This window comes from Canis aureus, chromosome 3 (genome assembly GCF_053574225.1).
Source record: "Canis aureus isolate CA01 chromosome 3, VMU_Caureus_v.1.0, whole genome shotgun sequence".
Taxonomy (NCBI): Eukaryota; Metazoa; Chordata; class Mammalia; order Carnivora; family Canidae; genus Canis; species Canis aureus.
In genome coordinates this window covers 46,342,951-46,453,063 of record NC_135613.1, presented here as the reverse complement: position 1 = coordinate 46,453,063, position 110,113 = coordinate 46,342,951, and the positions used below count along the sequence as shown (strand labels likewise).

Genomic DNA, 110,113 nt, shown 5'->3' with positions numbered 1-110,113 from the left:
TTAGAGCCAGGGAAGAGCTGGACCTGGGACAGCAGTAGCGGCCCCTCTAAAGCCTACTCTGAGATTGAATGATTGCCAAGTGCATAGCAGGTCCTCAGGAAAAGGCAGCAACAGGGGAAGCTGTTCCTCTAAATGGGAACGACAGAACATGTCTCCGTGGACATTTACTGATTGGCACTTTCAGCAGGGCCCGTATGCAGGGGCTGTCCTCGCCCCGTTAAACAAAATGGGCAGCAGCTGGAGACCCATGTGACCTGCGGCCCTCTAAACATACGTTTAGCAGCCACACAGTCGGTCCTCAAGAGACGGCACCAACTTCACTGTTGCAGTTCTTGCTCTGGGGGCCATTGTAGCAGCTGGGAGCCACCAAGCCATGACTGTGGTGTGGGTTGACATGCAGAGCTTGGAGCAGACACAAAGGGTCTCAACCTAGACACGACACCTGAGCCAGCTCCAAAGCCACGGGATGTTCATTTACCTCATGTTTTCAAAGACTCAAGCTCACTTTCTTAAACTCACTCTTGAAACTATATTCTACCATATAAATAGCAAATAATTTCACACAACCATTAAAATCTAGCTACCTCCAGCTGGCTGGCTGGCAGAGGCCAAGGCCCAGCTGCTCTTGAGGAGTTGGCAACGCCAGAGAGGTATTAAAGCTGCCCTTGAACCACACATATGCTCTTTTTGGCCTCAGAAGTGAAGTTGAGGACTAAAAAGGGTCAGCAACTTGAGTGTTCTTTCAAGTCCATGCGGCCCCCAAAGCATCTGGGGTGCCTCTGGAGTTGGGCACATCTCCCTGGAGAGAGTGCTGCTTGGGTCAAGATGGGGCTTGCGGAGCCTTCCAGGTCCCTCCCTGAGGGCAAGGCCCCCACCCACATGGTGTCATGGCCAGGACCCTACTGTTGCTTTCACACAAGTGTTTGAATATGAATATCTGCCTCCAGGGCTAGTGGTGGTGCTCTGGTTCCAGTTTCTCTTTTCTGTCCTCACGGGTTTGTTTTCCCCTCTTTCATCCTTGGATGGGGGTAGGGTTGAAACGCTGGGTTGTCCTGCCTGCAGATAAACGTTCAAAGGCACTTTCCTCTTTGCTCTTTAGGCCTCCTGGTGTTTCACTGGCCCCAGGGCAGAAGCAGGCGCTTTTGTGCTTCGCTTTTGTGCTTCGTGCCCAAACCAGAGTCAGGAAAGCACAACCAGACGAGTTTCCAGACAGCAGTGCTGCACATCTGTGCACTGCTGAGTGGCCACAGCTCGAGTGATTAGACGGAGCAATGAGCACACAGCGGCTTGGGCACACTGCCCAGCACCCAGCAGGCTCCAAGGAAGCAGTGTCCCTTCCCTTTTTCATTGGGGACGACAGCTACTGAACCAGATGTGAACACTTTGGAGGGAACTGATAGGCTAACAAGAGAGAGTAAGTGTTTATAGTGGTCTGCTCCTCTGCATTTCCTGATGAGCTTTTAGAGAGGCTCTTTGCTCTTCTCTGAAATTGGGGTGAGACACTGGGCAGCTCAAAGACTCGTGTAATTGGATTAATGGCATGATGCATTCATAGATATGGGCACACGCAGGAGTCATGTGTACATACACTTTGCAGAGAAGGGACCAGCTGACCTGACCTTTGTTTCCCACTTGGCAGTTAAGGCTGTTTCTTTAAGAGCATTGTGGCACATCACCAGGGAGCTATCCCACTCATCAGTGACGTGTGAGTCGGAAGGTGGCACAGAGAAGGGAAGGCCTTCCAGGCACAGGTGTGGTCCTGCCGCTCCCCTTCCCAGCTGACTTGGGGCACTGCTCATGTAGAGGCCTGGAACATCAAATTCCTGCCCTGTGCTCCACAGCAGCCCTAAGGCCTCGCCTTGGCAGGGAACACGTAGCTGAGGTGCTATTTCAGAATCTGGGCTTGTCCACCTGACAAAAATCGCTTTGTTCAGTGCAGCTGGAGCCAGCCTGTTTGCACTTGGCTTCTATTCTGGTGAGGACTTCTCAGCTGACCTGACCGAGATGGCTACTGCTTGTCCACTTCCAGCCACCTCCCCCTTGAAAGTCTGATTTGCAGGCAGAGCACAGGGCTCCCTTTCCAAATCTGAGCCATTTATTACAAAAGCACCTTACCATTCCTGCCCAGCCGGCTTGGGAACCAGCAGTCAGACACCCAAGGGTAGTGTGCACTGCACAGGCGACTCCAGGTGTTTGTCTAGGATCACTACCGATTTATCATTGTTCCAGATGACCAGACTGCCGTGTACACAGTAGTGTGCCCCAACACCATTTTGCCACCCAGCATTCAGCTGAGTGATTAGTATTTTTAGGTCCCTTGGAATTAAAGTTTTTCAAACTCATTACGGACCATGGTCCATTTTGAAGTCTTTTAAAAGGTCCGGCTCTCCCCTTGTAATAAATGGATCAATCGCCCTCGACCTCCTGAACGCCTTTCCATGTACCCCTTAATTATTCTCTGGTGTCAGATCTTCCCAACGAATCCTTTAAAATTAGGTGACTTCTTAAAGATGGGCCCTTCAAAAGGAAGTGCCATGTAGTTCTTCAGGGAAGAATGAGAGCAGGTCTTAGGAAGGTTGCCGGTAAGACAGGGGACCTGACATCTTTGTGGAAGGGAAGGTTTTTCATTTATCTAACACCTTAGAGGGGATATGGAGGATGGTGTGTAACATGCCCTTTGCTATGAGGGAGGGGCTCAGGAGCTGGCTCCTGTGGAATGGGAGATCTGGGAGAGGCAGTGGGCTTGAACTCCAGGTCACATCAGGAACAGCTTCGAGGCTTTGAAAAAAATACAGATGTTCCACCTGTGTGTCCTAAATGAGAATCTTTGGACAGGAGGTCCCAGGCCTCCACTCTACATGGACCCATGTGGAAACCCAGTGACCTCTAGGCCTCGTCACCTGATCCTACCATGTCCCCAAATAGCATTTAGCAGTGCTGGCCTTGAAAAGGAGGCTGGCATGAGCTGTGCGACTGCTCTGGAAGGGGTCTGGGCCTGCCTTGCTCAAAGGACTGTTCTTGCTGCGAATGGTGATCCCAGGTCGCAACAAGGAACAGGGCGGCACCCATGGTGCCCACGGCTACCACGTGCCAGCTACCACCTGGAGCTGTCTGCAGCAGCTGTAGGCAGTAATGGAAAGAGAAGACACCTGAAGTTGAAATTCTCATAATTTTAATGGTCAATAGCTTCTGGTTGGCTCTGGATGGTACAGTTAAACGATATACTTAAAGACCTCCCCCCACCCCCACCCCGCAAGCGCATTCACACCCCCTCAGTAGCGTTGCCATCAACATTCCATTGCCTGGTCAGACTTCCACACCTCAGACCCCCTGTGGGTTATGGAAATCCACATCTTAGTGTAATGAGTTGAAAAACCCTTGGTACACCTGTGACCTGTGTTATTTTTTTTAAAATAACAAATATTAAACCAAACACCTTCCCAGGCTCCGCTGCCTCACAGAGCAAAAAAATGTTACTGTGGCAATCTGAATACTCTTGTCTCTCCTGGGCTGGGCTGTTTGCTCCTCTGCCTGTCCTACTGAAATCATACGGCGTAGAGTTCGTAAATCTTCTTTACACAGTACACCAGGGCGGCCAGTGCTATCGTGTTGTGCAGTCTCTTTCTGTGCAAGTCGTCCTTCCGGACCAGCACCACCGGGGTAGAGGAAGTGAGTGTGTGCAGGGGCAGGCGGGACAGTTTATAGGCGTCGTACTCCACTTGGTACTTGCAGCAGGGGTCAAACTGCCAGGAGATCCCGTAGAGGGTGCAGCAGGCCAGGCTGAGCACGCCTGCGGGCAGGGAGATGTAGTGGGAGTAATCTAAGGGCAGCGCCAATGGGGTGAAGAGGCAGGCGGTACCCGCTAGCACGGTGGTCTTGTGCAGGCAATTGCCCACAGTGATCCAGCGGGCCGTCTCATCACCGATGCGCGTGGGCTCGATCACGATGTACTTGTACTGGGCTTCCAGGGCCTGCTCCAGCTCATATTCAAACTGGTCTTGGGCATTCTCCCCATTGTAGATCTCATGCACAATGTAACAGTCTGTGGCCGACAAGCTCACCCTTGGGGAGTTGGGGGGGGTGGGAGGAGAAAGAGGAGACAGTTAGGCTGAGAAGCACTCACCGCACTTCTGTGCTGAGACCCTGGGGAGAAGTCCATGGCTGAAGTCTGGGGCCTCAGGCTCACCAGAGAGTCTGAGGGCACCATGTCTCGCTTATGTTATCTTCCTTGGAACCCAATACACAAGGTGACTCAGTTAAAAAAAATTTTTTTTCTGGAAGAGTAAAATACTGAAATGTAGAAAGACAAAGGAAAAGGAGTACCCAGATCTCTAAGATGACTGCCTGCAAGGTGTACCAAACCTGGCGGTTAACTCAAGGCAGTGGAGTGAAGTTTGCAAAGGAGCCCAGAGGAAGAATGTTTTGCCTGGCATGCTGTTAACACAGAGGCCTAAGGTCGGAAAATGAAACGTGGTCTTGGTTAACCAGAGCAGGTGGAGGAGGAATCTTCGATGGAAACCAACAGACCCATGGCTGGCTGTGCCAAACACTCTACCCTCTGCAAGGCTCAAAAGTAGTCATCCCTGGCCTGCAGAACACAAGACAGATAGGGTTGTCTTTTCCTTGGATGACAGAGAACAAAACTCCTCCGGCCACCATGGGAGGACAAGCTGCAGAAAACACCCGAGGCCAGCAGCCCCAAGAACACCAGCACACAGCTTAGGAAAAGAAGCCCTCTGATTCAACTAGGAAAAGACAATGCCTCAAGAACAGGGACAATGGAATTTAGTGTAAGAGGGACCTTAAGGGCCCCCAGAAGCTCCCACCCATACTGACCCTGTACCACCAGGACTCTCTGTATGGATTGCCAGGAAACGTTTCTCTCTCACACAAAAGAAACACTGTTCACAAAGACCCACTTCACGTGGCTGAGCTGATCCAACTCCTAGGACTAGGGATGGGTGACCTGACCCTCACCGGTGGAAGATAAATCTGGAGGCCAGAGACTCAGCTGGCCAGCGAGTGAGCTGTGACCATGGGCCATGGGGGCATTTTAGGTGGTTTCGGGATTCTATTTGAGGCCTCTTCAGTGCAAACTTTGCATCCAAAGCAGAATCTTTCCACACCCCTGATGGGCAAACCTAAATATAGACCTGTACACTCCTTGTCATTTCCATTTGGCTTGTTTCAGCCTGTCCAGATCCTTCTGAATTTCCATACCGTCATCCAACATATACCGTTTCTCCTAGTTTTGTGTTCTTAGTTCATCTGGTCAAAAGCCTTCATACCAGCCTCTGAGGGGGAACACCGCTAAACACAGCTCTTGAAGCTGGATCAAGCCACTTAAGCCAACACACCAGGCAGCACAGAGCACCTTTCCCATGCCTCAGGGAAAAGTAGCCCCTTCCTTTCAGCGACCCCTGGTCTCTGGGCTGGTCAGACCACCACAAAGGAGACCCCCCCGCCACCTGGCTCCTGGTGCTCACTGCTCCCCCCACCCCAGTCCAACCCCCTCTAACTGGGGCTCTGGACTGGCATACTGAGCCATACAGCCATACAAAGGTGAAGGCAGCCCATGCACCTGAGCTCCGATCATCCAAGTAGCACAGCCCTAAGTGCTCAAGGACACGAGGCCCACCGGCCCCACACATCCCAGGCCTGCACACCAGGCAGAGTGAAGCCACGGGGAGCTGGCTTGTCATTGACTGCACACATTAAGGACAAGTGAAGGCTTCTAAAATAAGGCCACCTCCAGAACCTCTAGGTCCTAGCCTGCCTTCAAAGATGAAATTGCATGTTAAGTATGGTGAAAACTGGAATGTTGTGGGCACACTTCCAGGAGAAAGGACAGGTGATCAAAGAGTGAGACCACTGAGCACCACTGCTAGCTATCACTCACAGGCAGGATTCGGCACGATAAAAACTACTTTTAGACAACAAATAAGTAAACCTCAGAGGCAGAGTTTCACTGTCAGAAAAACAACTGGTCAATACTCTCCTGTGTTCACATCAGAAATGAAGTCACTGGTAATGGGCTGACTGTGCCCTCAAGTGCAGGGAGAGAAGCATCCTCCAGGAGGGCCTCCGTGCCCAGGTGGGAACAACTTGAGCAAAAGGCACTGCTGGCTGGGGCCTGGGCAGAGGGAATTCTTTATCCTGAAAAAGTAACTGTAATTAAGCTGGGCTCTGAGACGCCTAATTAAATCACAGGCCCTAATTAAACGGTGTGCACGGGGGAGAAACTGTTCTCTGAGGGTCAGACAAGAAGCCTCCTGAATATGGGACACTGCCAAAGCAGCTCCCTACAATGTGCCAGTAGTTGGGGCTGCCTCTCCAGGATGAGTTAATGACCTATTTCTGGAAGAATCCACCGGAAGTTGATGAAATAGGAAAAGGACGGTTTTCCCTTTCAAGGCTTTCATTTGGGTTTAATTCAGGGAGGGGAGACAGAGCTTGTTTCAGTTCTTCCAAGAAAGACTCAGCACTGTAGAAACCACCTTTAGCAAAGAAGCAAACCTAAGAGGCACAGTCTCATGCTGACTAGATAAGTCACAGAACAAATGAAGTCACTGGTAATGGGCCGACAGCCCCCATGGGCACAGGGCCAAGAAGAGGACTCGTTCCCAGACAGCTCAGACTTCCCATGTGCTCTCAAGCTGTGAAGAGGACACACTTCCAAGTCAGTGTGTGTCCCACTGACTGGCAAGGTGAGGCCAGGGATGCCTTTCTGGCCCCAAAGTCCCTCTAGAACATTTAAAGCAAAACATGGGTATCAAGGTTGGGATTACAGAATGTTCCTGCCCAAACCCAAAATCTACCTCAGTTTACAGTGCCTTCTCTGTCCAGCAGATTGTAGCCATCCTGAATGTTGTGAAAAAGTATGTTGAGGCCAATAAGAAAATGCCCGTTGAGGGCAGCCCTGGTGGCGCAGCGGTTTAGTGCTGCCTGCAGCCTGGGGTGTGATCCTGGAGACCTGGGATCAAGTCCCATGTCGGGCTCCCTGCATGGAGCCCGCTTCTCCCTCTGCCTGTGTCTCTGGCTCTCTCTCTCTCTCTGTGTCTCTCATGAATAAATAAATAAAATCTTAAAAAAAAAAAAAAAGAAAAGAAAAAGAAAATGCCCGTTGAAACTCTAGTGTCTGGAACAGAGTGTTCCGTTTTGGAAACACATCAGCGAGCAGATCCCACCCCCACCTCCCCCAGCCCCCTGCTGCCCTCCCTTCTGCAAACCCAGCTGGCCTCCATCCTAGGGGCAGGCATGGTGGGCAGGGGACTCTTCTGCTGCTTGTTGAGACAGATGAGTAGGTGTGTCCATAGGTCCCCTTCAAGCCTGACAGTGAGAGGCCAGTACCCTACAGGTTCCTGTCTCACTATTGTTGTCACATGTGCCCAGCATCAGGCCCAACAGCGCAGGAACAGTGAGTTGTTCACCCCCTGCTTTCTGGCTATGGGCAGCCACAAACAACACAGCTCAGACAAGTATGTGTAGACACAGGTGTGCTCATCCAATACATACACCCAACCTTGCCACAGCATGCCACAGCTGCCTGAAGTCCCAACAGCTTACTGTGGGCAGGTCACCCCACTCCCACCCGGTCACCATGAATCAGCCCCCATAGTGTAAAAACAAGAGCCACATTGAAGTAACTTTCTAGGTGACTTCAAACAAGTCAACCTCTGAAGCCAGCCCAGTAGGTAGTGCCATACACACTGTCTTGACACTCATGAATTTTGCTTTTTTTTATTTTTTTTTTTAAGATTTATTTATTCATTCATTCAGAGAGAGCGGAGAGAGAGGCAGAGACACAGGCGGAGGGAGAAGCAGGCTCCATGCAGGAAGCCCGATGCAGGACTCGATCCCGGGTCTCCAGGATCACACCCCAGGCTGCAGGCGGCGCTAAACCACTGCGCCACCAGGGCTGCCCATGAATTCTGCTCTTAAAGCCAAACTGCTGTACCCAAATTCAGGAGACTGTCTCATTGGGAAAGGATGTAATCTGAAATCTTTTTTTTTTTTTTTTAATTTTTTTTTTTAATTTATGATAGGCACACAGTGAGAGAGAGAGAGGCAGAGACACAGGCAGAGGGAGAAGCAGGCTCCATGCACCGGGAGCCCGACGTGGGATTCGATCCCGGGTCTCCAGGATCGCGCCCTGGGCCAAAGGCAGGCGCTAAACCGCCGCGCCACCCAGGGATCCCCTGTAATCTGAAATCTTGAGAAGTAGATTTCCAAGATTCTATATGCTACACATGGAAGGAGACACAAAAGTTCAACACACACACACACACACACACACCAGAGGCCCCATTTGTTAGAGGCTCCCCTATCAAGCAATCAACATCTACTCCTTCTATCTGGGCTCTGACAGTTGAGGTGTAAGGTCTCTGCAAATATAGGTTTTAAAAGCTGCCCAAGGGCAGCCCGGGTGGCTCAGCGGTTTAGCGCTGCCTTCAGTCCAGGTTGTCATCCTGGAGACCCAGGATCAAGTCCCATGTTGGGCTTCCTGCATGGAGCCTGCTTCTCCCTCTGCCTGTGTCTCTGCCTCTCTCTCTGTGTCTCTCATGAATAAATAAATAAAATCTTAAAAAAAAAAAAAAGCTGCCCGAAGGGATGCCTTGGTGGCTCAGTGGTTGAGTGTCAGCCTTCAGTTCAGGTGATCCAGGGTCCTGGGATGGAGTCCCGCATCAGGCTCCCCAGAGGGAGCCTGCTTCTCCGTCTGCCTGTGTCTCTGCAGCTTTCTCGGTGTCTCTCATGAATAAATTAAATAAATTAAATTAAATTAAATTAAATTAAATTAAATTAAATTAAATTAAATCTGCCTGGACCACTGGATCCAGTCTGCATGGTTGCCATGGGTTGTTACTTCAGAAACCTGGTGGCAAGTACTCCCAGAGAGAGCTATGTCTGCCACCACCCAACTACTCCAATGCCCACCCCCACGTGGCATGTTTTTGCTTCCAGGTCACATGTAACTCAACTATGGAAGGAAACACCCAAGCCCTAACTAGAGCCATGGTACACAAATGCAGATCAAAAACAAAACAAAACAAAAAGCTAATAGGAGTCCTAAAGACTCTTCAGAGACTGTATTTTTGCTTTTCACAGCAAGTGTGAAATGACCAGTAAGAAGAGTGCATAAAAAAGAGTTCATGTAGAACTGTCTGGTGGCTCAGTCAATTGAGCACCCGGCTCTTGGTTTCACCTCAGGTCATGATCTCAGGGTCCTGGGATCAAGCGCCAAGTTGAGCTCTGCACTCAGCTCTGCACTCCCTCTGCTCCTCCCCACTACTTGGCATGAGGGTGTGGGTGTGGGTGTGCATGTGCGCATGCTCTCTCTCTCTCTCTCAAACCAATCTTTTTTTTTTTTTTAAAGTTCATGTAAAAAAAGAGAAAGAGCACTGATGGAAAAGTATCCAAGAAATAAAGTGAAGAAAACAAGTACAGGACAGTGATCATATTATGGTATCTTTAGTGTACTTTTAAAAAGGTACACACTTTTACATGCACAGAACATTTCTGAAAATACAAAGACCTGAAAATTAGGACTATTGCTGGGGAGAAGTATGGAGTGCCTCCAGAAAGAAAAGGGGTCTCTTTTACCAAATAACTTTTAAACCTTTTGAATTTAGCACGATCCATGGTACTTATGGACCCCTGTAGAGTCATGTTCTTAAACTCCCTCTGCCAGTGCTGAGATCAGTTTGCATGTTGAGCCCTTAACTAGCCTGTGGAGCAGAGCATCAAGGCATCTGAGCTGGAGGGGCTGCTGTGGATGCTGCCTCAGGATCATGGGCACTTGTGAGTAGGGCTCTTGAATCAACCTCCCTTCCTCTGCCTTCAACGAGAGCGGGCCTGAGACCTTCCCCTCTCCTCCTCTGTATCCACGCTGATGGTAGTCTGGAAACTGTCATCAGAACGCTGGCTTTCTGGTGAAAAGGTGGCCATAATGAAGAATCAACCTGCTGAACTCCATTCCCCGGATGTGGGTGCCCTCTGTGCACCTGACAGCCTGCCCAGCATGTAGCTGTGTGGTCCCCTGTATAGGGGACTGGGAAGCTGGTCTCAGAAGAATCTGAATTTTTTTTTTTAAGGTTTTATTTATTCATTAGAGACACAGAGAGAAAGAGAGGCAGAGACACAGGCAGTGGGAGAAGCAGGCTCCATGCAGGAAGCCCGATGCAGGACTTGATCCCAAGAGCACACTCTGAGCCAATGGCAGGCACTAAACCGCTGAGCCACCCAGGGATCCCCAGGAATCCGAAATTGTAAAAGTGGTCTCAAACATGGGATCCCCAAGGTCTGGAGATAACTCCCAAAAGTCAGAGCGGCGCAAAAATGTTCCGCGCAGCACCGTATGGGGAGATGGATGAACCAGGCTGTTCCTCCACCAGAGGGGAAATGGAGGTACAGCTGAATCCCTCACTTGTAAGGTGGAGAAAACAGCTCCAGAACACACAGATGGACACCTCACATACACATTCAGTAGTTCACAGAACCAAAGGATATGCTATACTTAGGAATGTTCTCTTGTGTGCTATGAAGAAAAGCAAGGAAATGACAAGTCATGAGTGAGGGTGCCTGTGGGAACATGGGGCCAGGATAATGCTAGTTACTACTTAAGCTAAGCAGGGAGCACATGGGTTTATTAACGGTCTTCAAATCATGACACAGAAAATGCACTGTCCCAACCAGGTAAGCGTACATTCAGTAGCGCGAGGTACCTTCACACTATCGTGCAACCCATCTCCAGAATGGCTTCACCTTGCAAAAACTCTGTCCCCAATGCTTCTACTTTGTGTCTCTGTGAATCTGGCCACCTTAGGTACCACACATAAGTGACATCATACAGTATTTATCCTTTTGCAATTGGCTCACTCAACTTGACATGTTTTCAAGGTTCAATCATGCTATACAGCATGAGTCAGAACTTCTCTTCTTTTTAAGGATGAATAAAGAATATTCCATCGTACGTCTATACACTTGTTCATCCATCGATCATGCTTGGGCTACTTCCGCCTTCTAGCTATTGGGAATAATGCTTCTGTGAAGATGGTATAAAATTATCGGCTCAAATTTCCAATTTCAATTCGTTTAGATATACATCTAGAAGTAGAATTGTTGGACCGTGTGGTAATTCTACTTTGACCTGTTTGAGGAGCCACCACATTATCTTCCACCATGGCTGCATCCCTTTACGTTCCCACCAAAAGAGCACGAGGGTTCCAACCACTCCCTGTCCTCATAAATACTTATAATGGTCTGTTTTGAACAGCAGCCATCCTGACAGGTGTGAAGTGGTATCTCATTGTGGTTTTGATGAGTACTTTTCAGTAACAGCTTTACTGAGACAAGTCCATGCCGGACAATTCACCCATCTGGAGTGTACCATTCAGGGGCTTAGCACCTTCACTACCTTGTGCAACAAACACCACAATCAATTTTGGAGTATTTCCATCACCCCAAAAAGAAATCCCATCGCTCCCCATTTCTCCTGACCCTCCCAGCCCCTGGCAAGCTGGGGCTTACTGACTCAATGGACTCACCTATTCTGGACATTCCATTAAATGAGATCATGTTGGGGCCTTTTGTGACTGGCTTCTTTCATTTAGTGTAATGTTTTCAAGGGTCAGACATATGGTAGCAAGTTTATAGCTTTTCACATGTCAGAAACATACTTTTGATATATTTAACATACAATTTTTAAAAATCCAAAATAGAACATCTGGAGGGAAGTATTTAAGATGCTGTACACGAAGAAAGGTCAACAGTAGTTTTCTTTGGATGGTGGCCTAGCAGGGGACTAAAATTTTATTTTCCTTCATTCGTTTCTGTATTTTCCAAAGAAGAAAACAAATGAGCATGTGCTTCTTTTATAATGGGAAACTTGTCAACTTTTTCATAAAAAGAAAACTCAACAGCCCTGGATCCCATGGGGTGATGAGACCACACAGCCGAGGCGAGCAGGAAGGAGCCCATCTGGCTCTAAAGTGTCTCCGAGCTTGCGGAGAAGCCCACAATACCAGGGAATAAGCCCACCACTGCGAGTCTGGGCATAGGCAGCATCTCATGGCTGAGATATCCCGCTGGTCTCACACCCCAGCAGTCCTGCCAGTGAGTGGGAGGAAAAATCCATTTCCCTGTCCGCTCAAGCCAGCACTGGCCAAGGAGCCGTGCAAGCCACCATAACGTTCTGGTCATGGCAGAACCAGAAGAACCTAACCTAACTATAGCAGAGGCACCTGCTTTAGGCCCATTGCCTGGAATGGGCCCTGGGCTCCCAGGCAGGCCAGGGTAAGAACTCCCATCTGAAATACCAAGGAGGTCAATTTGGAGCTCTGTGTTTTCACCATAGTACACCTAGCACTGGGCCTGACTGTGATAGGTTAGCAACAGACATTAGTGGAAGCTCATCTGAACTGAGTGGCAGGAGAAAAACAATTATAGTAATTAAGAGAGCTGGTGGGTGAAAAATTAAACTAGGTCCATATGTCAGGTTGCTTTCCACCTAGTAAGCATGTGGCCACTTCATTACCTACGATATGTGAGGTGCTGGACTTTACCTCTACCCCCTCCTACCCGCCCCCGATCTAGGTGAACACACCTTTGGCTAATCAAAAATTGCTTCCTTGGGAAGCAAAGAAAGCAGTAGGATTCTACACTGTGGATGTAAAGGCCAATTAGGACAGAGGCACGTAGCCCCAAATATTGAGGATGGTTCCAAAGAGGCCAAGGACTTCCACAGGCACATGGCATTTTGCTCTGTTTCAGAGAAAGCCATATCCAGGAGAGCACACTTTCCTTCCGGGCACTCTGGTAACTGGGCAGCTCTGCTGTGGGGAAAAAGAACACAGCACACCACATGTGGGAGGTCAAGAGACCTGGATTCAAGTTCCCTCTCAGTTACTCGCTGGCTTTGTATCCAAGGACAAAAGACCTTGCTGCTCTAAGCCAGGTTGCCTCATGTCAAACAGGGCAAAGGCCCTGGCTCTTACCAAGTGCTGCAGTGAGGGTGGAATGGGGCCGGCTCTGCCAACCACAACAGCTGCAAAGTACCACCCCAGTGTAAGGGCCATGAGGCCGTGTATATATTAACTACAATTGTAAAGTAAAAAATCCAGTTCCTTGGGAGCAGGAGCCACCCTTCAAACACTCCACAGCCACCTGTGGCTCCTGGCTACCCTAATGGATACAGAACACCCAGCATGGATACAGAATGTTTCCATTATGGCGGAAAATCCAACTCAATAGCCCTGAGCTAAAGGACTCTTCCGACTCTACTAAGTGAAGATTGGCTTTCCTAAGAACTCCATGGCCTGTAACACTGCTGCTGGCAACAGGGACAGAACATCAGTGGCGGCTGGGAGATGCCTGGGTGTTCACTCTGTGGAGTACCTCCTCCCTCCTCCCACTGCCCCTGCTCCCTGAGGCCCAGGACACAGAAGCCAAACTCAGGCCTGGCCTTGGCCTCCTCCTCCCCTCCCTGCATACAAGATCATCCTGCCCTTCTTCAGAAAGTTGGGTCTGAGCTGGAATGTGACCTAAAGGACTATACCACTGAGGCACGAGGTATTGTTGCTGGAATCTAGACTGCTCAAGTCAATCAAGGAAAATGGAAATTCATGCCTTAAGAGGATGAACTCCAGCAGATGATCTTAACTTGCAATATCCAATATCCGGGATCAGCATCTGGCCCAAGCGTGCACGACTCCACCTTCTGGTAGCCAGCTGAGGAGAACCCACACACCTAGAGATGGGTATGGATGCTGTACCTGTGTGGCTCATCCAGACCAGGAGGAAAGAAACATTTTTACCACACAGTAGGGCCAGAAGGCAGTTTTCCTTTTGAGAAAAATACCAAAAAACAAACAAACAAAAAACAACCCAGACCACTCAGTGTCCTCAACTCTAAAAGGAAAGGATCAGATCAGAATGAGGAGAATGTCACTCCTGGAATGTGAGCCACCTGCCTCCATGGCTTGTGGCCCATCTGTTCAGCTGGACTGGGAACTAAACCCTCCACCAGCCATCCAGGATCACATCTATACGATTCACATATTAAAGCAAAGCAAAGCTGTCAAAAAAAATGGAGGTCCTGGGAAAGAAGGTACGGTACAGAATGATGTAGATGTAATCCCATGGAACTGGCTGCCTAAAGCTTGGGCAGATGGCTGCACAAGCCAAGGAAGAGAAGGGCTACAAAAAGTGAGTTCCCCCTACAACCTGAGCGTTTAGAACAGTATGCCCGGCCCTCTGAACACCCCAGGCCTTAAACGGCACCGCTGCCTTGCATCATGATCAGAATCAGATCGAGTACATCTTCATGTGATGAGAAAAACAGGAACTGAGAGCATGTGGCTATACTCACATTCCAACAATCACGGAGAACTCAGGGATGCTCAGAGGCCCTGAGGGAGTGAAGACAAGCAGCCCGAGTAGGACAGGCGGGACCGTCTGTGAGCTGGTCCAGGGTGGCACCCAAGTGGCAGAACACACAGATACCTGCACTGGGCCTTCCTAGATGGGCAAGTGTGTCTCAAAGACGCCGACAGGACAAGTGGCAATCTGTTTCGTGTGCTCGCTGCCAGTGTGCTGAATTTTGGACAAGAATTCAGGTTACAGCTCAGAGTCTGATGTTCTTCATTACAAACACTGTGGAGTCCCTGGATTTAATGGAGTGGAGAGAAAAATCAACATGCAAGCAGCTAGCATTTTGCTATTTCCACCCCTTTCCTCTTTTAGTCTAGACCAGTGTTGTTGTATCAATAGAACTTTCTGCAGTGATGGAGGTGTTCTCTATCTGCCCTATCTAACATGGTAGCCCCAAGCCCCATGTGGCTACTGAGCACTTGAAAAGTGACTAGTGTGACTAAGGAGCTGAACTTTTTCATCTTATTAACTTTTATTTAATTAATTTTTTTAAGGTAATCTCTACACCCAATGTGGGCCTCAAACTCAAAACCCGAAGGTGAAGAGTGGCATACGCTACTGACTGAGCCAGCCAGATACCCTTGTTTTTAATTAATTTAAATTTAATTGCCACATGTGACTAGTAGCTCCTGAATGAACACAGTTCTAGACTCAAGAACCAGGTAAAGAATTCACACATTGTGTATTCTAAAGTGAACCACCATTAACACACAGTTGATGTCAGTAATTCCAGTGGACAGTCTGGCCCTGGGCAGGGCCTTTTAAACATGTCATGCTTCAGAGCTGGCAGCCACTGGCGAATCTGGAAAGTTTGCCCAGAGTGTTGCTCTGCTCCAGCCCCTGCCCCACACCAAGCAATGCGTCCTTCACTTTCAGCATAAAGCAGACTCCAGCTGGGTGTGTCAAGCAATTCTGGAAAGTGGTCTTACAATGTGAAGCTGAGATCTGAGTCAGCACAAATGTGACATGGAACAAACTCATCGCAGAGAGCCATAAACAGCCTATTTCAGTCGTAAGAGGCAATAACATGCTTGGGCTTCTTAATCTACCATGCTGGGCAATCAATTAATCCAGCCTGCCCCACCCGAACAGTCTTTCCACCCACTGAGCAGGAATGGAGGTGTGCCCAGAAGTTAGCTAGCTGGCCCAGCAGCGGGTTATGTTTCCATCCCCTGCTCAGTGTGGGAGGATCTTAGGGGAACTGGGTTCAGACAAATGACTTCTCCAACAGAGCCTGGCTAGGGCCGCACAGCAAAGGCAAAGAGAAGGGTTCCCCCCAGCCACACACCACCGTATCTGTAAGAAAAGAGAGATGGTGCCACCCGAATCACAAAACCTGATGCCCCATTCCTGGCTGACATACAGCATCTGCATGTGTGAGCAGAGCTTTCAGTTCCAGGCCAAAGGTTGCAACCTGCACACTTAAGGAGACTAGGGAGGTAAATGCAATGAGTCAAGCTGTCAGGTGAGTAATGAACTAGAAAGCACTTGCCCTGACCAAAAAAAAGGCAGCCACTACTGAACTTTTCAAGGAGAGTTTTATGTGAAATCTTTCAACTTACAAGTATTGTCAAGTAATTTAAATTATTTTTGAAAACTGAAGACTAACAGTCAAGGGTTGGATTCAGCCTATGGGCTGCTAGTTTGCAAACTCAGTTTTGAATTAATGCCAACCAAGGAGATAAAATCCCCAGTATCTGATTTCTTAGATCAATAAAAGCTTAACTTGTGCTGGTACAGCCCTTGTAGGATGTCTAGGACAACCCCATTTGGCCCTTCCAGTTGTTTTTCTCCAGTAAGGAGAAACATCTTTCTCTCAGTTACTCTGGCTTTTCCAAACAGGTTAGTTCCTATTACTAAAGGATTAATGTTCCCATTGAAGATCTTGAAAACGTTCGCCAGGTTTAAAGGCCATCTGGAAACTATCGAGGTTAAACTTCTTTAACTTCTTCCTATAGTCTGATCTAAGAAATAGCAGATGGCAGTTGGAAAAACAAAATATCTGCTTGCCATTCACTGCTTTTCCACGGAAGCGGAAATGCTGAACAGATAACATTGGATAACTCTGAGCTTAAGAATAAAATGCAAGCTGGCCTATCACAACTACCAAACAGGAAGAATCTTCTGAGCTGAGAAAACCATCTGCAGGCACCAGCAATGAATGTGATAGAAAGAAAGAAGAAAGAAAAGAAAAGAAAAGAAAAGAAAAGAAAAGAAAAGAAAAGAAAAGAAAAGAAAAGAAAAGAAAAGAAAAAAGAAACGAAAGGAGAAGAAAGAAAAGAATGAGGGTAGTTGAGAGAGAACTTTTCTATTTAATAAACCTCTCCAAAGAGACAAATGAAGAAAAAAAAAAAAAAAAAGCAAACACCAAACTTTCTTCCTGACCTCTGCTATACCAACCAGGCCGTAACAAAATGGACAGAGCAGCTGAATCCAGGTGACTTCCTCAATACACATCCTTCCCCAAATTTCTAGTACCTGGACAGTTTCCAGTGCCTTCTACGAGCTGAAACTGCTTTCCTGAAGCAAAAACTAAATTCAACACGAAACACAAAGACTATTTCAATCTCATCTTCTAGAAACCAGTTCTCTACATGGAGATCCACCTTGGAATAAACAAGCCCCTAGCTCATTCATTAGGGAAGGTCACTCTAAAGGACTTCCACGGCAGGGGCGCTTGCAGAGAACCCTCGAAAAGTCGCAGGAATCGAGGATTCGCGGAAGCCGCCCGCCTTCGGCCCGGGAGGCGAAGCGGGGAAGGTTAAAGCTACCCTGAGAAATGTGCAGACCGCACTGCCCTTCCCGCAGCCGGCCCACTCGGTGAAGGCTTCCCTGTCTTCTCCCTCCCGGGAGCTACTCCTCACCGCGTCAGGGGTCGCAGCCGAGAAGGCCACGCTCTCTTGGCCCGGCGGGACAGGAGCTTCGGCCGCCGCTCGGCCGCGGGATGCTAGGCGGGTCCCCTGGGCCTGCGCGGGGCGCCAGGTCCTTCCCGCGTGGCCTGGGCCCGGCCCTCGTACGGCCGCGGCCCACCTCGCCCGGCCCCGCCATCGTCACCTCCCCCGAGCCCTCCGAGAAGGCCGCTCCTCCGCGAGGAGCCAGAGCCGGCGCCGGCTCCCACCGAGATCCTGGATCAGCCGGAGCAGGGGCCCCGCGTGCCCCGCAGGGTCTGTGGAGGGCGGGTGGGCGAGCAGGGGAGCCCGGGGACGAAGGCAGGGACAGCGGCGCAGTCCCAGGAGGCCTCGCTTGCTTCCAGGCTCCTGAGCCACTCGCCCTGGGAGAGCAACAGGCCCCGAGATCTCACCTCTCTCGGGCGCTGCCGCCACTGCTGCCCGGGCCAAGACGCCTCCTTCCCCAAGCGGCCATCTTGGAGACACTCAGCTCGCAAATGTCTCGCGCCAAGGCGGCCTCGGGATAGTGGGCGGACGGAAGGGAAATGTAGTCCGGGCCTCGGCTCCGGACTGCCCGGGAAGTGGAAATCGAGCGCCTAGGAGACTACAGTGTCCACAATGCACCGCGGAGCCCGGAAGCCCCACCTCTTTGAGGTCGCCTGGGAAATGTAGTCCTCAAACCGGGTTGAGTGGCGGGAGGCATCCTGGGAAGGGTCGTAGTCAGGGCACCTTTTTAGAAATTGAAATTCCCAGAGTTCGCAGCCTGGGGAGTCATAGGCGCTCACAGGCTTGTACTGCCTTGGGCTTCAAGAGCAAAGGCGCTGAAGGAGAGTGGAAAGAAAGTGCCTACAACTCCCAGAGCGCCGCGCGGGAGGCGGTCCGGCCGCTGCCTGCTGCAGTCGCCGAGGGGCGCCGCGCTTTCCGTGCGGCCGGCCCGCCGCTTCCCGGTGCTACCCTCGCTCGGCGCCCTCGCGCCCGGCCCGCGCCCGGGTCCCACCGTCCGCGAAGGCGGCCCGACGTGCCCTTCACAGCCACCTCTGCCCACTGCGGTCACCGAGGGGCCGGAGGCGCCACTGGCCTTTCTCCGAGGCACTCGCTACTCCCGCTGCATTCCCCCCATTTCTCTGGACTCCAGGGATGCTTGGGGGACGAGACAGAGGCGGTCCCTTCTGCCACGAAAGCCCCCGCTTGCAGACCGTTGGAACTGAGAGTCTCCTGGCGCAGAAGAGAAAGAGCTACCACGTGGGATCATTGCTGTGAGAGAAACAGGCTTCTATACAGGACAAGCCCATTTTAGACCGGGCCACCTCGGCCCTGTTGTCTCCGCCACACATCCCACTCCTGTCTCCGTGCGGGGACCTGGACATAATCTCCTATTTCGGTCTCTTTGAAGGTATATGCTGGGCACCTCACCCCACCAGGCGGGCGCCCTGCCCCAGACCTGGCATTCCCCTGCCTGGCTGCTGCTGGCTGGAGGCACGATGGACTCCCGAGGCGCTGCTCCCGCGGACCTTTGGACTCTCTGGGGGTGGGAGGAGCCCTCCCAGCGTTGGAACTTGTAGTTCCCCTCCCGCTTTCCACAATGTTACAACACAGTAGTTCATTCCATAAATGTTTTAGCAACTCTTTTATGTCAAAATCTGCTTCAGATTCAGAGAGAGAGGAAGAAGCACAATGCCTGCTTCAGCATCCAAGTCTGGCGGAAGTCAGTCGCCTGGGCCGAGGGCCGCCAGGCGTAGGTGGCACTGGAAGCAGCGAGGACTCCTCAGTAGCTCCTCAACAGCTCACAGTCTACAATAGACTTAACTGCTTGAAATCATCTCCCGGTCCCTCATTACCTATACGATGAAATTCAAGATGAAATTCAAGCTCCGTAGCACAATCTAGAAGCCCTTCCCTAGTTTAGAGGTTGCCTTCCTCACCAGCTTCAACTGCCTCTCCTTCCTCCCTGGAACTCGCCAGGCTAGCGAATCCAGAGCAAATCTGTGCTTTCCCTAAAATGTCTTTCTCTTCCAGCCAACTAGGCCTTAGATTTTAGGCCTGTCTGGTACCTCAGAAGTACCTGCTCAGGTCAAACAACCCTGCCTCACTTAGTGACCTCTGAAGAGTTACCGTGCTGCCTTGTCATTACCTACAGATAGGCCCGTTTTCTCTGGACCAGTGTAGTGACGAGGAGGGTTTCTAGAACAGCTGGGTTTGAAGCATGGCTCCATATCCTGGATCTAGGGCTGCTTCTATAACCTGTTTCTCTTTCCTTGTTTGTAAAGTGGAGGTGATAGTAGTACCTCTCCTCACAGGACTGCATTATGTTAGATGATACATGTATGGAATTTATGCGTACATATTACACAGGTAACAATAACAACCGACGGTGATATCACAACAAGCCCTGCTCAAACTATGTCAAGTGATTTAACTATTGATCTTCACAATAGCCCTGTGAAGCTGATGCTGTTTATCATCAACATTCTCATTGTGCAAATGAGGAAACCGAGTCACAGAGGACCTGAGTGACTTTCCAAGGTCACCCTGCCGGTCAGGAATGGTGCAAGGAATTGAACCCAAGCTGTCTGGTTGCAGAGATTACACTATGCTGTGGTGCCTCTCCGGAGGAGCTCTGGAAACGCCATTGTCTTCATCAACAAGAACAGATCTCAGGCCAATGTCTACTGCACAGAGGAAATGCAAGTACTCAAATAGCTGTGCACCGAGGATGATCTTCCTATCTCTCCGGCTCTCGTACTAAACTTCTAGCAGCCCATCTGCTTCCAGTCTGCTGACTTAAGCTGAGAAACCACCTCCCCCCCCACCCCACCCCCACCACAGAATGTTGCCTCTTAATCACTCTTACTGCACACACATCTTCTGGAAGGTTCATAGGCAGGTTAGTTTGCTCAGCATGTAGTAACTGAGCACCCACCGAGGGCACAATCAGAATGGTGGAAATTGGAATTCCTATGGCTTTCCATGCAGTGAAGCCTCCTGAAGAGACCCCTGAACTGCAAGCAGGCAGATGGCCAGCGAGAGATGTGGGTCCTAACTGGTGCTCAAAAATAATCTGCCACTTCTCCGTTTACCCTTTTCATTCATTCATTTTTAAAAAGATTTTATTTATTTATTCATGAGAGGCACAGAGACACAAGCAGAGGGAGAAGTAGGCTCCTCACAGGGAGCCCGATGTGGGACTCGATCCCAGGACCCTGAGATCACAACCTGAGCTGAAGGTGGATGCTCAACTGCTGAGCTACCCAGGTGTCTCTCAGTCATTCATTCTTATAGCAAATGAGTATTGAGTACACACTCAGTGTCACACTCATAGGCGTAGAGACACAGCATTTAGTAAGGCAAACACTGTTCCTGGTCTCCTGGGTTTTTCAGTCTCATGAGATAACAACCAAGTAAGTATTTTCAGAGAATTTCTAAGAAGAAACAAAGCAGGGTGATGTAATAGGGTTACTTGGAGATTATGGGTCGCTACAGGAGATCTCTTTCAAGAGGTAACCCTGGAATAGGACCTGAATGGATAGAAAGAATATGCACATGTAAAGCTGGAGACAGAATGTTCTCCATGGAGAGAGTATGTGTGAAGGCTCTGGAGTGTGAGCAAGCTTGATGTGTTCCAGAAACGGGACCAGGGTGACTGGAGCTTGGGGTGAGGGAGGAGCGGTAGTCGGTTTGCCTTTGGTTAAGTCATTTCCTGTCTTTGAGGTTCAATTTTTTCATCCGCAAAATGGGGGTAAATTTGTGTGTTAGTGTCTAGTTTGGGCAGAAAGCACCCTAGGTATTTCAAGCAGAAGGAATTTAACACAGGGCAATATTTACAGAGATGTTGCAAGGGCAGGAGAAGCAAGGGGACAATGAGGACGCCCACAGCCTCGTAAGTAGAGGGAACAGCTGTGGCCCGAAGACTGGAGGAGCAAAAGAAAATGTAGTGTTTCCCAGAACCAGGATCCTCGCTTGCTTGAGCAGAAGCTGAGAGCCACACTCCTGGGGATGCTGCTGACACAGCTGCTGTCACCACTGTGGCCTGTGGTGCCACAGAATCCTGGACTGGGGTGGTTTCTCCCTCCTTCCTGTCGTCTGAACCTCTGCCAATGCCTCCTATAAGCAGAGTCACCTGATAGGGGAGTCTGGGAAATGTGGTTTGCAGGCTTCCAGTCCAAGCTGCAGAGAAGAGTCTAAAAAGGCAAGTGTGCAATGAAAGCAGCAGACACCACTCACACCTGCTACCATGCACAGCTATTTTGGGGAGGAGAAACGAGTGTGTGTTCAACAAATTACGCCTGCTCGTATGCTTCTTGGCACATAGTAGGCATCCGAGGAGGCAAACAAAGACATTTTTGTATAATGTTTTTTACACAAAGGTTTGTACTTACAATGTTTTTTAAGATTTTATTTATTCATGAGAGACACAGAGAGGCAGAGACACAGGCAGAGGGAGAAGCAGGCCCCATGCAGGGAGCCCGATGCAGAAATCAACCCCAGGACTCCAGGATCACAACCTGAGCCAAAGGCAGAGGCTCAACCACTGAGCTCCCCAGGCGTCCCCCAATACCTAGTCCTTAACAGCTTCCAGAGCTGTTGCTTGTATCTTTCTTATGTGTCTTTTGTGGATAACCCAGACATAGGCAAATGTATACATCTACTAACAATGGCTGTTTTCTTTCACTCATGGGGCACACGCTGTACACACACGGCTCTGTGACTTGTTTTCAGTTCACTGCATCTTGGAGATCACTCTGCGCACACGCTGGGCTTAACCGTGCTTGGCATCCCGTGTTTGGGTATGCCATGATTCTATTAGCCAGCCTCCCAGTAGTCTTTTACTGTTTCAAAGAGGGCTGCAATACGTGTGCTTGCACAACTTCCTGGTGCCCGTGTGCAAACCTTCCTGTGGGATAATTTCCTAAAAACAACTTGCTGGGTCAAAGGTATGGGGTGCTCATCGCTTTGGTAAATCTCCCCGAATGGCCCTGTACTCCCACCAGCAGGGTCTGTTTTCCCACAGCTTCACCAGCAGTTTTCACAACATCCCTACCGAGACCTGGACATACAGAGACAGAGATGAGCGTCCCTGTTGCTCAGAGCCATGCCCTGTCTAGCTCCTGACCCCCAGACTCCATGAGCAGACAAAAATGGCTGTTGTCGTATGCTACTGTGTTTTGAGGTGGCATGTGACATGGTGGCACACGACGGGAACAAGCTCTCCTAAAATCCTATCCTGGCGAATGCTCTCTCCTCCATGAGACAAAAGCTGGCCTACCAGTGCTCACTGGAGCAGAAGCCCAGTCATTACCCAGTGGCAACCAGCCAGTGTCCTTCCAGGACGCTCCTGGGGCCTCCATCCTCCCACCTATCAGCACTCCACCTCAGACACAGAAAAGGCCCTGGTCTGTGTACAAACCACAGTACTAAGGAAACACAAGCAGGTGCCTGTGAAGATCAACCAGTTGCCACGGTTTCCCGACACGAGTCTGGGAAAGGCACAGATTGCCCCTACTTTATCTTCATGCCCTCCTCACTGGAGACCCATCACCGTCAGCATGAGTAGTGAGGCCGCTCAGCAGTCCTAGAGATTCGTGCGAGGTGTGTTACTCAGTTACGTGTCACCAGACCCTTGCTGAGTACCTGCTCCATTCCAGGTTGTGCAAAAACCTGGGTGACAGAGGAGGATGTCGACAAGGTCCCTGCCTTTCCTTAGCCCACTTGGCCAGCCCCGGATCCAGGGCTGAGGGGTTAGCGAAGGGTGATATGGGAGTCCCAGTTTCAATATGAGGAACTCCTGGACAAACTAGGCCAACATGGTTTGATGATAATAGTGCCTTTTTATAGTTCATTTTATAGCAGGCGCCTCCCTCAGGAGCGTGAAGCAGGGGAGACACTTACTCATAGGTCAGTGGCACAAGCTGGCTGGGGTTGGGGACCCGCAGGGGAAGTAGAGCGATTTTGGAGCTTCACGGGACATTAAAACACAGTCTCCAATCATTTGCTGGGGCTGCCGGAACAAAGTCCCACAGACTGGGGGGCCTAAGCAACAGACATTTCTCTTTTCATGATTTTAGGAGCTAGAAGTTTGAGATCACGTGCTAGGGGGCTGGTTTCTCTGAGGCCTCTCTCCTTGGCCTGCAGATAGCCGCATTCTCGCTGTGTCCTCACATGTCTCCCTGTGTACACACACAACTCTGGTGTCTCCTTGTGTGTCCAGACTCCTCTAACGAAGTCTTCGGTCAGGTTGGATCAGGAGCCTCCCATCTGACCTCATTTCATCCTACTCACCTCTTTAAAGACTACCTCCAAATACAGCCACATTCTGAGATACTGGACTTCATCATACGAATTTTGGAGGGACACAACTCTGCCCAGAGCCCCGTTGCCCAGTTTGAACCATGGCCACCAAATGTAGAAAGCCTCTGTGCTCTGTGATGGTGACCATCGCCAACATCCAGCCTAAAAGGAGTTGGAGATCAGAGGACAGATTGATTTGAGACAAGGACATGTGGGTGACCACACTTGCTCTGGGTCCCCTAGGTTGGGAAGCTGCGCTGACAACCAAGGGGGTAGGACTTGGAGAGAGGGCCAAGCTGGTGCTTGGGCCAGGTACATTCCCCACCTGGACAGGAGGAGATGGGAGAAGGGATCTGACACCATTTTAAATGCTGTCCTGCCCCAGGGAATGCCTGGAGAGATGAGGGGACCCCACCGAGAGGATGGGTCACCATATCCCTAGGGGTTCAAAGAAGAACCGGAGAGCCAGCTATCACAGGAAGTGGAATTAGAAGTGCCTGGCCATGGGATGCCTGGGTGACTCAGCGGTTTGGTGCCTGCCTTCGGCCCAGGGCGTGATCCTGGAGTCCCAGGATCGAGTCCCACATCAGGCTCCCTGTGTGGAGCCTGCTTCTCCCTCTTCCTGTGTCTCTCTCTGCCTCTCTCTCTCTCTCTGTCTCTCATGAATAAATAAATAAAATCTAAAAAAAAAAAAAAGTGCCTGGCCATAGGCCTCTGCAGGAAGCACAAACGTGACCATCAAACGTCGTATGTAAACAGATGCTTGAACCCCCACGCTCTCAGCAGCAATAATACACAATCACCAAAAGATGGAAAAACCCAAATGTCCATCCATGGATGAGCAGATAAACAAAACAGGGTCCATCCACACAATGGAACATTATTTGGCCATAAAAAATGAAGTACTGACACGTACTACGACATGGATGAACGTTGACAATACGCTGAGTGAAAGACGCTACACTGTATGATTCCATGTATGTGAAATGCCCACATCGACAAATCTACAGAGACATAAAGTAGATTTGTAGTTGCGGGAGGCAGGAGAGGAGTGTTGGGGGAGGCAGATGAATCAGACTGCTAATGTGCCAGGTTTCTTTTGGGGATGAAGAAAATGTTTTGGAATTATGTAGAGGTGATGATTGGCATTTGTACCAGATCTTTAGGCCACTCTTAATATTGCTCTTTGAATGGGTTCACTCTTTGAACACTGAAATATATTTATTTAAAGGAGAAACCCTGTATGACTATCTGAATCGAATCCCTGTATTGCGTGTAGGATCCTGCAAAAATAAATACAATGAAAAGAAACCCCAAAAAAGGTTATTAAATTCTGGTAAGATGTCACTCCCCTAAAGCTCCCAGGAAAAAGAAAGCACTTGCCCTCGAGGTGAGGGGTTGCCATTTACTCTGGGCTCTGCACCGCCCAGGATCATCTTGCCCGCCAGCGGCCTCTGAAGAAAGATTGCCTCACACTCTGAGTAAGGAGGACTCCCCAAATCCCAGTGGGGGGCATGGGGGATTTTTTTCTCTGTCTCTCCATCCAGGCCTGAAAACACAGGCTCCTTGTTCATACTCCCGGAACCTGCAAATGGACTGGGTAGCTCCTCACACAGAGAGGGGCTTGGGGACACTCTGTGAAATGTCCAGGCCCAGGAGGTGGGAGATCTGGGTTTGAGTCCCGACTCCAGCACCAAGCCAACTAGGGGACTTCACTGTTCATTCATTCAACAAATATGTTCCAGTCACTGTGCCGCAGCCGGGGTTTAGCAGTGAGCACAAGTGTAGTCCTGCTTTGGGGGCTTTTATTTCAGTGACAAGAGTTGGTCAACAAGCAAGAAAACTCCAAGGAGTGATAAAGGACCAGAATAAGATGGGGCAGCGAGGTAAAGAGTGCCCAGGGAGGCAACGTTAGATGGAGATGTCAAGACAGGCAGCACCCACCTTTCCTCTTGCCTAGAATATGGCTGTGATACCTGGAGGTAAGAAGGGAGGTAAGAAGCCATTTTGTGACCATGAAACAACAAGCAGGAGGACAACAGCCAACATACTAAGGAGATGCAGAAGGAGGATGAAAAGAGCCTGGGCCTTCAGTGACATCATAGTACCGCCACACAAGCCCTGGACCTTCATCCTCTGGACTTTGTAATACATAGGACCAATGAAATGCCACTGAGAGTTCGGTTTTCCTAGCAGCTGAACATCTGTCTAATTAAAACCGATCTAAGTGACAAGGAAGGTGAAATTATGGTAATATTGGAGGAAGACAATTCCAGAAGGAGGGAACAGAAGTGCAAAGGCCTGAGGCAGGAACACGCTTGAGGGAGTTGAAGACCAGAAACCGGGTCAGTACTGCTGAAGTGTAACGAACCTGAGGGACATGGGCGAGCAGGGACTACTTCAGGTCCCTCGGCTTGGACCCTTCATGCAGTGGGAGGGCACTGGAGCGTTTGGAGCAGGACAAAGCCATGGTCTGAGGTTTTAGGAAGATCTTTCTGGCTACTGTGTGAAGAGCAGCCCAGAGGGCACGAGAGAGCTGCCGGGAGACCAGAAGATCAGGTGAGGGGCAGGGCCCTAGCCTAGGCTGGCTGCAGGGGAGATGGAATCTGGGGGCCATGTATAGACACACATGTGCACACGCACCTCAACACATAGGGCCCTCTTCCACCCAGACAGACCCCAGTTGGAGTCCTGACCCTGCCACTGTCAGCTGTGGACTCTGGGACAGAGTGAACACCTCACACTTACCCATTTCTCGATCTTGCTCCCCCTGTTCTGTTCCAGGACACCTAGGATCTGCCCCAACCTCCTAAGCCGCCTTCCTACACCCAACCTTCACCTTGCAATCCTCTGTCCACACTCCAGCCACCATAATTCCTTTAAAACAAATACGAACATGGCACTTTTCTGCTTACGAGCCATCGATGAGTCCCTATAAGCCTCAGTCACAAGTCTAAATGCTGACCGGGCCTGTGTGTGTGTGTGTGTGTGTGTGTGTGTGTGTGTGTGTGTGTGTTAAGCTGATGTGAGTCTAACAAATAGACCGGACAATGCTTCAGAGATGAGAGGCAATGCTGGGTTCTCCCTCCCAGCAGTCTGCCACTTCCTGAAGGTGAGGGAGAGGTGGGGTAGGGGAGACACCATCCTCCGAAAGCCTCTGTGCACTTCTGCTGCCCATTAATGACCAGGGACACTGGGAGATGCCATCTGTCTAGGAAGGACAGGAAATGGAGTTTTGGTGACTTACTGAGTCCCTGCAACAATCTGTCCTCTGACAACCAAATAGCAGTGCTCTGCCTTCTTCACAGGCACCCTCACCAGACGGACACCCCCACACACACACCCCATTCCTGTTTGAGGCCCTCTGTCTCTTAGAGATGCAGCATGTTCCCCACCAGCAGTAGCCGGGGAGCTAGAAGGAAAATCCAAATGACTGCCCACTCCAAGCCAGAATGAAATGGTGGGATGGGCACAGGATCAAAGTTGGTGAAACTCTCATCAGAAGGGAGAGCAGGAGCATGGGTCCCAGGTGGCTGCACTGGGCCAGCGACAACGGGATCCTGAGAGGCAGGTGTTGTGGGGCCTGGACTCCACTCTCTGGGAGGACTGTACTCACGTCCTGTTTCCTCCATGACCACCTCTGAGGAGGGCTCTGCACACTTTCTGCAGCTGGCCCACATGGGCCTGGCTTTGGGGCGAGGCCACCGGTTCTTGGCTTTGTTGGCCGCATAATTCCCTCTGAAATTTAGGGACCTTCCCTGTCAGGAAGTTCTGGAGGACTGAGCCTGACACTCTTGCCTAATGTGGCTTTCAAGAGGCTCCATCTCTTTGCTTTCTAATGACTTGTCTGTCTCTGCCTCAGTTTACTGATGCTTAACCTCCCAAGCAGCTCAGACAACTAGCTGGCGGGCCCAGCAGATCCTGCATCTGATCTTGCCGGGCAGCCAAGGCTTTGTCTACAGAATCGAGACAGTTGTGATGGGCCGCTGCTGCTTCAAACATTTTCAGTTCGAGTCCCTGCTAGTTGTGGCCGGTAGCAGTTGCCTTCGCCAGCACTGGGGGTGGGAGTGGGGGTGGTGTACCCCTTCCACCCCCGGCCTACCGTCTGCAGGCCATCTCCTCTGTTGCACACCCCTTCCTCACCCCTTGCTGCAAACTGAAGGAGGCACCAGCTCACGTTGCTGTCAGCTTGTCTCGGATTGCTCTGGGAGCCGCAGGCTTAGTAGGAGCCTGCTCTGCATCTTTCCCTACGTGGCGTGGATCTCCAACTTTCCACTCTGCAGTATCTATGTCCGTGTCCCCCACCGCCTCACCGCCAAGCCAGCGCTACAAATACCAGATTTTAAGGAACAGAAGCACCCTAGAGTTAGTGCACTGTCTGTTGTAACATACATACCCCCAAAGGCAGAATGCTTAAAACATTGTAGGCATGGATTCCTCGCTCATGGAACAAGCCAAAAGAAGGGTTTGTTTTTGGCAGGGGGTTGTGTCCATGCCGCAGCTCAGGGACCTGTGTTCCTTACCAGTAGATTCACAACCCCCAGAGCCTTGCCATGGACAGCACCCAGCAGTGGATGGGAAAGACGGGGCCCAGAAACAGCCCACCTCACTTTTACACATGTTCCATTGGCAAGGACTCAGACCCGGGGCACGCCAGCTGTGAGGAGGCTGCTAGTTCCAGCTGTGCGTCCATGAGTGGCAACAGCTACGGCTGTGGGCAGCCTCTACACACCTCAAGGCTCCCCATCACCTGGCTCTGCTCTCCTCTCCACGCTTGTTTCCTGACTCTCTTGCTTTCAGACACATGCAAGGTCAAGAGGTGCCGTCAGCTGCCTCACTGCTGGGCCTTCACTTGTGCTGTGTAGTCTACCCAGAGCTTTCGTTCCCATTACTGTTCCATCCACTTATCTATCTGTCCATCTGTCTGTCCATTGATCCAACAAGTATAGTTGAGCTTTAAATCTGTGCCAGGCACTGATCTGATCTGGGGATATTGAAATGAGCAAAATGGAAAACGAACAAACTACTGCCTTCATGGGGCTTGTACTCTAGCAGTGAGATGCAGACAACACATAATAAATAAGCTAACATAAATCCATTAGATAATATGTAAGAAGAAAGCAAAGATTAAAAAACTAGAGCAGAGTAAGGGAATCAGGAGGGGTGGGTAGCAACTTAAAGGCAGGGTGGGATCTGGGAAAGGCGACCTCAGTGAGTAGTGATAGTTGGGTACACACCTGAAGGAGGCCATGGAGGGAGACCCAAGGATGACTGGGAGAAGAGCATCCTGCGCTGATAGAACAGCACGTGTAAAGGCTCTGGGGTGGAGGTGACCTCACGGGTATGAGGAACAGCAGGAAGGCCTGTGTGGCTAGAGTGGTGTGAGCTGAGGTCAGAGGCCATGAGGACCATTTCATATGGGGCCTGTGTGCTGATTCCCATTAAAAGCCCACCCACCTTTTAGCTTTCAATCTAGATATTCCTTCCTCAAGAGAGCCTTCCAGGGCCCTCTGCATTGGGGTGGGCGCCTTGCCTGTGTACACCAGTAGCCCTGTCACAGTCTTCTTACTGGGTGCAGGGTCCCCTGAAGATGGAGCTCCATCTGCCTTGGTCACCCCTATATCTTCACTGAATACATAATGGGTACTGCACGGGGCAATGGGATTGGCCTTCTGAACTGCAGGGTCTCCACACGTAGGAGGAAGACTCTCCCTTCACAGCCAGCTTGGGAAATTTGAATGACCTAGTTCATACCTTTAATTGGCCTGTTGGTCTTAGCAGATAAAACACTGGTAAATTCTTTTCTCCCCGACTCTCCTTATTCTAAATTCCAGAATAACCATGGAGAGGCTTATTCACATTCCATTTCAGCGTCTTTCCACATCTAACATGTGACTTCATCGTGAAGTGCCTTTTTTTTTGTTCTTTTAAAGATTTTATTCATTTATTCATGAGAGACACACAGAGAGAGGCAGAGACACAGGCAGAGGGAGAAGCAGGCTCCACACAAGGAGCCCTACATGGGACTTGATCCCGGGACCCCAGGATCACACCCTCGGCTGAAGGCAGCGCCAAACCGCTGAGCCACTCGGGCTGCCCGTGAAGTGCCTTTTGATAGAATCCTCTTGAAGGATCCTCCTCTGACCTCATGTGTTCCACCCTCTCCCTAATTCAGAAGATTGCTGAATCTCACCCACAGATCTCCCACCCAAACCTGATTCACGGCCTGCAAGTGTCCCCTTTCACCTACGACAAGCTCAGGACACCCCAGCCCGTGACGCACCAGCATCATGAAGACTGAGTGCCTCCAAACATGAGTTGCCATTCCAACAGCCATTCTGGGTCGGTCTGGCATCGGGAGCAGTCATTCTCGATCAGGCTGGCCAGCTTCAGCCATTGGTGTAGACAGATGGGCATGACATCAGATGTCCTGCCCCTAGATGGCAGGAATATCTCATCCCGACTACTTGTCTGGGGGCATCCACGGATCACACCGGGAAGAGATGCCTGCAAGCCACACTCCGCAGAGCCCTTAGCAGTGGCTGCCCGTTCGCTTCTGCCCGAGGAGGGCAGTGGCACGAGGCTAGGAGACGGTGCGGGCAAGTTTCTGGACCTGGTGGTGTTTTCAGTGGCCATGGCAGCAGCGATGGGTGGGCACATGCACTCCAGGCTTTATCCAGGCAGCGAGGTCCTAGCAGAGGCCCAGTGATCATGGCTTGCTGTGACACTGTGCCCCCACTCGTGTCACAGCAGCTTCCTGCACTTCCCAACGTTTGGGTCACCTTCTTGTGCTTGCCCTTCTGCTCCTTCCTACAGTTTGGTAACCAGTCCCCTGCACTAAATCCCATTTGTAGCACCTGGTGCAGTTTGCATTTTCCTAACTCTACAGGAACCCATGTAATTCTGGGTCAGAGCGACGGCCTCCAAGGGAACAGTCCCTCGAACACAGGCACCAGGCTTGCTTGTGTGATCTGACTGGGCTGGGGCAGTCATGACCTCACTGCCCCCTGGGGTCAGGGGAGACCCTGGAGGTTCACAGCACTCCGTGGTGGCAAGATTGCTACTTAACATCTCCCCTAGTTTCAGGGAGGGGTGTTGGGGGTGGAGGTGCCTCCTGAAGCCACAGCTCAGAGACCCATTGGCTGCTGTCCCCAGTCACCGGACAGACGACAGACAGCTCCAAATGCTGCCCTGAGGGCTGGATGCGGGGCTGCAGTGGGGTCAGCAGAACGGAAGCTGTAGACTTGGCTCCAGAGCATCCTTGGCAGCCAGGAAAGCCCCTCTCTGATGTCCTGTGGCTGCAGGACTGAGGCAACCAGCGAGGTGTGGGTCCTCATGCTCTGCAGCCTAGTGACGACCTCCCCGCCCCATTCTGGGCCTCAGTTTCTCCATCTGTGAAGTAGGCCTAAGAACTGGGATCTCATGGCAGTGCCATGAGAAGCCAGACAAGATCTCGAAAGGCCTGGTGACCGCAGTGCCCTGTTCTCCTGTCGTTTGGGGTAGCGCCGTCATCTTGAGTGTAAACTAGGAAATTCCCCATGCAGGGGTCCCCCTCCCTGGGCCACGCCTGGGGGGTAGGGAGGGGGACACTCACACACTGTGGCCACATGGCCCTCAAGCACAGGGCACAGCCTCCTGCCCCCCCCCCCAGGCCTACATGGGAGCCTGCATCTCTCCACTGCACCAGAAGCCCCAAGGGAAGGCTCTTTAGTGGGGAGAGGAGCAGGTCTAAGGGCAACAGCTGAGACCGGATGGGACAGGACATCACAGCCTCTTCCTGGCAAACCTCATTCCCCTGCTTTGCGGGCTGCATGCTGAGAGCATCGCTGCAGCCTCAGGAGGGGGAGCTGCAACAAGGGAAAGGATGGCCAAGTCCCCAGACCCTGATGCCACCGCTGTCCAGCTGGGAGACCTCAGCCAGGCCCCGGGGCCCATCAGAGCCTCGCCTTCCTGACCAGGAAATGGGGGCTTTGCTGCCAGGGACAGGGGATGGAAGAGCAGAGGGTGCCTGCCAAGCCTGCCTTCTCCCCTCCTTACTCATGCCCATGGCTTCTGACCCTGAACTTCTCTCTTCCTCAGGAAAGGGGGAGGCCAGTGATCAGACCGGCGCAGGGACATTGGGGGTAGAGGACAGAGCACCATGGTGTGGGGGGAACGGCCCCCTGGCCTGAGCACCCCTGCGCCACTTCTGGAAGCCAGAGCACTAGGTCACACCTTTTATTGAAATGTATGCCATGCAATCTGTTGAGGAGTTTGAGAAGTAACAACGGGAGCAGGTCTGAAGACCAGCCTTGGCCCAGGCGCCACCTGGAACAGGTCCTGAGTAGGAAAGGCACATGAGTTACCACCTATTTTGACTGGGCAAGAGAAGGAAACCCACAAAGCAAGATGTGGCAGGAGAATGCAGGGCCTTTGGGGCACTCTGCTGGAAGAGGGGCCAGTTGTGGGATCCCCGAGCATTCCCCTGCCCCTGTGGGTGGCCCACGTGACCTGCCTGTGGAGGAAGGGCTCCTGGAGCATCCAGGGACGGTAGGGGTGAGGCTGGACTGCCAGGCAGAGTAGCACCAGGGGGTGGGGAGGCCGGTGGAGGTGGGCTGGGGGCTCTGGGGCCTTGAGAGGGCAGGCTGTTGCTGCCCTGAGGCCCTGCTGGAGATTTAGGGCCAGGCTGACCACTGCAGTGGGGTCAGCAATACTTTAAGGCAGCCGGGAGGTGGGCAGGCTCCAGGGTGTTCCTGCAGGAACTGGGGACCAGCCATTCCCCAGCCCAGGGCTGATACCAGTCCCCCAAGACCCTGCGTGTCTCCTGGTTCAAGTAGTAAGTGTTTTGTGTGTCTGCCAGCCAGGTATGGCACGTCACCTGCGGTAAGAACACAGGTGGACACATTGAGGACCAGGACAGGCCTGCTCTCTCCGTGCCACATGGCTCTCTGTTCCCGTAAACCCTGCTTGCCCTGGGGACCTCTCTGGGGTCCTTGTGCTACTGCTTGTAGGGCACCCTCCCATGGATGGCCTGGGAGGGCGCTGGTTCCCATCATTCTGCAGGCCACGGGTTTCTGAGCTACTGCGGAGTTTTCATGACTGAGTCTGTTTGACCTTGGGAAGGCATGTGTGGGTGGGGAGTGGGAAAGGAAGGGGACTCATAATCCCACTGCCCCAGGAGCCAGAGGGAGAAGGCCCAGACCCCAGACTGGCCCATCTGTCTACGCTCAGGCCAACAACCCCCTTTCTTTGAGCTGTGCCAGGGAGGGGACACCCCCAGCTTGGAGGGGACTCAGCAACAGAACCTACTTGTGCCAGTTATTCCTGGCCAGGGACTCCCAGCACAGTGGAGGCCCAGGGGCTTCTCTGGCTCCTCAGAATAGCCCTTTGCAAACAGAACTGAGGAGCATGGTGGGAAGGTGAGAGGTACCCCCAGCCCTTGGGGAGGAGAATTCTTAGAGGCCAGAGCAGGGTTGAGAGCTAGCACACGGGAGTGGGGATGCTGAAGACACTGCCTCTCTGGGGGCTCTGGGGCTCAGGGACCCCCCCCCCCCCACACACACACAAACAGGTAGGCTGTCAGGCGTCCTGATCTAAGTGTTCCTGCCGCTGGGTGGGAAGGTGTCTGTGCAAACATCTGAGATGGGCGGCCAAGCTGGCCTGGTGGTTGTGGTGAGCTTGGTGCCGAAACCCAGAGGGAAGAGGTGAGTGGAAAGGCAACCCAAGCCAAGGCCTGCTACAGCGAAGCAGAGAAAAGGAGGGGTCGCCAGCCCCATCACACATGCTTCCCCAAGCCCACCCCAGCCGGAGGCCTGGAGGGGCCATGCTACCCCAAGCGCTGTGCTGTTAACTTTTGTCTCAGCCCTACAGGGGCTCTGCCTTCAGCGTCTCCCTCCAGCCCCACAGGGAGGGAGGCATGGACTTGATTCTTGTGGGAAGTAGGGCACAGGTGGTCAGGACCCCGAGCCCTACCCAGCTCATAAGGCCTGCAGGACAGAGGGTGCCAGTGTGCACCTCCAGGGCGATTACCAAGGAAGTTGGTCTGGGATCCCAGCCAGGCAACAGAACATGCCCAGCCGTAAGCGTGCCATGAAAGAAAGATGCTCTGATGTCCAATGTCCACAAAGGAAATCCCCTCCACAGAAACGTTCCTTCCCCTTGGATAGTGAGGACAGTTTTCTGAGGACACTTTGCCTCCCTCCCACCTAAGCTCCAAAGGGTCCTCTTTGAGAAAGCCCACCCACAGGGCAGCCAAGAGGCCAGCAAAGGGAGGGCGGCTGCCAGTGCTCGGGCCACCTACGGGGCTGGCTGCAGGCTGCGGGGAGACAGGACAGCCATAGGGGACAGGGCCGCGATGTGTTGCAGAGCTGACAGACAATGGCAAGGAGTTAAGGACATGGGTGCCAAGGACAGAACACCCAGCGCCCCCTCCACCTGCCACTCCACTGATGCACAGCCCTGCAGTGTCCCGTGTGTGTGAGCTTTTGTGTGTCTGTGCGTGTGTATGTGTGCTCACGTGTGCACAGTTGAGCCATGGTGGGAGCCCAGTCTGTGCGTCCCAGGCTTTGCACATGAAGGAGGGCCACCCCTCGCCTTGGCCTGCCCCTCAGAGCCTGGGGCATGTGTGTCGGAGGAGGAGGAGGAGAAGGGGCCGCACTGGTGGCAGCCGTGGCTTGGTGCTACGCCCCCGGGAGGTTGGCACACGAGGTTTCTTATTGCTCCTCTGCACTCAGGGAAGCCCCTCGTCATCTGCATGAAGGACAGAGCCCTAGGTGGCAGCAGAGGGGGCCCCAAATCAGCCCTCCTGCCCATCACAGAGCAGGAAGAGCAGGTGGCACCCGGACTGGCCACAGGGATGACCCCAGCCGCCTTGCAGACCCGGCTGCGGGCCCTTGCGAGAAGCCAGCCGGTGTCTGCCGAGGGGGAGCTGCCAGGAGCTCGGCCGCCTGGCCTCCCCTGCTCCACGGGAGCTGGACTACGGCCCATCGTCGGCCAGTGGCCTCCCAGGGCCACCGACGAAGTATCCTTACAAAAATAACTCTGAGTCTGTCCCCGGTGGGGACCAGGTTTCCTGAGAGCACGCGGAGGGCCGGGCAAAGGCCGCGAGGAGAGGTCTGGCGTGGAGGCTCCTGCCCCATGGGGCCGGGGTTACGGCTGCAGGCGCTCCAGGTACTGCGGCAGGGGGTTCTCCTTGACGTACTTCTGGATGTACCAGCACGTGAGATGGGCCTTCAGGTCCTCCTCCACTACAAAGTCCAGAGCAGCCTGGCGGCCGGGGCAGAGAGAGAAGCCGTCAGTGCCTGCCGCCCGAGCCCAGCCCCCACACCTCCCAGCCTGGTCCCTCAGAGGGCGGGAGCTGGCTGCACCGGCCAAGGGTCCTATCTGGCCAGCGACGGGAGGAGGGAGGTGCTGCCGCCACCCTCCTTTCACAGTGGGGGAAACTGAGGCAGAAAGCTTTGGCAAAATTGCCCGAGGCCACATGATACTGAGGCAGATAAACAAGGATGGGGCTCCCGAGGCCCTGGGAGGGCAGGTTGCACACAGCAGCCAGGGAACCGAGTAGCAAGGGGCCGCAGCCCTGTGCATCTGGCACAGCATCAGGTGGGCATGAAACCAAAGAACCCCTGACCCCATGCCACGTCCTGCCTGTCCCACTCCCCACCTGCGAGGCCTGGCACCCAGCACACCCTCCCATCCGATCTCACCGCCTCTGCACTCACAAGGCACCTGCTGCCTATGGCTCCTTTTCTCTCATCTTCATGTGGCCACTCATTTGATGCCTGGTCCTGGAACCTCACCCTCTGGCTGGGTGAGGGGCGCCTGTGGCTCCCACAACCCCCAGGGCTCCCTACACCTAGCAGAGGTCAGTGTGGGCATTTTAGGGCTCCTGAAGCCGACCATGGGGGGGAGCAATGAGGGTGCCAGCAGGTGGCGCTCCTCACACCCGTGGCTGTTCTCAGGAAGGTGCTCAGGCCCTGGAGAGCAAGGGTGTGCCCAGTGCACCCCCTGCCCTCCGGCACCTTGCAGGATGCCTGCACACAGCTGGTGTTTAATAAACGTCTGCTACAACAAAGTGGAGGACAGCCTGGGTAGGGTTGGCTGGTCTGATGAGAGGGGCGCAGCATGTACCGAGCGCCTACCAGGGACCCTGTGCTTACGTGTCGGCCAGTCTGAACCTCCAGCTCCACACGCCCGAGCAGGCCCTGCTGCGTCTCACCATCCACACCCCACCTTGGGGCTCACACCCTGAGACCCTCGAGAGACAAGATTCCAGTCTATTCTCCCGTTCCACGGAAAAAGAAACTCAAGGCCCCAGAAGGCGGCAGTCAGAGGCCACACAGCAAGCACCTCCATGCCCTCAGCAGGCGGGGCTCAGGGGAGCCCCAGACAGGGCCTGCGGTGGGTCCCATGGCCAGCCAGGGCTCCCCAGCTCCATGGCCCACCTCCCCTCTCCCCAGGTCAGTGACTCTCTGAATTCCCACAGAGGCAACCTGGGACAGCCCCCCAGAGCAGTGCAGAGGCTGATCCCATGTAAAGGAAGAAGATCACTTTGTCTTCCAGACATGGGCATGAGCTGCTGGTCCTGGTGGCAGTGGCTGCTTCAGGGCAGAGGGCAGCAGAGCAACAGAGGCTCAAGGCGGGGGTGGAGGTGGCTAGAGCAGGCCCGGGAGGAACACGGGCCTGGTGCAGCCCTCAGAGGCATGAGTGGAAGGCCATTCTCTGTTCTGGGCTGTACTTCCCTGCATTAAGCCCAAACCTGCTCTGCAGCCAGCCTTGGCTGGAGGCGCTATGGGGATGGAGGGCCTCAGGGGCAGGGAATGGGACACAAGTCACGTACTTGGACCTTCGCTTATCTACTCACTCACTAAAGGTTTACTGAGCACCTATGAATTATATTCTGGCCCCCAGGGCTCTGGTTTAGCTGAACGAGAAGACGGTGCCCCCTCCCCACCCTCCACCCTCTGCCCGCGGTACCTTAGCAAGGTGCTTGGCAATGCCACGCCCGCGGTAGGCGTCGGGGACCTCGGTGTGCTGCAGGTCCACGATCCGCTTGCCCACGTACTCGTAGAGCAGGACGGCCCGGTCGTGACATCCTGTGGAGGGTGGAGAACAGGTGAGGCCCTGGAGGCTCTTGGGGCTTAATCAGGCAAACGGAGGGCTAGGGATGCGGAACCTGAGTGCTGGAGTTGGACTCCGAATGACCTCCCTGTGCCTCAGTTTCCTTACCCATAAAGTGGGGATATAATAAAGCATTCCTCACAGTGTTTAGAAGATTAAAGGAGTCATCTCTACAAGATGCTGGGAGCACTGCCTAGAGTACACTGAGCCCCACATGAGCCTTTGCGGTGTTCATCATTCTCCACACGCCCCCAGCCGTCTGCCCACTCATCCACCCACCCCGCCACCCACTACCTAGCTGTCTTCTCTGTCCATCCGTCCCTGTATCCATCCGTTCCACCTGACAGATGTTTACTGAGCCCCAGGCACTGTTTCTGGTACTGAGACTCAGCTACAAACAAGCCAAACAAAGAGCCTTGCCCTCCTGGAACGGACTAAAAGGGGAGACAGAATAAACAAGAAAAGCAAGTCAATGTGTAGTGTGGCCAGGGGTGGGGCAGGGGCGGAGGGAGTGCTGGGTAGAGAGAGGAAGGAGAAGGAGTCAGTCACAGGATGTCTGGGGAATCGTGTTTTGGCAGAGGGAACAGCCAATGCAAAGGCTCCGAGGCAGCGGGGGTCTGGTGTGTTTGAGGGACAGTGAGGAGGCTGGGGTGGCCAGAGCAGTGTGGGCAAAGGGGAGGGTGGGGGGTGAGGAGGGCGGGGACGTGACAGGAGCAGGTCCGGCAGAGCCTTTAAATCTCTGTGAGCTGGGAACCATAGGAGGGTCCTCGGCAGGGGAGGGGCAGGAGGTGACTCATGACTTCAGGGATCCTTCTGGCCGCTGCGAGAGGGGACCCGGGCAGGAACAGGGAGACCAATGAGACGGCGGCCGCCCCAGCCAGGTGAGTTAGGACGGACCAAGGCTGTGGCCAGGTGGAGGCAGGGGTGCGGGAAGGCACCGGGCTCTGCCGGTGGTGTGAGGGCGTAGCTGGCAGGCCATGCCTGTGACCTGGACATGGTAAGTGAGAGAAAGACAGGGTGAGGACAACTCCATGGTCTATAATTTCAGAAAGTGTACGAAGGAAAGAAAAAAGCAGGTTGGGGGCGAGATGAGGCCATGTAGCCCAAGGCAGTCCCAGGGATCCTCCAAGAAAACCTCTGAGTTGAGGTGGTGGCGAGGGAGGGACAGACAGGACAGGGTCAACGGCAAGGCCCTGAGGTTAGAAAACACAATTCACTGGCTCTAAAAGAGAGCATGGAGATGCCAAGCGTCTTTTTAGAATCTTTAAAGATTTTTTTACATTATTTTTTTATTTATGAGAAACACACGGGGGTGGGGGTGGGCAGAGACACAGGCAGAGGGAGAAGCAGGCTCCATGCAGGGAGCCCGACATGGGACTCAATCCCGGGTCTCCAGGATCACGCCCTGGGCTGAAGGCAGCACTAAACTGCCGAGCCGCCGAGCCACCGGGGCTGCCCTAAAATCTTTAAAGCCAACGGTCTTTCATGTGCTTGAATTTAAAGCATCCTAGAGAATGCGTCCCTCACTGCTGCCTGGGCTCCCAGCCCCTGGCGAGTGTGGAAGGCTGACAGGCCAAGAGATCTCAATGACCAGACCAGCGTCTCACAGCAAGCCAGACGCTACAGGACGCTCCAGTCCCAGGTGGGCGGCTTTCTGCCCCTTCCCGGAGCTCCAGCGGAGCCATGTGGCCAGGGTCCGGCCATGGCCTCCTCTGCCACCTGCCCCAGCTGGCCCCCTGCACCATGGGACTTGGTTCTTGGCTCCTGCCTCTGTCCCAGGGGGTGAATTCACCTCACCCAGTACAGGAGGGCAGAGATCAGGAGGCTATTTTGGGCCTGAGCTGGTCACCAGTCACTGACGGAGCTGCTGCCTGCATGCCCAGGCCACTGAAGTACCCCCAAACTCATGGAGGGCTGACTGTGTTAGGCAGGGTTCTGAGTGCTGTGCATGCAGCTGTGAAGAAAACTGACTACACCTTCCTTCATGGAGGAAAACAGATAATACTGTGATAATAATCGAAACCTGAAGGTGATAAGCTGGAATACAGCAGAGAAGGGGGGAGGGTTGCCATCTTAGAGTCTACAGGGAGGCCTCTTTTGAGCAAAGACCTGGAGAAGGTGAATGATCCAAAAGGAGATGTGGAGGATGAGCTGTCCAGGTGGCAAGAACAGCATGTGCAAAGGCCCTGAGGTGGAATGTTCAAGGATCAGTGAGTGGGCAGGGCTGAACCTGAATGAGGGAGGGAGAGCAGTAGGAAGCCACGTGGGGGTCCTGGCTGGCCTTCCGGGAGACGGGGGTCCTGGCTGGCCTTCCGGGAGACGAAAGAAAGCTCACCCCTATGGGGCGCTGCAACAGGCAGTCCTGTGCTCAGCTCTCTCCATACACTATGCCTTACCACAATCTTACAAAGTGGGTGAGATTCTTACAGCCCTGTTTACAGATGGGGAAATGGAGACTCTGAGAGGCAGTCACACAGCCCGGCAGCATGTGGGGCTGAGCTCACTTTGAATTTTCTGGCTGTAAGAGGTACTTAAAGGCCATCTGGGTCACCAGGGTGGGCGTAGGCTACGTGTGAGTGAAAAGCTCTATAATGAACCCTCCCACCAGCCAGGCCACAGCATTCTACGCTGAGGAGCCAGACCCCTAGTGCACAGTCCTGGGGCACCTGCTCTGTGGCCCAGCACCTCGGGTTAGTGGGGCAGCGCAGGTCACCTTGTCCCAACCCCCCTACCTGATACAGCCTGATCCCCCTCACCTACCAAACTGCCCTGGAGAGCCCTAGGACATGGCCATCCTCCCGTGACTCAGGCCAAGATCCTCAAGGTCCTCTGTGCCTGGCCTTCATCTCAGACCCTGATCTGACCCTTGAATAGGTCCACGGACATGATCTTCACAACGTGCCTGCAATCTGGCCACTGCTCACATCTCCGCAGGCACTCCCTTCTGGCTGCCTTGTCGGCTTCCCTGCATCCACCCACTGGATCCCGCATGTCCTCTGTCGGGGCCCCGGGCCAGCCACACTGGCCTTGCTGTTCCTCAAGCTCGCCCAGCTCCTGACCTGCCCCAGCCTTTGCCAAGCTGTCCTTGTCACCTGCTCAGGCCCCAGACCCTTCTCTGGGCGGGGTTTGGTGAGCTGCCAAGAACTCCCAGCTCCTAGCAAGGGGGTTGGTACTGGCCATTGGGGGCCTCCGGACCAAGCAGAGTCCTGGTTCCTCCTCCCACCTGCCAGGGAAGACAATTTCTCAGTGACTGCTTCTCCTGATAACTTCCCCGGGGACTTTGGGGCTGAGTTGGGGCTGGGTGGAGGGTACCAGAGTGGAGAAACTCAGGGCAGGGCCTTCACTAGTGGAGCAGCTTTAACTGTTCTCAAAACTAGTTACAGTTCATGATCTCAAGGTGATTCTGAGGTTCAGGAGGGTGTAGCAAGTGTCCTAGGAGGGACAGGTAAGTGCTTGGGACACAGAGGTGTCAGGACTGGCTGGCCTGAGGTCACTCGGCAGAGCTGGGACTGGAAGTCAGGGCTTACCCTGCCCCAGGGTTGGGGATCAGGGAGCATGCAGAAAGCACCAGGATTCTAGGACCCAGATGACCTTCCTCCCTGCAACACGTGGGACACTCAGCCCTGGCTGGGAGGTCAGAGCTAAGGCCAAGGAGGGACTTCCCAGGGACAGGGGCTCAGTGCTGCCTTAGATGCCTACTGGCTATGTGCCCTGGTGTCCCCACCTATGACATACAGGGCCTTCGGTCTTGCTGCCTCCTCCACTTGGAGTGCTCTGTCTGATGGAGCTCTCCCTTCTTGCCTCCTTTAGGTCTTTAAGTAACTGGCACGTTCCCAGAGTGGCCTCCCTGGACCCTGGATTCTAGGCAGCAGCCTTTGCCTAACCAGGCCCTTGCCTTCTAGGACACTTGACACTTCACGTATTGTCTACTGCCCGTCTAGACTGTCAGCCTACCAGTACTCAGCACCTAGAACAATGTTTGGTACACAGTAGGCACTCAATAACAGCCTGTGTGAGGGATCCCAGTTCTCCCACCTCTGAGTACAAGACCCTGAGCAAGCCAGTCACTTCCCTGTATCTAGGGATCCTCATCTATAAAACAGGAAGAGCAGTTTCCCCTCACACCCCCCCGCCCCCCCCCCCCCCCCCCCGCCACATGCCCAGAACCCGCCCGGGACGCAAGGACTCGGATGCAGTGGCTCAGCCTCTGCCATTGCCCACAAGCGGAGCTCGCTAGAAACTCATTGGTACAGCTCTGCCAGGGGGATGGCCCCAGAGGCTGCTCTGGCTCTCAGGCTGAGCATTCACCTCCCTCGGCAGGCACCCTGAGCTAGTCTCCAGGGCCTGCCCTGCTGTTCGGGGGGCTCTATGGCAGGACGTTACCCTCTGCAGCTGAGGAAAGGCCCAGGCCCAGACATGGATGCTCTCACCCTACTACTCCCCATATACACAGCCAGACCCCCCTCCCAGGCTGGACAGAAGCTGGTGGCCTCCCACTGCTCCCTGGGCTTGGCTGGGGAGCCCCAGTCCATGATGGAGTTAGCCATTCAGGGAAGGGCAGGAGACAAGGTTAGAAAAACGGCTAGGCACATCCAGCCTTGACCATTGCCAATCCTGGAGGGGTGTCCTTTGGCTGGACTGATTGGCAACAAAAAGGAAAACCCCAAACTTTCTGACTGTACAGAGGAACCTCCTGAGCCCCTAGGGAAACACAGGCCTCCCTGGAACCTCAGAAAAGAAGCTGTGAAAAGCCACAAGGACCCTCCACACAAGTGGCCAACTGGAGTGTCAAGGTCACCTGGACCACAGTGAGCACCACAGTGGTGGAAGAACCTGCGTCCACACGGAAAGAACACGGTGCCTGGTCAGTCGGGCCTGGGCTTGAGCTCTGGCACTTTGGGGGGTCACTCCTCCCCTACCGTTCAAAACTCAGTTTACTCATCCGTAACGTGGGGTGAGAATGCCCACATGAAGGGGATGTTGTAGCAGGGATGCGGTCCGTCCTTGTCCCTGCCCCAGCCCCTCCTGACTTCCCGTGCAAGTACAGGCTGGATAAGCCCAGCTCCAGGGCTCACACTAGGGGGGATCCTATCCCAGCTCTGCCCTAACTCACTGCCTGACCTTAGGCGAGCCTCTCCCTTTGCCGAGCCTCTGTCTTCCCTTGTCAGAAATGGGCACAATGGCCTCTGAGGGCCCTTCTGGCTTGGACACTGCCGCAGGGGGGCCCAGCTGGGATGGAAGAAAAAGTTATTAATGCAGAGAGGGGGTGCATAGAGAGCTCCTGATCCTAGATCTTATCATTCTATTTTCTGTCCCCTCAGACCTCTTAGCCAGGAGGGGGCACAGGCTAGTAAGTGGTGGAAACTTTCTTTACAGGAAATGAAGACTTTGCTTTCTGGTTTTCAAAACCACCATCAGTAGAGCAGCACTTGCTCTGCCAGGGCTATTCTAAGGCTTCTTTATTCTCATGATTACAGCATTTTGTCCCTCCAACCAGGGCTCAGGTGTGCACTGGTGTCACTCCCATTGTAGAGATGGAGAAACCGGGGCACACAGAGTGGAGGTCACTTGGCCAAAGTCTCAGAGCCAACGGACCGATGGTGACACCTTCCCCTCTATCGCACCCCCCCCCCCCCGCCCGCCGTGAAGCAGACACCCCTCTCTCCCTCACCCCAGGTCTGCCCAGGAGATGCCCCGAACCCGGGTGCAGAAAAGCTAAAGTTCCCAGGGGCGGCCAGAAGCCGTGTGGCCACCAGGGAGAGGCAGGAGGTCACGGTGGACTCACTCTCCAGGACTCCCACAACAGCCCCCAGGGGGTGTCCAACACCGGGACACGGCGGCGCTGGAGCAGGTGCGGGTCCCCTGCGGCCTGAAGCTGGGTGCTGGCGGCGGAGGACCCGGGCCGGCCCTGCTTGGACCTCTGCCTGCCCCGGGGCCCCCTCCCCCCACCCCTGCCCCGCGAGCCGGCCGCGCCCCCGCCTCGCCCGCGGGCACAGCGCGTGGCCTGCTCCCGGAGCGCGGGGCGGAGCGGGAGCGGAGCGGGGCCCCGCGGAGGCCACCCCGCGGCGCGCGCTCGCGACGCCCCTCCCGGGCCCGGGGCCGAGGGCGCGCGCCCCAGCTAGGGGGCGGCCTCGGCGGGCCCCGCTCGCTCGCAGACAAAAGGCGGGGGCGGGCCGGACGCCGCGTTACCGTTGAGCCGGACGGTGAACTGGCGGCGCCGGCGGTCGTGCTCCACGCGGATGGGGCAGCCCTGCTCCAGCGCGCCCAGCGGCACGGCGGCCGCCGAGTGCGCCATCTGCGCGCGGGGCAGCGCCGGCAGCGGCCGCCGGGACCCTCGGGCCGAGCCGGCTCGGCGGGGCCGGACGCGCGGAGAGGTGCGCGGGCCCGCGGCGGGGCGGCGGCGGCGGCGGCGGCGGGGGGGGCCGCGGGACGGCCGGGGGACCGCAGGCGGCGGCGCAGAAACTGACACTCGGCGGCGGCCGCGGCGGCGGCAGCAACAAAAAAAGGAGGGGGGCCAGGAAATCAGCTGTGAGGTCACGTGCGGCGCGCGGCCAATGGGCACGCGGCCTTTCTGTTTTGATACATTCCACTCGACTCTTAAAGGGGCCGAGCGCCTCCCTGGCCGCGTGCCACTCGTCCCTCCAAACAAAACAACGCGAGCCGCGTCCGCCCCGGGGACGCTGTGCCCTCTTGCGTTGGACCCGCGAGCCACTTGGGCCCCCTACACGGACCCCTTCTCCAGAACATGAAACGACCTATATACGGGGATCTCTAATCCTCCCCTCGAAGCCACCAGTTATTAAGCACTTGCTGTGTGCGCAGCGGGTGCGGGGCAAAGCCCTGGTAAGCTACACCTGCGCTCAGTGAACGTTCTTTTTTTTTTTAATGGTCTAAAATAAACTCTTTTAATTGCACATTTGCGTCTCCGGTCATCTGTGGGGTGAGAAACCCCCCTCCTCATTCCCAATCCCAGCTACATGGGTACAATCTGAGGTCGTGGTCCGTCTGTCGGTGAAGGGGTGAAGGTGGGTGCAGGGTTGGCTCAGGGATCCGCACCAGTCCGTACCTGTCTCTTCAGGGCAGGGGGCTCAGAGAGCTCAGACCGTGGTTGTACTTGCACTGCTTCAGGGCCTCGCCGAAGCCCTCACACAGGGACAGGTCACTCTGAGTGGTGGAGCAGTCCAGGAACTGCCTGACCTCTAGGCGCAGGGCCCCATCTGCAGGGGCTGGGGCCCAGTGCGGGTGGGGGCCTGCTGAGCGGCGGGCTGGGCGGGCTCCGAGCTGCCCCCGCTGAAGGCTCCGGTCGGGGCGCTGCCCACGACATGCCCCACAGCCGAGCCCACCGCCACCCCGGCTGCCGTGGACGCCATCTGCGCCATCAGGCCGGGCTGGCCCGACGGGGCGGCGGCGGCGGCGGCGGCGGCCGAGGGCGGCGGGGGCGCGGGCGGGGGCGCAGAGGGCGCGGCGGCGCGGCTGCGGGCAAGGCGTAGGGTTAGTCCCCGCCGCCCCCCCCTCAGTGAACATTCTTATCGCGAGCCTGGAAAATAGTTCTGCTTGACTCTAGTTTACAGATAAGGAATAGAGGCCCAAGGCACACAGCTGCAATTCATAAGCAGCAGGGGGACGGTTGATGTTGCAGATGCGGCACCTATACGCAGGTGTGACTGTGAGGAGGGTCAAACCTGAGAAGCCTTGTTTGGGGTAGCCCATAGGGCGATAGGGCGGATGGTGAAATGCCGCTTCACCCCAAAAGAGGCAGAAGTGTAGGAGGGAGCTTTGGAGATCCTGGGATCCACCCCACAGATGGGGAAACTGAGCTCCAGAAAGAGAGCAGAGACTTTCTCAACAACTCACAGGGCCGTGGGGGTGGGGGTGGGGGTGGGGTGTTGGCAGGCTTCTTTTCCAAAAGGGGACTTGACCAGCCTTCCCCCAACACTCGTCTGATTCACACCCAAAGCAGCGCCCCCTCCCACCACTGCTGCTTAGGAAACATGACTACAGGTTACCTTTTACTAGTTTGTTAAGATGTAAGCTTGAGGTTCATTCCCACGTGACCACTACCCAACTCACAGTAGAGAATACTTGAGGTTCCCTCATTCCCTTCCAATCACTGTCCTTGACTGCTTTGATTCTCCCAGAACTTCACATAATCATACAGTAGGCACTTTTTAGTGTCCAGTATCTTTTGCTCAACATTTTATGTAGGAGATTCTTCCATGTTGGTGTATCTTTTTCATTGCTGAATGGTAGGTATTCCATTGTGTGCATATACCATAATTATTTAATTAATATTATTATTAATTTATTTACATTTTTACAGTAGGCTCCACACCCATGGTGGGGCTTGACCTCCAGAGCCTGAGATCAAGAGTCACATGCTGAGTGAACCAGCCAGGTGCCCCACCGTCATTTATTTCTCCACCCACCTGTTGGTGGGCATTTGTGTTGCCTTCAGGTTTTGACTGTTATGACTAAATCTTGAACATGTCTTTTGAACACAGTCTTGAACCTTCTTTTGGTGTCCCTACTGTAGCACTCCTGTTGGGTGCTATACTGGATCTTATAGAAAGTGTAAGAGAAATTGCCAGACCTTTTTCCAAAGTGCTTGCACCATTTTATACTCCTCCTAATGATAATCTTGAGAATTCCATTTGGTGTTGCCATCCTTTTAACTTTAGCCATTCTGATAAGTGTGAAGTGGTCTTTCGATGGCTTACATTTGCATTTTCCTGACGACTGATGGCGTTGAGCCTTTGTCAAATGATTCTTAGCTACTTGGATGCCCGTTTTATGGAGAACCTGCTTAAATGTTATGCCCATTCATTTTTCTTCTTTTTGATTTATGGGAGTTTTTTTTCCCCATAACTTGTTGTGAGTCCTTTGCCAGATATTTTTACTGAGAATACTGTAGGAGAATTTTTTCTAACAAGAGTGCATTATATCATGGAGTTTGCAAACAAAAACAAGGCTGAGGAGTGAGTCATTATGTACAAGGAGACAGATTCTGGGGATAGAGAGGGCCTTGACCTCACCTGAGGCAGGGCTGGCCACAATCCTTAGCAAGCAAGATGTGACCTCGTATATGTCTCAGGTGACTTCTTTGTTCTCCAAAGAGCTTGTTCTGGACATTCCATGAACAGGCCATTCTGTTTCCCACTCTGGACCTTTGCTTGTGTTGTTGCTCAAACATCACTTCCTCCAGGAAGCCCTCATTGATGCTTCCTGGTCAGCCTAGGTCCAGGGGAGATTCCTCTCTGAATGAGTACTTGGCAGAACCCAGTGTGCACGAGGCCTAGCGGAAAAGCCCAGGATCCACCCTGTTTTTGACTTCTTTCTTTCTCTCCTGGGTTGTAATGTCTATTAGCTTGCTTGGGTCTTTAAAACTTGCAGAAATCCTTTATGAAACAAGGCAGTAGCTTAATAAAAGGTAAAGTGAGCAGTTAACACACCCCAAGCTGAATGGATTTGCTTTATCTTTTGACCCTAGAGCATGCTGGCCATGAAGGAGACCTCGGGGATGGGCTGCTGAATGAAAGTGTGACCCCAGTAGATGAGCTGGGGGTGCTTAAAGACCCTATGGCTGGGAACTGCTGGGGCCACATGGAGACCAGGTCCTATGGATGAGGATATTATTTACTCAGTCAATCATTAATTCATTTTACAAATATCATATGTGCTGCCGAAGTGAGCACTATTCATTTGACAAATATGTATTGAGCACCTACTGTGTGCCAGGCACTATTCTAAGGGGACATCACAAAACAGACTGAGCTCCTTGCCCTTCACGAGCTTACATTCTAGCAGAGGGAGAGATAATAAGCAAAGAAAGAACTACATGGCCCATCTCATGGAGACCAATGCCCCAGAGATTCAGCTGGGAGGGAAATGGGGCATGCTTCTGAAGGAAATTTCACAGGGTTGCCAGGATATGCCTCAAATGACTTGGGGTCTCTTAAGATTTGAAGGAGGTAAGAAAGTGAGTCAGGCGATGTTGTGGGGAAAAGCGGTCCAGGCAGAGACAATAGCCAGTGCAAAGGCCCTGAGGTATGTTTAAAAACACATTGAGGCAAGTGGGGCTAGGGCATAGTGAGCTGGGGAGAGGGGTGAGGCTGAGGGGCCTGGGGGATAGATTGAGGATCCTCACTGGACACAGTGGGGCCTTTGGCTTTTAGTTTGAGCCAGGACCGAGCTATGGGAACATTTTGAGCAGATCAGGGATGGAGTCTTAGGTTTTTTCCTTTTCTTCTTAATATTGGAAAATTTCAAGCATATGGTAGATGTAAATACATTGAATAGTAAAATGAAGCCCAACGTACCCATCATGGCTGAGGTTTTTGTTTTGGGTTTTTTTTTAATTGAAAAAGTTTCAGATCATATTCATATATAGTAAAAAATGAGCCTTTCAGCGTATAGTTTTGAGAAGTGTATACCCTCCCATAGCTTCCCCCCAACCAAGTAATGAAAGTTTTATCATCCTCCCAAGTCCTCTGAGCCCCTTTTAACCTCTCCCACCTCTGATTTGTTCTCTGCCCCTCTTCTCTTGCCTTTTCCAGCATGTCATAGAAATGGAATCATACAGTATGTGGCTGTGTCTGCCTCTGTCAGTTGACATGACGTCTTTGTGATGTGCCCAGGGTGCTATGCATGTCAGCAGTCTGTTCCTTCCCAAGGTTCCGGAACATTCCATGGAACTGCATAATGACCTCAGCTGTGAGGAAGCTCCTGCCTCCTTAGTCAGTCCATGGTGGACCATGGAAAGGAAAGCTGAGAGGCAGGGGACCCTTCCACCACTGCAAGCAGTGGCAACAGTGGCCAGTGCTAAGATCTGCGGTTGTCACAGGTAGCTCATGGGCGTGAGCCCCCCCTCCCCCGCCACTGCAGTGTGTAGGCCAGGGGGACTGAAGCTTCACGAGGAGGAGACTCCGGGGGTAAAATGACCGATTTAGAATCTGAGCCAGTCTGTCTCCGGACCTGTGATCTTAGCCCCTCTAACTCATACCCCTGGGTCTCAGTTTCCTTATCTGTGAAATGGAGTTGATGGGTACGAGTAACCTCACCAAGCATCCAAACTTCCTGGCGTTGGAGGTTGAACAGGCCTGGCTCGTCCATCTGGGCCCCACTGTGGGACCCTCAGCCAGTCACAGGCCTTCTCTGGGCCTCCCCTTCCTTCCCGCAGCCTTAGCTAACCCCCAGGACCTCATCTCTGCCAGGCCTGCGTGGAACAAGAGTGGGTGGGGTGGGTGGGATGCCTTCACTGCTCTTCTTTCCTGACTAGATGCACAAGGGGTGCTCATTTAAAAGTTTCAGAATAAACCAAAAAAATCTCAACAGTATAAAAGCCCCTCGGAAACCTACCTCCAAAGTCCGCCATGCTCACAGGTTGGCTGCGTGTCCTAGACATCCGGCCTTCACTCACTCATTCATTCACTTGCTCATTCAATGTTTAGTGAGCCACTCCTGTGTGTGCTGAGAACAGTAACAAATAAGGTGGATGAAACTCCTGCTCACCTGGAGCTCTGCACACAGACTTTTCTCTAACAAAAATGTAATCAGATCATAACCACTGTTTTGTAGTGGGTTTTTTCCCTTTTAACAATAAACTGTGAACATTTTCCTTTGTTAATATATGGAAACCACAGATTATTCTTAAGAACGGTTTTTTAAAAGTTTTTTATTTATTAATTTGCTGGAGGAGGGGGGAGAGCTTGAGTAGGGGAAGAGGCAGAGAGAGAAGCAGACCCCTTACTGAGTAGACAGCCCAACCTAGGGCTTGATCCCAGGACTCCAAGACCATGACCAGGTGACCTGAGCTGAGGGCAGACACTTAACCAACTGAGCCACTCAGGTGACACCCCCCAATTTTTAAAAAAGATTTATTTGTTCATGAGAGACACACAGAGAACAGCAGAGACACAGGCAGAGAGAGAAGCAGGCTCCTTTGGAGCCAGATACAGGGCTGGATCCCGGATCCTAGGATCACTCCCTGAGCCAAAGGCAGACGCTCAACCGCTGAGCCACCCTGGCGTTCCCAGGCGTCCCACTTTTCATTTTTTTAAAGATTTTATTTATTTATTCATGAGAGACACAGAGAGAGAGGCAGAGACACAGGCAGAGGGAGAAGCAGGCTCCATGCAGGGAGCATAATATGGGGCTCGATCCTGGACTCCAGGATCACACCTTGGGCTGAAGGCAGACGTTTAACTGCTGAGCCACCTAGGCGCCCCTGCCCAGGTGCCCCTTTTAAAAGCATTTTTAAATTTAGTTTAGCAATATGTTCACATGTGTGAAAAACTAAAGTAAAATACATAAGGGCAACCAGGAACAATCGGCCTCATGCCATGTCCTCCATGTGCCCGGTTCCCCACCGCACATAGGGAAGCAGTTTTATTTGTTTATTTTTTTAATGTGTCTAGACTTCTCCACACAGAAACTTGAGTAAATACAAGTATATATTCTTTTTCTCCCATTTTTATTTTTTTTTAATTTTTTATTTTTTTAATAATTTTTTTTTAATTTATTTATGATAGGCACACAGTGAGAGAGAGAGAGGCAGAGACACAGGCAGAGGGAGAAGCAGGCTCCATGCACCGGGAGCCCGATGTGGGATTCGATCCCGGGTCTCCAAGATCGCGCCCGGGGCCAAAGGCAGGCGCCAAACCGCTGCGCCACCCAGGGATCCCTCTCCCATTTTTAATCTGCAAATGAGCATATAACCCCGAAGTGGGGCATATCACCTACCAGGATGTCCCCAAGGCCCAGCCGTGTCAGTACATCGCTGTGTCCCTGCTCTACAGCTGCGCACTGTTCCATTAACAAAATCTCATGATGTCACTAACAGATGACGAGACTCTAACCATTCTCTTAGACACAGTCCTTTATTGATGGTTATTTGGGTCATTTCTAAATATAGCATCTTTGTCTCCACTGCTGATTCTTCTGTCTTAAAGGTACAGTAATTAACCAGTTCCCTGTTGTTGGGCATTTAGGTCAACTTCCAGTTTTCCACTGCATTGACATGAATGTTTGTACAGATGTTTCTGCCTACCTTTGCAACTGTCTTCTCAAAAATACATCTGCTACCAGCAGCATCTCTGGAGTGCTCCTTTGATGCCGGGCACTGCGCTGAGTGCTGTGTGATCCCATTAAATCCTCACACTCACCCGGGAAGCAGGGATTGTGCAAATGAGGGGACGAGACTTTGGAGAGGCTGAGAACTGTCTGTAGCCTCCTCAGTGGTAAGTCATGAGCTGGGCTTTGAACCCAGGTGAGGCTGAGTCCAGAGTCTGACACGCCAAGCAGAGGACAAGCCACCAGGTGGGCCTGACAGACAAGACCTTCCCGAGGGCACAGATGGCTCCTTCTTGAGAAGACCGAGCCTCTCAGCGATCATCTGGAGTAGATCGGAGTCGAAAGTGCAGTGGTGGTGGGGCCCAGGCAGGTTATGTGACTGAGGGAGACGGGATGGGTGTCAGACAACAGGGAGCAGTGTGGAGTGTGGCAGAGTGGGGACTTCCTGCCCCATCCAAAGTGGCATCAGCTACTCACTGAGTATCCTACATGGGAAAGCTGTCCTGGTTTTTCAACAGGAGCTGGAAATCAAATAATAAAGTCTTCTTATATATAAATGATGGCAATTGCTTAGAAAACACAATTATGCATGTTTTTTTTCTTTTTTTAAATTTTTTTTTCAATTATGCGTGTCTGCTGCTAACTCTTAAATGGTTGATGGGGAGAGAGAGGATCTGGGGAGTTTAACAACCAACCAACATGGCTGGGTGAAGGTCATGTGCACAGTCATTGTGCAATTCAGGCCATTTTTTTTCTGGAGATGTAAAATTTTCTCAAAAAAATATGGGAAAAGAAGAGACAATACCACTTAGAATAAGTGAATCTGGGCTGGATCTTGGTTCAAACAAAAAATCCAGTCATAAAAGATATTTTGGAGACAATGGGGTGCCTGGAATATGGATTACGTATTAGATGGAATTATAGCTTTTTTCTTTGATGGGATAATCGTATAGTGGTGACAAGTGAGAATGTTCCTGTTCTTCATGCTGAAGGGTTAGAAGTAAAAGGTTGTGATGGCAGCAACTTACCCTGGAGTGATTCAGACCGCAATGTATACCTCCACGTGGGAGCGAGAGAGAAGCGGGGAGAGAGGAGAACACTCAGCCGAGCATTAGCAACGGCCACCCCAGCCTTCAACTTAAGTGCTTGAAATTTTTCATAATAAAAATGTGTGTGTGTGTTCAAACTAGCCCCCTGTTTCCCATCTGTCACTTAACTCAATTAACCCTCATGCCAAATGGGGAGACTGAGGCCCAGGGAGCAGGAAGGAGCCCCGTTTTTATTGCCACTTTACCTTCCTAATTCATTTTCCTCAGCCAGTGTGAGGGTAGGTGTTTGGGCTGGTGGCAGTAGGGCACTTCCTATCCCTGAGTCTTTTCTTTCTCCCCCACCAGAGCTCTATGAGAATGATTCTGTTAGAGTCCCATTTTACAGAGGTGGAAACTGAGGCCTGGGGAGGGGAAGTGACTTGACTGAGTTGCATATCAAGTTGGGCAGGGAGGCTGGTCCTCAGGGATTCCTGGCTTCCCTTCTACACCTAGAGCAAGAACACTGACTTTGGAGTCAACAGGCCAGGCTCTGCCACCAGCTTTGCTGTGTGACCTGGGAGGCTGGCTTAACCTCTCTGAGCTATAGTTTGGGGTGAGGAATTAAGGAGGTAATGGGTGAGAAGGCTCCTGACCCATTGTCCTGTGAACAGTTGGAGCCACCACATGTCCCTCTGCCCCTGCAGTTCCCAAAATCTCCGAATCTCCAGCTGTGACACCCACCCAGCCTGCCCTGAAGAGCCATTGCTGCCTCCTCCAGCCCTTGTCTTCCCTGAGCCCAGACCCACCTGGCTGCCACTGCCCTCAGCCTCACCTAGCTCTCCGTGTGCTCCTCCTGTCACAGTTGCCACAAGGCCTGGACCCATGATGTCATCCTCTGAGCATCAGGTCCGTCCCCCACCCCCACCCCCCATGCCAGCTGCTCAGGGCTTTTTTTCTTTATTGAACTGGCTTCCCTCTTCCTCCACAAGCTTTTAAGGTATAGTGTAATACTATAAAATTCATATAAAATTCATACATGTTAAATATGATTTTAATGACTTTTGACAAAAGTATACAGCCCTGTAAGCACCATTACAAACATCCTGGGGAGTATTTCCTTCAGTCCCAAATTTCCTTATGCCCTTTTGCAGTTAATCCTCCCACTCCAGGTCCCTGGCAACCACTGATCTGTTTGTGTCTCTTTAGTTCTGCCTTTTCCAGACGGCGCACAAATGGAATCGTATCCGATGTCACCTTTCCAGCGTGGCTTCTTTGACTCAGCATAATGCACTTGAGAGTCACCCGTGCTGTTGCCTCGTGCTGTTGCCTCTGTCTGTAGCTCAGAACTTTTTCATCGCCAAATAGTATTCCATGGATGGATATGCTATAATTTGTTTTTCCACTCACAAGTTCATGGACATTTGGTTCCTCCTAGGTTTTGGTTATATTGAAAACAACTACTATTGCATGCAGGTTTTTTTCCTTTTTAAATTTATTTTAATTTATTTTTAAAAAAATATTTTATTTATTCACAAGAGACAGAGAGAGAGAGAGAGAGGCAGAGACACAGGCAGAGGGATATGCAGGCTCCATCCAGGAAGCCCGATGTGGGACTCAATCCTGGGACTCAATCCCCGGTCTCCAGGATCATGCTGAAGGCAGGCGCTAAGCCGCTGAGCCCCCCAGTGATCCCCCCCATCTTTCTCTTTTTTAAAAAGTAGGCTCTCGGCATGGAGCCCACATGGGGCTGAAACTCATGACCCTGAGATCAAGACTTGAGATGAGGTAAGGTTTCTGCACATCCTGTCCAGCACTTGGAATTGTCCATCTTTTAAATTTTAGTCATTTTAATTGATATGTAGTAGCACCTCGTGGTTTTAATTTGCATTCCCCTAATGACTAATGATGATGATTATCTTTTCACATGTTTATTTGCCATTTGTGTATCTTCTTTGGTGAGGTGTTGATTTAGATCTTTTGCACATTTTTAAAAAAGACTCAATTAATTTATTTGACACAGAGAGAGAGAGAGAGAGAGAACAAGCAGGAGGAGGGGCAGAGGGAGAAGGAGAAGTAGGGTCCTCACTGAGCAGGGAGCCTGACACGGGGCTTGATCCTAGGACTCTGAGATCATGACCCAAGCTGTAGGTGGACATTTAACCCAAATGAGCCACCCACGTGCCCTTTTATGCACATTTTTTATTGGGTGGTTTGTTTTCTTATTTTTGTATGTAAGAATTCTGTGTATATTCTGGGTACAAGCCCTTCATCAGAGATGTGTTTTGCAAATATATTCTTTTGAGAATTCAATAACATCATAAATGTTCAATAAGTGGGTGCTTTTATTATTACTATTCTTATTACTACTGCTGCTTTATTATTCTATTTTGTTCTTGTGGATAGAACAAAACTTCATGCCTCTTGGTCCAGAACTCTCAGTGGCACCTGCCAACAGAGGCTCCCCTGGGCCGCCAAACCCAACACTCAGTTCCCCTCCTGAGTGGGAGGAGGAGGAGGCCTGAGGGAGACATGGCCTCCTCCGGCACCCGGGACATCTCTGTGCGATTTGTTGCTTATACTATTGACTTATCAAAACCAACCAGCTGGCCTAGGCTGCTTGCTTGGGCTGCTCCTGGGAAGGGAGGGTGCCCCAGAGGAGACCTTGGACATGAGCTCGGCCTGCCCGCCCTGCGAACCGGGCAAAGCCACATGCCTCCCCATCTCCCAGTCCAGAGCCACGACTCCGGTGTGCCCGGCATGCATGGACACGCTCTCTGCTCTGAGCCTCACTGGGGCACCCAGGATCTGATTTCCATTTGCTAGAAGAGACAACTGAGACTTGGAGAGCCGATAGGGCCACCCAAGATCCCACAGCCCAGACAGGGTGGCACGGAGGCACATTGGCAGGTTCTGCTGCACGGACCTGGGTGCGCTGCCAGGCTGAGCTAACAACTGGAGGCAAACAGTGACTGTTTACTGAACACCTCGTCCGTGCCCGCAGGAGTTATGCTCCTTGTGGGCAGTGGCTGCTATGGTCCCATTTTCCAGATGAGGAAACTGAGGCTTGGGGAGATGCAGTGACTCACTGGATGCAATAGCAGCCATGCAGGCTTTGCATGCGGGCAGGTGTCTCCTGGTCCTGAGTGCTTGTCTGCTGGGCCACACTGGGCCCATGGCCTCAGTCCCTGCCATGGGGCCTGCCCAGCCTGTGTGGCCGGCGGCTCTGTGCTCCTGGGCCCAGTATGTGCGCGTCCTCGCTGAGCGCCACAAGGCTGCTGGGAAGTCCATCGTGCCATCCCCGCCTCACCTGCCACCGGCCCCTCCCCTGTCCCTTCAAGCTCACTGACGCCCCATCTCCACGCCCTCCTGCATGCAGTGCTGCTTCTCCAACTGTCCTCCCCACCCAGGCCTCGCCCTCATTCATTCGGATCTCAGATCTCACTGGTGGGAACAGGCCGGCTCAGACATTCCTCGGAGGCCGCGGTGTGGGGAGGGCCTGTGGCAGGACCCAGCCGTGTTAGGATGCACTGCCCTTCACCCCAGCTGCCCTCTCTGGGAGCTACCTTCCACCTGCCCATGGCTCGTCTTTGGGTCAGACTGGATGCCCCCGAGGGAAGGGCCAGGCTGAGATGCATCCCTCAGGGGACCCCATGTATCCAGCTCCAAACCCAGGAGGCCACTGAGCTGGCCCAAATCCTGAGGCCTCCTCCCGCCCCCAGGCCTCAGGAGTGGGCTGCTTTCACATCCAAGCTCTGGTTGAGCTCTGCCTACGTGCTAGGTGCCTTCTAGTCCCCCTCTGACTCTTTAAAGTGACTACCAGTAAAATCTCCAAACAGAGGAGGAAACTGAGGCTCATGGAGCAGCTATGCAATCCCATAACTTGCTTCGTGTCACACACCAGTAAATGGTGGAGCCGGAATTCCATCCCAGAGGCTCTTGGCCATCTGTGGGGTTTCCACCCGCCGGGAGGCCTCTCAGCCTGGAAGTGCCCTTCTCTTGCCCTTAGATGAGGCTGGGGACCCAAAGATGCATTAGGCCTGGGCTTGTGGGCTCCAGTCCAGCATGATGAGGGCAACACAGGGTTTTTAGGAACCCAGAGGACAGAGCAGTAATTCCACCTGGAGCAGCAGGGAAAGCTTCCTGGGGGAGGTGGTGCTGTCACTCAGCCTAGAAAGATGAGAGGGCTGTCAGACTCTTCAACTCAACATGTTCCCCACCAAGCTCACTATCTTCTCTTCTCACACCTACTGCCCAGCCCAGTTTTATCTCTGTGATTGGCACCCTTCTTCTGAACCTATGGGAGGCTTGAAGCCTCATCACTCTGGCCTCCTCCCTCAGCCTCCACCCCCTTCCTGCCAGTTACTGAGGCCTCTGCATCTTTCTAAGATCCTGCCACCATGTGCCTCCGCCCTGCCCACCTGCACTTGTACCAGCCTCCTCACTGGAGGAAGAAGGTCCCCACGGGGGCCCTAAGAGATGCTGACATACTGGGAAGTGTGGTAGGTGGCTCTTCCAATGGTCACAGTCCACGAGAAATGGCAGAGGGGCTGTGAGTTTTTAAAGAAATGGCTGCATGCTCTCCAATGTTCTTCTCATCGTGAGGCAGAGTCTATGCCTCTTGTCCCTAAAACGGGGTGGGCTCTCTGGCCAATACAGTAAGGCGGAAGTGATACCCGGTGACTTCTAACACCACATGGGACATGGCCACTGAACTTCTACCCAGTTCTCCACCCACCAGGCTGCGAGGAAGCCCTGGCCGCTGGCAGAGGTGCTCCAGTCCATAGACACCGCCAGGCCCCCAGACCCAATACTGAAGTGAAGGGGCTCCAGGTGACTCCACTGAGGCCCCAGATGTCATGGGTCAGAGCCAGGCCACCGCTGCTGTGTCCTGAGCATGATAAAATGGTTCTTCTACAGCACCGAGTTTAGGGGAGCTTGAAACTCAGCAGGAAATAAGTGGAGGGGTGACTCCCTGTCTCTGACCCTCATGCCTTTCTCAACATGTATCTTCTGGGACTTAGGAGCCGGGGGCTGCAGAGGCAGTGCTGGCTTGGAACTCAGCCTGGGTCAGACGTGAGAGACACTGTTTACCCCCCATCTGTGAAACAGCCGGGCTGGATTAGAGCCAGGGACCTTTGGCTGTGACCCTCTGCCTCCCCCAAACCGCCATACACACCCAGCCCCTGACACTACCAGAGTCTGCAGTTTTGAGTCATTAGATGGTGTCAAGTCCTGTGAGGCTCTCGGATTGGGTATTTCAGGAAGACTTCCCGTAAAAGGCAGGATCTGAGGTGTAAAGAAAGGTAGTGTTAAAAATAATGATGATATTTTGTTTGTTTACAGTGAAATATCAAGTAGGGGCACCTGGCTGGCTCAGTCAGTTAAGTGTCCAACTCTTGATTTCGGCTCAGGTGACAATCTCAGGGTGGTGAGATCCAGCCCCTGGGGGCTGGGGCTCCGTCTGGCCGCGGAGCCTGCTAAGGATTCTCTCTGCCTCTGCCCCTCCTCCCACTCTCCTCTCCCTGCTCTCCTTCACTCTCTGTCTCTAAAAAAATCTTAAAAATCAGAGAAACATCAATTAGATTAATTGGCTTTATTAACATATCAAACCACTACATAATTAATATATATTAAAAAAAGGGATCCCTGGGTGGCGCAGCGGTTTGGCGCCCGCCTTTGGCCCAGGGCGTGATCCTGGAGACCTGGGATTGAATCCCACGTCGGGCTCCTGGTGCATGGAGCCTGCTTCTCCCTCTGCCTGTATGTGTCTCTGCCTCTCTCTCTGTCTCTGTGTGACTATCATAAATAAAAACAAAAAAATAAAATAACACATGGTTCTTACAGAGCCGTTCGATGGAAAAGCATAAAGAAGACAAACACATTCCTTGTGATCTCTTTGCCCAGATGCCACCAAGGCTGACCTGCTGGGACTATTTCCTACATTCCCACAGAGCAACTCAGTCCAGGCAGCAGCTTTGAGCAAACTTTCCCGGTGGCTCTTGTGAGGCGGAGACCAGCTGGCAGAGGGGAGAGCTCCTACCACAAAAGAGGCCATGTGGCTCGCTGCTCTCCAACCTTGCCCCTGCATAGCCCTTAAGGACTCGGTCATCACAGCAGCGCCCCCTGCCGTGGCCTCAGATCTGAATCATTCACTGAACAACACCGTGGGGTGGAGGCTGGAGGGCACCTCTGAGTGTGCGAGACCCAACATCCTCCCTGCTACTTGTTGGCTCTCTCATCCCTGAGCAGAAGCAATCACTTCCAGAGCCAGGGCAGAGCAAATCCATCCCTAGGAGAAGGGCAAAGGAAGCCACTGGTCTTGGCAGGCCGGGGGCATCGTGGCTGCCCGCCCACTAGATGTCTGATCAATCTCAATCTTTCACTGGGGCTTCCCTCCAGGACAGACTCCTCTTTCCATCCACGAATGTCTGCGACCCTTCAAATGACAATTTCCCCAACATGGATCACCTGAACACCCTTTCTCTCCTTATACCAGGAAGACCTGTGGGTGCTGGGAAGGGTCTGGAAACAGAACATTTCAAAGGATGGGATGGTTGAGCCTTTGACTCTGAGCAGGAGTCGGCGGCGGGTGGCAGCCAAGAGCATTTCACGCAGGGGAGCTTCCCCAGCAGAGCCCTGACTCGAGGCCTGCACAGGGCCCAGCTGGGCCGGAGGAGGCTTCCCCTGAGGCCTCTCTGCGTGGGGAGGTGGGCCATGCTCAACACCACTTGGGAACTGGCCGGGACAGATCTCAGGCCTGGCTTCAGGCTGGATGTCTGTGCTGTCCCGGTCGTCTCCACAGCAGGTCCCTCAGAGTGGCCCTCGGCTTCGAGGTCGCGTCCCAGCCAAGGCCGGGGCGGACAGCCAGACACCACACAGTGGACTGTCCTGCCCAGGGTCCCCCTGGGTGGGTACATGTGTCCCTTTCTTGCCTGCTCTGCAGCAGATGCTGGCTTGGGGTCTCCAGCATGTTCCCTCCCTCCAGGGCAGAGCTGCCTCCACTGGAGACATGGGACACCAGGACCCAGGCACAGCCCAACAGACAGCGTGCCCCAACTCGTGCAAGGCAGGCAGCGGGAGGACCGGGGGCGCTGGGCGTGGCTGCAGCACTGATCCCGCAGCAGAGGCCCCTGTGGGGTCCTCAAGCACATGGCTCTGCGGAGGGACCTGTGGCTTTTCTGGGGAGTGTGCGGCTGGCAGGCCAGAGCGTCCCGGAATGACGGCAGGTGCTCTAAACCTATTCCATTTCGGCCTTCCACGACCTGGGCCTGCTCCCCTCATATCCTCTCACTCCTGGAGCCAGGCTCTAGATGACTCGCCTTCTTCTTTTCCCCTCAAGCTGACTTCCACTTCGTACTAAAGCAAAGCATGTACACAGTGTTGGAGTCAAACAGCATGACCAGGCTTGTAAGAAGAACAAGGAGAAGCCAGCAGCCGCCTGTCCATGGACAAATAGGATGGAGCATCCGGTGTGTGCCAGGCTCTGTTCTGGGCACTGGGGACTCTGCGATGTCCCCAGCAGAGCAAGTCCCTTCCTGCCCGCAGCTGATATTCTAGTGTGGCTGCTTGCAACCCCTTTAGCTCTTCCTTCCTTATTTCTCCATCACATGCTTAGATGGCCATTTCTGTCTTTCTTTCCCATTTTAGACAGTATCTGATAGCTCCTAGGATGGAGGGGGAAGATTTCGTTCTCTTACATGCACATTCCTGTGCTTCTCCTCCCCCAAGCGCCCAACCTCATGTGCTCAAAATGTGTGGCTACATCAGTATTTGGTGTTTACAGTATCGTGATTATGGAAATATTGTTTCCCATCTGAGCTGTGGAGTACTTTATGTATATCCTCTATTTTGTGTGATCTGTTTTGTTAGTTACCAGCTGATTTTTTTCCTTTTTATGTCAAGGGGGGCACTCGGGGATCCTTCTAGGCTGGAGGCTCATGACCTTTGTCTGTAGGAGGTTGGGAGGCATAACTGCTCCTTTTATAAACTCTTACCTCATTGGGTTTCCATCCCCAGCTGCCCCTCCCCTTCCAGGGGAACCTGGGGCCTCCCGGGCTGAGTATTTCTGAGGGACTGTCAGGTCGGTGGTCTGGCCTGAGGTTGGCCCCCTCCTTCTCCAGTCTTGATTTCACCTCCTTCCACTCCCTAAGTTAGTTACTATTTGTCTGTTCATTGGCTAGCTTTGAAGATGTTGTGGATTCGCCTTGTCTCGAATTGTCTCTTTGTCCTTGTGAGCTTGTGCCTCAAAGATTTATTTTATCTTATTTTTTTCTATTGTTATTTTAGAAGGGTTTGGGGAGGGAAGGGAAAAAAATATCCCCATTCAGTTCATGGTTAACTAGAAGTCCCCTTCATCTTTTTCTCTGAGCACCTACTTTGTACCATGGTCTATTTTATGTCAGCTCCTACTCCCAGTTTCACATGGGTATTTTTTTCCACCCAAGTCTGGGCTCAGAAGATACTTCCTCCAGGAAGGCCTCCTTGACTTTCCTAATGGTGCTTCTTTGCCACATCACCATACTTCGCTTTTGTTCACAGCCCTCATTTTTGGAAATTATTTGATGTATTTACTTCATATGTACATATGATGAATTGCCTTCCTTCTCAACCTCCCCCAGAAGTTTGCTCCATGAAGGCAGGGACCTTGTATGTCTTGTTTTTTGCTGTCTCCTCCGTACTTAACGGGTGTCAGGCAAAAGTAGATGCTCAGGAAATATATACCGAATGGATGGGTGGATTTGAGCTTGGGATCTCCAAGAGGGGCAAACCTCAGTATGACCTCAGGAAGAAGCAGGTGATGGTCAGAATTCCCCGGGAATGGAAGACACTTCTAGTGAGGGGATGAGAACCCTGTCATAGGAAGGATGGAAGTCAAGGCTTGGGGATGGCTGAAAGGGCACAGAAGCATTGACGGGAACGGATGCGCTTAATCTCCAATGCCTGGCTGAGACAAGTGGTTAGCTCAAGGTCACTCAGCTACTTCCTGGGGAAGCCAGGACGCCTTTACATCCAAAAACAGCTCTTTGCAGGCAGCCATTGGGTGTGCTCAGGTCATGGAGTCAGCCCCATCTGAATGCAGTTCTGCTTCTCTTCTCCTTGGTCTAGACAGGCAATTTATTTTTCTCTGTCATTGCACTTGTTGCAAACACCATGCCCTGGTGATAAGGACCACTCTGAGGTCCTGGAGGTGAGATAACAGGTATGAGCTTTCTAGTAAACTGCCTAATACATAGTAGGCTGTTCCAATGATGTGGGTTAAAAGTCTGGTTTCATTCTTCCTGGCAGTGAGAACACAGAAGCTGCTTGAAGCTTCGGGCCTCAGTTTCCTTGTGTGTAAGATGAAAGCCTAACCTTGTTGACCGCACTGGGTCACATCATGGCTCAGCTTTGGAGTGAGACAGGTGTCAATCAACACCCATCCCTTTCTCCTGGGCACGCAAGGCCATGTGTGAGGACTTGGTGACAGACAAGCTCTGGACTGGAGGTCCTGGGGGTCCTGGGGGTCCAGAGCCCCTGGGCGCCTGCATGTGTCCCTGGGGCAGCCTCAGGGTTTCTGAGCTTATCCCTGCAGAACATTGAGCTGGACAGCCCCAAGGGCTCCATCCCAAGGGCTCCAAGCAAGGGCTTGGCATTTTTCCAGAGAGCAGTGGCAAGAGCTCAAGGACAACTTGTTTTGCTCAGTAGAAGGATGTTGCAAACCATTTAATGAAAGCACGGGCAGAGAAAGGCAGGGAAAACTCTGTCTCCAACTGACAGTTTCAACAACAGTTGATTCTACTGTGACTAACTGCTTCAGATATCTCTCTGGGCCTCAGTTTCCTTCTCTGTTAAATGGGCATGGTGAAGCTAGTATGCCTCTTCTGAGCTGTTGTAAGCCTTTCTCCCCTCCATGATTATTCACTAAGTGCCTGCTGGATGCTGGGGACACCGCAGTGACCAAAGTAAACTCCCTGCCCTCATGCACCTTGCATCATAATAAGTCTACAAGACGATGTGCTTTGAGGGATTAGCACATAGCAGGTGCTCTAAAAATAGTACTTGCTGCTTTGCTAGCAGAGTCATCTAGCTTGTAGGAATTCACCCTTTGATACTTGAGGGTGGTCACAATTTAAATAGGGCAAGTGAGGGACGCCTGGGTGGCTCAGTGGTTGGGCGTCTGCCTCCGGTTCAGGGTGTGATCCCGGGTCTGGGGATTGAGTCCCACATCGGGCTCCCCATAGGGAGCCTGCTTCTCCCTCTGCCTATGTCTCTGCCTCTCTCTGTGTCTCTCATGAATAAATGAATAAATGAATGAATGAATGAATAAATAAATAAATAAATAAATAAATAAATAAATAAATAAGGCAAGTGAGCCCCTGCCTGCCTTCTCGGTTTTCTCCATACACCACAACTTTGGAGCCTGATCCTAAGTGAGAGGCTCCCACCCGCTGCCATGCTCCTTCCAGGTAACTCCTACTGCCTCCGAGCATCACTTGCAGCTGGCCCCGTGCTGGGCCTGCAGGAACTAGTCCCAGCTCCTGCTCTGGAGGGCCACAGGTTCGAAGGACAGGCTGATGGGGTGCAGGCGCTGGCAGAGCCAGGGTCCTCGATGAGAGGGCTGGGGTGGAGGTGCTACTGGTGTGTGTCAGGAAAAGCCTCCCCATTCGATTTCAGAACTGGGCAGCGAAGCAGGGGAGGGCTTGAGTCAGGTGGAGAAGGCAGGGAGCACATCCCTAGCTGAGGGAGCAGCCTCTGCGAACACAGGTTCAGGGAGGAAAGCTTGCGCTGGGAGTGGCTGGAATGGGAAGATGCCGGGGGAGGTTCCCCACTGAGGGAGCCCGGGCAGGGTTTGGAGCACGGCCAGCCCCGCATTTTGGAAGGCTCTCTCCGGCTGCAGTGTGGAGGGACTGGGGGCAGGAAAGGAAAGGACGGAAAGAGTAGAGAGGGTGGCTTGGCTGACTCTGCCCCGGGGCTCCCTCAAGTGACCCGCTCACATCCAGCCACCATGCCAGAAACGGTCACCAGAGGGCGCTGTGTATCAGCAGGCCGCGGAGGCCCCTGCCAGTGCCGGGTGGTGAGTGGGCACAGCTGTGCGTGTGGATGGAGTCTGTTAATGTGCCTGCATCTGTGTGGCCATTCCACATGTAGGTTCACACTTGTGCAGCCTGCTGTGTTCACGTGTACATGCGTATTTGGGCTGTGTGGACCTACACAGGTGTGAAAGGAGGCTCGTGGGGTTTTGCTTGTGCAAGAGTGTGTTGCAGATGTAGAAGAGGTACCATAGGTGAGAACAGCCCCCCTCCCCAAGCTCCCACTACTCCAGCCACACTGTTATTCCCCTAGAAGTCATCTACCTTAGGGCCTTTGCACATGCTGTTCCTTCTGCCTGCATGCTTTTCCACCAGACATCCCATGACTCCTCCCTCACTTCCTCAGCTCTCTGCTTACATGTCACCTTCCAGTGAACCTTTTCCTGACTTCTGTCTCTAAAAGTATAGTCCCCACACCCGGACGCACTCCCCATCGCCTTCTATCCTTCGTCCCATAGCACTTATCCTCTGATAGGCTATAATGATGCAACCTAGGCATTTTGCTTGTCTGGTTTGCCCACCAGACCATCACCTCCCTGAGGGCAGGGAGTGGTGTCTGTCTTGTTCAATGTTGTGTTGTGTCCTCAGTGCTAGGCACACTAACTGCTCAATAAATAGTTGCTGAATGAATGAGTGAGTGAGCTTCCCCAGTTGTGAATTCTGGCCATCTTCTCTTTCCAGTCCTCTGTCATCCCGGGTCCCTCCCATCTTGGCTCACACCCACACCCTATTTAGCCACACCCTCTTCCTCCCTGTGTCTGTTTCCCTGGGTGCACAGAGAGGGGTGTTTGGGATGTTCCTTCTCAGAGTCAGGGTAAACAGCAACCTGCTGTGATCCCATCAAATGCTCCTTCCAGTTTCTGAGTGATCATGAGGTTCATCACCCTCCCTGGGCTCTTTCGAGGTAGAGGGAAGCCAGCAGATACTGCTACAACTGGTGAGGAAGAAAAACAGAAGCTGTCATGTGATGCTTCCTCCCCTGGCAGCAATGCAGCTCTGCATCCCGTGCTGGCCCTTATATGGGGCCCATTTAGCACCTCTAACACTTTCCTGGAAGACTCTTTCTTGCTTTTCTGCCTGACAAGCTCCTATTGATTCTTAAAGGTCCAGTATCAAAGTCACTTCCTCTGAGGAGCCTTCCCTGACCTCACCCAGGTGGTGTTTGGCACCTTCCAGAGACTCTTGCTCATGAGTCTATTTATAGCGCCCCACATGGAGTTTTGTGATTCTTGGGCTGTCTGTCAGGCTCCCTGACTAACCATCAACTCTTGCAGCTGAAGGGCCTTGCCTGAATCATGTGGGTGCCCGGGAGGCTGGCATGGGACGAGAGTCACTTCATTGATATCTGTGGCACGTTTTCATCCTTCCTTTGTTCATTCCTCAAGTACTTATTAGGCACCTACTATGTGCCAGGCCCAGGGCTGTGCATCAGGACTGCAGCAGGGCATGAGTTGGCAAGATTCCTGCCCAGGAAAGGCTGATGGTCTAGAAGGAGAGCTGGATAAAAGACAGAGCAAATGGGAAAGGCATTGGTGGCATGAGTGCTGCGCAGAGAATTTAAACTGATCTGGGGGCATGACAGGAAGGCCTTTTAGAGGAGTTCATTTAAGTGGAGGCCTGCAGGCTGGCAGGGAAGCGCCACAGGAATTCTGGGAGGAAAGGTGCTCCAGGCAGAGGAAACAGTCAGGGCGGAGGGCCCAAGGCAGGATTGGTATTGGCACGTTCAAGGGTCAGCAGTAAGACCCTTGAACACAACAAGGAACAGAGAGGGTGAGGCGGAGCATGGGAAGTGTGGAAGTCCGAGTGGATGGCAGGAGCCTGAACCTAGGAAACCTGCGGGACCAGGCTTGCAGTCCTGGTAGGGAGGCAGCAGCTGCTGGGTGCCCATTTTACAGATGGATAAGCAGCAGGTCCCAAGGTGAAATGACTAGTCCAGGGTCACAGGGCCTATTGAGAATAGAGCACTCTGGACACCCAGGAGTGGTTAGGCTGAGATGGCTTCCTGGAGGAGGTGGCCTGAAGTGTATTTACAAACATTTCCTGGGCACTTAGGAAGTACCAGGCCCTAAGCCAGGCACTTCCAAGCCTGAGCTTGGAGTTGCACCAATTTCAGAGAGGCTTCATTGTTCCCATGGGATAGGTCAGTAAACTGAGGCATGGAGCTGTTCCATGACTTCTAGTATGTAGCAGAGTTGGCATTTGATCCCATACCCGTCAAGATCATGACTTTTCACCCACTGCCAGGAAAGGATGAGCAAGAGATGCAGGAAGAGAATAATGATAACATAAATAACATATCCCCCCCCTTCCTTATCTCATCAGGCCCTCTCCATCACTGTGTGGGTGGGGCCTTGCAGGGAATCACCCCTTTTTACTAATGGGCAAGCAGAGGTCAGCTCCCCGCTCCAAGCATTTCTAGCAGGTGGTGGAATCTGCTTCCCTCACGTGAGGTCCCTGGCAGGCAGCACACTCATGCCTGCCCAGAGGCGAGGGGCTGACCCGTTGACCTCTGCCAGGCGCTTCCTGCCCTCGCTAGCCCATAGCTTTGCATCTGAGTCACCTGATCCCCAGGCCAGATTGCTCGGTGGCTCCTAAAATCCCCCTAGACTCCACAGGGGAGAAGGGAGGACTGGCCTGGGTGGCTATTACATGCTATGCAGTCTGTATGTCCAGAAGGAGGCCCGGAGGGCAGAGGAGAAGAGAACCAAAGGCCCACCTTACTCCCCCTGAGACTCCGTCTCCCGTGTAGAGGAGGGACCTTGAAGACCCAACCCCTAGCGCTACGTGTACTGGCTTCCCGGTAGGTAGCACAAGTCCCCCACTGTGACCCACCCCTTCCCCGGTGCCTGACCCCCTGCGGGCGCTCAGAGGAGGTTTGCAGAGGCAGGGAAGAGAGGTGCGGACCCCGGGCACTGTGCCTAAGCCCTTGACAACACTGGGTCCCCCAGGACTGCCTGCAAGGGCCGCCCGGTTCCCCCGCGCAGCGCCGGGAGGCCGGGCCCTTCTGGTCTCCTTCCCACAGAGGCAAAGACCGAGCTGGGCTCCAGGGGCTCCCTGGCTTGCCCAAGGTCACGGGCGCTGGAGAGTGGCCAGGTAGGGATCCGGACGCAGGGCTCGCCCCGGGGGCGCACTCTAACCCCCCGTCCCCCAGCCCCGCCACCCTGGGATACCCGGGGATTGTCCCAGGGGTCGCCACACACCCAGCCGTGCCCGCGGAGCTCACCGGCCGGGCGCTGCGGGGCGGGGCGGGGCGGGGAAGGCGGGGCGGGGCGGGCCGGGCGCGGGGCGGGGCCTGGTGCCTGAGGGCGCGAGCCGGGCTCGGCCAATCCCGGGCAGTGGGCGGGGCTTGCGTCTTGACAGGCGGCGGGAGGGGCCGGCGCTGGCCCCGAGGGGGCCCGGGTTTCCCGGCTGGAGGGCGGGGCTCGACAGGCAGTGGGAGGAGCCGGGTGCGGGGCGGGAGGGGCGAGGCGGGCGCTTGACGGGCACGCCGGGCCGGCCTCTGATAGGCAGGGGACGGGCCCCGGAGACTGGCGGGCCAATCGGCGCGCGGGGGCGGGGCTGTCGTCGGCGCCGTCCGGCCGGGGCCCCCGCGGCGCTGCCCAGTCTGGCTCCGGCACCGCCCGTCGCGGACGCGCTCTCGCCGCCCCCGCCTGCGCACCGCCGCCGCGCCCGGGCCCCCTGCCCGCAGCCATGAGCGCTCTCCACCCGGGGGGAGCCCGCCGCCCTCTAGATTAGTTCCTGCCACCGCTCCTGGACCCGCCTGCACCATGGAGTCCCCCGCCTCCAGTCAGCCCGCTAGCATGCCCCAGACCAAAGGTAGGAATGCCCGGGGGGAGCGCGGCTCCCCGGTCGCGCCCGGACCACGAACCCCAGGCTGTCTGTGGGACCCTGTTGCAACCCCCGTCCGGGACCCGGGCAGCACTGCGGCTCGGAATCCTTCCCCATTCGGGTCTCGATCTCAGCCTGGACCTCACCTGGACCCCCCCCTCCCCCGCCCCGTTCGGGCCTGGGGACTGCACTCGGATCAGACCCGATCTCGTTCCGGTGACCCCGCTCCAGGTCAGAAACCTCACTCTGACCTCCTCATTTAGGCCTTAACTGCACCCAGAACAGGAATTCTCCCCGTCTGGGTCCTTCTGCTGGATCCAGGTGGGAATCACTCGGATCCTGCACCCAGGGCCCCCTTCCACTCCCCTGGTCCCAGGGCTGTATCCACGCTGGGATTTAAATGACTCCCCATCTGAGCCCCAGCAGTGCTGCTTTGCGGGGGGGGGGGAATCTCACTGTACACCCCCCGCTCCCCATGTGGGTGCCCTGGCTACACTCCAGCCAAGAACTCACTCCTCTTCCCCAACTCTCTCCATCCACATAGGCCCCATCCCTGGCCAGCTTGCAGCCCTGCAGCCTTGTCCCCCAGGAACCTCTCTTGGCCTTCCACCCCACGCTAACACAAGCCCCCTCTCCATCAGCTTCTCCTTGTCTTGACTTGCAAGCTTCTCTCTGCACTTGGGGAGCTCACCCCCTTTTGCTCCCCTGTATCTCCAGGGTTAATGGATACTGGACTTGTCCCTGCTGCCTCTGAGTTCTGGGTCAGCCGCTAGGCCAGGGTGCTGGCTGTGCAATGGGCTCACTTTAGTCTTCTCCAAGTAGCTGGCCTTCCTGGAAATTTTTGTGAGGTGGCGGCTGCAGCGTCAAAGCGGCAGGATTTGTCATGCGGGGCAGGGGGGGGAGGGGGGTGAAACTTGGAGGGTGAAAGGGGGATTTTGTGTGTGTGTGTGTGTGTGTGTGTGCGTGCACGGGGAAGAGGAAAGGATGTTTTTGGCACGTCAGAGCCTCAGCAGGCTAGGCTGTGTGAGATTTCCAAACCGGACATAGCTGTAATGAATGGGCTGCCCCTTGGGCCTCTAAACCTGCCTCTTCCTCACCCCAACAGCAGGAGTATCTCTGGGCCTCAGTTTCCTTATCTGTAAAATGGAAGTAATCACACATACCTTGTGTGGATTGCTGGGTATGATATGAGGTAGCAAATACTAAAGAGTTTCATGCAAGCATGGGCGAGGAGAAGAGTGCAGCATGATGCCTGGCACACAGTAGGTGCTGAGCCAGGGACAATAATTGCCCACACCTTGTTACCGTTCTCCTCAGCCATGTGGGGTCAAGGCCTTGGCTCTGTTTGCATTGCAGCTGCAGAGTGAGGTGGAGAAAGGTAACTGATGTCACTCAGTGGGCCTCTACTCAGGGCTTGATCCTACCTCTGTTTCTCTAGAGGGGCTCAGGCAGCAGGAGGGCTGAGGGGTCCCAGGGAGGGTGTGGGTCCATCTCTACCCCTGCTGCCTGTGGCTGCGGTGGCTGTTAGCCAGAGCCTGGCCGGCCTGGTGGGCAGGATAATTACGTCTTACGTAAGTGGGAGGCCGGATCCCTGACCATTGCCCAACCACTGTGAGTAACTCAGGAGGCACTCAAGGGGGGAGGTGGCCGGGGAGGGACTTGGCCTGCACGGACCTCGTGGAGCTTGGGAACTGGGAAATCATATGCTTTGCCATTTTGGAGAACTAGGACCCCAGACACTTCTTTTCTCTAGTGTGGGGTCTCTGCCTGGCTTGGTCAGTGCCATGGGACTTCCAGCAGGTCCCTCAACTTCTCTGGGCCACAGTGTTTTCATGGGCAGAAGGACACAGTTGGAAGCAGTGTTTGTCTTCCGATGCTCAGATGCTCGTTCAGCTGCTTCCAGGCAGGGAATACCTCATCACAATAAAAGTTGTAGAGTTGTGAAGGGAGAGGGGTCAAAGGTGTGAAGGGAAAAGGAACTTGGGGGAGGCACTGCTTGATTCCTGTGTGCTGTGTGACTTGAATCCTGGTGTTGCCCTCTCTGAGCCTCTCTGCAGAGATTAACAAGATGAATTTCCAGTTTGTGGGTCCAGGTAATATCTGATAGTGTGTGGGTTAGATGGAGGGACAGGTACTTCTGCAAAGCTCAGGGACCTTATCAGCCTCTTTAGGGTCTGTGGAAAGATATGGTGGGGAGCCATGACACCCCCTCACCAAAAAATCTGAGAGCTGCCACTTATCAAGCTTTTTTCCATGTTCCACGTGCTCTCCCATTTATTCCTCGAAGCCCCATTTACAGATGAGGAAATTGAGGCTTGGAGATGGTCAGTGCCTTGCCTGAGCTCATACAGCTGTGACAGGTGCAGCTATGTCTCTATCCAGGACTGTGTATCTCCAAAGGTCTCCCCCGTGCTCCTTTATGTCCCATTCCTGTCCTTGATGCTCCAGCAGAGCTAATGGGACGTCCCCCATTCCCCCACCCCGCCATCCCAGCTGGTGGGACCCTATGTTATGCCTTTGTCTAGTCTGCATCTCCTCCAGGCCTGGCCTTACCTGGAGTGGGGACTGAGCTAGGGGTGATGCCTCTTGTGTACACAGTCCTTTACAGTTGGCACATTTTATATTCAGTGCAGTCTGACCCACTTGTCAGATGACAGAACTGGGGTCAGACAGGGGGAGTGGCTAGACTGAGTTCCCCAGAGGCAGGATTCTCACCTGTGGCCCCCCCCCCCCCATCTTGGGCCCAGGGCCCTCCAGCATTGTGCTCTTCTCCACATTCTCAGGAATTTGAACAAAACAGGGCATGGTTGGCACTTGACCTTAAGGGAGCTTTACCTTTGAGCTTCCTGCCTTGCAGCTGGTCCCTGCTCCATCCTCTGTGCTGCAGCTCTGCTGGTGTTCCCCAGGCTTCTTGCCCCCAGGCCATCTTTGGCTGGGGTCAGAGGCCGAGGGCATGCTTTGGGTCTGCTGCTTCAAGCCACGTTGTCCTTGGGGGTACCATGTGCATCCTGTCACTGCTCCTGCTGCACTGCGAGTGCCGCCCACACAGGCACTGCACAGTTGATCTTCACATGGCTCCTGGATGCCCAGTGGGGACACTGAGGCTTCGGGAGCACTGTCTGTGTCCTGGCCCTGCCTGCCCGAGCCACTGTCCCTCCCCCCGCCCCCCCCCCCCCCCAGCTCCCTGTCCTCTCCTGTCCCTGCTGTCGGAAAGACTGGGGGGTGACACCTTGGGGACTTCCCCCACCCCTGGCGTGACGCACAGGAAACTCTCTATCAGCCAGCCCATGGCTGGAGGCCTGAAAGGAGCAAAGTTCTCAGTTGCCTGTGTGGGGAGAGGGCTGGGGCAGCGGGAGGCTTCCGGTGGGTGAGTCAGCGGGCACTGGGTGCTGACTCACCCGCTGGGCATGCCAGCCCAACTGGCTGCTGCTTAAAGGGGCGATGCCTGCTGGCTGGTGGGTGGGAGGGGGGCTGTGAGCCCCAGCTTTGCCGGTCAGCATCCAGCCCGCATTGGGCATCAGAGGTGGCCCCCTTCCTGGACCTCAGGCTGGGCTGGGATCTTTGGGCAGGCCCTCCTGGCTTGGCTCCCGCCCCGCCCAGGAACTTCCTCTGTTAGGCAAGGGCCCCGCTTCCTCTTGTTCACGGAACAGAAGCAGGTGGCGGCGGCTGTTCACTGTCCTTGGCCCAGGGACTCCTCAGGCTCAGATGAACCGCTGGAGGCTCTGGGCAGCTGGGGAGGAGAGGTGGTACGGGGGTGGCCTGCACTCTCGGTGTGGAGAGGTGACTGTGGCCACATTTCAGTTCAGGCTCTTGGGCTGTGTGATGTTGGCAAAGTTACATTCACTGTGCTCTGTAAATGATTTCAGTGCCCTGGGCATGGCCTACCGTTCCAGTGAGAGGCCTCAGTTTCCTCACCTGCAGATTGGGGACAAGGACTTTTCCTGCCTGTCCTGCTGGCAGCCACAGGGATGGATGCAGACAGCCTCATTCTACTCTTGCTAAGTGTCAGGTAGTGGGCCAGCGAGACTGTCCTCACTCCACAGAGAACCTCAGCAAGACGGGAAGGAGGTGCAGAATCTGGGCTCAGTGTGTAGACAGGCCTGTGTTCTGAGTCTGACTTTCCTTACTGCTTCCTGACTTCCTCTGTGCCTTCTCTGACCGTCAGTCTCCTTTTCTGTAACATGGGAATAAACACTCCCTTGCAGGGTGGTAGCAAAGACTGGAGACAGTGTGTCTAATGAGCCATATGTTTTATTATGTTCTTATTGTTATGGCTGTGGCAGGTATTCGGTGATGAGTGAGTAAACAGGACCCCGATCTCTGGAGCTCCTAAGCCCTATGACACGAAGACTCTGGCTGCGGATTTCTGTAATGCCAGCTGAAATGTTCCAGGGTCTTTCCTCAATGGTCCCCAGGCTGGAGCTGGGGCCTCCCATTGCTTCTTGGGCCTTCCTGGGGAAGGCCTGTGGGGAACAGAGAGGACTGGGCACTGACCCCTTTTGCAGCTCTGCCTCCCCTGAGCACAGGGAAGTGTGGGGTGGAGGATCAGGACAATGGGAACCTCTAGGCCGGCCCCTCAGTGGGTAGAACTTCATCAGTGCCAGGCATGGTGCTGGCTGTGGGGATACGGGGTGGGTGAGGAGCACCCTGACTCTCAAAGAGCTCCACTTAAGGAGTTGGAGAAGGTCTCGGTGGTGAGTCCAGATCCAAGGTCAGGTGTGTCTGGATGGGAGCCCAAGGTGATGGGGAGCAGTTGGGACATAGGCTTGGCTGGGTGCGGGGCCTTGGCAGCCATGCAGAGCATTGTCAGGGTCTCAGGGCGGGTGCTGTGTGTCAGTGTTCATCCCAGAGGAAGAGCACTGGGGGCAGCCCAGAGGAGAGAGCCCCCCCCCCCCCACCGCCAGATGGGGCAATGAGGCAGGCCTGCCCTGAGCTCAGCTCCTGATGTTGGGGCTTACAGCCCTCTGGGGACCATCCGTACCTCCCCTTGGCCTCCCGTCTAGGCATTGCCCTTGGAAGGCAGGCTTGCCTGCCTAGCTGCTTCTGGGCATGTGTCCTTCTTAGCACTGACCGTGGAAATCCCAAAAAGCTTCATACGAAGGGCATGAAGAACATTCAGGGCTGGGTGCTGGCAGCCTGGTAGGCCCATCTGCAGCTCAGAGACCCCAGACCTGGGGCTGTATCCAATAGGGAGAGGGTCACCAGGCTCACCCCTGAAGAGGCTTTTATCCCTCTTCCCACCAATGGGTCCCTGTCACCCTCTCCCTGCCCTCAGGGTCCCTTTCGGGGGTGTCATGGCTGAGCTGGCATTCCAGGGGCCATCCTGGCTTCTCTGTCCTTCTCCTTGGCAGCTCTGCACTGACCCTGTTGACACCTCTTGGCAGGTGGGGCCTTCCATTCCTTTTAAACTTTTGAATTGTGAATACATTACAGACATCAAAAAGATGTAATAAGTGTACCTCTGTATTTTAATGAATAAAAATAAAATGAATTCCGTGTACACAATATCCAGCTAAAGAAATTAAACATTACTGTGCCCCAAAGTTCCCCCCAGAATTGTACCTCCCTAATAACTGCCCTGACTTTTGTATTAATCACTTCTTTATTAGTTCACTAATAAAGGGGTACGAGGGGTATGGTTACGCTCACTGTCCTTCAGGATCCCTGGGATGGCGCCCACTGTGGCCCTTGGGGCCTACATCACTATGTGTTGGGGGGAGAGGCTGCCGCCAGCCGGCGAGGTTCATGCCCGTCTCCCCCACTCATGAGCTATGTGGCCTCAGTCTGTGTCATGGGGATGATACTAGAAGCTAAATTGCAGGGTTGTGGTGAGGATTCTGCGCATTAGCGTATGGAAGTGCTGAGTGTGGGGTCGGCTCGGAGTCAGCGTAGATGAGTGTTTGCAGCTGTTCTTGTTGCTGTGTGTGGATCTTACACTCCTAGCCCAAACTGCACTGCATGGCCTGCGTAGCTGGAGCCTGACAGCTCTGACTTTCCTCCTCCAGCCACGGTGCCGATGCCACTGGCTTCATAGGTGTGTCCTACACTTGCATAAGCCAGTGGGTGTGAGGCGACTGGTGAGGGGCCTTGGATGCCAGTGGGGATGTTTGGATACTACCAGGAAGTATGTAGAGAGCTGAGGAGCATTTCTGCATGCCCACTCAATAGGTGCCCCATCCCTGCTGGTGCTCGGAGGCCTGCCCGTGACCACCGTGGGTGTGCGCCTGGGGGAACGTTCCCTGCCCTCCCCGTCCTCCAGCATGTCTGCATCTTGGCCTGGCCTTCTGCTGGACCCCCGCCTTCCTACTACTGGTGCAGCCTGCCCGCCCTGCCCGCCTGGGGTAGACCCCCAGATGGCGTGGGTGGACCCCTGCTGGGTGGGCCTGGGGGTGGGGGGTGGGAACCCCTGCCAGGTGGCCAGGTGCAAGGGGCCGGCTCTAGGCCCAGCTCTGCCCCGCTCCCTTTGTGACCCGCTGGGCCTTAGTGCCCTCATCTGAATGAGGGGAATGGAAAAATGAAAACACTTCTCAGGCTACTGCTGAGGGTGAGAAGTCATGAGACCTGTCGAAATCAGGGACCTATTAGGTGTGCATACAGTGCTGTCTTGGAACCTGAGCTGTAGATTGGGGTTTTTACCACCAAGCATACCTTTTAAGGTATTCTCCTCTTCGACCCCCCTGTGTTCTGTAAGATTTTGTTTTGATACAAATGATGATAACAGGTAGGGAGAGGTGCTTTTACCATCTTGCAGGAGCAGGAGCGTGGGGCCCAGCAGTGCTTCCTGGTGTCCTGGGTGACCTCACAATGGCCCCAGGTGGAGACCTGTGCTAGCTCAGCCCACGAGCCCGAGCAAGAGGAGTGTCCCGTTTCCTCGAGGCTCTGGGAAGCTTAGGTGTCACTAGGGAAATGTCCCTCCCTAATCATGGGCTCTTGAAGCCCGGGCTCTGCAGTCTAGGGGTCCACCCTGCCCTTCTAGGGGCTCACTTGGCAGTCCGGGGCCCACTGAGGCGACCGAAGGCCTGTGGGCCAGGGTGGCTACTGATCCAACCCGTTTGGTGCCAGACGTTTTATGTGCATTGTCTCATTTAGCTGTCATGGTTACCTAGTAACACAGGTGTGTTGTCATCTCTGAGTTTTATAAGTGTACCAGCCTGGCAGGGAATGACTTGCCCAAGGTCACACAGATCTGTCCTGGGACTTTTGTCTTAACAACCTCTGACTAGGGCTTATCCTCTCCTGGAGATCAAGGTCACTGCACCCCCCAGAACACCAGAGGAGGAAATAGGCTCAGGGAGGGGGTACGGCTGGTCCGTGGTCATATGGCACCTCAGTGCCAAAGCCTATCCTTCTGCACTCACTGTCTGTTGGCCTCTGCCATAGTGGCTTGGGAGATGCTTGTTGTGGCTGCGGGTGGGTTGTGTGGGGTGAGGATCTGTGGCCTAGGGAGAAGAGCTGGCCCAGGAAGCTGGGCTCCGGTTCAAGTCCTTGCATGTGACCCCGTGCGAGTCTCTGGGCCCCTGAACCTTGTATCCACACTGGTCCTCAGTTCTGAGCCCCCGGGAGGGGCACCAGTGAGTCTGGCTCCCCCTTTCAGATGGAGGAGGAGACTGAAGCCCAAACCCACAGCAGCCCAGGACACAAGCTTACCCAAGGCTTCTTTCTTTCTTGTTATTTTATTTAAATTACTTACATTTAACTAGTTGACACTGCATGTGGCTAGGATAATCTCAAAGGTGCAGAAAGGCAATTTCTTGCTCCTTCTGTGAAGGGACCACTGTTTTCCCTCACAAAATCTATGCTCCTCCTCCTGCATAGAGAGCGCTCAGCCTGTCTTCCTGCCTAGGGGCCTACTGGACCCTGGCCAATCTCTCGATTTTACAAACCCTGGCCTCAGTGTCCTCATCTGTAAAATGGAGATCCTGTTCATCCCAGCTCCTTGGGGTGGCTGAAACAATCCAGTGAGGTGTGATTAGATGCTTAGCATGGTCCAGGGATACAACAGGTGCTCACCAAATCTTGGCAGCTATTTATTTGTTTTCTCTTGTGGGAATTGTATCTTAGGGGTGAGCTCCTTGAGGTGGGTTTTCTGGGTCAGTGGGTGTCTGGATAGCACCGAGTTGCCTCCAGACTGGGTTGCCCTGTGAACTCATATGACTATTAGCACTGAAGAGGTGGACTCAGATCTCCTCAGGTGAGATCAGGCCTCCTTCCTCACACCTGCTGGGCCAGCCACTTCCCCTTCCCTCCATCTCTGGACTGAGTCCCTGTGTACTTGCCTCCTCTGTGTGGGCCCCCTTGGCTCTAGAGCTTTCCTTCTCCTTGCCATATCAGCCTCAGCCCAAATCCCACCCCAGAAAGGTCTGTGTCCCTGGCTTCCTTTATTCTTTAAGAACTTAGCATGCTTGGAATCTGTGTAAACATTACACATACTGGCTCTGTTTGTTAGTTTGCTGTTGGTTTGTGGTCCTGTCTCTCCCGTCAGCTCCGGGTTCAGCCTTGTCACTGTTGCCATTTTGGGCTGGATCCTTCTGGGTTGTCAGGGCTGGGTGTGCACTGTGGGTTGTGGAGCAGCGTCTCTAGCCTCTACCCTCTACCCACTAGATGCCCGTAGCAGCCCCCTGCAGTCAGAGTGTCTTCAGACATTGCCACGTGTCTGTGGTTGGAGCATAACCTTGGGAGGGCAGGGTCCAGTCTGCTCACTGCAGAAGGGATGGGTGCTGTGAGGTGGGCAGGTATAGAATCCTTCCCACCTGCTTTGCAGATGAGGAAGGCCCTGAGAGGTAGAGAGAAGTGGGGGTGGGGGGTTGCTCAGAGGCCACGACCTACCCGGGAGGCCAGCACACAGCAGGAGAGAGGGTAGGGCCATGGGGTTGAGTGCCCCCCACGACATAACCTGTTGCTCACCTGTGGGATGGGGTACATGGTACCCTTGGCAGGTGCTCAGTAAATGAGAGAGCCCTTCATCTGTTTTGGGACCTTGGGGATAGGGTGCTACAGCACCGGCGATCCAGCTGGTCCCCTGCCTGGGGGAGCCAGGTCTGTCCTCACTCCCTGTCAACACTTGGTGGTGGTGGCCCCCAAAAGCTCCTCAGGGGCCTCTTTGTGGGGGAGAGGGTGGGGGATGCCTCAGACATTTGTGGGACTGAGCACCTGACCCTGCTATTCCTGCTTAACATCTTTGAGCCTCACTGGTCCTGTCTGTGAACTGCTCTGAGTCCTGCTCTGAGTGCCTCATCTGGACTCACCCACAGAGCAGTACCTGGGGCTGCTGTGAAGTCTGCAGTGAGAGGAGATGATCAGGTGCTGGGCACCGGTTTTGGCTTGTCAGAGCCAACAAGCATCAGCCATCCATTAGCTACCTGCACAGTAGCAGTAGGTTGGTCCAGTTGATCTTTCTTTGAAGGACCCCCCATAGTACAGAAGTGACAAGCTAAATGGGGCAGGGGGCATGGGTGGCCTTGGGACATCTGGCCTCCCCTACTCCACGGTGGGTACAGGCACTCGGGACCTAGGACTTCTCCAATGGCATTGGAAATCATAAGAAGCACCTAAAATGCCCCAAAGGTAGGGGGTGGGGAGAATAATTTGGGAACAGCAGGTGTTGCTTTAGAAATCAGGGGTTGTGACTACACATAACGATGTATGGGGGACTCCCTTTGTGAGTGGAAGCCCCAGCAGGATCCAATGAGGGGTGTTCGATCCCCGCCCCCACCATGGATGGGACCCCGAGAGAGGGTAGTACAGTCCAGTCTATTTGGAATCTCCCCGAGGCACCCAGGCAGGGGTAACGCAGGGGGTGAGGAGACCCCTCTCTCAGGCTTTCTGTTGGTGTTTGGTCATTGGAGCTACACAGACCTGTTCTCATGTCTGCTCCCTACCAGACACTCACTGTGTCACCTTGGTCAAGTCATATCTTTTCTCTGACCCCCTTGGTACAACAGGTATGGGAAACAGGTATAGGTACAGGAAACACTTTCCTATACAGAATGGCTGTCTGGGGCTGAGGGCCTGGTGTTATTTGGGGTTCTGCGGGTTTCCAGATGGCTCAGTCTAATCTTTGCCTGTCAGGCACCTCCACAGCACTGATAACCTCGCAGGACATGCCTGATAACCCTAGGATAACTGTGGATCTTTTATCCCCATGTCACAGTTGAGTCTCTGTCGCCCAGAGAGGTTAAGTCACCTGCTTGAAGGCACACAGCTAGGCAGCGCCAGAGCTGCAGTTTGAACCCAGGCTGCTTGGCTTTAGAGTCAGTACTCATAAGCATTTTCTTAGCTGCCCCTAAAGTAGTGACTATAGGACTGGGACTGGTAATACATGACAAGGGACAAGCCAGCTGGATACAGGGAGAGCCAGGGACAAGGCAGCTTAGCTGGAGGGATCAGGAAAGCCTCTCTGACTGGGCAAACGGTGAGGATCATATACCAGCTGGGACAGAGAGTTGCAGGGAAGAGCATCCTACGCAGAGGGAACAGAACGTGCAAAGGTGCTGAGTTGGGAGAGAAGGGGGCTTATTTAAGGAATGGTGAGTGGGACGAGATGAGAGCAGGGCCAGGCCAGGGTAGGAGTTGGTGAGTCTGGGCTGCCTCTCTTCGCAGTCTCGTCCTGTAGGTCAGCGGCTGGATTCCCTGTCCTCTGCCTGTGGTGCCATGGGAGGCCGGAGAGGGCCGAGGACACACAGACGCCTGGCCCTGTGCCCACCTGTGCCAGAGGCCCTGCAAGCTGAGGCTGGCAGGCTTGTTGTGGTTTGCTGGTGGCAGCCTGTGAACGTCTGTTTGTTGTGGTGACGGTCGTCACATTGGGCCCACACCTGGGCAGCCCCGGGCCGCCTGGCCATCTGGGCCCAGCACTGACGTGTATGGCGGACCTGGCAGCGGCCGGTGGCCTGCGGCCTGTTTCTGAGCTGTCTCCACGGAGGCCTCACCCCCTCCCTCTGATGGCTGTGCTGCCGCCCCACGGAGCCCATGTCACTCCCTACGCAGGCCTGATGACCCTGATGGGCAGGTAGGTGAGGAGGCCAGGACCGTACTCCTTCTGAGCACCCAGCCCATGTGCTCGGAGCAGCCTCGGTCCCTCCCCACGCCCAGGAGGAGGGGCATGTGGGAGCTCACATTTACCCAGTGCCTTGGTCCTCTTCACCTGACCCCTTCCCGCCTGGCCCGGCTGTGGCTGGAGAAGCTCCCTTGACAGCTAGGGAAACTGAGGCCTGGTAGGGGGAGCCCATGTCACCACGTTTGCGGACCACAGGGTGGGGGATGGGTGTGCAGGTTAGGGCCAGAGAAAGGTGAGGCAGGGCCCAGAGCAGGTGGTGTGGGGCGGGGTGCGGTCCTGAGGCCCGGAAGACCCCCGAGTGCATTGTTCATTTTTAACATAAAATGTTTTACTTTCTGGTTACAAAAAGCTTCAAGCGAAGAATAAAAGCTCCCAGTAATTCTCATCACGTAGGGTGGCTGTTTTTCGCCCCTGTGGAGAGGCTTGTAAGAACTGCAGTGAGTGGTTATGGGCCGTCACGTAGGCCTGCCTACCGTGCGCTGAGCCTGTGCCGAGCACCAGCGGAGGAGCCCATTTCTCGGAGCCCTGTTTCGGAGATGCAGGACTTGAGGGCCGAGAGGAGGGTATCTGCTAGGTCTCGGGAAGGGGGTAGAGCCAGACTTGTTCAGGCTGCCACATGCTAACTGCAGTATTAGCAACACTGGCCTGGCCCCTGGCCTCCTCAATCCTCAGGCCCTGCATCCCAGGGCCCCTGTACCCCATGCCAGAGCTCAGTGGTCACTTAGTTGGACCCAGGAGCAGCCTGGGAGTGGCCTCAGAAATGGCCCTGTATACCTTGGCTTCTCTGCTTTCCTCTTGCCACGGAGAATGAGCCAGGCTCTAGGAAACCCAGGGCAGCGTCTGGGATCCTGTTCCGCAGGAGACGTCACAGCACTCCCCAGGGGGAGTATAACAGGCAAGTCTCTCCTGCCACCAGGAGAAGCTCCAGCAGGAGGGGGTGCCGGGAGCAGCGGGCCTGGCCCATCGTGGTCTCCAAGTCAACAAATCTCGGAGCCACTCCTGGCTGGACCCCTGTTATACTGTGCAGCATCTGTGTTCCTCGAGTAAAATAAGGCTAAGATCTCCTCCCCCTAGGGTTGTCGGAACATCTGGAATAGATGGGAAGGGCCACTTGTGTGGTCAGCAGGCTGCTGCTGGACAAGAGAGAGACCCACCCAGCCCCTGACAACGGGCCGTGTTGCCTCATCCGTAAAATGGGAAGAAAACACCTTACACAAGGGTGCCTGGGGGGTGGATCCCTGGGTGGCTCAGCAGTTTGGCGCCTCCCTTTAGCCCAGGGTGTGATCCTGGAGTCCTGGGATCGAGTCCCACATTGGGCTCCCTGCATGGAGCCTGCTTCTCTCTGCCTGTGTTTCTGCCGCTCTCTCTCTCTGTGTCTCTCATGAATAAGTAAATAAAATCTTAAAAAAAAAAAGGGTGCCTGGGTATCACAGTTGGTTGAGCGTCCAACTCTTGGTTATGGCTCAGGTTGTGATCTCGGGATTGTGAGATTGAGCCTCCCATCAGACTCTGTGCTCATTGCAGAGTCCACTTGGGAATCCTCTCTCTTTTTCTCTCTCTCTCTCTGCACCTCCCATTTGGGTGCTGTCTCTGTCTCTTTCAAATAAATAAGTAAAACTTAAAAAAAAAAACAAAAAACAAACACCCACACCCTTCAGGCTTGCACTTGAGCTCATGATTAGGCAACTGGTATACCTCAGTGCCAGGGGAGTGGCTGGTGGCACCCAGTGAATACTATTTGTAGAAACTTGTTTCCTGTGGCCACTGGGTTGTTCCCAGACAGGCCTGGGCTGGGGTCAAGTAGCTCTGATGCCAGCAGAGTGCTGGCCTGAGTGCCTTATGTGATAACTACCAAGTAGGTGCTTTTTATCCCCATTGTCTGAATGAGGATCCTGGCACTCCGAGAAGAATGGGGACTTGGCTAAGGGCACCCAGCCTCTAAGGGGCGAAGGTAGGATTTTAATTTGGGGCAGAGGAAGCATTGCTTTTGGCTACAGAGGTACACCAAGAGCTGAGGCTGGTGTGCAGTGAGCAGGGCTCCCACCCAGCTCTTGGCATTGAGCACTGGGACCACCTGGGTCAGGACCTTCCACTGTGCCACTGGTGGCCAGGGCATAGGCAGACCTACCTCAGAGCCAGGCATCTTGCAGTGGGAGTGTACTTGGGTGGCTTCTCTGGACAGGCTGCAGGTGCCTGCTTGCATCATCCCTGGTGCTCTGCCCATCCACCCCAATGCAGACCCTGGGACCCCATCCCCACTGGGGCTGTTCTATTTCTTGGAGATTCATCATGCTCTGAGGACAGTCAGGGCCATGCGTCGCCTTCCCCGTGACAATAACGACCCTATTCCATCACTCGACAGTGGTGTCGGGCTCTGCCCAGCTGCTGGGTCCAAGCCAGGTTCATGAATGAGGCAGTGAGGCCACACGGCGAGGTGTGGCGGAAGCTGGATCTGAACCCAGTTCCGAGGTGGCTCCTGGGGCTCCGGTCTCCCAGTGCTCTGTGCACGCTCCTGCCAGGTGGCTCCGGGCCTGGGGCGGCTCCTGGTTCCGTGGGTGGCTGGTGGTGCCTCGGTGGCAGCCGGGTGACACAGGCACAGAGGGAAGAACAGGTATCAGGGTTACCCCTGGGCGGTGGGAAGGATGCCCCCGAGGAGCCGGCAAGTGCTGTGTGCTCTCGGGGAGTCATGGTCAGGTCCCACCTCTGCCACCACATCCTCAGTGACCTGGGCAAACCACCTCCCCCTCTGGAGAAAGGAGCCCCGGCCCGGCGCCTGGGAGCAGGGCCTGTGGGCTCGAGCCTGCGTCCCCGCCCACGGGCCCTGTGATGTGTCCCAGCCTTGCTCTCCTGCCTGTGAGATGCCGTGGGCCCTCCTGGGCGCCGGCCCCGATGGAAGCCGCCGCTGCCGTGCGCAGCTGGCCACCCTGTCTCGAGCCCGGGCGGCGCGGGCCCGGGGCCTTGGAGCGGCGAAGCCCGTCTCCGTCCTGAGGAGACTCGGCCTGTCCCGGGCCCTGGGGCGGGAAGCGGGCTTCCTGGGGTGCTCTTGGACATGGCGGCAAAGGCAAGAGGTTGCTGGGGTTGGCAGAGAAGCAGGCACCAGGCTTCAGCAACTCCTCGGCCTGCATCTGCTCCGAGCTGCCCAGCCACCCTGAGGTGGGCGTCTGCGCTCCAAGGTGGCAGAGGGGTGGCAGCCGAGGCGGGACGTGACAGAGCTCCGTCTACCTCAGATGCCCCCAGTGAGGTTCGCACCACAGGTGGGAGGAGGAGGCTGTGGCTCTTGGCTACCACCACAGGCTGGCGGCTTCACAGAAGCTTCTGTCTGAAGTTCTGGAGGCCGGAAGTTCCATGAAGGTGCCGCCGGGCGGGCTTCTTCGGAGGCGGTGAGGAGGGGCCCGTTGCAGGCCTCTCTCCTAGCTTCTGGTAGCCTTCGGAGCCCCGTGGCTTGCAGGCGGCCGTCTTCTCGTTCTGTCTCCTCACCTTGTCTTCCGTCTGCGCATATCTGTCTCTGTGTCCCAATTTCCCCTCGTGGGAAGGCCACCAGTCATACTGGATTAGAGCCCACCCTGACCTTATCTTAAGTTGATCATCTCTGTGAGGACCCCATCTCCAAATAGAGTAACACTGAGGTACTAAGGCTTAGGATGTCAACACACGGATCTTCAAGGGGCACAGTTCAGCCCTTAACAGACGTTCCGGATGCAGGCCTTTTGCGGGGGGGGAGGGGGGAGCACAGGCCCTGGCAAACATTTGGCTGCTTGGACCTGGTCCCGCTCCCTCAGGTGGGTGCTCAGTGGCAGCCTGAGGTGTGCCCCCCAGGGGCAGATCTTTGATGGAGGGACCTCCTTGAAGGTATGTGATGGAGGCACCATCTTTTCTCAGGCACTTGTGGGGGTGACTACCTAGGCCAGCTTCCAGGAGGGCAAATGGGGCTTGAGCCAGGAACATCCTCTGGGCACCCAGGTCCATCAGAGCACTGCCCACACTGACGCTCAGCGTCTGTGTCTGTGGTTGGGGCCCCTTAAGGGCAGGGGGCCTGAGTCATCTGTCCCCAGGTTTGTCCAGCCCAGGTTGTGCTCAGGGGATGCTGATAGACTGAGCTTTGTCCAGATGTCTCACCTTCTCTCTGTTTTAGGGAAATCCAAGAGGAAGAAGGATTTACGGATATCCTGCATGTCCAAGCCACCTGTACCCAACCCCACGTGAGTCTACCTCAGTTTCTCCCTTGGTTCAGCTGGGAGAGGCTTCGTGGAGGGAGCCCAGAGGTGGGGAGCAAGCAGGGGCCAGCATGTTCCAGAGAGTACCTCCTATGAACTGGGCGACCACAGGGTCTCACAGGTGTTATAACTCTGCTCTCAGTCCCCTTCTCGCCCATCTCAGAGATGTAGGGGTGAGGCTCTGGCCATGGCTGTGTGACCACACCTTGTGTCTGGCCTAGCAGAGGCTCAGTGACTGAGACTGGGTGCCTTGAGAAGTACCACGTCCCTTGGGCTGCCTCCCTAGGGTGGGATGCGTCTCTGTCTCCTATGCTGGGCTCATTTGCTCCTTCTCTCAGGGAAGGATGTGGTTCTCTCTGAGGCTCATTGGGTCTGCTTCCTCCCCACAGACCCCCCCGGAACCTCGACTCCCGGACCTTCATCACCATTGGAGATAGGGTAGGTACCAGCTGCACCCCTGGGGCAGGGCCTTCCTATCTGAACCTCAGTGTCTTCGTCTGATAAATGGGCCCAAGCTGACCCTATAGGGCCAGTGGGAGGTGGCTGTGGGTGGCAGAGAGAGCTGGGCTTTGGCGAGGAGTCTCACTCCCCAGATGTTGGCTATGTGGCCCTGGGCTGCCCACTCTCAGACCCTCTCATCTGGAATGGTGACAGTTGGCCTGCCTCTCGGGGCCCTGGAGAGCCAGAGTTGGCATGGAGGCTCCTGATCTCAGAGTTGGGGTCATGGGGTCACCAGTGCCCATGTCACCTGCGGGAATGGGGTGTCGAACATGTGGCCTCCTGTCTCTGTCCTCACAACCAGCACCCGGGAACCTGTCTTGCACACGCACCTCCTGATGGCTTGGTCACCAGGGATTGAGATCCCGTTGCAGGGACTGTGCTTCCCCCACAGGTAGAGACCCCACTGTGGAGGCCTCTCCTAGGCCAATGTCCCTCCCTGACACGTGTCAGTGTGCAATGTCCTGCTCATCTAATAGCTTATCCTTTTCTTGTCTGCCTTACAGTAGAGGGCAGGAGGGGGAGCAGGTGGCCTCGGGCCACACTGCTTACTGTGAGGGCAAGACCTTTGTTTTGTTCTGTATCTAGGGCCTAAAACACCTTGCACATGGCAGGTACTCAGTTGAGTATACCAACAGGTATACCAGTTGAGTGAATGATCCTGTCCTACCCCCTGAATAGAGTGGGGGGCAAGAGGAAAAGGGCGTCTCTTGTGCTCCTGGTGCCAGCTGGGGGCATTTCATAGGCGGTCTTATTTCTACCTTGCAATAGCCTTGGATGTTGGCTATGCCTGCTTTATAGAGGGTGAGGAGTCCGAGAGGTTGAGTGACCTGCCCCAGGTCATGCAGCAGAAGGTGGTTGGTGTAGGATTTGAGTTCAGATCTCACTGACTGGCTGCTTCCTCTTCCTGCTGCCCAAGCACTCCACTGGGAGAGTGACTCCAGGCTCCTGACTGTGGTCTCTCTTTTATTTGTCCCCCAAGAACTTTGAGGTGGAGGCCGATGACCTGGTGACCATCTCAGAGCTGGGCCGAGGAGCCTACGGGGTGGTAGAGAAGGTGCGACATGCCCAGAGTGGCACCATCATGGCTGTGAAGGTAAGCAGGGCCCCACCCCATCCCTGCCCCAGCCAGCCAGGGAGCTCCAGGCCACGGGATACCTGGGAGGGGAGGCTTCATGGAGGAAGCATGAGGGGCCGAGCTGGTGGTACTGCTTGTGGGAACCCGTTGGAGCTCCTAGTCTTCCTATAGGGGATGGTGAGGTGGTTACCCTCTGCCTCATGGCCCCTAAACTGTGACCCTGTCTCCCGCAGCGGATCCGGGCCACCGTGAACTCACAGGAGCAGAAGCGTCTGCTCATGGACTTGGACATCAACATGCGGACGGTCGACTGCTTCTATACTGTCACCTTCTATGGGGCCCTCTTCAGAGAGGTGCGGCCCTGGTGGGAGGGTGGGAGGTGGGTGCTGGGCTGCAGGCTGGGGGCTCAGGCTGCCCCATCCCACCTTCCTTCTGTACACCTGCTCCACTCTGGCTACCCTACAATCTGTTGTTGCTCATGCTGGGCCCCCCACAGATGCTTGCTCAGCACCCCTGTCCCCTGTGTGCCAGGTACTAGGCACAGCAGTGGGTGAGATGGTGCATGCAGAGTTTTTGGGAGCTCAGGCAGTCTGGCTCTCCTGCTTCCTGCCTTAGTTTCCTTGTCTGTGAAATGAGCAGTAATTATATCCACCTCACAAAGATGCATGAAGATAAAATGATGTGACCTAGGGCCTGGCATTCCCTCTGCCTCTGGCACCACCTGCTTGCTTCACTAGCATCCAGGCTGGCAGCATGGGCTTCCGAGCAAGGGCACCAAGGAGGTGTGCGCAGGTCCAGTTCTTGGTCTGTGGGAAGGATGGGTTGTGGGATGAGAGAGAGGTCAAGGGTGATGCCAGGGAGTGTGGCTAGTTGCAGTGGAAGGACGGGCTCCTGCTGGCTGCTCCCTGAGCATCCACCCGTCCCCAAGCATGCTTGGTGCTGTGGATCCAGTGGTGGGTCAGCGCCTCATTGTCCACTAGTCTGGTTGGCTAAGCACCTGCTGTGGGCCAGGTGCAGGCTGCTCCTCTTGCTGATGGGAAGAGACGCACACCTGGGCCTCTCTGTGTGCTGGGTCAGAGTTGCAAGGGAGGCATGTGGGCCACATAATCCCTAAGTCCCCCAGGGAGAGGCCATACCCAGCCTTCTCAAAACACTGTCCTGGAAGATAGGTAGGAGTTTGTGGGGGAGCTGGGAGTTGGGGAGGCCGGGCTCTGCAGAAGAAGAAGGGAGCAGTCTATCAAGGCCAGAGCGAGGATGACCCCATGTGTGTTTGGGGCCACAGTGGTTGAGGTTAGGAGCATCTGCAGGGCTGGGTCATGGCCCCAAGCTGCAGCCGGGCCTGAGAGCCCGCTTTCGGAGGGACGCAATTAGGCGTGTGTTTTAGTCATTTCTTTCTAGAAACTACCATGGAATTAGGGATTAGGTGCAAGAGACCAGAGGCAACAGAGCTGGGTAAGGCTGGCAGGTGTACTGCCCACTAGTATACATAAGCATGGAAGGTGGAGAAAAAAGTAGAAAATTTTGGGGTGCAGAGTAGGAGGTAAACCTCCCAACTTGGTAAATCTCTGTGGGCTGAAGTAGAGGGGCCTGACCATTACTGAGAGCCAGGCATGTGCGGAGTCAGCACCAAGACAGGCTGTCCAGACACTGGTGTACAGCCTCGGGCTGACACAGGCTGACCTCCAGGTGTCCTTCCACAGGGAGATGTGTGGATCTGCATGGAGCTCATGGACACATCCCTGGACAAGTTCTACCGGAAGGTGCTCGATAAAAACATGACCATTCCAGAGGACATCCTGGGGGAAATTGCTGTGTCTGTAAGTGGCCTTGGGCTTGGGAGGGGTTGGGGGTTCCAGGTATGTAGCCAGGGGCCCCAGCCCTACCCCAGCAAGTGCAAAGCCCAAACTAAGGTGATAGCTTGGGCAGAGCTGGATCCCTAGTAGGGCCCTGCGCCTGGGCAACTGCCCTGCAGGGAGCCAGCTCTCCCACCCTGCATAGAACTTTCTTGCTGAGGAGACCCCAGATCCTGGGGCTACCAGAGCCACACCGATTTGGCAGATCTCAGGTCTCTAGCTTTTGTGTGCAACTCCTGAGCTGTCTACACTATTTTTTACAAAATGACTTAGTATTTACAACTTCCTCCTGCCAAAAATGCCCTGAGGCAGTTCATAGAGACGCAAGCTATGCTGGGAGGAAGCTTAGCATCCACACTGTTTGCCTTTTGAGGTAAGATGTTTCTAGAGCAGGGTAATAACACTGGGCTTGAGCATCCTGGTAGCCGAAAGGAAAAAGGAAATGCTTCTCAGTCCTGACTACATCTGGGAACTTTTAAAACATGCCATACCAGAGTACTGAGTCAGGATCTTTGGGGTACTTCTCCGGGTACATCATTTCCCTGTAAAGGCTTGGACCTGAGACCCTAACCTGTCGGGTGGGTGGGAGAAAAGTGGGAGGCTGGGTGTGTCTGCACTGAGGTGGCCACACACCAGGGTGAAGGTTGGGATGTGGGCAAGAGCCCGGCAAGCTGCGGGGTGGGTGTGTATGGGTGAGAGGGAGACAGATGGGCACGGCTAGGGGGTCTCACAGCTCTGTTGTGCTTGATGCAACTAGGAATAATAGCCTTGTCTTTTCTCCTCTTGCTCTGAACGCCAGATCGTGAGGGCTCTGGAGCACCTGCACAGCAAGCTGTCGGTGATCCATAGAGGTCAGTGCCCCACCGCGGACTGTGTGGGAGGGGCCTGCAGGCTGCAAGGAGGGTGCAACCTCAGGTGATAAGTAGTGAGTGGTGTGCCCACTAGGGTCATGAGTTGAGCCTGCTTCCCAGTCCAGGCCACTGTCACTTCTGCCAGCTGTTGTCTTTAGGTCCCTCGGTGGTTTGCTGGTACTAGGAGCAGTGATGGGGCTTTCATCCTGGGAACGCTGACTGAATTTGTTTTGACATATTGTTTATGTATCATGAAACACACAGATCCGTAGCTAGCATTTGATGAATCTGTTCAGAGTTTACACCCACATAACCCTGGCCACTTTCAAGACCCAAGATGTCCCACCTTCTACCCCACCCCAGAAAGTTCTCCGTGCTTCTTTTGGTCAGACCCTGCCCCTATGTCCCCTCTCCACATCTTGTCTGGTGTTTCCCACAGCAAATCGGTTTTACTTATACTTGAACTTCGCATAAATAGACATGGCCTCTCTCCGGCCTCTTTCCGTTGGCCTAATGTTTCTGAGGCTCACGCGGGTTGTGTGTGTGGTAGATCCTTCCCTTTCACTCTGAGTGGTTCACTCACCCAGGCATATTGCTTTTCACCAAGTGCATTAGACCGAGCCGGCTTTGACTGCTCTGCGGCCACCCCAGCCCCTGCCCCCAGGTCACCACTGTTGGCAGGTCAGCATGGAACCTGCTGGTCCTTTTCCTGTGCATTTCTGTCCTTATGCCCATGCCCTGTAGGAAGGGATGGAGGTTGCTCGTGTGTTATATATGCTTTTGCTGGAAGAGTCCCTGCTGTATGCCCTGTAGCCTGCTCTGCATGGACCTCGAGTTGTAGCCTGGGCTCTGTGTTTCCACAGACCCCTCCGTGTCCCGTGCTTTTGCTGCTGCCCTGTGCCTCCTGGCCGAAATGCCCAGCCTCTCAGCCTGGACACTGGGGGGCTTCCGGGTCTGCAGCCTGTCAGTGGTGCCGTCCCCCAGCAGATCCCCAGCACAGGAGGACCCCGGGGCTAGAGGTTCCACCAGGAAACAGGCAGAGTCCTGGCTGCACAGCCGGGATGAGCCTCCCCCTCTGGACCTTGTGTCCAAAGTGCTGACAAGGCACAAAGATGGGGTCCAGGTAGAAGCTCATGTCCATCCCCACTTGTGGCCAGTGGCCAGGGCGTGTTCTTGCTGTTCTGCTCCCATCTTTGCTTCCTGGGACTGGGAGAGCACCTGGTAGAACCTCATGTCTCCTCTACCCCCCTGCCCTGGTATCATGTGCCCCTGCAGTGGTTGTGGCATCGAGGAGCCTGTTGGCCTCCTGCAACGCCCCACAACCCCTGAAGGCACAGAAGATGTGTTCTATCCCTGGCAGACGTGAAGCCGTCCAATGTCCTCATCAACAAGGAGGGCCACGTGAAGATGTGCGACTTTGGGATTAGTGGCTACTTGGTGGATTCTGTGGCTAAGACGCTGGACGCTGGCTGCAAGCCCTACATGGCTGTGAGTGGTCCCCATACCATTCTGAGTCCCCAGCCACAGCTAAGGTTCAGGAGGCACCTGCCTGGGAGAGCATTTTCAGGCCATGTCCTCTGTCCATTGGGGACAAGGCCTCCCTGAGGCTCTCTATTTCCTACCACAGCGGGGGTAATCTGCTGCCCAGCTTGGCCAAGCAGCCCCCCTCTCCCCTGTTATTAGCTGTGCCCCAATGTGCCCATTTGGATGATAAGTTTCATGAACACTTACAGGGAGGTAACCTGTGGGATTAGTGTAGGCCCTACCCCTCTCCCAGTGTCTTGAGGGTGCCCTCCCTCCGTGGGCAACGGTGCCAGTGAGGATGGTTTGGGCCTTCACCACCAAACTCTGGTGCTCACTGGCCTCACTTCTCTCACCTGCTCAGGAGCAGTGGGGAGGGGGATAGGATGAGCCTGACTCTTCTGTTTGGGATTAGAGAAGCAAGACCTAGCTGAGGGAACCTTGCGTGGCCCCTATCTGGCCCCTCACCGTGGGGTGGGTGTTCATGCCTCACTGATCCCCTTTACAGCCCGAGAGAATCAACCCAGAGCTTAACCAGAAGGGCTACAATGTCAAGTCTGATGTCTGGAGTCTCGGCATCACCATGGTAACTACTTGGAGCTGGGTTTGGCCCTTGCTGGTTGGGTGGGGCCTGGGGACCAAGGTGGGGGGCGGGGCATGCTCAGTCCAGGAGCTTCAGGCAGGCCCATCAAATAGTTTAGGCCTGGAAAAAAGTGTTGGCTTCACAATCTGAGAGGAAAACGTGTCATCAAAAATGATGCTGTATCTAAGGGAGTATGTATAGTGGTGTTAACCCCTTCCTGAGGGGGGAGGTGTGATAAGTGGTCTATTAGACTTGCCCCAGAGCTCATGGTGCTTGTTGAAAAATCACAGCCAATTCCAAATTCAATGAATTCTTGGTACCCGAATAATTTACAAAGCAAAATGGAAAAAAATCTTAAGAATACTGTTTTTCACAGTGTGGAAACATTGCCACTTGTGAGGTTGTCATGCATTTCCTGGAGTGTGGTGGGCTGGGGTGGGTGGGCTGTCAGTCCTGGGGCTGTAGGCACTGGGAGAGCTGAGGGCGGGTGCTTGGCCACATCTGAGGTCCAGGAGGAGGGCTAAGCCTTTGTGCCTCTCCTTTTTTATTGAACTGCACAGTGAATCTCTGCCCCTGCTGAGTCAGGGCTTGGCTCAGAAGTGGGTCAAGGTTTGATTATGTATGAATTTAGAAAGCCCATTCTGGTACCCATGTGGAGAATGGGCTGAAGGGACACAAAAAAGACCAGGATGCTAGTCCCCTGCCAGGGTACCCAGGAAAATGTTGCTGTGATGGTGGCCCCAGGATGCACAAGGGACTGACTCAGCTGGCTAAGGGGTCACTGGCCTCTGTCCCCATCCCAACCATTCGAACTAATGGGAAGTGTCCGTGGTGTCGACATTTCCATGGTGTCAGCACCCTCCCTGCCCCAGCTCCTTTGGCCTCCTGGTGTTGGAGACAGGGTACAATCAGTAATCAACAACCAGACCAGTAAAATACCTTTGGGATGGGGTGTGGAGAGGAGAGACTCGGGTGGGAGCAGAGCAGCACAAGCTTCTGAGGAGGTGGGGGTGTGCCTAGTGTGTGCCTGCGGGGCTACATTCAAGGGGAGGCCAGAGAAGAGGTGGGTGGGAGTTCAGGGCCAATGTAGATGTTTTAGATCTTGCTGATGTTGCAGGTTGGTGTGTTTTTTTTAAAGATTTTATTTATTTATTTGAGAGAGAGAGATAGAGATAGTTACAGAGATAACGAGAGAGAGAGAGAGAGAGAGAGAGAGAAGCAGTAGGAAGGAGAGAGGGAACCAAGCTCCCCACTGAGCAGGGAGCCCGACGTGGGGCTCGATCCTAGGACCTTGGGATCATGATCTGAGCCGAAGGGGACACTTAACTGACCAAACCACTCACGTGCCCTGATAATGCAGTTTTATTATCCCAATCCCCCTCCTCATGCAAGTGGTGTCTGTGCTCAGTGAGTGGGAAAGGATCAAAAGCAAAATTGTTTTGTCAGAAAATGGGAATTGGGTGATATCTTCAATTTTTCTTACTACTGCCAGCACTATCATTTTTCAATTACACATTTTCCTTTTTGGAGCAGAGGGGAATGTGCCAAGTCTAAAAGTGCACATTATACCTGCAGATAGGAGTTTCCCAACTCCTGAGTTAAAAAATAAGAGCAGGGATCCCTGGGTGGCGTAGCGGTTTGGCGCCTGCCTTTGGCCCAGGGCGCGATCCTGGAGACCCAGTATCAAATCCCACGTCAGGCTCCCGGTGCATGGAGCCTGCTTCTCCCTCTGCCTATGTCTCTGCCTCTCTCTCTCTCTCTCTCTCTCTCTCTCTGTGACTATCATAAATTAAAAAAAAAAAATAAGAGCAGATTCTTGCTGGATTTCCAGACTATACACAGCTGGTTGGATGTTAGAGAGCCCACTTGGGCACTTGCCACATGCACACCCCCGCTCCCTTCCCTCCGCCCCTCCCTCCCATCCATCCATCCACCTGTCATTCTTGGGGACCCACCACATCCCATTGACGTTCTGATGTCTCTGGTAGAATTTGGGCACCCGTGTGCTAGCAGATGCTGTGTAACAAACTGCTCCGCAGCCTGGAGACGTAAAGCACCAATAGTTCATTGTTTCTCACATTTCTGCATTCCGGGCTGGACTAGCCAGGCAGTTCTTCTATGCCACCTGGCTCTGGCTGGGGTCAGGGCTGGGCTGGAAGGTCTGAGAAGGCTTTAGAGATGTGGGGCCTCCACGTGACTTCCTCCTGGCTGGCTGCCCGCTAGCTTCCTCAGAGCGTGGTGCCGAGGGTTACTGAAGTCTTGGGGTGCCTGGCTTCCATGAGAGAAGTGCTCTGAACTGCTTGTCCCAGGACTGGCACAGTGTCACTTCTAATTATGTTGGTCAAAGTGTCATAGGCCATGCCAGGGTCAAGGGGAGATAGAGGCTGTGTCTGGATGGGTACTAGCATGCACACATAGGAGAAGCTGTGCTGGCGGCGTAGGAGACTGGCTGCTATGGTGGAGGTTAGGTATTTCCCCCAAAAGTTACAAAAGTAATAGAAACATTCTCTAAAAACACAGAGAGAAAGTAAAAAGAAGAAAAAAAATCATCATGGTTCCATTCAAAGACACATAGCCCCTTCTCCCTACCATCGAGTGCCAACACTGTGCATTTCCTTCTAGACATTTTGCCTCTTTCTAAAAAACATCTATGGTTTTTATTTTGCTTTTCTTACTTAGCATCACATCACTCATGTTTCTCTGGATTGTTAGAAACCCCTGTAGGCATCTCTTCAAGGGACGCCACAACCATCTGCCACCAGCTACACAGCCAGTCCCTAATGTGGGACGTTTTATTTGTTTCTGTTTTTTTTCCCTTCCATCTGAAATCCCTGGTTGACCTGGAGGAGTAACCTCTGAGGCACTGGGTGCCAGGCCTGCCCCTCTCGGTGGTTCTCTTTCAGAACCCCCGCCGGGTAGCCCTCTGTGGGCACTTGACCACAGCCACCAACATAAAGACATGGGATGATATTCGGGAAGGCTCTTGACCATAACAAGTATTTGGTCAAGTGCTGATCGCATGAATTCCTGAGTGGGGTCTCCGAGCATGGCCCTCATGGTCATGGCTGAGACTCAGCCGCCCCGTGGCAGGCCAGTCCCTGGTGCTGGGTGTTTAGACTGCTTCCTAATACTCACTGTTACGGATCACACCATACCATGCATTTTTCTGCTCAGAGCCTGTTTTGTTTTGTTTTTCATCTTTTGAGCTCATTAGAAAAAATTACCAGGAAAATGGATTACGGGGTCAAGAGTCTGGACAATTTTCTGTTTTCCTAATTGTAAGTCTGGTAGGACCCTAGGTCCTTTCCTGGAAACCCACACAGGATCCTAACTTGTGCTACTTGGAATCGGTGACAATTCTAGGAAACAGCATCCTGAATTTGTCCTGTGAAACCCCACACCAGATCACAAGCGTGCCTGCCGCATTTTGCACACCCTCCATCTGTGGGGTGTGTTTATATCTTGGCTAGAAAGGGGCCTTTAGCCTAATGGGAAGGCCCTTTCTTAGCACAATAATTAGTAAGCTGTTCAGGCGCCAGTTGCCAACACGAAGCATTTGTTTGAGCTGAGGTCTCTTGTGTTCATTATGGTGATTATGGCCTGTCAGTGAGAAGTCTCTCTGCTGTTTCAGGCGGGGGGCCTGGGCTGACCTGGTTTTTTTTTTTTTTTTTTAAACTCAGCAGTCAGAATCAACCCAGAGTTTGTTGTTAGATAGCTGGTATTTTCCACAAATGACTTCCCACCAACTGTAGGCAAGGCATGTGGCTAGGGGTCTGGCACGGGTGCAGAGGCCAGGCGGCCTCAGTGTCCCCTGCAGGGAGTCCAGGGGGTCCGCAGGGAGGGGGAAGTCTTCCCGGAGGAGGGGACCTTGGAGATGGGTCCTGCTGGCCACTGATGAGGGTTGGGGGGAGTAGAAGGAGCACCTGCAAACCTCAGTGTCTGATGGGGCCCCAGGGGGCCATTGCCAAAGTAAAGGAGCTGACCAAACGCAGGTCTCAGCATCTCCAGCTTCGGGGAGAGGCAGGCTGACGGGGATAATTTCATTTCCCCTTTGCCTGCTCTGGCATAATGACAACTACCCAAATAAACGGCAGCAGATACTTAAGACCCTGTGGAGACGTTAGGGAGGGGTGGCGTGTGGTGAGCGGGGAAGCTGCTGCCTGTCCCACACGCCTTTGCCGCCTTTGCCGACTGCTGCCCTGGGGGACTGTCAGCGCCTCTGATTTTTCCAGATTAGCTGGCACTTGGGTTTTTATGTAAAGCCTTCTGAATTTAGGTTGTTTGAAAGCCTGATGATGCTCAAACCAGTCACAACTCCGGGCTGGATTTGCTTCCTGAGCCAGTGTGTGCAGGCTGGGTCAGAGGAAGCAACGCTTGCTGTTCCCCCGGCTTTCATCTTCGTTTTGATGTCATGTGTCTGCCCCTCAACCTGCCTTGTGGCCCAGCTTTGGGTGGCAAGCCAGGCCAGACAGGTTCCCCAAATGCCCTGCTCCTGGGGGCAGAGTGTGTGCGCATCTGACCAGAGCTACCGCCCCCACTGCAGATTGAGATGGCCATTCTACGGTTTCCGTATGAATCCTGGGGGACTCCGTTCCAGCAGCTGAAGCAGGTGGTGGAAGAGCCATCTCCCCAGCTCCCGGCCGACCGTTTCTCTCCTGAGTTCGTGGACTTCACTGCACAGTGGTGAGTCTGCAGCCCTGCACTGGCTCTGAGACCCCCCCCCCCCCAAGCCCCAGGTGGCACCCTTCCCTACTCTGGCCCAATTCCAGCTCCTCCTGGTGCCCAGTCCCCTCCTCCGTTAGCAAATAACCACCAAACAGCATGGCATCAGAATATGCAAGGCATTAATAGAGCATAAGGAAACTGTGGCAAACTATGGTCCTTGGGGAGATTTTAATAGTCCTTCTAGAGACGGACAGACCAGGCAGCCAGGAAAAGAAAACAAAGAGCAGACGGAGGACTTGAGTAGCAGACAGAGTTGCTTTATTGACGCGTAGAACTTTGTACCAAGGTAAAGAATGCCCATGGGAGCTCTATTTAAAAAATATGTTTGAGATTGAAAAGGAAACAGGGAAAAGGAAGAAGGCAGAGTCATCCAGGTCATGTTCCCTGCCCATAATTACATCAAACAAGAAGTGCGTAACTGCAGAGGGATGAGATATGTGGTAATGCAAAGTAAATTCTTCTGACCAACTCTTGGAGTTGTTTTGTTATTTTAAGATTTATTTCTTTGAGAGGGAGGGAGAGAGGGAAGGGTGAAGAGGGGCAGAGGGGGAGAGAGAATCTCCAGCAGACTCCCTGCTGAGCATGGAGCCCAAAGGGGCGCTGGATCCCATGACCCTGAGGTCATGACCTGAGCCAAAACCAAGAGGCAGACACTTAACTGACCGGAGCCATCCAGGCCCCCCCCCCCCCCCCAAGGCTTGGATTTTGACAGAGATTTGAAAAATAAAAATACAAGGTATTCAGAAGTGAAGGACAGAAACCATCGACATATCTGAGTATCGTGGGCAAAGGGATGCTTGGAGGAAAATGTCTATCCTTTATTTCTTTTATGAGAAAATAAAAAAGACCGAAAACAAATGAGCATGGCAAATGGACCAGCTTGTCACCTTGACCCTTTACACAGGGCCTTCCGGGCCCCAGGACCCGTGACAAGGAGTTTCCCTCCTGATTATGGACCCCATGTGTGCGTGATTGTTATCTACTGCATTTCAGTATCATTTGGTATCAGAGCGTTGAGGATTTCCTGGATCGCTCTAGATATAAGAAAACGAATACCCCAAGAGGCAGAGAAGCTTGGTCCAAGTCTGTAGTTTGTACCCCCAGATCCTACTCCATCCCCACGGGCTCCCCAGGACAGTCCCACCCCTGCTTCCCAGAGCCCCAGGAGCACATGTGTCCTTACTGCCTGGTTAGCGGGGAGCCCACCTGGCTTGGCTGGCTGGAGACCTCTGTCATGCCAGCCTGGCTCCAGCCTGCCCTGTTCTCTCCTAGCTTGAGGAAGAACCCCGCGGAGCGCATGAGCTACTTGGAGCTGATGGTGAGTGTGGGGCGTGAGCGGTAGACTGGCGGGGCTCGGGGGGAGGGCTGCATACCTGTGCACAGGGATGGCAGCACCCTCGGCTTGCCTCTGTCTTCGTTCCTTCAGGTACTCAGTTCACTCAAACACACCCTGGCTCCTTCCTCCCTCCTCCACACCAGGCTTGGTGGAGGGGCACACAGGCAGTGCTCCCACAGATGGTGCAGAGGGATGGGGGCGGGGGGAGGGAGGTGAGCCACTTTATCCGAAGGTATCAGGGCAGGCTTCACAGGGGAGGTGACATTTGACCTGGGCTTGGAAGGACTGACAAAGGTTCATACCTGCTGATGGAGAGAGCATTCGCCTTGGCCAGGGGTTTGTGTGGGGAAGAGTGAGCTCAGTGTGGCCAGGGGATGGCTGCAGGAGGGCAGGGGAGGAAGCCATCGACGCTGTCTCAAGCAAGGAGGGCTTCCTGAAGATGGAGGTCCTGGAAGGCTGAGTAGGAGTCCGTCAGGCAGAGAGAGTAGTGTCCCGGGCAGGAGCACACGGGGGCCGGGGGTGCTTTGGGGAATGTAGGAGCATCTCTACGTCACTTCCTTACCCCTCTGCCTCGCCAATGAACCCTTACCCAAGGTGACTGTCTTCTCTTGTCCCACCAGGAGCACCCATTCTTCACATTGCACAAAACCAAGAAGACGGACATTGCGGCCTTCGTGAAGGAGATCCTGGGGGAGGACTCATAGGGGGCAGGGCCATGGACTGCACTGGGCCCTCCAGCACCCTACAGCCCCCTCTGCTGGGGCAGTGCTTGCCCATGCCCAGAAGCTACTGCCACCCCAGCCTTGAGGGTTTGGGGGAAGAATCGAGGGGGCTGCTCCTGCCTGGCTCGATAGCAGGCCGTTGGTCCCAAGTGCCAAAGAACCAGACCACTGGGGCCCTCAGCCAGGCCCTTGTGGACCCCACCAGTGCCTCTGCCCCTGCTGCTTCAAGGACCCCATCTCCAGCCCCCGAGATCCTGGACTTGGAGGGGCCTGGATGGCAGACCCTATTGCCCCTCACAGAGAAGGCAGCCGGTGCCCGTGTGCGGGAAACTGCCGTGGCCCAGCCCTGGATGCCACCCAAGTTGTATATTTTTTTAATCTCTTGACTGAATGGACTTTGCACACATTGGCCTAGGGTGGCCATGCCTCTGTCCTGGCTTCAGTATTTGGGGGGAGACACACTCGGGGGATGAGCCATGTGAATCCTCCTGAGTCCCCATGAGTGAGACAACAGAGCCACCCGAGCCTTCACCCTGGCACTGGCGAATAAGGCCTCTAAGGGCACACGGGCTCAACCTAGCTCCCGCCCACTGCCTCGGGAGGGGGTTTTCACTTTTTTTTTAATTTATCCTCTTGATTTTTTTTCTTTTGCTTTGTGGGTTTGGCTGGTTTTTCTTGCATGGTTTGGAGCCGATCACTTTTCTCCCACTCCCTAGGGACCAGCAGGTGGAGATCCCTGTGTCTCTGCTCAGTCTGGGGTCTAGGGGGATGGGCCCAAGGTCTCTGCTCAGAGAGGTGCTAGGGGAGCTGTCTAGCTCACTCTCCTTGGGGACCGGCTCAACGGGGGCTGTGGATTTGCTTTTGGTGTTGTTTAAAAAAAAAAAAAAAAAAAAGAAAATATATATTTTTTGAAGAAAGGACTGCCCAGGGTTTTATCCCTGATAGGTCGGGGCAGTTACCTGATTGCTGTTTTAATTTAAAAAAAAAAAAAAGGAAAAGTAGAACAACAGTTGTGTGAGACTGTGTATCAAAGTGGCGAGCTCCGCTCCGTGGTGAAGATCTGGGACCCATAGGAGGAAGGGTCAGGGCTAGGGCAGCGTGGTCAGGGAAAGAGGTCCTGCTGAACCCTTCAGGGCCCTGCACTTGACAGACCCGTGCACATGTGAGGATGCTGAAGCTCCCAGCTGAGGCTCTAGGCCCTGTGCTGGACACTGGGCCGAGCAGCAGACGTAGGCCCAATCCACTGGTGGATGTGCCTGTCCCCCACTGGCGAAGACTGCATTGCCAGGTGCACACAGGGATGAGCACGTGCCAAGCACTGCACCCCAGCCTTGACACGGTCACCTCATCAAGGGTGTTGTGTTACTGGCTCAGGTGACGTTGTTACCCTGCTGTACAGATGTGAAAACAGGTTCAGAAAGCTGAGAAAAAGCTGTATACCTTGGAAGGCTGAGACACTGAGGCTTGGGGACAGATACAGGTCCCCTCTGAGGGGCCTGGGGGGCAGCTCAAGGAAGGCTCCTTGCCAGGGTCCAGTGTGGCCCTGCAATCCTGTGATCCTTGAGGCCTGGGCGAGGGCTGACACCCTCCTTCAACAGACAAGCAGAAGGGATTTTTTTTTTTTTTTTTTTTAATGCTCATGTAAGAACCGTGGTGGGCTTCAGGCATCATTAGATCAAGGAGCCTGGTTCATATCCTGAAGAATCCGTGTCCCCCTTAGCTTGGCTTCCTGTGTCTGGGTTTCGGATTCGCACTTCCCTGGTGGGGACAAGTCGCAGCCGCTTAGCAAAGTGTCCAGGCTGGCTCCCGGAGTTGCATGCCGGTCCTCCTGCCAGTCACAGACCAGGAGGATCAGAGGTGGGAGAGTCAGCCCGCCCACATCTCCAGGTCTGAGAGCAGGGCCTCCCTGGTCGGGTGCGAACTGGGGCGCGCTCCCAGAGGGAGGCATGGATCTCTTTGGGGTCCATCTGTCCTCTGCCTTTGTGCACACTCCTCTCAGCCTCAGTTGAGCCGGAAGGGAAGTCTGCTCTTTGCTCGCAGGTGGTCCTAAGGTGGTCCTCAGTCTGGGACAGGCTTCTGCGGCGAATCCGTCCTGGGCACCGCGCTCCGTCAGTTCCAGGCCCCGTGTGGCCCTCCGTCTTTCCTCAGGGAGGCCGTGGCCCCCTGGCTCTGCCGTCGGCCTGCAGCGCCCCTCCCGCACCTTCCCGGGGCTGCCTGGCACCCCCAGCCCGTTCGTGGGCTGCCCCCCCGGCCGGCGCAGCCAGGCTAGCTCCTCTTCTCCGCCTTTATCTGGGTGCGTGCGCCCTGCCACTGTCGTGTCCCCAAGCCGGCCTCCAGCGAGCGTCCCGCCAACCTCCGGTGAATGAGGCTGCGAGTGAATGGATGGCTACGCGAGGCGAAGGAGGCCGGCGTGAATGAACTCCGCAGCCCGGCCTGTAGGTGCGCGCGTGGACGCAGGCGCGTGCGCGGACCGCCCGCTGGCCCGGTGTGTGCGCGCACACGGCCGGCGGGACCCGAGGCCCCGGGGCGCGGCCCCCGTCGTTCCTCCCGCCGCCACCAGGAGGCGGCAGAGCCCGGACTTTGACCCCGTGTCCTCGGAGCCCCGCCCAGCCTCGGAGCGCCCTGGGCCCCCTCCGGCCCGCGCTCGGACCCTGGCGGGGCGCGGTTGGTCACCCCGACTGGCTGGCTTGCGCACCCCCACCCGCCTCTGCGCGCATAGGGCGGGGTGGGCGCTCCAGGCCTGACGGACGGGGACCCGGCAGGGGCCTGACTCGTCTGCAGCATCCTGGGGGTGCACGGCGCTCTGTAGCTGGCAAATGGCTCCCCAGTTCACAGGGAGCAGGACAGTTCCGAAGGACTTTGCAGAGCTCTTTACAAAACAATTTGCAAAGCAATTTACGTTTGCAAAGCCCTGGACTGAATTATAAAGCATTTTGTAGTTTACCAAGTAGTTCAGTTTGCCAAGTACTGGCCCCCGTTAGAAAGCACTTTGGAGTTTGCAGATTCCTCCACACATTAGTTCGAACACCAGTTGTTTGCGGGTTCAGTTACTATTTATGGGATCCTCCAGCTCTTACAAAGGGGGTCCAGGAATCCAAGTGGGAGATGCCCGTGTGCAGATAATTTTGACATTCACGAAGGACATGCTCAGTCCACGGGCCCTTGACAGTTTATATAAACTATGACCTCAGTGAAGGCTTCCTGCCTGCTCCTCACTGAAAGTGGCCGGGTCCCCTCTTCCCTGTCCCCAGGCTGTGAGGTAGAGATCAGAGGCCCTTCTGCTAAGGGCGGGATGTCTCCATTTCTCTCCAGGCAGCGAGGTCTGCACGGTGCCTATTCCTGGGGCCAATGAGCCTCACTGGACTGAGAAACAGGTGGCAGAGGCAGTGGACTTCCTGTTTTAATGACAGCTTTGAGAGGCTCCTCATCAGGTAGCATTAAAATGCAGCATTCAGGCCTGGTCGGGAGTGGGAAAGCAGCCTTCGAGGGAGGATTTGGCTACTTCCCTTCTGCCAGGGAAGGCAGCCTTCCTTGTTATGTGTCAGCCCAGTCTCTCCTTGTGAGAACGGGGCTGTGGTTCCCTCCTCCCCTAGTCCAAGCCTCCTGCTGGCCCACAACACCCACACCAGCTGGCCCACCCTATCATCACTTTCCCACTTATTCCCTGGGCGTCAGACACACAGCGCTCAAACACACCTCAGGGCCTTTGCACTGGATATTCTCGCTGCCCAGAACAGTCTCCCAAGATGTCCTCCTGGCTGACTCAGATGTCCACATGTGGCCTCCCTGAACGCCCTGTCACTCTATCCCGTCACCCTAGCATATTTTCTTCCCCCTACACCAGGAGGTCTTCTAGGGCCTGGATGGGGCTGTCTTACTCAGAGCCCGGAATAGAGAGGGGTCACTGACAGGAAATGGCAGGTGCAGGTACGGTGCCCTCTGGCCTCAAGGCTGAACCTTGAACCAGTGCAGTGAGGCCAGGGGAGCCCAGCCTCGCTGGGTCTGGGGGTGGGGGAATGGGGCCACAGTTGTATTGATTCTGGGGCATAGGTCCTAGGAGGCCACCCCCTCATTGTACTACCTGGGGATCCTGCGCCTCAGAGAACTGAAGCAAATAGCTCAAAGCCACCCAGCAAGCAGCAGCAAAGCTGGGTGCTGAGTGCTCAGTTGGTGTCTCCCAAACATCAGCTGCCTGGCTCTGTGTCTGAGAGCAGGGCTCCCTGTGATGCTGCAGAGGACCTCGATTCAGGGTGAGTCCCTGCTCCAGTTTGTCAGCCTGTTTGGGTGACTCTGGCCTAGGGAAGAGGGAGGGGCTAGCAAATGGCTCCCAACCCCCAGCTTTATCTTGGGCCCGCTGCCTGTGGGCAGGGGCGGTGACTGAGCAAGCAGGCTGCTGTCATTTCCTCTCCCAGCAGGGACTTAGCATCTGGCCCAGCCCTCCTGTGCTGTGCTGATCCTTTCCCAGCCAACCCGCCCCCCCCTCCCACCACCCGGGGTCTGTGGCCTCTGCTTGTACACCTCCTGCGATGGGGAGCTCATTCTCCTTTAGATGTGCTTCCTGGAGGGATCAGAGATTCTTCTTGTCCTGGTTCTACTCCCCGAGGCCTGTGACGTGAGGGCCTCATGAGTAAACCCTGGCACGCTGTAAGTGTTCATTTCTTTGCCTCTTGTGAAAGCCATTTCGAATCCTTTTGGAAACCAGGTGGGAGGGTATATATATACATGAGCTGTGCTATGTTTATCGTAGCTCATGCATCCTCATGCCTGGGAGACGGGTTCTCCTGGAGGTTACAAAGGCTCAGTGAGGGTCTGGTCCTGCCCCAGGCCCCCCAGACGGTAAAGCAGAGCAGGGTGAACCCAGAAACCCGGGAGTCCTGCCCTGCCCCCCACCGCAGCCAAAGCTTGGCCCTACCCTGAGCGAGCCACCTGCCAAGCCAGGTTTAGCTGTATCCACCCCCTCTAGCCTTGCCGAAGCTGTGGGCTGCTCTATTCTTGTCCTGGGCCGGCCTTGCCGCCAGACTTGGGTGGAAGGGGGGCCTGGGAGGCGGCGGCAGCTGTGACCTCTTGGGATGCACCAGCCCAGGAAGTCCGTCCCTTCCATGGCTCCCCATTGACCCGTGGGGTCCAGGCAAAGGGGCTCAGCAGGGACTCTCTATGTCACAGCCTTGTCTGGATCTTTCACTGTAAGGCTTGGCACCCGGAAGGTGTCATCTGAGCACCCACTGTGTACCAGGCAGTGCTCTGGAATTGGAGCTCCAGCGGGGCTGAGGCCGACCTGGGCCTGCCCTCAGTGAGCTCAGCGAAGGCTTCAGACATGGCACAAGCAAACCCACTGATACTTAAAGCAACTGCTTTCCTACTTCTTCTGCATTATCACTCCCTAAGGAGAAACATCAAATTCAATTAATTAATTAATCAAATCATTTACATTTGTTAAACTTAATTATAATTAAATAATTAAAAGTGATTAATTAACTCAATAATTTAAATTTACTTTCTCCCTAATGAGAGATACAGTACTAAGGGATAAGATTTTGTCATGTAGGGCCACAAATTATTGTACCATTGAAGTCTTGTTTTCACTCCCCCAAGGATCAGCTAGGAGTATTATAAACTGCACTCAGTGCTGTGAAAGAAAAGGGGGGCAGCCCTGGTGGCTCAGTGGCTTAGCGCCTTCAATCCAGGGCATGATTCTGTAGACCCGGGCTTCCTGCATGGAGCCTGCTTCTCCCTCTGCCTGTGTCTCTGCTTCTCTCTCTCTGTGTCTCTCATGAATAAATAAATAAATAATCATAAAAAAAAAGAGAGAGAGAAAAGGGGACAGGTGAGAATGGGACCCTTACTGGGTTCTGGCCATGGGAAAGAGCCCGCAGCCTCAGAAGGCTACATGTAAGGGGAGTACCAGGAGGAGGAGGAAGAATTAAGTAGGTGAAGAGTGGAGAGAGCATGCCAGGAACAGCCTGTGCAAAGGTCCTGAGGTGGGAGGGGACTTGGTGCCGTGGAAGACAGAATCAAGGGTTGGGGCAGATTACCTGGGGTCCTGTGACCTCTGTTGCAGGATGCAACAGAGAGTCTAGACTTTGTTTTCAGGGCCTAAGGGGAGTTGTTGGAGTGTTTTAGGCAGCAGAGACATACAGTCAGACTTACATGAAGAAGAATAACGCCTTTCTGAATTGTCCTTGTCTCTGCTACGTAAATGCCTTTTGACATCAAAGCCCTGCTCTGTGTCCCTGGCTCCATGAAGGTTTATCTAGCCCTCACCCCCAGCTCATGGGTCAGACAGCATTCCCTTGACTCTGTCACCCCAGGCTGTGTGACCTTGAAGATGTCACAGTACCTCTCTGAGACTCAGTTTCCTTATCTGCAAATTGAGGGTGCTGACATTGGTCTTGTAGGATTGTAGGTGGTTTCCATGAAACCCTGGTGGCCGGGCTTTGGGCAGGGAGAGGGCCCAGGGCCAGGATCCCTGGAGCTATCTCTCCCACCCTGGTCTTTCTGCCAGCAATTCCCTTCAGAATTCTTGGTTGCAAGCAACAGAAGGTAACTGTCACCGGAGGTAAAGGGGGGGTTTCTTCGCTCAGTCCAGGGCTTACTGAGTGGATGGGAGGGCTCTTGGTGGTTAAGGAAGATACAGGGCCCTGGACATGGCAACCTGCCTGATTAGGACTCTGCTGTGGCCCTGGCCCAATAATAAGCTTCAAAGTCCCAGGCAGGAGTGGCCTGTTGACCAAACCAAAGTCTGGTCCTTTCACAACCCGCAGTACGAAACAAGACACTGCTTACCTGGGACACTGCTTATATGGGAGCTGCCTCCAGTGAAGAAGAGCTGTGGATGCTAGACAGCCACCCTGCCTCAACACACATATTCACGATACCTTCCTGGGAACTGCCTGCAAATTCCTACTCATCTGTCAAAACCCACTGCCTCCAGCCCTGCTTTTGTGCGGTTTTCCTACGTTTGTCACTGATTTCTCAGGGTTCCCACAGCCCCTCACTTCCCTTACTCAAACCCAATCACAGTGGGTGGCCATGTCCATGTCCAAGCCGGCTTCCTACATCAGACTCCGCTCCCTGGAAGCAGAGGTTGATCTGGTATTTATTCAGCACTCACCTGCTGCCGCGCACCGTCCCACACACTGTGCATGGCTTATTGCATTTAATTTTCACAACAGCCCTCGGAAGTGGTTTCTGTTGCCTTTCCCGTTTTACAGAGGATGAAACCGAGGCACAGGGATGCTAGGGAATTTGTTCAAGATCACACGGGTGGTGAAGGGATCCTAACCCAGGTAGCCCGGCTCTGGGGGCTGGCAAGTGAGGGAGAGTCCGGCCCTTGTTCAGGACTTGGCCGCTCTTCACCTCACAGGAGTCTGAAAGCCCCCCTTCCCCCCAGAGTGGGTTAATGGAGCCAAGTAAATATAATGCCAATGTCTAAATGAGAGGCTCTGTGTCATTCAAGTCTCAAAGTTGTAAGAACAAAGAAGGCACAGGTCTCAAAACATTGGCAAGTGCTATTTTCAGAACTGAGAGGAAGAAAGAGCTGGAAAGAGTGGGAAGATCCTGCGCCCTGGGTCAAAGGGACCTGGCTGGCAGGGTTTCCCAGCAGCGTGGCCACAAGCAGCCGCCGGGCCTGCCCTCGCCCCCAGCCGCCCTCGCTCCGCGGCTCTGCCCAGGCCCTTTCTGCGGGGCAGGCCGATGCTTCCCCGGAGCCCTCGGGCACTGCGGGGAGAACACAGCCCACATCGGCTCCTTCCCGCCTGGGACACTCCCCAGGATGCCTTGCTCCCAAGGGCTTCTCTCTGAGTCCGCTCCTGCGGGAGCCTAAGGAGACGGTGCCTCCACCAATTACAGTGGGGGATGCAGAAGCTAACAGAGGTCGGGGTTTAGTCTGTAGAAGTGCTTCAGGTGAATGACACCCAAAGTCCTTATTGATTCTGCAGACCCCATGTGGTGCCACCCTGCCCCCAGCGGCTCTCCTGGCTCCCCCACAGAGTCTTGGGTCTACTTCTCCAGGTTCTCACAGCTTTAGCCTTTTCTGTACATTGCTGGTCCCTTCACCCACCTGCCTCAGTCCCTCCACTTTAGCTGTGCGGCCTGGGGCAAGTGGATGTACCTCTCTGAGTCTCCATATTCTGAGCCCCATGTGCTGGGACCTGTTGGTTTCTCTGGGCAAACACCACCATGGTTTACTGGGCGACTGAATTGTAGGCCTCATGGCATCTACCAGCACTCCTGGCTAAGAGTCCCAGGGGAATATCTTTGGGGTTGTCCTTGTTCATCTCATTTGGGGCCACAGCATGAGGAGGATGGGCCCAGGCTGGGGGAAGAGGTGGACAGGGTGAGAATCACAAAGGACCTGGAAGGCTTCACCTCCCTATGCATGGAGCACTCTTGGTACCTGACCAGAGCCTGCAGGCCTCCTTATGGGAACCGTAGAACTGATCCCCTCTGCTCTGATCCCCTCTGGCTGACCACTCACATCTCAGGCCTGTTTCAGGGAATGGCTCTTGGGCCTTCTTCACCCCATACAGCAAAGTGGAAGCACCTGAGAGTCGATGCCCACATCCCTGGGTCCCCTGAGCCAATATAATGCAGCAGGCAAGCCCAGCCCCTCGCCTTCAGACATACAGACTCAGAGGTATAGTGTGCACCCCAGAGCTCCCTGGGATCAGGTGCTGGGCAGGACAGAAATGCACCCTTGCTTGGCTTCTCCTGCTGCTTTCTGTTTCCCTCCCTCCCTTACTGGTTTCTATTGGGAGCACTTCTTCCATGAAGCACTTGCAGCTGAATCCTTGTCTCAGGCTCTGCATCTGGGAGAACCTGACGTAAGGGAGCTTGCTGGCACTGGGTACTATGGGTGTACTTTTTTTAAAAAAGATTTTATTTATCTATTCATGAGACACACACACACACACACACACACACACAGAAGCAGAGACACAGGCAGAGGGAGAAGCAGGCTCCATGCAGGGAGCCCAATGTGGGACTCATCCTGGGACTCCAGGATCACACCCTGGGATGGAGGCAGTGCTAAACCACTGAGCCACCTGGGCTGCCCATGGGTGCACTTTTTTTTTTTTAATTAAATTTTTATTTATTTATGATAGTCACACAGAGAGAGAGGATGGGGGAGAGAGAGAGAGAGAGAGAGAGGCAGAGACATAGGCAGAGGGAGAAGCAGGCTCCATGCACCGGGAGCCCGACGTGGGATTCAATCCCAGGTTTCCAGGATCGTGCCCTGGGCCAAAGGCAGGCACTAAACCGCTGCGCCACCCAGGGATCCCCCATGGGTGCACTTTTATAGGGCAAGTTCATCAGTTAGGATCCAGGTTTGGCTACTTATTAACAACAATAACATGCCAACAACAACAAAACCAAATTGATGATGGTTTAATCCAGACAGATGATTATTTTTGTCTCTCCTACAACAGGTCGAGAGACAGTGAAATGGGCAACAGTGGTGGCTTCATGGTCTCAAAGCCTAGGTTCCTTCCATCTTGTTGCTCTGCTATTCCTACCCTGTTTGATGCCTTCGTCCTTACGACCAGGATGATAACTTGGCTCCTAAGCCCATGTTCTGGGTGGCAGGATGGGGGAAGAGATGAAGAGTTTGGCATATCCCCTCCCTGGAAGGACATAATCTGGAAGCGGTGCATCATTGATTCACATCCCATTGGCCATACTTCAGTCACTTGGGCATCTGTGGCTGCCAGGGGCGCTGGGAAATGTAGTTTTTGTACTGGCAGCCAGGGTGCTGTGTAGACACCAGGGGCTCTGTGACTGCAGAAGGAGGGGGAGGAGAGATGGGGGAAATCTATCAAGTCCCACCACAAATAAGGGCACAAATAGTACCTTGAGGCCGGCACAACACTCATCTTGCAGTGAGAATGGTCTGTAAGAAAACATACTGAGGAATCTGTGGATGTGCAAAGGGGACTGCCATCAGGGAGCCACAGCGGCCCGGGGTGGGGGGGGGGGTGGGGGGCTGTGGCTGTGAGTCTCCCGGAGGCGGGCGGTGCATCAGGGCATCCTGGGACCAGGAGCTGGCGAGGAAGGGACGAGAAGTGGCCAGAGGGGAGCTGCCGGTAGCGAGGATCCCCTCAAGCTTGTCTGCCGTTCAGTTAGGGCGTGACACCCCAGAGCTCCGAGGGGCTCGCAGAGGCAGGGGAAGGAGCCACACAGCCGCGGGAGTGTCCCCAGCAGGCGGTGCGGATGGTTGCGAGAAACCGAAGCCAAATGGATGATAGGAGAGACGCAGAGAAGCCGTCTGCCTCCTGGGGATTTCCAGAGGAGCTCGGAGAAAACCGAATCTCCCTCATAAGAGGAAAGGCCTTGTTATTAAAAATACGAATGGGCCGTTTTGAGGCTGAGAACTGGTTCTGTTCATCTTCCACGTATGATTCCCAAGCTGGAATAGTGTCAGACATACAAAGGTGCATCCTTGGTTGACACAGCATTAAGTCTGAGGCTTTCTGGCCAATAATCACCGTTTTGATGGCTTTTTAGCATTCCGTCATCGTGATGAGCCATCCTTTACTGAGACAATGGCCCGATGTTGGACGTGGCCTCTGACTCCAAGTGTCTACTCCGCTGACTAACCCCGGCGTGGACATCCTTGAGCTGGCAGCTGGGTTGGCGGTTCAGAGTTTAGATGATTTCCCTGGGCACGCTTCCCAGAAGAGAAGTGGGGCAGAGGGAAGCACATTTGCCTGTAAGGGCCACGGTGTGTGCAGCCAAATGGCTTCCTGGCCGGCTCCTGCCAAGTTACCCGTACACCTGCAGAGCCCGAGAGAAAGCTTCGCCCCCTGGGAAGGGTGTGCTGGTCCGGCTTAATTTTCCTTTCCCAGATTTTTAAAGTGCTCTGTGTTCATTGTACGCATTTCAGAAGCTATTGAACAATTTAAAAAGAAAACTTGCCTATAATCCCGTCTGCCAGAACAAATGTATGGTTCGCATTTTTTAGAATTTATTTCTATTGAGACATACTTGACATAGAACATTGTGTAAGTTTAACTGCACAGGTAGCCTTTTGATGTGTATCTTTCCAGCCCTTTCTCTCTATAAAATTTTTATTGTACAAAAAAATTACACGCATAAGCCTTTTATTATGAAAGGTTCGAACATATATAAAATTAGAACATATAACAAGCCACCAGGTACCTGGCACCCAGTTTTAAGAGGGCTTATGCATGCCAGTCTTGCCTCTACTGTCACCCACTTTACCTCTCAAATTATTGGGGCATTCACCCCATTCATCCCCGACATCAAATAATTTTATCCACAAATATTCCAGAGGGTACTTATGAAGGATTAGTCCTTAAAAATAGTAATAACATTATTTAATACTTCATGTGCAACAATCATTCCTTAATATTAACAAATATCCATTCACTGTTCAAACTTAGAATTGTCTCAGAAATGTCAAAATGCAACAAAACATGGTTTGCATCAGGATCTGTATGAGGTCCCCATGTCACACTGGCTGATGGATCTCCCAAATGTGCTCCATCTTCAGGTTGGCCTGCCATGTGTTTTTCCTTGTAATTTACTTGTTGAAGAAACTGGGTTGAAAGGCCTGTAGAGTTTCCTATGGTTTGTGTACTTCCTGCAAATTGGGAGCTGGGTCTAGAGACTTGAGCAGATTCAAGTTGGAATTTTTTATTCTTTCTTTTTTGGCAAGAACTCTTGGTAAAGAGCTGTGTCCCTCTTCCGGGAGGCACCGTGTCCCACTGTCTCTGCTGCTCATTGGTGACTGCGGATTTACTAGTGGTTGCAGACTGGCGATATGCTCATCCTATTTTCAATGCTCGATGTATTTCTGTGTTCCTATGGAGAGGAACTTAACCTTCCTCTGCTACGTGGCCTATGTGGCTACCTGGTGCTACAGTTTATAAAGGAAAGGTAGGATACTGGATGGCATAGTCCCTATAATAGTTTCTAAGTTACACTGGTCTCCCAATGGTGATCAAGTAGGGATTAAAAAAATAATTATGGGGACACCTGGGTGGCTCAGCGGTTGAGCATCTGCCTTCGGCTCAGGGCATGATCCTGGGGTCCTGGGGTCGAGTCCCACATCGGGTTCCCTGCAGGAAGCCTGCTTCTCCCTCTGCCTGTGTCTCTGCCTCTCTCTGTGTGTCTCATGAATAAATAAATAAAATCTTAAAAATAATAAAAATAAAATAAAAAACAATTATGGATTCAAAGATATTTTATATGTTTTGATTGATTGTGATAATTACCCTTACTGCGGGTTTCTTGCCTGTAGGTAATCTTTACAAAAATACATGGTTTATCCTTGGTGGCAGTTGCAAAACATGGCCAGAAGTTTTTGGACATTCATGCCATTGGGGCATGAATGGTCTATGTGTGTCCCCTTGGCTCTGGGTGACTTGTGACTGCTTCGGCCCTAGCACAGTGTGCCAGAAGTGTGCTCAGGACCTTCTGAGCTGGGTCTTACAGCACCATAGAGCCTGATCCTGACTCACTTAAGACACTGGTGCTTGGACTCCTCACTACTCCAAGATCATTTGCTGGAGAGGCCATGTGTGGGCACAGCGACCCACAGTCCCCAGCTAGCCCAGCCTTCCAGCAGGGCCCCCCAAACACCAGTCATGTGAGTAAAGCCATCACAGATCTTCCAGACCAGCTCACCTCAAGCTGGATGCCAGAGAATGACCTGCATCAACACCACGTGGGGAAGCAAAAGCCAGCCAGCCTTCCCTGGATTCCCGACTCACGAAGTTATGTGATAATAAACCGATTGTCTAAGCCTAACATTGGGGTAGTCATGGCACTGCGGATAACCAGAACATTCTTCCTTTCATCTTTTTAACGTAAGCTGGCTCCTATCTGCGTGTACCCTGCCCCTTTATCAGATCAACGGCGGCATACCATAGTAACTTTCCTCCCCCTCACAGTTTTTTCACTAGACAATATGTTCTGGCCATCACTCCAGAGAGATTTAAGGCATTGTATTGGAGCTTCCTTTCTTAGCCAACCTAAAAACCTTTTCTCTATTAATAGGTGAGTTGAGACCATATAATCAATACATTTGGCCTCAGTACTGTCACATGTTTTATGATACATTTATACTTATGTAAGTTTTTAAAACAAATTGTCTTTCAATATTGTTTTTCTTTTCTCCCTCTCTTTGACTTTATCTTTTTGGTACTTAGGAGGGTTGTAATTTTGTATATTTGCTCCAGTTGTTACCTTTATACTCATCTCTGGATGAAATACTTCTTGTCCCCTCTCTTTGCCTATTGGTTCTCTACGTCGAGCAATATTGAAACTTGCTATGATTCTCTTCCCACAGCAATGGATTTGGATTAATATCCTTTTATTTGCAGACTTTAACCACAAGGTAGTCAGTGAGTTTATTCTAGTTTTTATATACTTTTCTCATGTTCCCTCAAATATTTGATGACTGTATTGTATCATACTATGACATTTTTTTTTGTTAATTTGTTTATTCATGAGAGACGGAGAGAGAGAGAGACAGAGACACAAGCAGAGGGAGAAGCAGGCTCCCCTCTGTGTAGGGACCCCGATGTGGGACTGGATCCCAGGACCCTGGGATCATGACCTGAGCCAAAGGCAGACACTCAACCACTGAGCCACCCGGGTGTCCCTATACTATATCTGTTATAACCATTATTTGGTCTTAACTGTACAAGTAACTATGTGTTTTATATACAGTACAACTTTTGTTCATGTGTCTTTGGTCATCTCAGTTGTCCGAGCTTCTTTTCTGAGAGGGTCCTCAGAAGGTGCCCACAGAAACAATATCCTTGGAGTTCTCGTTGTTGATAACTGTTTATAACCATTATATTTGGATATCAGTTTGGCTAGATATACCATCCTTGGCTCATGCCATCTCCCTTAATTGTAAGTAAGACTTCTAGTTGCTTCTGGCAGGAAGTATTGATGTAGATAAGTCTGACGGTGGCCTGATTTTACTGATAAGTGATGATGTCTCTTTTGCCTGGATTCCCAAAGGCATTTTTAGAATGTGTCTCTCTGTTGGATATTCTGTGTCAGTTTTTCCAGGTATCCAATGTTGTTTCAAATTAGTTATTTCCTCAGGAAAGGTTTTTTGTTGTTGTTGTCATTGTTTAATTACAGGGTTTAGAGTTTGATTCTTCAGCTTTGCTTACCTTCTTCAGTGACCTATTATACATATGTTATGTCTTTCTGCTAGTCTCTGCATAGGCACTTTTTCATGATTCCTACTTATCTTTATCACTTTTTTTTTAATACCCCTACCACTTATCTTCTCATTTTCTTAGGTGCATCTGGTGTGTTTATGTGCTCTCCTGTTACTTTTAGTTTAGGCTTTATTCTTTCATGAGGTTTTCCTTTTATTTCTAACTTTCCCCTCAGTTCTAGCACATCTTTTCTGAGGTCTTTCATTTTTGTTTGTTATTCTTTTGTATCTTTTATGACTTTTAAAACTTCCATTGACTCCTTTTTAAATATTAGGATATGATTTTTAGGTTCTTGGGCATATGTTCTATGGACACACTTTTCTGGGATGCACTCATTATCCATGGCGACATTGCCTATAATTCTCATGTTTATGAAGATAATTTTGTGTGGGACTTAATTACAATCTTTTTCTGATTTTCATTTTTATATGAAAGGAGTTTTTTGAACTTTCCAGAGGAAGGATGGACCAGAATCCATCTTTAAGCCTCGTAGCTCTAGAGTTCCTATTCTATTGTGTCTATGAAATGTTCAAAAAAGTCTTATATCCCCTCTTTCCTTCTATCTAGACCTTCTCTTCTCTTCTTTCTTTCTTTCTTTCTTTCTTTCTTTCTCTCTCTCTCTCTCTCTCTCTCTCTCTCTCTCTCTCTCTCTCCTCTCTCTCTTCTTTCTCTTTCCCTTTCTCTTGTTTCTATCTTTTGGTTCCTATTATCTCGATCATGCCCAATTTGTCTTCTACTTCCAGCAAATCCCTCTCAGTGAGGTCCTTCCCTGAGAGGGACTTTTAGTTTATTAATATTGAGAGTTGATAGGGCCTGCACTGCTCCAGCGCCTTCAGCTCTTTCTGTGGGCCACTTGAGCTCATCCACACTTGGAAGTGCTGGGTAAGTCCACCCAGTTTCCGAAAGGCATATCACTTCTGGGGTGAAGCAGCTAAGACCAGGTGTGCCCTTCTGGCTCTTTCTTTCACTACTGTGGTCATCTTGGAAGACACAGCTACAGCTATGACGGGAGGGCCTGGACCCCTGAGTCCTGGATATCTGTCCATATCAGACCATATGTGAGCAAACAGTAAACTTTATAGCAATAAGCCTTTGAAATTCTTGGGCTTATTAACACAGAACATCCTATTCTGACTCACACAGAAATTGATACAAAAGAGAAATGCTGCCATTGCAAACTCTTGAAAGAGGGGGCACTGGCATAGTACTCTAGGAGCATCTGGTAAGGAATCTGATATCAGAGACTAGAAAGATGGAGATCCATGTTATGCATTTCACAGAGCTCTTTCCAATGATAATTTGGGAGGCACCAGGAACTCCTGGATTTATAGTTCTCGGGGAAGAGGTTGGAAAAGAAGATGCACGTAAAGTTTCTTTGCCATTATTGGCTATGTTTGGCAAGGATTACAAGGAAGAAAGCAGCTCAAGAGGAGTGGACAGGAGTTGACATAAATGAGAAGCTCAGGACAGAGCAGGGCTGACATGATACTCTCAATGCTGCTCCATTCCCAACAGCTGTAGATGGTATTTAAAAGGCTTTGGGCCTGAAACCCCAAAACATCTCTCACTTGATTCAGGTAACTGAGGATAAATATTACAGTAGGGCTTGGCCTTCCCACCTATCATGTCAGACAGTGTTAACCATTCACTTGAGAGAAATAGGCCCAGAGGAGATAAAGCACAGGCATATAGGTGAGAATTAGTTCTTGTCAAGAAGTTCAAGAGTAGTAACCAGCACATAGAACATATCTAAGGCAAGTAGATCGGATGCCTGCAGGGTTTTT

The 110,113-nt window shown here is 53.5% G+C and overlaps 3 protein-coding genes, 3 long non-coding RNA genes and 1 pseudogene across 11 annotated transcripts; 2 read left to right on the top strand and 5 right to left on the bottom strand.

The window, feature by feature from the left end:
- Positions 1–3,155: 3,155 nt before the first annotated feature.
- Positions 3,156–17,886, bottom strand: TMEM11 (transmembrane protein 11). 2 transcript variants are annotated; one of them, XM_077892294.1, is made up of 2 exons: positions 17,729–17,886; positions 3,156–4,062 (listed from the first exon to the last, which is right to left on the bottom strand). In XM_077892294.1, exons 1-2 carry the CDS (start codon positions 17,788–17,790, stop codon positions 3,546–3,548), a joined length of 579 nt encoding a protein of 192 aa, XP_077748420.1. In that variant the 5' UTR covers positions 17,791–17,886; the 3' UTR covers positions 3,156–3,545. The 2 variants fall into 2 exon arrangements, with proteins under 2 accessions (XP_077748420.1, XP_077748421.1); XM_077892295.1 differs by lacking the exon at positions 17,729–17,886 and adding an exon at positions 14,366–14,643.
- A 3,828-nt stretch (positions 17,887–21,714) lies between these two features.
- On the bottom strand, positions 21,715–29,508 carry LOC144310787 (uncharacterized). 4 transcript variants are annotated; one of them, XR_013376463.1, is made up of 4 exons: positions 29,058–29,508; positions 28,838–28,971; positions 25,972–27,926; positions 21,715–25,576 (listed from the first exon to the last, which is right to left on the bottom strand). It is a non-coding gene; the product is annotated as an uncharacterized LOC144310787 (long non-coding RNA). The 4 variants fall into 4 exon arrangements; XR_013376462.1 differs by lacking the exon at positions 28,838–28,971 and having other exon boundaries at positions 25,972–26,136; positions 27,744–27,926; positions 29,058–29,402; XR_013376460.1 differs by lacking the exon at positions 28,838–28,971 and having other exon boundaries at positions 29,058–29,506.
- A 2,294-nt stretch (positions 29,509–31,802) lies between these two features.
- NATD1 (N-acetyltransferase domain containing 1) lies at positions 31,803–43,045 on the bottom strand. The gene is made up of 3 exons (XM_077892296.1): positions 42,888–43,045; positions 36,555–36,673; positions 31,803–34,844 (listed from the first exon to the last, which is right to left on the bottom strand). The coding sequence occupies exons 1-3, from the start codon at positions 42,991–42,993 to the stop codon at positions 34,728–34,730; spliced, it is 342 nt and encodes a 113-aa protein (XP_077748422.1). The 5' UTR covers positions 42,994–43,045; the 3' UTR covers positions 31,803–34,727.
- On the bottom strand, positions 36,555–44,408 carry LOC144304513 (coiled-coil-helix-coiled-coil-helix domain-containing protein 2 pseudogene; annotated as a pseudogene). The gene is made up of 3 exons (XR_013371467.1): positions 44,296–44,408; positions 43,765–44,171; positions 36,555–36,673 (listed from the first exon to the last, which is right to left on the bottom strand). The product of XR_013371467.1 is annotated as a coiled-coil-helix-coiled-coil-helix domain-containing protein 2 pseudogene (transcript).
- Positions 44,409–47,359: 2,951 nt separating this feature from the next.
- LOC144310786 (uncharacterized) lies at positions 47,360–50,323 on the top strand. The gene is made up of 2 exons (XR_013376459.1): positions 47,360–47,538; positions 49,685–50,323. It is a non-coding gene; the product is annotated as an uncharacterized LOC144310786 (long non-coding RNA).
- A 1,504-nt stretch (positions 50,324–51,827) lies between these two features.
- LOC144310788 (uncharacterized) lies at positions 51,828–68,836 on the bottom strand. Its single transcript, XR_013376464.1, has 3 exons — positions 68,527–68,836; positions 55,988–56,080; positions 51,828–54,961 (listed from the first exon to the last, which is right to left on the bottom strand). It is a non-coding gene; the product is annotated as an uncharacterized LOC144310788 (long non-coding RNA).
- MAP2K3 (mitogen-activated protein kinase kinase 3) lies at positions 65,461–95,134 on the top strand. Its single transcript, XM_077892286.1, has 12 exons — positions 65,461–65,679; positions 80,877–80,943; positions 81,348–81,396; positions 82,439–82,552; positions 82,768–82,887; positions 84,235–84,351; positions 85,187–85,238; positions 86,599–86,726; positions 87,268–87,345; positions 91,886–92,025; positions 93,340–93,385; positions 94,024–95,134. Exons 1-12 carry the CDS (start codon positions 65,631–65,633, stop codon positions 94,105–94,107), a joined length of 1,044 nt encoding a protein of 347 aa, XP_077748412.1. The 5' UTR covers positions 65,461–65,630; the 3' UTR covers positions 94,108–95,134.
- The last annotated feature ends 14,979 nt before the right edge of the window (positions 95,135–110,113 follow it).

Bases quoted from the DNA above. Each gene is read 5' to 3' on its own strand.
- NATD1 (XM_077892296.1), bottom strand. From the start codon at position 42,993: ATGGCGCACTCGGCGGCCGCCGTGCCGCTGGGCGCGCTGGAGCAGGGC. The intron at 36,674-42,887 runs GTAACGCGGCGT...CACCCTCCACAG, and splicing joins GTTCACCGTCCGGCTCAACG to GATGTCACGACCGGGCCGTC. The intron at 34,845-36,554 runs GTACCGCGGGCA...CCCGGCCGCCAG, and splicing joins TTGCCAAGCACCTTGCTAAG to GCTGCTCTGGACTTTGTAGT.
- TMEM11 (XM_077892294.1), bottom strand. From the start codon at position 17,790: ATGGCCGCTTGGGGAAGGAGGCGTCTTGGCCCGGGCAGCAGTGGCGGC. The intron at 4,063-17,728 runs GTGAGATCTCGG...CAACTCCCCAAG, and splicing joins GGCGGCAGCGCCCGAGAGAG to GGTGAGCTTGTCGGCCACAG.
- MAP2K3 (XM_077892286.1), top strand. From the start codon at position 65,631: ATGGAGTCCCCCGCCTCCAGTCAGCCCGCTAGCATGCCCCAGACCAAA. The intron at 86,727-87,267 runs GTGAGTGGTCCC...TCCCCTTTACAG, and splicing joins GCTGCAAGCCCTACATGGCT to CCCGAGAGAATCAACCCAGA. The intron at 87,346-91,885 runs GTAACTACTTGG...CCCCCACTGCAG, and splicing joins GGAGTCTCGGCATCACCATG to ATTGAGATGGCCATTCTACG.